This window comes from Phlebotomus papatasi, chromosome 1 (assembly GCF_024763615.1).
Source record: "Phlebotomus papatasi isolate M1 chromosome 1, Ppap_2.1, whole genome shotgun sequence".
NCBI lineage: Eukaryota > Metazoa > Arthropoda > Insecta > Diptera > Psychodidae > Phlebotomus > Phlebotomus papatasi.
Window position 1 is genome coordinate 26,403,873 of NC_077222.1, and position 144,179 is coordinate 26,548,051.

Genomic DNA, 144,179 nt, shown 5'->3' on the forward strand with positions numbered 1-144,179 from the left:
TAATACACTTTTTGACAAATTTTAGTCAAAATCAAGCATTTTAAAGTAATTTTCCTACTGCAAAATGTTCCATTTTCAAAAAATTACTCAAAAATAACGTACTAGATTCCTTTTAGAAAAATAATTAAATGCATAGGAGGCAATCGACGGATAGGCGGGGGAAATACACAGTCTCAGATATTTTTGAAATTTACCTACATATATGTTAAAATATATGAAAAAACATAGGGAAAAGTACTCTTCCTTCGAACGTTTATGCCTTCGAATAATGTGAAATTTCTTTTATTTTCTTAAGATACTTACACATATTTATCACATAATTATTAATAATTGATAATAATCTAACTAATATTTAATAGAAATGTGTAATTTTCTCAGGAAAAATAAAAGAAAATTCACATTATTCGAAGGTAGGAACGTTCGAAGGGAGAGTACTTTCCCCTACACGTTTTTTTCTCATATTACAACTCTTATATTTATGAATCCTTAAATATCCTATAATTCTATGAAAAGGATTACGTGTGACAACATCCTTTTTTAAGAAAATATTCTTCTTCAAAAAAGAGTTAGAGTTGCAGAAGATCATAGGGTTGAAAAGAGTATCATTATCAAGAAATATTTGACATAAGGTTAAGAGTATAATGACTCTATCGAAATATTTTTACTGTGAGCTTATCATTCAGAGTTCACGGATAACGGTACCTTTTGGAACCCTACAATCTTCACAGATCTTAATTCTATTTTTCAAGAATATTTCTGCACAGGAGACATTTCCCTACATTCAATCAGTTTTTTATGAATATCAAGGATATTCAAGAATTTATAAAGGAAAATCTGGAAAATTACAAGAAAATGAAGAAATAGGTTTATTTATAGATTAATAATTTAGGAAAATCTTATTAAACCCTTTAAGGACGATTGGGTCACCGGTGACCCAAAAATGAAATTTGTCCTATAGCCCTAAAGCTATGTTTTGCTCTAAAAGGTCAGAAAAAGTGATTTTTTCAGATACACAATTTTTGAACCTGTCGTCCTTAAAGGGTTAAGTCCTACTTTACAAATTGTTCTTTGACACCAATAACATAAGACAAACGGTAATTGTAAGAACGAAGTTTTGTAAAATAATTTAACCCATTTCTTAAGCCATATCTGTTTTATACTCTTGTACTTTTCCTACATACTTTTGGGGTTGGTTCCGGAACAAAACTTGTGCTATTAGAACTAGGGTAAAAGGTCTAAAGCGAGACAATTTGGAAAGTGGAACGAAGCAGTGTGGAATGTGAAACACCTCCTTAAAAACTTGATAATAAATCAATTATATATTTCAATTTTCGATAAAAAGATTATTAAACCTAATTTTGAGAAGTTAAAACTGCAAAATTCGTTATAAAACAATCAAATCAATCAAATCAATTTCTTATGGAAGTTGCTATGAAAATATCAAAGTGTTTTGTTTGATTTTTCGGCATAATTTATGAAATATTATTAAGTCCGTAGTGAAAATCATAGGATATACATCCATTTAAAAAGTGAATAAAAAATATTTGTGAAATATCACATTTAAAAAGGAGAGAAAAGTGATTTAATTTCGCGTTGTTTTCAAAACAAGTTTTATGAAGTCTTGGACAAGTTGGTTTTGTGAATGAATTTGGTGGTTTTGTGCATTGAAATCATGTCAAAAAGGAAGACAATGATCCTTAAGTACCCGGAGAAATAGTTGCAACAGCAGTTAGCAGCTGATAAGGAGAAAATCTCCTGGAAAAGGCTGCAAAGATTTCCAGATTCCGAAGACCATTTTTTCTGACAGATTGGATAGTAAATATCGCAAAAACACCTGGAGAAAATCAAATAGGAGCCTCTACAGAACTCCCAAAGCAAGTGGAAAAGGACCTGGGCGGATTGAGAATTGAAATGTGCTAAAATTTGCATCCGATTTAAAACTATAACTGCTGGACAGCGTGAGGCGTCTGTGAAATTTACAGAACCTCTTTTTGGTTGGACGTCCAGAAAGTTCTTGGTAATTAAGTTCCTCAACTATTACCCGGACATAAAGGAGGGATTAGCATAACCATCCAATGTGCAAGTATACAGAGAAAACCCTCAACAATTGATTTTCTACATATTTCGTATGATATTTTGTCATTAATATCAATATGTCCAACTTTCCAAAATTTTTTGTCCCACTTTCCAAAATTTTGTCCATCTTTTCAAAATGTCTTGTTTTTTAATTTGATGGAATATTCCAATTAATTGGTTGAAAATTCTAATAAAAACTGTTAAGATTCTGTTAGAATATTTCACAAGGAATCTCATGATACAAATTAAATTAAAATAATAAATATTTATTCGGCCTAAAAATGCATTTGAAATTGAACTTTTTCTTAAGTGTCTCCCTTTCCACAATCCACCCTACCTATTCGATGGTGTAGGTGTCCCATTCGTGGTGAAAATTGGATCGTTTTGCCCATTGCCCTTTTCCCTTTTTTCCGCATAATAAAAAATTATTCAAGTTTTTAAAAAACATAAAAAGTACAACATTCAATTTTCTGAAATTTTCATTTAAAAATTTAAAAAAAATCAGTATCTATCACCTGTTTTTGGAATTTATTTTCTTCTCATCAACCATGAATTATCGTCCTGGAAAACGTAAAAGAAAAAAATTTACGAGTCAAACAGTTCTGTAACTCACAGTTCACTCGCTGACGGTATTTGTTAACCCCTTGGTTCAAATTTCAAACAATCCAAAATTCCGAAGTCGGACTCTCACAGATAGAGGAAGGAATGGATGAAGAAATTAAACTTTTCTCCAGTGCAGGAAAAGAAAAAAAAGCAATGAAATATTTCTATTAGATCCAACAGCATCTTTTATTTCTCATTCGATTTACAAAACAACAAAATTTATGTGTGTTATCTAAATTTTCTCACTTCTACTGCAATTGCCATATATTCCTTCTCTCTATCTTCCATTCCGTACTATTGCTTAAAACCATTCTATGCTTGCAAAATATATCATTCGACGAAAACATTTATACTTTTTTTTTATTTCATTTGCTATATATGTATATATATTTTTCTGTAATAAAATCATGGGAGAACACGGAAAAGAATGCAGTGTGGTATGTGTAACAAGTAACATTACAATGGATAGAATATCTCCCAACTTTCATAAACTTGTCTCGCACATCTCCCGAGGAAAACCACCACAGAGTACACGCGAAAAATGGGCGAGAGAGTTGTAAAGTTTTTTGGACGTTGAAACACTATTTGTGACATATATTTCGCAAAAATGGAAAAAAAAATAAAAAAAAAATAAAAACAAATTGGGAAAAAGGAGTACGGGAAAAGAGAAATATAGTGTCGAGAGGGAATGGAAAAATAAGAATACCATGGGGAGGATGATGAAGCTAAAACAGGAAGTAGTTTCGAGTGTGAGAAAAATTGAAAAGCTTTCACGTAGAATTTTTGGCTTTGGTTTCGTATTACGCGTGAACAAAATGATATTCCATTTCGGTGCAGTTTTATTGTGAAAAAAAACGGAAAAGAAATTCAAATAAGTTCCATTGAACCATTTCTGTCTCAACATCCGTCTTCTCTGATAGACTTTTTCCAACTAACTTTTATTCTATATTCATATTCAATAAATTCTTCCATACTCTTTTAGTTTTTCCTCCTTTTTTTTCTATCAAAAACTCAAAACTACAGGGATTTTATTATATTCTATTTCTGATGCAATAGCAAATATTAATAAAAATCCAGAAAATATTATTTCCTGTTTTATTATTCTTGGGAAATAAAGAAAAATAGCAGAACCTGATTTTTCATCAATAAAATAGCCAAAGTACTTTTCAGATATAAAATATTTAAAGATTTTTTTTAACAATTACTTAATTACTTTCAATTTTTTACTGCTGGCTGACTCTTATTTCTCCATTAATCCATTCTAAATAATTTCGTACTTTTTTAGAGTATTTTTTAGAGTACTAAACAATCTCCACAATCCAATCACTAATAGATTTTTTTTATTTTAAAAAGTGTAGTATTGGTTCATGAAATTTGAACAATTGGTACTAAAACGATGAAGTGTTTATTTGAAACTGAATTTTATGATGTTCCGTGACACTCTTCAGTCGATTGATTAATTGAATTAATGTTGACACTTTTTATGTATTCTATCACCAACCAAGGGGCATTTCAATGCATCAAAAAATAATACTTGCAATTTTCGAAAAACATTCTGAGTATTGCTAAAAATTCTAAAATTTTGCCAAATTAATGTGATTAAAATTAAATATTCACACTTTAAAAATGAGATTATAAAGAATCTCAACTGATATTTATAATATTACCTGATATGGTCATAGTGGGCTTAATTCCTTTATTTTATAAAGATATTACGGTTTAAAATTTGAGGTTATTTTAGGTTATCTCGATCTAACTTAGAAAAAAGACCCAATTTTTTTCATCTAATCTAGATGCTATTTTGACCTTTACTTAGCTTTTGAAATAAACTTAACTCTCCGACAACCGAATTATTGGGTATTTAAAAAAAAGGAACAAAGAATTTAACAGCTGTCATCTATGGGATAATTAGTTGTAAGACAGATAATACAAATTATCTTACCTCCTCCAGTGCCGTTAGTTCGTGTCCGTTATTCGGTTATTGATGTCTTTATTTTGATACCACTCTCGTTAAAAAATATTGATTTTTGGTTGAGATATCTCAAGAAGATGGAGAGAATCCGACAACAGATAGTTGACATTTACCTACAAAATCCTGGTAGGAAGCCTGGAATTCAAGACCGCGACATGGAGAAATGAGTGCTGGGGTACTTTAAGAGGAACCCTTCTCTATCCCTCCGAGATGTGGACAAAAAGACGGGTATTTCACACTACCCAGTTCATAAAATTAAGAAGAACGATTTAGTGACTTATAAAGCCCAATCTGCACCTCATCGTACAGATAAGCAACGACAGTCCGCCAAAACAAAGTCCAGGAAGCTGAATTCACCTTCTTAAAGGTTTTGAGAGATGTGTTTTAATGGACGATGAAACCATCGTGAAAGCCGACTTCCACCAATTGCCTGGACAACAATACTATACGGCAAAGACTCGCACAGGTGTACACAGCAAACATCGATACAAGAACTACACCAAGTTCCCGAAAAAATACTTGGTTTGGATGGCAATTTGCTCGTGTGATCTTCGAAGTCAAGAATTTTTCATGACCGGGATCATGAGCAAAGAGATTTACATCGATTAGTGTCTCAAGAAACGTCTTCTGCCGCTCTATTGAAGCCATGATGTTCCACCATTGTTTTGGCCAGATCTAGCATCAAGCCACTACGCTAAGGATACGATTGCGTGGTTCAACGACAATAGAGTCATTTATATGCAGAAAGAGTTTAATCCGCCCAACACACCGGAACTGCGTCCTATTGAAAACTATTGGGGAATTTTGAAGGAAGATCTCAGGAAAAAGGCTAAACCAGCCAAAAGTTTGTCTGATTTCAAGCAAAAATGGAAAAACATCGTCAGAGCCCGTGGAGAAGAGCTTGCCAAGAACTTGGTAAGGGGAATTAAGAAGAAGGTGCGGGAGTTTGCTAACTAGCCATTGGAATAAAGCAAAGAAATGGTTAGTCTCAGAGTTACCAGTTTTGGAGCGAAAATTGCAGAAAATATTGGCTTAAGTGTCACTTTTCCACTTAAGTCCTATACTTCTGGAGAGCTAGGCATATATACACGTGAGAATGATAAGAAAGCCAACACTTAAGGAGAAGACAAAGAAGGTTGGCAGGTATGTTTTTCGCCTGTAATGCCAAATATACAGTTCATAGTAAGTCGCCTGTTTAATGATGGGGAAGCTCCCTGGTGGATATTTCCATTTGGAATACTCTCCCAAGGAATGAGAGGCAAAGACTTCTTCTGGAGGGGAATTCTGTAACGCTCTGGCAATGTCATATGACAAATTGGGTTCGAATCTTAGGAGAGCTTTTTCGAAAATGCGATTCTGTAGCCGTGGCATTGCCATTTCAGCTCACGTGGCATTGTCAGAAGTCACATATTTGAGATTTCTGGCAATTAAAATGACAATGAATGTTGTTCAACAAACCAACCAAGACAGACTGCATTTGCATAATATCACTAAGTACAGGCATTTTATTAAAAAAATCAATGAATTGCATTTTCGAACTCATATGATATGACAAAAAAAGCTCGAATGGCATTGTCAGGTTTCGAACTCACGCGTGGCAATGCCACGAAAATTACAGAATTCCCTACCTGGACTTTGTTTCTTCTCGAACTGCTTAGTTGTTTTCTTTTTTTTCCTGTTTTGTATTTTTTTTTTTTTGTTCTTGGACCTCAGACTTCCACATAATTGTAGAATGTAAAATACTTTGGAAAGACATTCTTTTTTTCAATAAATTTAAATCTAAATCTAAAGGAATATAAGGCTCAATAATCAAAATATTAGCATAAATGTTTAAATAAATTCCTAATTCCATAATTCAGATTCAGAACATAATTTGATTTCGATATAAATTTAATTACGATATTTGATTTTTTACGAACCTCCGGTAACCTAAGATAAGGTGTTCAGATTGTCGTTTTTCCATTCATTTGGAAAGCATTAAGTTGTTGTTTTCATCTGCTTACTTATGTGTTAGTCGGGCTATGTAAAATAAAGGAAGACTAATCTTAATAATGTCAAATCCCTATTATTGATCTCCCTTACCAACTTTTATTATAATTTTCAACTTTTTTTTTATTAATATTACAACAAAAGGGAAATTATTAATTAAATTATTAATCAATTAAAATAATCAAAAAGTACGCTATTGGAAATTGGAAACCAGACTCATTTAAAAAAGAGAAATAAACTTACCTGGAAAATTGTTGTTAAAGCAAAATAAATATTTTCAAACAATTGAGTTTAAATCGAAAATATTGTACCTGTACCACAATGAATCATATGGTATTTTTGAAAATTAATTAAACATCCTGCTGTTAATAGCCGCATCAATTGAAATGAACGAGTCAGTGATGGTAACAAAGGTTTATGGTCTTTTTTGTTTTCAAATAGCATTAAAGTGTCAACAAATTTTGCATCATATTCAGGTATTAATCAGACAGATTTCATAGAACAAAATTTTGAGTTCAATGAACTTCATTTTTTTCGGTGAGGTTTTTTTTGTGGAAGAAATGATTTTTTTTTTTCTGTGAATTCATTTATGGAATTTTAACATGAAATAATACCCACTTATGTTTCTGCGTAGCGACAGTAGGAATTCCCCTCAATGGCCGCTGTTGGAATCCACTCTTCGTGCAGTGGCTGGCGATTCCTCAGTACTTCCACTTCTCGCAGCACCCTCACAAAATTCCCCCCAACGAGCTTCTTTATGGCCGCATTGCCCCACAGTCGATCCCGTGCCAATTCAGCCAGCAGGGGTGGGTACGTGTCTGGTGATCCGCTGAGCCCAACATGATCCACACCCGCCACAGCTCTCACGTAGTTTATGGTGGAAATTGCCTCGCGAACACTAAGAAATTTCTCTCCACAGCGCTCAACGTTAATCATGAGAACACCACCATTTTGCGTGAGCATCCCGAGAATGTGGTCAGGAACACCTGCGGTCGAACTACTGTTGCATAGCGATAGTGGAGCAGCATTGGAAAAAAGAACTGGAGCCCTTGCTGTGTGGATTGCCATCATCATTGCTGGTTCAGACAATCGAGAGATTTCCACCAAAATTCCGAGGCGATTCATCTCATGGAGCACCGTCTGCCATTCCTCCCCCCAAAAAAGAGGAATGGGAATTAATATGAATATTCTGCTCATTGTCTGTTAAGCTATTCAGTACATTGAATCTCCTATGGGGCAGAGATTCATGCACAAACACATTTCGAATTTTTGAGGTGATAACACCTACAGAGTTGATCATTCAGGAGATGGATTTGGATTAAGATTAGGTTTTGTTGAATCAGAAAAAGGGTACTCGTACATTTTTTCTTTTACATTAAAACATATTCAAAATGTTGAAGGTTTCCCGATCCTGAAATTAGCAGTGGCTTGCCAGAGGGACACCATTAGGGACAAGCAAGGGGACCCCATAGCAAAAAAAAGCGGAATATGAATAACAAGCGAAAAATTCCTCGGAATTTTCCAGTATCTTTCCTTGAAAAATTCCATAGGAATTTTCCATAATGGGATCCAAGGAAATTCCCATGGATTTTTAGAGGATTTTTTCTGTGGAATACTTCCATAGAAATGTTTGTGGATTTTATGTGGATTTTTCCACCTAAATAAAATGGAGGAAAAATAAAGTTGTCACATGAACCTCATGCTTTTACTTCTGATTATTAAAGAAATATCAAAGATTACGATGATTTTAATATGTTTTACTAAACCAGCAAAAACAAATTAACATTTTAGATAATAAAAATTTTCATAAAATAAATTAATTTTTCCATAAATACATATTAAATTGCATAAAAACAATCTTATTTTAGGTTGGCGACCTATTTAATATAATCACTTTACTATTATCTACACAAAACTCAGTGTCGCATAATTAATTATATTATAATTATCGCAGAAGTCACAAAAATGTTTACGGAAGGCTTGGAAATACAGTAGACTCTCTCTCAAATGGGCATTTGGGGCAAAATGTCATCCGGTTTATCGATAGATTTGGGCGTCAAAGCCTTTGTAAATTCCACAAAACGGGCTCAATTGTAGAGAATCACGATAAAATAAGAAGAACTACAGCGAATTTGAGCGAATTACCGTCATAATAATTAAAGGTTAAAATTGTCAACAAAATTTTTCGCCCGATTGAAAAAGAGCCGATTGAGTGAGAGTCTACTGTAAATTATCCACATTGTCACAACACCATTTTATTTGTTAAACATTCGAGAAAAAAATGGAAAAAACCATCGAAAACCCTATGGAAAGATAGTGAAATTTTCTATAGGATATTTCCAGCTTATCCCGCGGATGTTTCACGTGTGAGTGTCCATATAAATATTCCGCGGAATTTAACGCTGGAATTCCAGTAGATCGTACTTGAAATTCCATGGAGAGCTATGATTCCAATGAAATTTCCGATTCCAAATTCCATAGAAAACTTAGTGGAATTTTAGCGTCAAATTCCGCGGATTATTGCAATTTGGACGCTAGTTTTCCACTGGAATTGCCGCGGAATTTTGCTGTGGGGAACGAAACGACTCTTTTGAAATCTGAGGTTATGTTTGACTTTTAACCTCAAAAATCCAAGTTTTAGGAAAACTTCCGAGCATCAGTAGTCTTCTTCAAAGTCTAAATGCAATTTTTATCACTACTTTAGCACTTTAACGACGAGACACTGTTTACGAACCGAAAATCAACAATAAAAATTTAACCGATAAATAAAATAAATGAACGTCTTACATTTGATTTTGGAAAATCCAACAAAGTGTGATTCGGTGCATTTTTTATCTCTACGAGCGATAGGGACAAAAATATCCCAAAAATTTAAATCAATTTTTTAACAATAGGGTAAATGTCCTCATTCAAAACCATTTCTATACGCTTTAACTTTGACAGAAATCAGATCAGGAAAATTTCGTGAAGGCAAATTCGCATCCCTTTCTTTCTCAAATCTATTGCTTCAAATCCTGCTCTTTCGCAGTCCTCAAATTTAGCTCAACCAAATTTGGAGCGCGAAAGAATGAGATATACATGTGCAAAATGTTTGAGAAAGAAAGAGATGTGAAATTTGATTTCATTAAAATTTTCTTAATCTAAAAGGTGTGCCTGGATTTATTTTTTGACGGATTTTCTTTTTAGCTAACGAAATTCAAATTTCTTCTGATCAAATTTTAAATTTCAGCTGACTGAAATACAATTTTATATCGACCTAATTTGTTTTTGTCAATCACATTATTCGATTTGTTAATCAAATTCATTTTTACTGGTCGAAATTTAGTTTTTCTAAACCATATTTAATTTAAAATACAATATTTTATTTTCCTAAATTAAATTGTTTACTAAGGAAATTTCCGTAAAAAAGCTTTGGCACATCTTTTAGATCAGGAAAATTTCATGTAAAGTCGAATTGCACGCCTCTTTCTTTCTGAAACGTTTTGTGTTATATCTATCCTACTCTTTCGGAGACTTTCGCCTTTTAAACATCAGACTAAATGAATTTTAGTTCAATCAAATTTTGACTGTTTGGAAGAATGAGATACACGTATTCAAAACATTTGAGAAAAAAGGGATGTGAATAATTTTGATTTCAAGAAATTTTCTTGGTTTGAAAAGTGTGCCGGAGGATTTAGTAAGAAAATTTATTTTTTAATAACAAAAATTTAGTCTTTTTACTATTTTTTTTTTGGTTTTTATGGCCTGGAACATCTTTTAGATTAGGAAAATTTCATAAAGTAAAAATTCACATCCCTTTCTTTCTCAAAAGTTCTGCATGTCTGCATGTGTCTATCCTAGTCTTTCCCACTCTTCTTCTTTTTTTGAACATCACACCAAATTAAATTTAGGTCAATCCAATTTTATAATTGAAAGAATGGGTTGCATTTATGCAAGTCTTTTGAGAAAGAAAGGGACACAAATTTTGATTTCATGAAATTTTACTGATCTAAAAGGTGTGCTGGAGGCATTACTAACCAAAAGAAATTTTTGCTCATTAAATTTATTTTCCGTTTTGACCAGATTCAATATTTTTGCTTAGGAAGCTTATTTTTTCTGACAATAAAAAACATTTTTATCTGACCAAAATATTTTTTCCTAACCAAATTTCATTTTTCTTGTTTCTATGTTCACTATTCATCACTCTCTTTCGCTTTATATTGCAGACGAAAAATGATAAGTTTTCAAGCTTTTTCACGCAAAAAGCTTTTAGCTTGAGTTGTGCCCCTGTAATGTTATACGAACGTAACCAAAATTTATTATAATTTAAATTCAATTTTATTAGAAAATTCTGAATATTTTATTAATTCCATCTAGTAGAAATATCTCATTATCTTTCACCCACAACTCTGTGCCTACAGGGACGCTGTGACTCCACTATCTAGCCCAGGATAGTGAGAACCGCAAGAGATTTAATGAATTAGTCAGTTGAGGTCACCAAATATAAGTACAGTGTTATGGGGTATGGGCATACTAAAAGATGTGCTAACTAATGTAGTGTTAGTTAAAATAGTTTTGAGAACAGGAAAATGTTTGTGTATATGTAGAGAATATGAGTCAGGTGTGAATTTATATGCAAATTGCATTTAACTTTACTAATATCTAAAAGCTCACATCTACGTAAAATTTAATTTCACCCCCATTCAATGAATATTATAAATTCTGTATCCAAAAGTCTAAATTGACTATGAGACGATATAATAATACAATTTCACAATAATATTAATTTTAAAACCTTATTACTATATTTATGAATTTTTTTTTAGTTTAATTATTGTTGTAATTATTCAGTATTCATATTACAAAATTTTTGGGATAGTATACTGGCAATTTTGTAACAATTTTCCCACTGCACAGTGGGGCCGCTCCATACAAAAAGTGGCCAAAACCCCAGCTCTGTGGTGAAAAGGTCATATATAGCTAATTTGGGGTCCCTGATTCCAATTCTGATACCAAAAATTGAAAAATCATAGGGGAAAGGCGGGTAAACTTACATAGAACCAGTAAACACCAACAAAATATATTTTGTAAGGCATACGGTTAGAGATAGAGATTTGGGACCTTCCGGGCACCCCCCCATAAGTCTACTCTGGGATTATTAATATGCTCCTCATTTAACCCCCACCCCTCCCCCACCCGCCATAATTATGTTTTTTATGATATCTCGAAAACGTGCAGTGCGATTGTCTTCATTTTTGGATATGTTTTAGAGATTAAACAGGCGGACATCTTCTCCATATACGAACATCCCGTTGTATCATTCCTGATAACGGATTTTCAAGGTCAAAAGTTATAAAGGATCTAGAAAGCGCATTTATCAAGCGAATGGAGTCATGTTTGGGGTCGTTGGAAAGGTCTCGAAATTTCCGACAAAACTGAACCGGTTCCAATCGGTTTTAAACCGGTAATGAACCGGTTCATAACCGATAACTAATTTTTTATACGAAATTCAATTACATTACTCCAAAAACTATTTTGTGGGATCTTTTGAGTGATTTATGAACCAGTTCAAATCGATTGTAATCCAGTAAAAATTGAAAACACTTTGAAGATATAAATAAAAACTCTAAGAAATACATATTTTATTTTATATGCTCGAATACTATAGTACGATGATTTTAGCCATAAGTTGAAGTCTTATGGCGTCTACACACTAGAAGCAATTTTCGTCAAAAAGTGCATTTTTTAATTTTGACGTTAAAAAGGTGTTTATAAACAATTTATGTGTGAATAAGGAATCCGGAGTAAAATATGTAAAATATGTGTGAAAGTCCCACGTTATAAGGTTTTATGTCATGGGGTTTGAAAATTACGCTATGTAAGTTCTTTGTATTTTTTGGGCATAAATAACTTCAAATTCAAATTCAAATTCAAAGCTGTAACGTATTGCCACCTCTTTTGTTCTGTTTCTTCTCCTCAAGAGTCTGCTTTTAGAATATCCATAGTACAATTAAACCATTTATCCATGTGTGGTAGTTTTCTACGTCACATGTGTGTGAAAGAGTGAATAAATACTAAAAACAAAGAAATTAATTTTTGATTTTCCTTTTCAATATATTTTTTGATTTAGGTTCTTATTAAATCTTGCACGTCTTCTGGGAGTACATTTTCTGTCTTTTTCTTCTCCATTTGGTGATAGCGATAGTGGGAGATTACAGGATCTGACCCAACAATTAAACCATTAATCAGATCCTGGTTTGCGGCCGTCCTACAATATAAAATGGTATTTTATTATGCAATAAATATAATTTTAAAAAGATGAGAATCACAGAAACATAAAAATTTTTAAAGTTAGTACTGCTTGACACAACTTTTCGATTTTTTGGAACTTAATCAATAAAAAGAAACTTGAATTTGATTTATTTATGATAAAACATTTTCAATGATACAAAAAATGGGTGTCAGGTAGTGATAAAAGCAAGTTTAAATTTTGTCGATCCGTGAAAATTTAAATGGCTCATGCTTCATTTTCTTTGTGAACGAATAATTTTTTTTCTGCGGCCCTCATTCTTCTATTTTTTTTCTAAGTTCATTTTTTCGTTTTAAAACTTTAATAAAATATTCAGAAATTTCTAAAATTCACATTTTAATTTTTTTCAATTTCCTAAATTATAATTTACAAAGTAGAATGACATATCTTTCAGTAAAAAATTAACTTATTTTAGTCAGATTACTTTAAATCTTTATTTTTTTTGAATTTAGAAATGAGATTTTCTGCACAAAAAAATTTTCCCTCTTTTTCTCTGACTTGTCACACAAAACTGGGAATAGCAACAAAACGAAGAGTCAAAATGAGTTCAAACCTTCAGAAGATGTTAGGAAGACTATTACCGAGAATATTATTGTTCTTTTAAATAAATAAAAACTTTATTGTCGTTGTAAATGTAATTTTTGTGATGCTACCCTGCAGTGACTCTTAATCATTAGAGGGTTAAATATACTATTAATTGTTTAATTATTGGCGAAACGTTCTAAGATTGAAGGCTCTATGTATGCTTCATAATTTTTCGGCTACATAATGATCCTTCCTATTAATTTATCTTTTATAGTTGGATGCTAGTCTCTAAAAAATGTCTTTTTCTCACTACTATCAAAAGTAAATCGTAAAAAGTGAAAAGTGTGAGATTTGACTTTATAAATGAATCAGGATCGAAAATGAAATCATTGAGGATAACTACAACTGGAGAATACTACGTTGAATCTTAAATAGTATAAACTAAGGATCTCTTTGTTTAATGGAATATTACAAAAAAAAATCAATTTTGAGTAACCATGTGCTTTTTATAGACCATGCGTTTTTCTTAACTATATTTTTTTATAACTTTACAACTACATTAATATTATAAAAATAAACTAACAAATATAAACATATTTTTTACTATTGGATTAAAATGATTTTATTCATATACCTCGAATATTTGCGAGTATTATTTCTTCTAATCCGGTACACTTCTTTGTTGAGAGCTTCCTGCGGTTCTTCAGACAAATGCCCGATAGGAAATTGGCTCTTCGCAATGACCTGGTGTCCATGAAACAGGACTTTGTGAAGAGTAGGAGGCATTTTATACCATCCATACTCTTTCACATATATTTCTGCGGTTTTCATGGCATATCTTTCGAATTTTCCTGGGTCCAGAAGTTTCCCACTGGATATTGCCAAGAGCAAATTCCGCAATCGTGTAATGAGCTCTTCTTTGATGCCAGTGATCTCAGAAGAAACCTGAGGATTGGTGTTTTAAACATGAATGTGAAAAATACTTCTACAGATGATTTATTTATTTAAAAAATATATTTTTTATATTATTCTCCAACAATCTACGAGATTGTCGATTTAAGATATAAGATTAATACAAGAGTTTTGAAACTACAACAGGTCTTCAATGTCAATAATTCACTTGTTTAAAAAACAGTAGACTCCCTCAAATTCTAGTATTTGGGACTGAACTGTCACCCGAATTAAAGAGAAATTTGGGCGTCAAATTGTATGAAATGCAACGTTTTTTTGTTCTTCTGCAAACTCATATTATGTTTCCGTACTCATATTCATAGTAAATTTCATGAAAACCACTTAATAATGCAAAATCACATCATAACTGAGACAAAACATGGCAAATTTAAGTGAATTTGCTTCATTCGAAAACTTGATAAATGTCGATAAGCATTTTTTAAATTTTAACTACTGCCCGAATTAAAAAGTATTCTGATTTTACAAGAGCCGAATCGGCGAGAGTTTACTGTAATGAAACAAGAAAATAGAAAGCGAGTGATAATCCTAACCGGCTTATGTGGTGAGATTCTTAACGTGAGCTAACTCGGAATGCTTACAAATTCGATTTAGAGCTGAAGATAGGGGACGCCATTCAGTGATCTTGAATCAAGTTTTCGTAAAATTTTAGAAATTTCGTATTTAAACCGAAATATCAAGGATTTGGATTGAAAAAATCATTGTTTTTACACTAAAACGACAAAATTGATTTGAGTCAGTATCACAGAAATAGAAAAGCCCTGAAGCATAGAGGAAGTGTGGCACAAGAAGGGAGCGGACCAAGAGCAAGCGAATATCTGAATAGCGGATAGTGGACCAAGAGAAAAGCGACTCTACGAAGGGTGTAAGGAGCGAAATTAAACTTGCGGCAAATTTCTGAGACATGATCATGCCAAGTAACAGTGTCCTTAAAAATGACATCAAGATTACGAGTATGATTTAATACAGGAATAGGCTCGTCGGAGAGTAAAACAGGGCTGGGGGAGGGCTTAGTTTGTCTGTTTCCAATTAACAGGAAGAGGAACTTTTTGGGATTAAGAACCAATCAATTAGCAACAGCCTAGTTATTTACCAAGGACAAACTGTTATTAATAGCAGCAAAAGCTGAAGCAGGAGCTTGAGGATCACCAGAATAATAAATCTGAAGATCATCAGCATAAAGGTGATGCTGTACATGCGGTATTTGAAACGGAAGATCATTAATGAAATCTCACAAGTATTATGCTTTCTTTTTACCTGTGGATTAGCAAAGAACCGCCTAGCGGTATTTCCATCATTAGAATTGGCCGATCCTGGTCTTGGCTTATCCACATGCAGCCCCAACTGTTCAAAAAATTCCTGCTGGATGCGAAGTTTTGTTGCTTTAAACTCATCCTCATGATGTCTTTTGAAGTATTTTTTAAAGGAGAGCCTGTAGGCGACATGTAAAATGGCTTCGAATGTTCGTATCCAGCAGTGAAGTGGACTAAGGCCAAAGTTCAAATGTGAATCAATCGGGGTGAGGTTTTGGATGTCCCTGAACTTGTGGAATTGAGCCGTACTGGCCCCACACACATAGCAGTGTTTATTGGACGGAGTAGATGTTATTATGTTCAAAACTTTCACATCAGCCATTGTAAACATCATCCGATGCTTAATAGTGATGTGAAAATTTTGAGCATCAAGTGAAGTTGGCTGTAAGTTTTCTATTGCCACCATCATTCGCTCATACTCTTGTTGGACCACCGTTGAATTTTCTTTGACATACTGGATGCGTATAGGTCGACACCACTTTGGGGACGCAGGCAGGGGGTTCTGCCAGATCTCTGGGCCATCACTGCACGCTGACATCTTTAACGGTACAGCAGAGGTCATGAATATTGCGGAGTCGCTTGAAGTTGGATCTAAAAACTTCTGCTTGTATTCACTCATTCCTGTTGCTCCATCGCATCCCCACTTCCAAAATAATTGGAGGTCGTGTTGGCCTAGTCCACTTATATCACTAACTTCCACAATTCTTCTGGCAGTGTGATCCAATAGCATTTGTAAGTCCAAGAGACACTCGGTCTCCGAAACACTACTGCTGCTTTGTGGAAGATAGCACAGCTTTTTAGCTTCTTGAATTTTTTTGTATGGTGGATAGATCGACTTGGCAGGTTCGTAAAAGATGTTGTAAGAGTGCCTCGTCATCTTCGCTTCTACATATCTGGCCAAGGCCTCACTTTTAGAGAGTGGCCTGGCCTCAAACCCCGACTGTTTTGTCAATTTCCCCTCTACTCGTGCACGCATATTTGCTGAGAACTGCAATTCTTCTGAACTGTAGTTTATTCTCAACTCTTGTGTTTTCCTCCTTTTGCTTCGGAGGGAGGATTCTTCAAATGGCACTGATGGCCGGCCTCCTGCAGAATTATAAATATTTATACATTTTTATTAAGTAAAGATGTTCCCTGCATTGTAGGGTTAAATTTGGGGGAGAGGGAGCGCATGAAACGGGAGAGGGTAAAAACAAAAAAAAAATACTTTTGAGATAATGTCATTTGAGGTGGAGTCACCGAAGACCGGAAGTTGATATCTCTTACCGTTTGAATTTTATATGGGTCAAAAGACTGAAAAAATCGGTTTGCTTAAATTGATAGATAAACTAATCTGTAAGAATATACGAAGAAGAATTTTAAAACCCAATTCGAAGTACTTTCTAATATACAGAGATGGAAGCAAAGTAGTGCCGAGTAGGTTTACAAACCCTTGATCGAACATCGAAGACTTTAACCCTTCAAGGACGAGACACTTTTTACGGACCTAAAATCAACAATAAAAATGAAACTGGTGTACATAATCAATGATAAGTCTTACATCTAACCTAGGAATGTCCAATAGAGTCTGAATCGGTGTATTTTTTGCACCTACGAGCGATAAGCACAAAAATAGCCCAAAAATTTAAATCATTTATATAACAATACTAATCAATAATAATTTTCACTTTAATGAAAAATATTACGTGTGAGGCTTGTAGTTTCTTTTTCCGAAACGGTTTTGCTTAAAAAAAATTAGAAGTATAAAAAATAAATAAAATCAATTATGAATTTGAGAATTTTAAAAAAATCGTCATTTTTGAGCTTAAATATTTTTAAGACATAATGCAAAAATATAATTCGAGATAATAATATTAGGTGAGATTCTTAACAATCTCACCTACTATAATCCTAACAAAATTTCATGTCGTCCGATCGACCTCAAATTTGGCCAAAATGTGTTTCGCCACTTCCTGATTCCGAATATATATGTGACTAAGTTACGTTCCCGGCCGCTCTTTGGAGCTTAATAGCTCCTAAACTAAAAAAGATGTCGACTTGCGGTTTTCGGCAAAGGTTATATATCGTGTGAAAATTGCAACTTGGTGCATAGACCCCCCACCCCCCACCCCTCCTTCCGCCATTTTGAAGACCCCCCTTTTTTGTTTTCTCAATAGCTCCGCCCCTATGGCATTCAGCGTACTCAAGTTTTAGTATGTTATAGCTGGGCCTTAGAGCTTTCCATCAATACCAAACTTAAGGTCCCCCGACCCCCCTGACCCGAGCTATAAGGGTCCAAAAAAAATTTCTTAAAATGGCCATAACTCCGGTTCTAATTGTCAGAATTTAAAAAGTGAGGGCTTTTTGGAAAGCTCTCGTGAAATGCCACTTCCCCTTCTAACATCGCAAGTTCATAAAACCACGGCTAGGGGCGCTAGTATTAAAAAGAAAATTTTTAAATCTTAAAAGTTAAATAACTCAAAAATTCCATTGTGCATCGGGCTGAAAATTTAGTATGTTGTAGCCGTTGATTATACCTATCAAACAAAAAAAAACCTTAAGTCGATCTAAAACCCTTGACCCGAGCTATAAGGGGTCAAAGTTCGAACATTGACCGGCCTCTATCTCCGGTTCTAATTAACATAGCGACCTAAATTTTACCTTTTTGGTTTCGTATCGATGAGCACTTTCAGATGGAAGTTCAAAAAGTCACCACAGGTGGCGCTGTGATAGCATCAAAATTCATCGAAATTCAAAGACATTTTTCCCAAAAACGGCATTGTGCAAGTTAATGAAATTTTAGTATGTTGTAGTCCAGTTTAGGACGTTTCCAAAATGGTGCGTATGTGCGCTGTGGTTTCAATAGAACCGGAGATATGAGGGGTCAAAGTTCACAAAATTCAAAAAATCATATCTCCGGTTCTATGTGACCGATTTTGATGAATGAGGGCTTAAACGAAAGATCTCACCAAATGCTACAACTTTCTAGAATATTTGAACTTCGTGGGACCAACACCAGGGGCGCCACAGTCGAAAAACCAATTTCAATATCACATAACCTCAATTATCTCGACTGTCGCTGAACCGATTTTGATTATTACTTCGACATAATTGTAGAGCACATTTGTCTCTACATTTCATCCATACATCATTTTCCACTCAGACTACGCTATCACTCCGATTTTGCCGTTTAAGTGTGAAAAAATTGATTTTTCCCATAATAACGCTTTGAAATTGAAATCACTCAGATGCCAATTTGACTGCCTCTACTCCACCGAGACACTTAAAATAGGGGTTTAAATGGAAAGTCCCACAAAATACAACAATTCTTTGATATAGTTGAAGTTCAACAAATGACTACTTGGGGCACTCTGGATGAAAAAACGAGTTAAGAAACAAAAAATCTCGCTTATCTTGGCTTCTGAGTAATCGATGAGTTCAAGTTCTACGGCAAAATTATAGAGAACATTCTGGTCTACATTTCACCCATATAACACTTTTCTGTCAGTTCATCCAAATCCTTGATATTTTGGTTTAAATACAAAATTTGTATAATTTCACGAATTTGATTCAAGATAACTGAATGGCGTCTCCCTACTTCAGCATCAAATCGAATTTGCATGCACTCCGAGTTAGCTCACGTTAAGAATCTCACCTACATAAGCCGGTTAGGATTATCTGTCCCTTTTCTTTTAGATAGGGTCATTAAAGACCTGAAATCGATTTCCCTTTAGGTTTAGGCTTCAAAATGGTGACAAGTTGAAATATAGGAGAGATAGTGACAAAATTTATCAAATTTAAAATTAAAAAACAACTCGATACTTTCCAAAATAGGAGAGACGCAGGCTTTAAATTTTTACCAATAACCTTCTTAATCTTACGATTTATAAGTTATTCAAGTAAGGAATATAGGAAAAAATTGAAATCTTCAGTCTTATTATTGGAATGTATTCCATATAGAAAAACTCAATATTGATATACTTAACTAAAGCCTATTTCTTGTTGGAAAAAATGTCCTTCGACAAAGTTTTAGAGGAGTAAATGTCCTATTAGAATATGTCAGTTTGGTTTTTTTCATTTGTGAGAGCAGTATATTACAAATTATCCAATATCTGACAAAATTTTTTCAAGAAGTTTTGAAAAATTTCTACAAAATTTACTTTTTAGAAAATGGCTTAAAAACCATATTTTTTCAAAATATAGAAAAATAGTTTTCAGAAAAATATTCAGAAATATTTGGAATAATCTTATAAGAATATTCTTATTATAAATCGAATAAGTTTTCTGTGTGCTCAAGCATTTTGACAAATTTTACCTTAGACTCCCCTAAACTGCTCTGTCTTTAAATTTAGGCAATACAATTTCAAGACGATTGGACACTTCTTTTCTCTGTCTAATATTCTTTTTAGAAAATTTATTTGGTGCATATCAGTTTAATATCGATTTAAATTTGTCTATATATTATTAAAACAACAGCCTAAAATTGAAAATCTATCAATTAGAAAGTATTTTTTAAGAAATATTAGCCTTAAATATAAATGAAGCCAGAATAGTTAAGGGTTGAAAAAAATCGGATAACAAAAACTGCTTTCTCGTCGAGTTCGAGCAATTAAAATTGTAGCATTTTGAGTCAGGTCAGGAAACTACAAAATAATTTTATAAAGTACTATATGCAATAATTTTTTTTACCTTTGTCAACGACATTACTGTCAATCTCCTCTGAAGAACAGAACTTTATAGTTGATTGCAACCAAACGGCGTTGTCCCTCTTAAAAATTTCCGGGTGCCTGTGAGCGGCAGCCCACCTCCTCTCAAATTGCTTCCACAAACGTCCCACTAGCTTCTTATTATCATCCTTTAATTCTCCATTTAACATGGTGCTCACAAATTTTTCAATTTCATACTTCTTGTTCTTGAATGGGATGCTCGCGACAGCCTCAAAAATATCCTCAATCTTCAATTCAAAGTCTATTTTTTCACAGTGAAAGGAAATTTGTTAAGAGAAGGCTATAAAAGGATAAACATTACCTTTACCTTTTGTCTCCATATTCATTGAAAACACTTCAAAGAATCACATAAAACAAACCACTTTATCAACTGTTGAAGAATACACCTCAAGAAACAAAAAAAATGACTTAAGAGCATTAAATAATTTTCTAAACCTATTGCGATTTAGTAGCAATTTTTAGATTATTAGTTGAAAATTTGAAATAGATAGTAAATAGTGAGAATTTATTACGAGAGTCGTCAATCAGAGCAAATGACACTCAAATCATCCAATTTCTTCTCAGGAAAAAATTCCTGTTCTACCCAGAATCGAACTGGAGATCTCTCGTTAACTGCAGGAATTTTTTCTAGTCTCTCCTGAGAAGAAATTGGATGATTTGAGTGTCATTTGCTCTGATTGACGACTCTCTCTAGATAGTAGATAGGTCATTTTTGCCATATGCACTGAAGAAAATAGCGAAGAAAAACTCGCGAGGTATATTAATATACCTATAATATTAGGTTAATTAATATATAATTATAAAGTAGTGTTAATCTCCAATAGTATCAATAGTAATTTTATTTACACTATAAACTTCTGTGGTGTCTCCAATAACTCCAATAATGTAATCATTTCTTTATTGTTGAACTAACATTGTATGGTTTTACAGTATTTTCGAAGATAAATGGTCTTTTTTATACCAATAACCAACGTTATATTTTTAACATAAAAAATTGTGTATGTAAAGATATAGCAATATTATGATAAAATTCGGATATTAACAATTTAATTGTTTTAGTAAAAAATAATTTTATTTCTTCAATCAATTAGAATTCTTTTTTCTATTCTTATACCATTAATAAATTAATAAATTCAATTGAAATACTAAAAATGTCTCGAAACAACTCGAAAAAGGTTATTACGGAAAAAAGTAGAGAAATAAAGAGTATCTCTTAAATTTAGCTTCCAATAAAATTTAGTTTCTTGAAGTTTCTTTCATTTTTTAAAGTGTTAATTGAGGCATTTTTATATTATTTTTTCTCATATTTTTCTGTGAAGAATTCTATAAATTTGTAAAATCATTTTATGTTGTGAACAGGAAAAAAAATTTCATTTTGAGATTTATAGTTCCACAAATATCTTTTCCTTATAAAAAAGTTCAGCTAGAATTGTAGTCTATTAAGTGTTTTGAGATATATTAATAAGTTTTTAGTGATTTTTCGGAGGTTAAGGGATTTTTCCTAAGTTTTTCTAATTCGAAAGTGAATCGTATTATGACATACCTACACGAAAAAAAGGAAAAATTGTAACAGAAGAAGAATACCAACGCATAGGCTCATAGATTTCTTGAAAAAACAAAGAAACTTTAGCTATCTTACTTGGAAATTCATAAAGAACTCTTTAGTAATAATTAAATTAAATTAAATTGAGTAATAATTAAATATGATATTCTGCTCATCAGATTTAATTTTATATTTCTTATTTGTAGAACTCCATAAAATTTTGAACTAAAATAAAATGAAAATTCAAATAAAATAAATATAAAAAATGTTCGATTTTCATTAATCCTTAATAGTATTTACATTTACAGGTTAATTAAATGAATTATTCTAGTAGTGTAGCTTTATTACAAACATCAAATAATATATTAATTCTCTCGTGAATTTCCCATTTTAATAGATTTTTTTGGACTCAAATAGTTTCAACGAATTCATTCGTGTCCATAGCTATATCCATATATATATGTATATATGTATATATGTATATATATATATATATATGTATATATATATATGTATGTATATATAAATTAGATGTGTTTTTACAAAAGAAGGCAAATCTGTGAAATGCATAATAAAATAAGACTACTGATTTACGTGAAAAAAGTGTTCTTTAGGTGTGCATGGTCTCAGAAAATTGCTTGGGAAGGTCCTTATCGCAAAAAATCGCAAAATGAGCTTAGTATCTCCTTAAAGTAGATTAAATTTAGAGACAAACTATGCTATTCAGAATACCGGCATTCTGCGGCTTCATAAGTAGAACCTTTGATGAATCCCGAGAATTACGTTTTTTTTGGCTAATGTTAAGACTAAATTAAAGAATGTCCTAGAGGAGGACTACGAGGATAATTTAAATTATGACTATTGCATTTGGGAGTCTTTCTTCTATATAAAAAGACATGCTAAATGGCATAAGTCCTATAGGAAGATACAATTGTCTGTATCATTTTCCGTGTATGCATACATCTCCAGGGAGCCAAAAATGACGAAAAAATTCATGAAAGTGGTGACTTTAAGAATCTCTATAGGCCATAATTTCCAACCGATCTTAGTGAAAATTTGGGAAAATGATCTTCAATTAGTGCCAAATCAAATAAAAATACTTTTGGACCGATTAAAAATATCGAAAAAAATAGGTTTTGGCCGTCACGGCCCCACTGTGCACTGCTACAATTTATCCAGTAAGAATAATTGTAACAACAATTGCAACGGTCAAGGTTTTTCATTAATAAATTTTCTCATTTAAAATGCCATTCTGCCAAAATTTACCAATTAAAAGTTCTATACAATAATAAAACGACATTTTCTCCCGTTTTTCCCTCACATGGGTTGTCATTCGCAACTCTCTCCCGTTTTGTAATGACAATCTTTTGCATCAATCAACATTTTAACTTTTCCTGCAACTTTCTGCCTTCAATTCTCTATACAAACTACAAATGTTTATTTCCTATGGAAATGCCACCATACCATTAAATCTGGAGTTTTCTTCATCACAATTAGATGCCATGAACAAAAAGAACGAGTTGTACATGAAACCATTTTCTGTCTTTCCCCATGTATCATGTTACCGTAATTAAAAGAGTTTAAGATTAAACAAAATTATTTAAGTTTAACCTAATTAATCCACTCTAGAACACGTATTTCTCAATAGATTTGGTAAAGTTTGAATTCGTTGGAAAGGTCTTTGAACCCTCGGCAAATTTGAATCAGTTTGAAGCGTTCGTAAGCCGATATTGAACCGCTAATTAATTTTAAGCAATTTCTTAAATAATTCCTATACTATTAATACCCTTTTTACAAAATAAATAATATTTTCCATTTAAAAACAAACTTATACAATCCATAAACTACTTTAATGGATTAGATTGCATTTGAGTTTGCTTATACCATTTCTACTGCTATAAACATCAACAAATATTCGCAGTATTTATCAAAGAACATAAGAATTAAATTACTTGAAGCGACGAAGAAAAAAACGGAAAAAACGCAGCAAAAACATCTTAACATAATCCCTTCGCATGCGAATTCATTGAATACGAAATGTTCGTAATTTATTCACTATGTAAATAAAATTTTCTGTTTCAGAGTAAATTGATGCACAGCAACAACAAAAAAAAAACACAAACATATTTTATCAAAACGAAAAGAAAATGTGAAATGTGCTACAAGAAAAAAAAAACATAAGATGAGTCTCTTAATGAATGCAACATAACCCTTGGCGTAAAATTTACCCACGCAAAATTTACTCATTGCTTCATTAAAATATTTTCTCCTTTTTAGCCAAGAATCCTTCGTGTCTGCGTACATAGTATTAAGGAGATATAAACTTTTCACTTTGAAATACTAAAAGATATGTTTTATAACTGGGTATAACAGTTTTATAACAGATACGTAATTATTTTCTGAATTTTATTACAGTAGACTCTCGCAAATACGGCTCTTTTAAGTTCGGGCTACTTTTTAATTCCGGCAGCGGTTACATTTGAAAAAAGTTTGTTGTCATTTTTCAAGTTTGATTATGATTATCAAATGAATCAAATATGCTCAAATTTGACATGGTTTGTTTATTTCTCTGTTTTGACGTGATTATTCTTCTGTTTTGACGTGATTTTGCATTATTGAGGGATTTTCATGCAATTTACAATATATATCAGTGTGTAAACTCAATATCTATCTATATGCACATGAATAAAAAATCGTTGCATTTCAAAAAGTTTGTCGCCCGAATTTCTGTCTAATTCTGCTGACATTTCGGTCCCATATGCCCGAATTTGAGAGAGTCTACTGTAAACCGTGGTCATTAAATGTCAATCAATTTACATAGAAAAGAAGGTATTACAGTAGACTCTCTCAAATTCGGGCATTTGGGACCGAAATGTCACCCGAATTAGAGAGAAATTTGGGCGATAAACAGTTTGAAATGCAACGATCTTTTGTTCATTTGTATAGTCACATTAAGTTTACGTACTCATATTTATTATAAATCTCATGAAAACCTCCTAATAATGCAAAATCATATAACAACTAAAACAAACCGTGGCAAATTGAAGCATATTTGCTTCATTCGACAATCAGAATCAAATCTGGAAGATATTAACAAACTTTTTTTCAAATTTAACTGCTGCCCGAATTAAAAAGTATCCCGATCTTAAAAGAGCCGAATTAGCGAGAGTCTACTGTATTTCCCACTGACGCTTTGGTTAGGACATAACCACAAAATACCCTTTATCGACATCTTTGGAAACGTTAAATCAGTATAGAAATCATAAAATGTGAGTTTATATTAAGCATAACCTTAAAAAAAACCCGGAAGTTGCGGATAAAAAACTACTTTGAATCATCCGAAGAAGATCTTCAGCACGCATTTGCTCGATTTGTTAATGTTTATGCTGAAACAGGTTTGAAGGTAAATGTGGTTAAATCGGAAGCAATCTCTCGACGAATTCTTAGTTAGTGGAGATTGAAACACGTGAAGAAGTTCAAGTATATCGGGGTGTTATTCACGATCACGAGTGATGGTAGGATTTTTTTTTAAGAAAGCCGAGCTTTGTCGTTTAACTAAATTATCCGTTCACATCTACGGTCATGAGATTCATGCAATAGCCGAAAGTATAAGATCGCGAGTACAAACCGCCGAGATGAGGTACCTCCAGGCGGTTAGGGAATCAATTGGTTCTAGTTGAATCTCCTTGTAGAATTTGGAAACTCTACAAGGAAGATCACAAGCAAGGACTGCTCGTCTTGAAACGTGTTTGTCTTAAGCATCTAAGGCCAGGTCATCAGGATACAAGCATTTCTTGGTGGAGACAACAGGCTGATCCTTTGTGTAGATATTTAACAAAGTAGAAGCAAAGACACTAATTTTAGAGTCTCCATATTGCTTTTCTGAACACGGAAGTCAACAAAGAATCTGCGGTCCCCCAAAAGAACCCTAATTATCTGTACGAGGTGTAGTCATTAGGGAGATTATAGATTTTTGAGAAAAGAGTTCTGTGGTTTACTGTGTCAAAAGCTGCCAGGAAGACAACGAAAGGACCACCTGTAATTTTACCTTAGTAAAAAACCATCCTCAATAAAGTGAGAAAATTACGCCTTCAAAAAATCAAGGAAAGAAAGTAAGGGGGAGGATGGCGCGTTAAAATGCGAAAAGCTTTGGTAAAGAATATTGGTGTTTCCTGTCCTAAAAGGATTGTAGACCCTGACGCATCCGGGGGAGTTCATCGCTTTGATTTACTTGTGCTTAAAACTTGACCAGAACCGAATTTCCTGGAGCGGTATTTTGCTTGCTCTCTGATCAGTTTGTCCTCTACGGCGGGTGCAGTCCTTTGCAACAGCATGCTTTCAAACGTTTTAAAGAAGAAATGGAACAAAAGGGAAAAAGGACGAGAGCTCCTCGGAACATTGACATCTTTGCCGATTTTTGAAATTACAACCTCATAGGCCTTTCACCACTTCTTCGTTATGGGTGGATAGCTTAATTCCGAAAATAGACACAGGCTGATGCTCGAGAATACTCAGCTCGAAAAATTTGGCGGTAAAGGATCAGCCCAAACTATCATACACTGAGGATTTAGGATTAAGGATTAGCGTTTTCACAGTAAATTTCTATTAAATGTGCAAACTTTAGGGGAAACTGGGGCACTACCAAACACGGGGTACCACCAAACACTGCGATTTTTTAATAGGATCACAGAGAAAAAAAATACCCTAGAATCAATACTTTTTTGGGATACTTTTGGTATTAAAAGGGCTCCAATACCTCGTGGTATTAAATTCTAGGGTATTTTGGGATTAAATTCAAGAAAATCTCTGTCATTGATTTAATACCATAAAATCATTAAATTTCAATCGCAATGAGTATTGATTCTATCCCATTTTGGTATTGATTCTATCCCATTCTGGTATTGATTCTATCCCATTTTGGTATTGATTCTATCCCACTCTGGTATTGATTTTTATCCCACTCTGGGATTGATTCTATCCCATTCTGGGATTGATTCTATCCCACTTTGGGATTGATTCTATCCCATTTTGGGATTGATTCTATCCCATTCTGGGATTGATTTTAGGGTATTTAGGTATTGATTAAAAAAATATTCCTTGGAATCAATACCTCGTTAGTATTGATTTTAGGGTATTGTGGTATTAATTTTATCCCATCTTGGTATTGATTTTAGGGTGTTTTTATCCCATTTTCCGTATTGATTTCAGGATATTTTTATCCCAATTTTCGTATTGATTTTAGGGTATTTTCATCCTATTTTTTGTATTGATTTTCATCCCCCCTTGGTATTGATTTTGGAGTACTCCAGTATTGATTTTTTTATCCCATTTTGGTATTAATTTCATTCCAATGTAGTATTGATTTTCGCAAAGTCCAACCAAGAATCCAATTTTTTGCATCGGCCGAGATTCGATCTCACAACTTTGCAGCAAATCTTCACTTGAGAGTCGACGCCTTAGCCAGTTGCGCCACGGGACTGCTTGAATTTCCTTTATTACAGCACAATGAGTTTCTAATTTCATCCCATTGTGGGATTAATTTCATATAATTTCAGTATTGACTTTAGGGTACTCCAGTATTGATTCTATCCCACTCAGGGATTGATTCTATCCCATTTTGGTATCGATTCTATCCCATTCTGGGATTGATTCTATCCCACTCTGGGATTGATTCTATCCCATTTTGGGATTGATTCTATCCCATTTTGGGATTGATTCTATCCCACTCTGGGATTAATTCTATCCCACTCTGGGATTGATTCTATCCCACTCTGGGATTGATTCTATCCCATTTTGGGATTGATTCTATCCCACTCTGGGATTAATTCTATCCCACTCTGGGATTGATTTTATCCCACTCTGGGATTAATTCTATCCCACTCTGGGATTGATTCTATCCCACTTTGGGATTGATTCTATCCCACTCTGGGATTGATTCTATCCCACTCTGGGATTGATTCTATCCCACTCTGGGATTGATTCTATCCCATTTTGGGATTGATTCTATCCCATTTTGGGATTGATTCTATCCCACTCTGGGATTAATTCTATCCCACTCTGGGATTGATTCTATCCCACTCTGGGATTGATTCTATCCCATTTTGGGATTGATTCTATCCCACTCTGGGATTAATTCTATCCCACTCTGGGATTGATTTTATCCCACTCTGGGATTAATTCTATCCCACTCTGGGATTGATTCTATCCTACTTTGGGATTGATTCTATCCCACTCTGGGATTGATTCTATCCCACTCTGGGATTGATTCTATCCCACTTTGGGATTGATTCTATCCCATTTTGGGATTGATTCTATCCCACTCTGGGATTGATTCTATCCCACTCTGGGATTGATTCTATCCCATTCTGGGATTGATTCTATCCCACTCTGGGATTAATTCTATCCCACTGTGGGATTGATTCTATCCCACTGTGGGATTGATTCTATCCCACTCTGGGATTGATTCTATCCCACTCTGGGATTGATTTTATCCCACTCTGGGATCAATTCTATCAAACTCTGGGATTGATTCTATCCCACTTTGGGATTGATTCTATCCCACTCTGGGATTGATTCTATCCCACTCTGGGATTAATTCTATCCCACTCTGGGATTAATTCTATCCCACTCTGGGATTGAATCTATCCCATTTTGGGATTGATTCTATCACACTCTCGAATTAATTTTATCTCACTCTGGGATTCATTCTATCCCATTTTGGGATTGATTCTATACCATTTTGGGATTGATTTTATGCCACTCTGAGATTGATTCTATCCCACTCTGGGATTGATTCTATCCCATCGGGAATGAGAATGATACCTTAATAATATAAAACTGATACCATAGTATCGTAGAATATATACCTCAGTGGGATAAAATCAATACCCTATAGTCCTTTTGGAATCGGTTTGGGAAGGAGGATGGTAATGACGTGTCTTGTGCGAGTGTTCTGTATTTAAAGTGAAATCTGAGTGTATGCTGTCTTTTGCCTGGTTATTAGTGCAAAAGGGCTGCAGTAGATACAGTGTACACACCAAAATACCAAAATTGGGTAGTCAATACCAAAATGGGATAGAATCAATCCCAGAGTGGGATAGAATTAATCCCACAGTGGGATAGAATCAATCCCAGTGTGGGATAGAATCAATCCCAAAATAGGATAGAATCAATCCCAGAGTGGGATAGAATCAATCACAGAGTGGGATAGAATCAATCCCAAAATGGGATAGAATCAATCCCAGAATGGGATAGAATCAATCCCAGAGTGGGATAGAATCAATCCCAGAATGGGATAGAATCAATCCCAGAGTGGGATAGAATCAATCCCAAAATGGGATAGAATCAATCCCAGAATGAGATAGAATCAATCCCAGAGTGGGATAGAATCAATCCCAGAATGGGATAGAATCAATCCCAGAGTGGGATAGAATCAATCCCAAAATGGGATAGAATCAATCCCAGAGTGAGATAGAATCAATCCCAGAATGGGATAGAATCAATCCCACAGTGGGATAGAATCAATCCCAGAGTGGGATAGAATCAATCCCAAAATGGGATAGAATCAATCCCAGAGTGGGATAGAATCAATCCCAGAATGGGATAGAATCAATCCCAGTATGGGATAGAATCAATCCCAGAGTGGGATAGAATCAATCCCAAAATGGGACAGAATCAATCCCAGAGTGGGATAGAATCAATCCCAGAGTGGGATAGAATCAATCCCAGAATGGGATAGAATCAATCCCAGAGTGGGATAGAATCAATCCCAAAATGGGATAGAATCAATCCCAGAATGGGATAGAATCAATCCCAGAGTGGGATAGAATCAATCCCAGAGTGGGATAGAATCAATCCCAGAGTGGGATAGAATCAATCCCAGAGTGGGATAGAATCAATCCCATAATGGGATAGAATCAATCCCAGAGTGGGATAGAATCAATCCCAAAATGGGATAGAATCAATCCCAGAATGGGATAGAATCAATCCCAGAGTGGGATAGAATCAATCCCAGAGTGGGATAGAATCAATCCCAGAGTGGGATAGAATCAATCCCAAAATGGGATAGAATCAATCCCAGAGTGGGATAGAATCAATACCAAATTGGGATTGAATCAATACCAAAATAGGATAGAATCAATACCAGAATGGGATAGAATTAATACTGTTTCCTAATAAATAATGACTTTCAAAAATCAATGCTGCAATGGGATTAAATTAATCCCACGAATTCTAAAATTCAATCTCAAATTGAGATAGAAACAATACCATTTCCTCCTCAAAAAATTAATTTCATAAATTTAATACCAATATGTCCTAAAAGTAATCCCAATATTTCTTAACTTTGTTCTAGAAATTAAAATCAATCCCAATATGCACCTATTTTCAAGAAAATTTGGGATAATTTTGGTATTGAAATGGTGGGATTAAAATCAATACCATGGGTATTGAATCTGGATACTTGAAAAATTTTCTCTGTGATATTTGATATCAGAGGATAAGACCGATAGGAATTTATAGGCACTATAGGGATGCTTGTCCACTGAAGGAATGGTCGAGATAGTCCAAGTAGTTTAAGAATAAAAATTACTGTTTGGTGGTACCCCGTGTTTGGTGGTGCCCCAGTTTCCCCTAATTGTTGAAAAACCTCTTAAATGCAATATCAATGCATTTTTCATACCGATAGAAGCACTCTGACCTTCCCATTACTCCAATCTTAATGGATTTTTAGATTTTGAGACATTGCGTACCATTACTCTCCATGTTTTTTCATTCAATTGTCATTTAGAAAAGAACCCAAAAAACCCAAAGTGAAACTTTTTATTTTCAACACTGGCGCTTATGTCGCCTAATTCCTGTAATTTCACTAGACCACAAATTTAGAATATCAGCCTGATCCTCCAAATTTTGGGCTGATCCCTGAATGTATCGACACCAATCCTCATATATCGGGCTGATCCCTAACCGATCCCTGTGTCTATTTTGGGCTTAAGGATCCAATCAATAGTGAAGGATGCAAAGTTCTTTCTTTGTACAGCGTACAGGTCGTCAAAGCTTACCGCTTCCCTGTTTTTCATCGCTTTAATAGCCAGTAATCTCTTTCGCATTAGTTTATGATTTTTCTTTATGAATAATCTTTTAGCCACAAATGAAACAATCACAATAAAAAATGTGACGGATTCTTGAGTTTCACAGATATTTTTCTAGAATTTGAGGTTATGTACAGCCTAACCTTCAAAACAAAAGAAAGAAGTCTCATAAGAGAAAACTTCAAAGTTTAATGTAACGTAGAATTTTCTTCATTGTTCTTTTTTATATTTAGCAAGGAGGCTAGTTTGCATTGTAAAGTTGTAACATAACCTTAAAAAAATATAAAGCACACCTATGCAAGATTGAGAATAAACGTTACAAAATCCAAACGTTGAGCCTCTTTTTTTCCAAATAATTGTACATTTAAAAGTTGCAGAGCTTCATACTAGATAAATCTGATATGATTCAGTACAAACAGATTTTAAAATAATGTCAATTTAACCTCAAATATATTTCCAAGTCTATTTTTCTTTCAATTCGACAAAATTGTGAAAATAAATCGTATTATTGAATAATTTTGAAGTTTGTAGGATTCAAAGTTTTATTCAAAGTTGAACTGTGTTTTAAAGGTTATGTTTAGCATAACCTTACATTTTTAACTAATTTATAAAAAATTTCTGTCAAAATATTCATTATAAAGATGTCGAATAACTTTATTCATACTCCCACGAATTTTAGGAGTATTACTCAACCAAATAAATTGTGGTTATGTAAATCAACAGCGCAATAAAGCTTTTAATATTCAGGAAACATGGGGAACATTAAAAATATATTCTGTGGAAAATGACTACTGAAGTCTCAATTCAGGACTCAATAAATGAATAAATCGTCAAATCAAGTGCATTAATCATAAAGAAAAGTGAGGTTATTTAGGTTAAGTCAAATAGTTCGAACTACCTTAAACTTAAATATATCTGCTCTCATATATGTTCAAATGTAACTACACCTTCCTGTCCCAAGTTTTTATATCATTCTATTTTTGCTCTGATATATTTCCACAAACATAAAATAAACAACAAACAATAAAAAATGAGAAGAATACAAAATAACCCTAGAAAGATACCACACCTTTCATCGGAGGTCCATCGTTCGCCACATCCTCCCACTTTATGCTATCTTAATCCCAACCATATTCATGAATATGCATTTTATCTCTGGCTGAAAGGTGAACAAGGGGAGATACGTTCGGTACATGCAGTGCGGGGTAAGTCAGGACTTTTTCACATAAATTTAGCTGAGAGGAAATTTTCAGCATTTTCACAATACTTTGGAATGTTGTTGGACATCAAGAATGTCTTACGTTAAATTTTTCTCCCGCATTTTTATCCATTTGAAATTTTTATAGTTACTTATCAATAGTTTTGGGATATAAGAAAGAAAAGCAATATCGAAGAAAAGCCATTTATATCACTACAAATTGATATTTTCAATGTTATTTTATGATGAAAATTGCATCTGAATCCTCTTCGGAGATACACCATGCTGATAACCTACTAAAATTACTCTAATTTGTGCTACAAAATTAGCACAGGTGCATTTTATGCTCTTTTATGTCAAGTCTTTGAAACTAAACTAAATAAAATTATTAAAACCATACACTAATGGCAAAAGACTTTAATTTTCCAGAAATAAGAAATTCCCTCTCTTTTTATATCTTTAGTCTCGCAAATTTTCCAACAAATTAACTAACTTATTTCTAAAGGATTAGCGACTGCCACAAATAAATCCAGTTGGCACATTTTAAACTCTAAAAAGTTACACTAAACATTTTCTGGCATAACTTGTCACTTCCACTTTAACTTTGGGGCCACTATAAAAGCAACACTTCCTTCTCTCAAACTTGAAAACTTTTTACATATTACTGCATTTTAAAAAATTGAGGAGAAAAGTTAAATGTTAATCAATAATTGGAACATCCAAAATTATATTAAAGATTACATTTATATTCATAACCCCACAAATTTATCTGTCAAGACCTGGAAAAGTTTATAAATTTATTGAAGACATGACTCTCCAGAGAAAATCGACATCACATGTATGTACACTATATTAAACCATTAGCCGATCAGTAAAGTTTAAGTTTATTGCACTTTCATCTTTCAATCAATTGAAGCACAGCGTCAGCTTGTGAAATCATACAACATTGACTATTTAGGTTAACTAACAACGATAAGACGGCGATGGACAGGAATACATTATTTCAAATAAAATTGTGACAAATTTTTACTGTCATAGATCTTTCACTCCTTTTATGGACAACAAAAAAACTATTTTGAAAATTCTATAAAAAAAATTAATTTTTGACAGAATTTTGACGTTTCCACTTACAATATAGTGCAAACGATTAGTAGTAAAATAAAATTTGATTAGCAAAATGAAAAGAAATTCGTTAGATAAACGTTCAACTTTTGAATAAATCAATTCACCATGGAAAACATGGGCAGCTGGTTCAATTGAATGCGTGATACCGTTTCATAAGCTCGTAGTGAATCAAAACGAGTTGAAGTGCACATGGCAATTGGTTAAAACAAACAACAAGAGTGCGAAAAAGGTGGGAGAGACAAATGCAAAATTTTCGGGAAAAAAAAGAGATATGAACTTTGATTTTATAAAATTTTCCTAATCTAAAAGGTACGCCTGAAGTCATAAAATTTGGTCAGCGAAAAAATAATTTTGGTCAGTAAAAATTGAATTTATTCAGTAATGTCTTCGACAAACTGTTTAGATCAGGATCATTTCATGAGATCAAAATTCACATCCCATTCTTTATGAATTATTTTGAATATGTCTATCCCACTCTTCTACGAATAAAATTTTATGAAACTAAATTAAATTTGTTGTGATGTAGAAACAGATAAAGAAAGAACAAGAAACAAAAAAGAACAAGAGTGCAAAAAGTGGTATACTATGCAAAATATTTGAAGAAGCATTTTGAATTTTTTTTTAATAAAATTTTCCTAATCTAAATAGGATCTATACAGATCCAAATGGTTTGTTTGCAAACCAAATGATTTTCTTTCTTTTCAATTCACAAAATTAAAAGATGTATGAGCTGGTACGAGTACTTTAGATTGAAATTCAGTCATTGTGGCTCTTACACACTTTTTAGATCAGGTAAATTTCATGTAATCGAAATCCGCATCTCTTTTTTTCTTAAAAGATTTGTATCTGCATATCCCACTCTTTCGAACTCTTCTTCTTCTTCTTTTGTACTTCATAAAAATCAATTTAGTTAAATCTAATTTGAGACCGAAAGAGTGAGATAGACTTATGCAAAATCTTTTGAAAAAGGGGTTTGGAATTTTGATTTCATGAAATTATGACAATCTGAAAAGTGTGCCGAAGGTTTTACTAGTCAAAATTATTTTTTTCCTGATGAATTGAATGACAATATTTCTTTCGTTTCTTTTAGTAACCAGTAAATATTTATTAAACATTATTTTACTGTCCCTTTTGCGATTTTAGCTACTGAATTGATTAAATTCTTTCGATCAATTTTCCTTTTTAAAAATGATTTCTTTTTTTATTTTTTCTTATCATTTTTTTTATTAAAAAAAAAACAACAGATAAATGTTTATAAACCCGTTTTTATGCAGATAAATTGTTTTATATTGATTTTAGAGTCTAATTAATTCTTTTCCATCAACTTATAGTTTCTCATCCAAATTATTTCACTTCATTTACTTGGTGAAGAAGCCTTGAAAAAAAAACATCCCAATGCAATAAATCAGGAAAAGAATAACTTAATACTAAATCATTTCACGATCGAATAATTTTATTAGGCATTTAATTGGTAAAGCAATTTTGCCAATAGAAAGAAAATGGAATGTTTTGACCTAATTTTCTCAATGTTTTCTCTTGTGGGATAGTTTCTTAAAGAAATTTATTTGCAAAAGTTAGAAATGGATGATAAACATTGTTATAAACTTTACAAAATTACCCCCCATGAAGAAAATGCATTCAATATTGGAAGCGAAGGTAAGAATGTAGTAAAAGGAAAAAAAAGGAGAAACTAAAAGCCAGGAAGTTCTGCTTCTCGCTCTTAGGAAGATTTCAAATTAAATATTTATCGTAATTTGGCATTATTGAATTTTCCCACATAAAATCTACCAACTGCAAGAGATGCTCTATTTTACTCGTTCCATATTTCTATTCTTCATTAAAAACTTATGTAAAATGTGAGCTCAAAAATTAAATGATGATAATAATGTTGTTAACAGCTGTAAAACTTTTTCTTTCGTAACTCAACATGAACAGAGGAGAAAATGAAGGGAAAACGGCTGAAGCTTCTGCTCGTGGCAAATCGTGCGTTTATTAACCAGCATTTTGAGCTTTTCATTTTTCCTCCTTTACCCAGCAGACCCGTCTGCTCCTCTCCCCATGTCCTTACCACCTTCTATACCCCCCACCAAAAACTCTTACTATACTTTTCAGTTAAATTCCCATTCCCAAACCATAGAGAACGTAACATTTGAGACAGTGAGAGAGACTTTCATATAATGTTTTAATCCTTAATTACTACAAGTTTCACTCTGTTCCCTATCCATGGCAAATGTACTCTAAGGACACCGTATTCTCCAAATACACCACAGTTTGAAGTCTCTTAATTGCAATGTATTTCCTCACTCTCAACCATCTCTCACTTCACATCCAATAAAAGTGCATTGAATTTCATCCACAATCACTATCTCTTGTCCCTTTCCCCCGACCCGTATTGATATCATTAAGCTTTGATCCAGAACAACATCACTTGGATTACAGATAACACTTCCAATGACACGCATTCGATATCTCTGGCAACTTTACCCATCTAACTTTAAACAAAGTGTTGTTGGACAATGAAATTTTCTTTATAACTTTAACCTTAACCTATAAAACCATGGAATGATACTTTATACGAAAACTAGACGATTTTGGATACCTTTCCACAGCTAAAAGGATTAGTTTCTTTAGTCCTTCAATGATTAAAAAAAAAGAATAATCTTATAGAGTTGGAAATAAGATACCTTTCGCAAAGTTTGTGCACAAAGTTTTACACGGAAAGTTTGACATTGCATCCATTTTGATAATATTTTCCTTCATTCTCTTTCCTGATTTGAATTCTCGATGACAAATTCTTTTCCTGGTTAGTTACACAATAAATGTAAATGATTTTTGCAACTATTTAACCACAATCTCGTTAATCACAATGATCAAAACTTTTGCAATTGATTATCCGAATTGCTGCCGGATAAGGATTTTTAGTTGCCTTAAGCCTCATTCACATGATGAAAGAATACATAAGAAAAAGTACGTAAATCAAAATAGAGCAATCTGATTGGCTGAGCCTTACGTACTTTTGCATAAAACTTTTACAATTGATTTGACAGCTGATTTTTGTCGCGCGTGCATTCGATTTGAAATTAGGAACAGTTGAGAATTAAATTGAGAATTACAAAGTAACATTTCTTATGCAACTTTTAATCATATAAATCCAGCTTTAAGGCTTAACCCTTTAATGACGTGGAAAAATATTCTGACAAAAGTAGGAATACATTTTGTTTCACTTTTGGATCGCTCCACGAAAAATTATGCAAAGTTTATACACAAAATTCTACATCGCGTCTATTTTGATAATATTTTTCTTCATTCTCTTTTCTGATTTGAATTCTGGGTGATAAAATATTTTCTTGGCTAGTTACACAATAAAAATAAATGGTTTTTGAAAGAATTTAATGAGAAGATAAGTGACCCTTAAGAAAAATGTTTGATAGCGTATTTTCGCATCTCCTTAAAAATAGATTATTTTATTTTATTTTCACTGTAAATCATCTATTAATTTGTAAGAAGCAAATTTCAATATATCAATATTATTCCCAATATTTCTAATAATGGGTTTTTACTGCTCGAACTCCACGGAGAGAGCAGTATATAATCCCTCGATTTTTACACCCCTCCAAATTTTCCACTTTCCATCGCCGGAAGACCACTTTTGTCAACAAATCTTCGCGTTTCAGACGATTTCTAAGAAATTTCATCATGCTGTTTGTCCGTCTGTCCGTCCGGCTGTCGCCAGTTCTAGAGGCCAAACAGTTAAAGATAGCGACTTCGGGGGACCCCCCCATAAGTCGACCCAAGGATCGTTAACATGCCCCTCATTCCCCCCCCCCCCACATCTCCCCTTCCCATCCAAAACCATATTTTAGGGATTGCTCGATAACCCAGGCGAACATTTCGTCCTTAGACGAAAATACAGTTGAATCATTCTTATTAACGGTTTTTCAAGGTCAAAGGTTAAAAAGACACTATAGAGAGCGCATTTATCAAGCGAATGGGGTCATGTTTGGGCTCGCTTGGAAAGGTCTTGGAATTTCCTATAAAACTGAACCGGCCAAGTCCAATCGGTTCTGAACCGGTAATAAACCGGTTCATAGCCGATAACTAATTTATCCGAAAATCAATTCTATTTACTTTTAAAACAATTTTGGAGCATCTTTTGAATGATTTATGGATCGGTTCAAATCGCTTGAGAACCGGTGAATGATAAGTGATGCGAAAGTACTTTTGAGGTATAGCATCTAAGTCACGAGTTCGAGCATTTCGCAAAGCCTGGAACGCTTTGCCACCGCTTTTGTTTAAGGCAACAAAAGAAACACCAAAATCATCAGAAGTCCTAACATTTACCTTTTATTATTTATTTTGGTGATGAGTTACTTGCGAAATTCGTTCTATCTGATAATTTTTATAAGCCCCGCCCCTTTTATGAAATACAACTTTTATAAATGTTTTTATCTCCTTTCAACAATCCTTCAAGAAGCTTTTATATTCCTCAAAAATCGTCCTCTAAAGGCGTCTACACGTTGGGAGCAATTTTCGTCAAAAATTGCGTTTTTGACAGAAATTTGACGTTTTTCCCTACAACTCTGCAGGGAATTTCCTTCAAAAAAGCAATTTTTGACAAAAATTGCTCCTATTGTGTAGAGGCCATAACATTTTTATCTAAAACAGTGGAAAAACAATTATGATAACTAGCGATTATTGGTAAAATAAACTTAGTCTTGTCTAACGCCTCACAGTATTTTTATGACGGTGACGTGAAAAATCATGGATGCCAGTCAAAAACACAAAAGCCGAAAGAAGCCAAAGTCACGAATGGATCGAAAGTCCAAGGAGATAAAATCCCGGATATGTCAAAATGTCGAAAATTCAAAATAGAGTCAAGATCTCGAATGAGTCGAAATTCGAAATTCCGAAAAGCTATATTCCCGAATGGATTGAATCGTTGTCCCGATGAGCAAAAATCTTGAATAACCAAAACCTCGAATAACCCAAAGTTGAAATCCCAAAAAACTAAAATCTTGAGTGGATCGAAATCCCGAAGAAATAAAATCCCGTGAACTTCCTGTTATTCATAACTGAGACAAATTTTTCAATGCACATTTTTATCGCTATTCAATTTTTATTGACAAAGAACTCATAACTTTTGAGTAAAACTGAATGGTGTTATAAATTCTTGTTCCACAATGAATAGATTTTTACGCTCTGAGTAATTTAAACAAAATTATCTCATAATTTTCGCATTGGTTCGCTTCCATAAATTGTCAACATTATTTTGCAAAATTAGTTCTCCTTCCATTTCCGCCAGTTAAAAGTTCATTTAGTGTATTAAATTAGAGCTTATGAAAAACTGGTCAAGTGAAAACCTTTTTGAGTGGAATGGTCGAATTTATGAATTTGATGTTGTGTAGCAAAAAAGGTGTTAATATTTCACATTAAAATTTTCTTTCATTTTAAAAAGTTAGTCGAAAAAAAATCAATAGTAAACTGATTTTTTATTAAAATTTATGTAGATTTCAGAGACCTTTCAAATGCGTCTAAACTTGTCTAAATCGGTAGATAAATACGCTTCCTAAAGTGCTTTTAACATATGTCCCTGAAAAATCTGTATAACCTCCAAAATAACAAACTGAATAGTGTCATTTTGAACTCGTTGAGAAGGTTTTGGAATTTCAGATAATTTGAAAGTAGTTGCAATATGTAATAAACCAGTAATGAAACGGCTATAAACCGATAAGTAATTTTTCAAATCGGATGTGAACTGGTAAACGGTAAATGATGCGGAAATATTTTTGTGGTACAGCTTCAAAGCCCCATGCCTAGATTTTGTTAAAGAGGTTATGTATAATCTAACCTCTAAAAGATCATTCCGTAACTGAAAATTTCCAATTAGAATGTAACCTACAATTTTCTTTCAAAATTCCAAAAAACCAAATAAATGTTACTAATTGATGACTTATTTTATGACAAACAAGTGGACGATAGCTTTTATCACTTCACTGTACGAAAAAGATTCTTAACAGAATAATGGCCTCTACACACTAGAGAAATTTATGTCTATATTGAAATAAATTCCCTACGCTTGTGTAGAGAAAACTCTTCAATATAGACATAAATTCCTGTAGTTGTAGAGGCCATAAGGGCGGAATGGGAAAAAATCAAGGCCATGTTAATCAACCAAGAGAGAATTTTTGTAAGGTTCTTCGTAGACCCAAAGTCGCTATCTTGAACCGTTTAGCCTCTAAAGAACTCGCTAGATGATAAAGGGTTGAAGCTTTAAAGTTATTGAGAAATAGAGAGATTACGGTCCTAGATTTCTGGTTCAGTTAAAAGGTTTTAATTGAAAATGTGAGATTATGCAGCACATAACCTTAAAAAAAACCTGAAAGACCTGAAGTCGCCATCTCGAATCATTTGACTCCTATAAAATTCGCAAGGTGATAAAGGGTTGAAACTGAGAAAGTTACTGAGAAATACAGATTACGGTCCCAGTTTACTTATTTAGTTAAAAAGTTAATTGAGAATATTAATATATAATAGCACATAACCTTAAAAAAACCTCCAATTGAAATAAGACCTTTAAAATTATCTGATCATTAGCAATTTATAACCTCAAATTTGTCAATTTGAGAGACAAATTAGGCGAATTTCGAAATATAATTGAGGTTATCTCATTCTAACCTCAAAATATTAAAGCTTATTTCCGAAATTTAAGAAAGAATCCCTGTATTGTTTTTTTTTTCCATAGACTGAGCAAAAAAAGGTTTCTATTAAATAAACTCCTAAACGTTCTAATGAAAGACTACTCCATAAAACTAATAAATAACAATAAAGCGCATTTTCCGTCAAAGGACACGAGATAAGCTAAGACAGGATTTACCTATATATTCCTCTCGAGAATTCCCCTATTAATGCAGAAATTCTTAAACGAGAGAAAGTTCTCGAGGGAGAAGTACTTTGAAGTTCTACGAAAAGTTAACATTCAAAATCTCCATGGATTAAAATACAGAAATGCAAAGTTTTTACTTTCCTCTTTACAACGTACACACGCGTTCGCCTTTCTCTCCTTCTCAAAACTGCAATTTTGCATTTGAATTACAAACAGCAATTAGACAATTGTCTTACCAGTAAAAAGAAGAGAAAGTTTTCCTTATTGCTGGAATTTGGTACAATTCTGCTGTTCAATACAATTCAGTTCGCTGTTCATTGGAATATTTCAGCTTTTCTCTTCATAATATAAATAGGTACTCTCAACAAATTTCCCTCGCATATCCTCAATATAATAAACTTGTATTTGCTCTCCTTGCAAATTTTCTTCAATAATTAAGTATGGCTTTTCCTGACATTCTCAATACAATGCATGCAATATTTTGCAGAATCTCCTTTGAACGTATTAATTTTTGGGAAAAGAGAATAAGTTGCAAAGAGTAGGAATTTATTTATAAAATAGCTAATGAAGAAGAAAATTCTTCAAAGAAAATTATTTTCAAATAAGAAAAAAATAAATTCAAACTTTAATTACAATTTTTAAATAAGAAAATTTGCTTTAGTAAAATAGGTTATAATTTAATGATCAGGAATCAGGACATCTTAATGCTTATTTCGAGTACTCTGATTGACTACAGCTTGGAAACATTAAAATCTTTGATGTTTTAGCGGTTTTAGCCAATCAAAGAATATTGAATTACTTCTTGACAGTTCTCGTTTAGTTTCCAAAAATTTTAGGTTATGTCAAACCTAACCTCAAAAATTCAGAACATTTTTTTTATTTCAGAAAAAATAGGAATTGTTTGTCACTAATTTAGCCACAATAAAATCTAGCTCATATCTAATTCTTTAAATTTTCCAAAACCTAACCTCAAAAACCTCACAGATCATGGATGGCATTAAAAAATATTTTCGGGCTCTTTGGTTACCATTGCAAAGAAAAGATCACCCGTTTTTAAATTATCCATTTTTACTATTCAAAATAATGTTCAAACAAATGTGAAGTTGTGATGTATTTAACCTAAAAAAAAAACTAGAAATTGTTTTGTAATTTTTGTTTCAAAACTTTGGAAAATCTTGTAGGTTGAAACTTAATGCACTTTCAAATGCAAAACAAACCTCTGAAATCGAATAACTAAATCGTTTAAAAAAAAAACTCTTAAATTTGGCTAAAAACGTGAAACTCGGATATTTTTGATATTAAAATCAAGCGTTAGAAATAATTGAGGTTAAATCCAGCCCCATACAACCACAATTTTTATAATAACCACTTCATAAAATAAGAAAATCAGGTTCAATACCTCAAAAATCACATATTTTACACTTTACTATTCTAAAAAATAATCTGAAAAATTTAATTCAAATATATTGTCATCAATTTAGAGTTATAATTTCACTTCTTAAAGTGAATGTAATTGGGAAATTTGAGGTTAGCTGAGAGTCTTTACAATCTTCTCATTAATCCGAATCATCAAAAAATCTAAAATTAGTTTTTTTTAGTGAAACTCCCTAAAATCTCCCAAATCGTTAACGTTTTCGAAAGAAATATCAAAAGTCTAATTATAAACATTTAAAAACTTAACCAACTCAACCTCAAAAATCAGCATGTTGAACTTCGAAAAGATTTGTGAGGTTAGAGTTGAACATTTTAAAGATATTTTTTATTTCTTATTTTGTGTTTTAAGTTTGACCAGATTTTGATTCCTTCTAAAGAGAGAAAAAATCCCAAATAGGTCATATAGGCCTTTCAAAATATGTCTCAGCTTTTGAGGTTAGACCGGTTTTACTCAACACCATCTCATATTCCAAAAAAAAACTTTGTTTGTTTAAATAAAAAAATTGCTTAAAATGTTTATATAAGTAACCTAATAATCTTTTTAATTTGGCCTAAATTAAAGTGTTATAAACATTCTGGTCTAAACCTAAAGGTAACTGACATTTGACAAAGTAATAACGTTAATCTTGTTAACATCATTTTCACACTCCTTAAAAAAACTCATGCCATTTTTAGATGGACACTCTGTGAAATACAGAAAAATTTTATTCATTTTTTTTAAAGAACCTAACCTCTAAAAGATCATTTCATAGCTGAAAATTTCCAAGTAACATGTGATTTTCAACTCATCATTAAAAAATATACTTACTTTGTTATATATTTAACAAATTTAATTTCTTATGTGATATTCTTTTTTAGAGGTCTTGTAATGTTTTTAAGGTTAGAGTCTGGCACCTGTAACACTATAAAACCCAAGTCAAAAAATCATGTAGATAGAATATCGAATACCAAATTGCCATAGCATATCCAGTGCCGGATATTCTCAACAAAAAAAAAACAAGTTAAGTTTTAGGGCTCATTCATTTCCAATTAAAATTTCCACATTTTCACGCATTTTTGCAGTTATTTGTTATCAATTTTTTGGTTATGTAACGAAAATCATTGAAATATCCATTTCTGATACCAAACTCTTTATAAAAAAGGCGATATTTTCCGCCAATTTGGCATTCTTTGTCCATTTTTTTTGGTTTTTGACCTATTTTTTAAATCATAGAAAATTTATCAAGTTTTCCCTATCGTTCATTGTTTAAGGACCGCCCCTTCCTTTAAATGTTAAATCTAACTCCATCGACTTTTCTTTCCCAAAAAAAACTAATGAAATTCTCTGACCGAAATATTGGAACAAATTCACTTTAGAACATTTTTTTTTGGAACAAAACAGAATGAAGAAGACATTTTAATCATACGAATTTGCCCAAAATAGATACTAATTTGGCCCAAAAATTTGGGTTTCCGTAGACGAGCTAATTTTTGGAACAAATATCTGCCAAAATTTTTACTCACACTTTTTGTTACTCACACTGAATAGAATTCTTAAATCGGTTTTTAAGTGATAAGGAGGTTATGTATCAGTTTCTTTCTATGTTCTTTCTAAATTAATTGATAAAAGAGATTACAGAGAATCTCACCTAAAAATCCTTTACGTTGTAATTGTGAGATACTGCCACACAAAATTAGTCTTGAATTTAGGTTAGGTTTAACATAACCTAAAATTTTTCAAAATTAATGATTTACAGTAGAGTCCCGCTATAGGCCATCGCTCTATAGTCCACAATTTATCGACCGTTGATTTCAAATCACTGAGGTTATGTTTTTTAGTACGCAACATGCAATGTTGTCATAATTATTTTAATATTTTTGGCAAACTTTATTGAGTAGTTGTAATAATTGTGATCCATAATGAAGAGAGCAAGGACAAGTACCACAATTGAAAAGAAAGTGGAAGCCGTCGAGCAATTTCAATACTAAAAGTCGATGATAATTTTAAAAAATGACATGGACTATAGTGCTACCCAAGTGTCAAATCTGGAACCAAATATGGACTATAGCGAGACTCTACTGTATATATTTTCCTGTCGAAATTCACTTCCAGCTTCCAGGTCACATAAGAGTCCTCAATCAAGCTTTAGGTAACGAATTTCAAGGATTTTTTACACTAAGCAATGGGAGACATACCTTTCTTAGGTTATGTTGTTTTCAATACCGTAATATATTCCTGTTCACATCGTTTCATTTATACCTTTGTTGTTTAAAATAGTGATAAAATTGCATTTAGACTTTTAAGTTTTGAAAATTCCCTAAATCTCAGATTTTCCAGGTTAAACATAACCTTAAATTTAAAAAAAAAACATTTTTTTTTAATATAAAGGAAATATTCCCAACCCCATTATACTTTTTGGAATAAATTTGTTTCAAGAAGTGATATTTTTCGTGATTATAGTAAAAATTTTGAAAATATAAAATTTTGGATTTTTGGGGTTAATGCGCTAAAGGGTTAACTCGTGGAGCTTTTCGAAGCACTGGGAGAAATATATTGCACTTTTCACCAAAGGTATTTAAATATGTAATAAAAAAAAGAAAAAGGACTCACCTCGCCAAATGTAGTCAGACTGTGCGGTTGGGTATCGTCCAGGACAATCATGTCGCTCTTGATGGTGGCTGCTGCCCAGGGAGTCGTACATCCCAATCCCGTGAGAGAAATCACTCTGACGCCTAGAGAATACATGGAACGTAGAACAGCCAGACTGGATCCCAGAGCATGACCTGCTTCGAGGCCCAGAAGTACTCCAATCTTCCCATCTGAATGAGTCTCCTCAATCTCATCGGCTGTCTCAATTACTTGGAGAATGGGATTGGTTTTGGCGAGACGTTTGGCTTCATCGAGTCCCTCTAGGGCCAACTGGACCCCATCGAGGTACTGGGCTCCACACGGAACGGCCACTGACCAGACGAGGGCCCCCACCATATTTTTGGTGATGTCTGATACACTGCTACTAAAATTTCCTTCCAACTGAGGCTGCCAGTGGCCCTCAACAAGTGGTGGGGTCTCCGACAGAAGGCGTCGGATGAAAGCCAGACGTGCTTCGAGGAGAGATGAGCTCCTGAGCTGGAGAGCAATGGGAATCCCAATGGCCAGAGCAATGAAGAGGAAAAGTCCTCCAAAAACAGCTGCTACCTTGCGACTCTTGCCTCGGTGGATGACTGGAGGTGGAGAGGTATGCTCCTTCTTGTACGTGGGTACATTCCCATTCTTGATTTTCTCCGAGAACTTTGTGATTTCCGGTGGAAGATCGATGTCCGTGTACACAAAGCATTGCTGCTTGCACGGCACCTGCATCGTTCGCAATTCCATGAATTCGTGATTTGGCACAACCGAATTCATCCCCAAACACTTAATTAACCCTTAGACACTCAGAACAGGCAGGAAAACAGGATAATGGAAGAGATTTTCTGTTTTTCCCACACCTACGTGACTGTAGACCAACTTCCCCTTTTCCGTATCGATTTTTGAATTTTTCGTTAAGTTTGTCGGATTGACGAAAGTCCCCGAAGTGAAAGTGAGGTTATGTGGATTGTTTTGATTTTTTACGAGGCGAATTGTTTTAGATTTTGGTGCATTTCCTGGTCAAAAATGGCTCATGGAGGCTCTTCTAAACGTGATTATCACAAAGTGGACTACACTGTGAGAATACGGGATACACTCCAGCGGATAGGTAAGCCGGGAAGCTGTGAAATTGTGCAAAATATAACTGTTTTCATTGCAGAGTCAATGCTGAACTCCCGGAGCAAGCAGGAGCACACAATGGAACTGATTGCTGAGATCTTCTGTGAGAAATCTCCAAGGGAGATGGATGTGAGGAAGGCACAGACACAGCTACTCCCCGCTACATTGACTTTGATCCAGGAACTTCAGTTGGTGGTGATTCTGTGCGAGTATTTTCAGAGTCCCGGTCCGGAAGCCACGCGAAATGCCATGTTTCTGTCCCTTTTTGCCAGTCCCACGTCCATCACTCGCATTAATGTCCTCGTGAAGCTGGTCAGTACGTCAGTATCTGCCCTGATAGCGCCACTCCTTTGCGCTGCAGGCACCTGGATGCAGCAACTCGGCTGCACATCCCAGTCCAGCCTCGATTTGGCTCAGAATCTTGTCACGGACTTCATTGTGTTCGCCCAGAAGGCGTCTGAGCAGCTGAAGTTCCTTCCTCAGGTGGCTCCACGCTTCACAGCGAACACAATAACCGCCGTGGCGGAACTCTATCTCAATGAAATGCATGACAGCCGATCTGTTCCTCCTCCCATCCTTCTGGACACTTTCACTGAATGGGTATCGAGCAATCCAGAGCTGTGCCTGGCTTCCCAGAAGCCTCTGGTTCTTCCATCAGGCGCCATCGCAATGCCAGTCCTCACTCCCCTGGCTGGACTTATACGCTGGTGCGTCCTGGCTCCGCTAATGGATCCCGCCAAGTCCTACAGTCGCCTCCATCTCGCCATCATTCAGACCATGCAACAGACTCCGCCTCCCATTGGCTCTCCCACCGTCATCAATGCACAGCACCTCTGCCTGATTGTCGCTACTCTCGAGGGAAAGTACCTGCAGATCAAGAGGCCAGAAAATTACTCCAAGACTGCAGAGGAACGCTTCCAGCTCTGCCTGGAGCGTTTCGCTCAGGCCGTGCAGGTTGCTCTGAGCTCTCACTGCGTCTACGGCAGCATTCCTCAGCTGCTGTGTCGCCTAGAAGCACTGCCGCAGAGCACCCTGATGCAGATGGTCATCAAGAGTAACAGGAATACGTGATGGGAAACTTTTTAAATCAATAAATTTTTTCAAACAAAAATTATGATTTTGAATTTCGCGCCTTCTTAGTTTTTTTTGGTTTATTTTTTTTTACTAAGCAAACTCGAAGACTTTAAAAATGAGGGAGAGTTATATTGTAATTGATCGAACGAATGTATTGAGGGATTTTCATGCAATTTACGATATATGAGTGTGTAAACTCAATATCTATATGCACATGAATAAAAAATCGTTGCATTTCAAAAAGTTTGTCGCCCGAATTTCTGCCTAATTCGGCTGACATTTCGGTCCCATATGCCCGAATTTGAGAGAGTCTACTGCAAGGGGTAACTCATTCCCATTTTTTCTGACAAGGGTTTCTGGTTTCTCGGGTTTCGCGATACAGAAATTGGGTTTCTCGGGTTTCGCGATGCAATTTTTGGGTTTCTCGGGTTTCGCGATGCAATTTTTGGGTTTCTCGGGTTTCGCGATGCAGACAATGGGTTTCTCGGGTTTCGCGATGCAAAAAGTGGGTTTCTCTGGTTTCGTGAAGCGTTTCTCGGACAATTGACGAGGGTTTCTCAATATGAGTTACCCCTTGGTCTACTGTATTTCTTTTATTTCTACTTCCCTTTGTAAAAATTATTTTAAAAAAAACATATTTACTTTTATTGAAAACATATATATTTCTGCTAGTTTTACGTATAATAAATTCTTTTAGTTATTTGTACATTTCATTAAATCAGTAATTTGAAAAATCATATTGTCATTTGCTTTTTTTTTTTAATTATATAAATATTAAAATGTCGATTTAAAATTGCTAATTTCCTATAACTTTGTGTTATACATTTTTTTCTTTAGCTTATCCGAATTTATTTAATAATTTGTAGAATTTTATGCTGTTATGATTTTTTTATTACTTTTGATGGAAAAGAAACTTGTGTGCAAAATTTAAATTTGCCTTTAACGCCAGAGACATAGATATATCTATAAGAAACATTTTTCACATAATCTTTGAAATTTACATTTGGTTTTTAAGTCGAAAATATAAGATACTTATAGTATTGATGTAAAAAGTGACATTTCGGCTTGAGATTATCTTTGAAAATTATTTAATACATTGTATTTAATTTCCGAAAATAATTTCATAATTTCGCAAATTTTCAAAATATTGTTGAGAGATATTTATATTTTAAAAGATACATATGAAGATTAGCCTTCAGGATATACCTTGTAAGTTAATAAAAAATATGAAAACCGCATATTTTATCAGAACTTCAAACTAAGAAGATCTTCACCACTTTCCTATACATTTTGCAGATCTTCTGCCATGTTCTGAGTAGCATTTTCTCCGGTCATCTTTCTCTTTTGTGCTCGCTTCCAGTTTAAGAACTTGCAATAGAGAAGTCCTACAACGGATTTTCTTTCGTGGCCCTGCGGTTGGTAATGGCGCTCCTGAAACAAAACATGGTTAAATCTTATGAAATCTGTATTAATTTCTGATCTTACCTTCTCCTCAGTAGGAAAAACATCCTCTATTTCCATTGACACTGTTTTTAAGACTTTTCATCCGCACTCTGATGAACTCCACGTTGTGTTCTCTGGCATATTGAATTATAATCTTTATTAGTACTATGTCGACTATGTCGCAGTGACGATCATCTAAGGATCTTTTCTGAGAATAGTACTCCTGTGTCTTTACGCGGACTCCTTCGGCACATTCTAGAATACCTTCAACGTGGATTGGTGTCCATGTTGAAGGTCTCGTAGCTCTTTTTTGCTCTAAAAGGGAATCTCCTGCAGAAGCTGCGCCGGCTATCCAGCCCCTCCACCTCCTTTTAAAAGTTCTTTCCGCTCCATGTGCGGGAAGTGGCACCTCGATATCATTCTCAAAAGCCTCTCTGAAACGGGTCACCGTGACTTGCTTCCCTGTGACAGAATAAAAAGAATTTGTTGAAATTAAAAAAAAATCTGTAATTAACTCACTAAAAGGTTATGTTATGTTACAAAATAAACACATTTACTCACCCACAAATCCTTTGAATAATTCAGTAACACCAAATTCGAGTCACAAAGAATAAAACTTTGCTTTTTCTGCATCTTGCATTAATTTCTTTCTAGAATTTAATTTAATTTTAACAAAATTGACAAAATGATGCAACCTGATGCAGAACGCGCGCTATCACCACGACTGTCAAGAAAAAACTCAATATGGCGGCGCTATAGCAAGTCCCACCGAAACACCCTGAAGGTAAAAGTTCGCAAAATTTTGCATCGGATTGGCAATATTATGCAAAAATTTGCAAAATTGAAAATATTACGCCCAAATGCCAATTTTTTGAGCAACTGAAAAATGATCACCAAAATCAATCGATTTTTGTTTCCGTTTGCACCCCTTTGCAAATTATTCAGAGAATTAAATACCTAATATAGTAAGGCCATGTAACTCCGACGATTGCAAAACTCGGATGCCGCGACCGATTTAACTCGGATACATCCACTTAAAATATAATTTATATTTTTATTTCTGTAATTAATTACTGCAGTATCATAATATAACTATTCTACTTTAAGAAAAACCAAAAATTATATTTTTATCGGTTTAATAAGTGGGTAAAAGAAATATTTTTTAAGCTCGGGTCAGCTGGGTTGTATACTAAAAATTTAATTTCTGAGAAAATTTTGCTGTTGACAGCTCGTCGCTGGAAAAAGTTTAGTGTTTTTTCTATATAATAAAACATTATTTGCAATCAAAATTATTAATAAAAGTTAGTGTAGTTATTGATCTACAAGGTGAGTAAGAGTTTATTGATAATATATTAATAATTCATACAGAAATAAGTGATTTTTGTGAATGTTTACATTTCGATGCAAGTCGGATGCGGTGAAAGTCAATGTTTTGGTTCAGAATTTGCATTGTTCAGGACTCTTTTTCTGTTTCAGATGCCAAAGGGAACAAAGGAAAAGACATATAAGGACAAGCCCTACTCTAAGGAAGGTCTTAGGAATGCCTTGCAGTGTGTACGAGATGGTTCTACCATAGCATATGCATCCAAAACATTCAATGTCCCAAGAACAACACTGCACAACAAATTGTCTGGCAGATACCCGGAAGAGTGCCCCAATGGCAGGCCAACAATTCTTTCAAAAGAACAGGAAAAAGAACTTGTCAAATGGATCCTGGGATGTGCGGATGGCTGGCATCCCATCGGGAAGGAACAAGTTCTGGACAGCGTTAAACTCATCTGTGAGGTCTACAAAATTCCAAACCATTTTACAGCTGGAAGACCCGGAGACGTTTTGTTCAGGAATTTTCTGAAGCGTCATCCAGAGCTCAGCATGCGCAAGCCAAAATCCTTCTCATTGGAAAGAGCTACTGTTACTGCTGAAGACCTCACGGAATGGTTTCAGAATTGTCTTAAATATTTCACAGAACACAACCTTCTGAGCATTTCACCAGACCGTGTTTTTAATTGCAACGAAAGTGCCTTCTTTTTGACACCGGAAGATGGAAATGTCCTGTCCAGGAGAGGTTCACGTGTAGTTCCATCTCTTAAAAATTCAGGACCGAAGCAATGTATCACAGTACTCTTCATGGTGTCAGCTATTGGCGAACTTGCTCCTCCAATGGCTGTTCATAAAACTGACATTACTCCAAAAATTGCCATTCACAACGCAGAAGGATGGAAAATGGGAACGTCACCACAGAGTGGCTGGATGGATGGGCCACTTTTCTATGCTGGTCTTTATTTCCCGAAAATTGTTTTCCAACATTCAGAGGAGTCCATTATCAATAACCAGCACGATCAGGCCACCGACAATAATCCTTCAAATGATCCAGTCATCCCTGGAAACCAACTCTCTGCAACTTCTGAGACTCAACCGATCTTCGACACACTAAAACAATGCTATTTCTGGCCAGGAGAAATTCCAAAACGTCGTCAGAAGAAGAGGGTCAAAGCCAGCAATGTCAAACACCAGTATATTGTATCTTCCGAGGAAATTATCGCGGAACAGGAGGAAAAATTGAGGCAGGATTTACAAAAAAGAAAGAAATTGCTGAACGGAAGTTGACCAGAGAGAGGAACAAAAAAGTAAGGGCAGAAGAAAAGGAGATAAAACTAAAGGAGAAACACATGGTAAAGGAAAAGGCTCAAATGCCAATTGAAGCTGAAAAGAAAAAACGTGGAAGGAAGTCAGCCAAGAAAACCGAGGAAAAATCAAAGAATTGAGTGCAATCTTAAAATAAATAAAAATATATATAATTAAATAATAAATTAATGAAATGAATTGATGGAATAAAACTCTAAAAAAATGTTTTTGAAATAATATTTTCTCATTTTTATGCATTAAACTTTTCCTTAAAATGAGCATCCGAGTTTCATCGAATTCAACGGAGTTACAAAAAAGCATCGCAGTAACATTCTTGCGCATATATTAATATTATCGTAATTTTATTAATTTTCATCAATATTATTGCTAAAATTCTATTTCTATTATGATTCTAAATTAAACAAAGAATAATTCTATTGATTTGGAATGGCGAAAAAAATATTTCATCAGTCCAAAAACAAGCATTAAAGTCGCACTCTATGAAAAGTATCCGGATTACCTCTCTTTACTATAATTCTAATATTACGCTAAAGCCGTCTCTTGTCTAATCCTCAGGTCTGTCAAGGCCTTAACTAAGATTAAGGAGCGGCGATGCTCCAGCCGGTTAACTTTCGTTAAGTAATCTACTGCGCCGCCCTGATGGATTTGTATCCAACTTCAGAGTAAACGCTTTTAGTGCTTTATTTTTCTGCCTTGAAAATAAAAATAAAGGCATTGAAAATCTGTGTCATCCTCAATTGACCGTCAGATTAAGTCTTTCCTTCTGCTATTATTAATAAGCATTGGTAAGTATGTGCCTTTAAATGGAGCTAGTCATGAAATGTCGATGAAATAAATGCGTTTTTTTCACGCAGATTAAAAAGATGGCGGATTTTCCTTCTCAGCGTACCAAGAATTTGTTTCCGAACTTGAAGGAGGAACTTGAATCTGCAAAAGCCGAAGCTTTCGCTAAGAAAAAAGAATTGAATAAGCTGCTGCAATATTCAAGCAAAGCAAGAGAGCAGCTCGCAATGTGTAACTTTGATTTGAAGGATTTCAAGAGATCGCAGAACAAAATTCTGATTATGTAAGATGGAAGAATTTCTGCCTTTTCTGACCATATCTACTAAAGTACGATTTCAATGTAGGTTGGATAATATCCGTGAAATGCAGTTCAACAGGATAAAAATGGTTAACGTGGTTGAGGGATTACATAACGCCCAGGAGAGTCAGCTGAAGGCCAAGAAGGAAGCTGTTGAAGCAGCAGCGAGTGCTATTACTTCGACTTCTCAGCTCCTGGAGAACGAGCGGAAGAAGAAGGATGAGAGCGCTAATTTACTGGTAAACTTGAAGAAAGCAAAGGATAGTCTCCAGCAAAAGCTGGGATTCTATGAGAGAGAGAATGCCAAGATGACTGAAGAGACGAAGGACTTGCAGCAAGTTCTGGAAGAGGAAGAAACCCTCAAGTTGAAGATCGCGGAACAGCTTGAGATGAGTAAAGTTTTGACCGAAAAAATTGGTCCATTGAAGCAGCATTATGCTGAGATTGATGCTGCAGCTGCCGCAAAGACCAATGAGATGACAGCAAAGATTCAGAGAACCCATGCAGAAACTGCTCAGTTGCAGCAGACTCTCAATGATCAGCACAAGGAACAGAAGCAAATCTTCTTGAATTACTTTGCCGAGATGGAAGGCTTGAAGGAGCTGAAGCAGAAGTCTGAGGACCTGGGCAAGGAGGTGCTGGAGCGAGAGAGAGCTTATATGAAAAGGAAGGCTGAGCTTAAGGAAGTCAATGAGAAACTCAATATGAGTGTTGAAAACGAAGAGGTGGAGCTGAACGTCCTCGAGGAGAAGGTCAAGCAAATGAGGGAGCGAGATGATGAAGTGCAGAAGAAGATAAAAGATGTTGATTTCGAGAAAGTGCAGGAAAACATTAAAATACTGCAGGAGAGAAATGAGGAGCTAGATATGGAAATTGCTGAAAGGAAGATCCAGAAGCCAGAAAAAAATAAGGATGTCAATGAAACCGTATCCCAGAAAACTTCTGATTCTTCCAAAGTCACCAATTGGCTGAGGTCCATTACTAGCCCAGATTCATTGGCAAACAATTCTGTGGTCAGTCGTCGAATGGAGAGGTTTTCCACTTCAACTACTTCACATTACTCCTTTGAGGTAGGAATTTTATATACTTTTTGCATTTGTATATTTTATCAATCCGGAATTTCAGGGAAATGACCAAGAAGATACTTGCGAAGTTTCTTCCACTTACGTGCGGGACATCGATCTATTTGATTAAAAAATACCTCACTTTCCACAGTTGCAGAGAATTTTATTTACTGACACGAAAAATTTCCTTACATAACCAAAATTATGAATTATTTTTAACAAAATGAATTTTAAAACTTTGAAATTAATTTTTTCTCTGAAGATAAATCGGAGAAATAAAGCCAGAAAATATAAAAATTAATCTTTAATTTAGAGTTTTCATTTTGTCTGATTTGGAAAAATAATAAGTTACTTTTTAATATTTTAGGTTATATCAAACCTAACCTAAAAAGTCAAAGCTTTGAAGCTGTTATTTGTGTACCAGAACGTCAAAATGAATTCAGTTGTCGAGATCCAAAAGATATTTTTATGACAAAAAAACGAAAAGAAAACTGATAGTCCTTTATTATTCGATTGAATGGTATTCTAACCTCAAAAATAAAGATCCTCACTTGTAAAATTTTTCGGGTTTTCGAAGTACAGTAGACTCTCGCAAATTCGGCTCTTTTAAGCCGACTTTTTAATTCGGGCAGCGGTTACATTTGAAAATAGTTTGTTGTAATTTTTCAAGTTTGATTATAATTATCAAATGAATCAAATATGCTCAAATTTGGCATGGTTTGCCTTAGTTTTAATGTGATTTTGCATTATTGAGGGATTTTTTCATGCAATTACGTTATATATGAGTGTGTAAACTAAATAAAAACTCGTTGCATTTCAAAAAGTTTGTCGCCCGAATTTCTGTCTAATTCGGCTGACATTTCGGTCCCATATGCCCGAATTTGAGAGAGTCTACTGTACATAGTGATGAATTTTCACGAGAAATTCAACTGGAGAATTTTCTTCAAAGGTTACTCTTTTCAAGGTTATATCACATTTAACCTCAAAAATTCCATTAATGTTCCAACTTACATTTGAAAAAAGTTTGTTGTCATTTTTCAAGTTTGATTATGATTATCAAATGAATCAAATATGCTCAAATTTAGCATGGTTTGTCTTAGTTTTGATGTGATTTTGCATTATTGAGGGATTTTCATGCAATTTACGATATATATCAGTGTGTAAACTCAATATCTATATGCACATGTCGCCCGAATTTCTGTCTAATTCGGCTGACATTTCGGTCCTATATGCCCGAATTTGAGAGAGTCTACTGTAAAAGAGATAGACCCCCAAAATTTTGCATAAAAAAATTCTTTTAGGCATATTTTGTATGCAAATTTTTAAACGCGAATATCTCGTAAACTAGAAGAGATAGACCCCCAAAAGTTGACATCAAGAAAGAATTTTTTTACGCAACTTTTAGGAAATATATTTTTTCCTTACATTTTCGTTGTCTGATTTTTGGTAGACATCTATTTTATAAGGAGTTATTAATTAAAAACCGTAAAGTGATTAAATTGGTTTTAAAAGTGGGGAAATCGTCCGAAAATCCAGTGTCAGTTACACTCATTTTATTCAATTTAAGGAAAATTATTTTATACTTGATATTATATGAAAATTGGCACGGATTTTTTATTCGAACGTCATCTCCGTAGAATTACTCCGATGTTTATTTAAAAACACTTGCACATTAAAATTTTAATGTGATTCACATTAATTGTCGCTTGTGAGAGTCCAAATATGTTATTTGTGTCTTTGAGTCATTTAATATATGGGGTTTTTCTATTTATTGATAAAGAAGTAGACTTGGCCTGCAAAAAAATTTTTAATTTACCTAAAGCATAAATATTTTTCACATTAAAAAATTAAAGAGAAAATCGCATTAATTTTTCGCATTAATGCTATAAATCAATTTATAAAGTCTACCTTTTTATCAACAAATAGATCAAATTTTGAATATAAAATGATTCAAACACACAAATTACACATTTAGACTCTCACCAGCGAAAATTAATGTGAATCATACAGTAGACTCTCGCAAATTCGGCTCTTTTAAGATCGGGCTACTTTTTAATTCGGGCAGCGGGTACATTTGAAAAAATTTTGTTGTCATTTTTCAAGTTTGGTTATGATTATCAAATGAATCAAATATGCTCAAATTTGGCATGGTTTGTCTTAGTTTTGATATGATTTTGCATTATTGAGGGATTTTCATGCAATTTACGTTATATATGAGTGTGTAAACTCAATATCTATATGCACATGAATAAAAAATCGTTGCATTTCAAAAACTTTGTCGCCCGAATTTCTGTCTAATTCGGCTGAGAATTTGAGAGAGTCTACCCGTCAAATCATTGCTCTACCTGCCGATTTTACTCGGAGGTTTTTTGAATTTTAACGGTATATTCTAGTACATTCAGAGAAAATCTGCAGATTCTCGGCAGAATTTCTCCCTCGAAAATTTGCATAACCTCCATTACTTCACAAAAATATTGTTGATTTATGAAGAAACTGTAGAAGTTATAAAGAAAATTGTATGCTCTGCTTAACAAGCATTACCGAGTACACATTTTAGATACGTAAAAAAACTGCGAGCAAAAATACTAATTTCTTAAAAATCGCCCATGGAATGATACAAAAACACGAAATTTTGGTCGACACTCTGTTTAAAGTTTTCACTTCACTTTTCTCTACTTGTAACACGGCGTCGCAGAATTCTTTATTTTATATAAACACCGTGATATCACTAAGAATAACTCTATAGAATTTTGCAAACTTCAGTGAAAAATTTTTCCATCTCTTCTGACACATCTTGTCTGGAAAGTCTGGAATGTAGAAAAAATCTACAGAATATCTACAGAAATTCGTCCAGAGATTCGTCAGAAAATCTGCCGAAATATTCTGACGAATTTTGTCCCAAGCCCAAATAAAATTCGTAAGAATATCTACAGAATTTATCTGCAGATATTCTGTAGAGGTGTAGATTTTCTCTACAGAAATCTTAAAGATATCTGCAGATATTATTTGACGGGTACTGTATATTAAAATTTTAATGTGCAAGTGTAATAACACAGTTAGGTTATGTTAATCCTAACCTCAAAAATATAATACCATACCTTTTGCAGAATTGCTGAATCTGCCGTGTATAAGAATTTCTTTGTCAATAATTTATCGCCGTCAAAAAGACTACCCTGAGAAGTCCTTTTTATTTTTAATTAATCAAATTCTAACCTCAAAAATACGAAAGTTTATGACTAAAAATATTGCGGCACTGTCCAATAAATTATAAAATAAAAAGATCATAGATGTTTCAGTTACAGTAGACTCTCTCTCAATCGGGAATATGGGGCAAAATGTCATCCGGTTTAGCGATAGAATTGAGCGTCAAAGCCTTTGTAAATTCCACAAAAAGCGCTCAATTATAAAGAATTACGATAAAATAGGAAGAACTACAGCGAATTTGAGCAAATTAGCTTCATAATTAAACGTGAAAATTGTCAACAAAATTTGTCGCCCGATTGAAAAAGAGCCGATTTAGTGAGAGTCTACTGTATAAGCAGAAAATTGAATTATTTCAAGCTGGAAATTTTATTCCCAACACACAATAACTTTTGTTTAGTAAACATGTTTTTGACATTTCGATGAGAGTGAGTGAGATCTAGATCTAGTCATCTCGCTCTCTCTCATAGGAAATTTTGAAAACATGTTTACAAACAAAAGTTATTGTGCGCTAGTCATTATTTTTTATGCTAATAAACATCATTTTTCCAATCAAATTCCTAACCTCAAACTATATTATAACCTCTTTATCAAATAACAGAATCGTGTTCAAAATTCAACATTTTAGGAAGAATGGGAAGAATAAGAACAGAAACATTACTTTCAGCATTGAATTCAGATGCTTGAAGAATTCTAACCTCCCCAACTTTTTGAGGTTACGATTTAATACCGTTTCAAATATAAGAATGCACTTGATATTTATAAATTTCTGTATCTATTCTACTTTTTATTTGTCTTTAAACTTTTAAGTTTGGCTTTTATTATTCCTACTACCACTACCGCAGTCCCTTTTGTAGGTTAAAGCTCAAACCTAACCACAAAATTTCAAAATTATTTTAAGCAATTCAATAGTTCCAGACCAGACATTCCAGAAATATTTGATTTTGAGCTTGAAAAACTTCTATAAGAAATGAAGGGGGGTCATTTGCATAAAACGGACGAAATGTCCGCCTGGATAACCTCCAAATCTTATCCAAAATAAAGAAAATTGTAGGAGTACTTTCTGAGATATGCCGGAAAATTCTGTTTCTGGAAGTAAAGAGCTTTGGGAAGGCATGAAAAACTTTCTGCGCGTTCCGGGACGAATTGTATGAAATCTCTAGTTTAGTACCTAAGGCCAGCTTCAGACTGAAGGTTTAGCCCAGTTCCTGAGGTATCAAAAATCTTAATAACAAGAAATTTTATTGATTTTTCAAAATCTAATGAATCATTTGCCCTTAACTCTTTCGTCTCTTTTGGGACTCTGAGTACCCAAAGCAGCATATGAATATTCAGTGAAAAACAATGTTTTTTAATTATTCAGGACTGATAAAATTCCTATTCTTGTGGACGATTACAAACTATAAGGATGTCCAAATATAAGATATGTTTTTTAGGACCTCAATTAATTCCTGAGCTTAGATATTTTTGATTAAAAAATGGCGCATTCGTCTTGCAGCATATGCTGCGGTCCGGAAAGAGTTAATATTCAATCCTAAACAACAATTTCCTAAAAAATCATGCTTGAAGAGGAATTAGATGAGTTAAACCCGTTAAACCAGATAGCTAAGCCTTAGGTCTGAAGCCCGTATAATATAGTTTGCGAGTATCCGCCGAAAGCTCCTGCCCTTCGATTACTTGAACTGGATGAACACGTCATAGTTGTCACTTGTGTTTTCGTGATGAAAAGCCCAGTGTTTGTGGTGCAAGTTTTGTGCCGAATCATTTTCTAACCGGAAATCTTCCCATAAATCCAGGCAGGATTATCTCTCTAATCATAGTATCAAGGAATCATATCTTCAGGTTGGGAATCCGTTAAGTAGAAAGTTTCCTGGCCACAGTGTCCTTTTTAATTTTTGCAGGAAGGCAGAAAATTCCCGGCAAAAATGGATTTCTCATCCTGGTACAATTCCGTTCCCATTTTCACACGATACTGGCTATCGTCCACAATTGTTCTGAGTCTGATTGAGAGACTGGGACTCATCTCTGGCGAATACCTCATTCTCCTGCCATTCAAGTTCATCTACACAAAGTTCCAGATTTGGAGACCACTGACGTCAGTGCTGTTCTATCCATTGACTCCCCAGACGGGATTTCACTTCATGCTAAATTGCTACTTCCTGTACAATTATTCTGTACGGTTGGAAAGGGAGCAGTTCAAGAATACTCCAGCTGATCATCTGTTCATGTTGATCTTCAACTGGCTAAATTGTGTGATCCTGGGAGCGTGTTTCAATGCCCCTCTGCTGATGGATCCCATGGTCATGTCGGTTCTTTATGTCTGGTGCAAGCTCAATGGGGATACCATCGTTAACTTCTGGTTTGGGACACAATTCAAGGCAGCTTTGCTGCCCTGGGTTCTCCTTGGCATCAACTTGTTGCTGACTTCTTCAGCCAAGTACTCCCTGATGGGAATTGTCATTGGACATCTCTACTACTCCCTGAAATTCCTCTATCCTTCGTACCGGAATACCCCCAGCCTACTTGAAACTCCCAGATTTCTGTAAGCAAGGCTCCCTAACCTCTTTTTCTCGAAAATTAAACGGCGTTTTTTGCAGGAAAAACTATTTTCCGGACGTTACTGGAGGAGTTTACGGGTTTGCCGGGACTCGTCTGGACAACAATCAACCACGACCAGCCGGTGGGAGGTTCAGCAATTGGGGCACGGGGCATCGTTTGGGAAACAACTAATAAAACACTTCCGAGTTTTTTCCGGAAATCTTCAGTGTATTTTGTGCAAATAAAATTAAAATGGTCTGAAACGTCGCATTGTCTTCATCTTCTCAACTTTCTCCTTGTCCTCCTGGAACTTTTTCCTCATCTCCATAATCCTTCGCTTCTTGGACTCTGTCACTTGGAATCTGTAGAAGTTCTTCAGTTCCTTTTTCTTTTTCCTCACATCTTGCTTCTCAGTTACGCTCTTTATCCCTTTTTCCGTGAGTCTGAAGGCATCTTTTGTGGATTTTCTCGAGACCTGGATCCAACCTTCGTCATCTGCTGCTTGGTCTTTTGCCTCCTCCTCGGCTTTCTGCTCTTCCTCGTCGAATTTCTGCATGAAATCATCGATTTCCTCCTGCAATCTCTCGGGATTTGGATACTGGGATTTATATTCAGAAATCCACCTGTCCAACCCTGTCGATATGTCTTCAGCTACGAGTTTCTTAACCTTCGACACTTTTTCAACACTACTGAGCATCCTGAAAGCCACATAAGCTGTCTTCCACTTAAATTCCTGGGAAGTTTTTGAACTTTCCGGGGATTGAGAAAATGCCTGCAGATCCTTAATATTCGTGAAAAGGGCAATTTTGTCAATTTTGCCAAACTTAGAAAAGACAGTCCTAAGGTTCTCCTCTGAGATATACGGTGGGATGTTAGTCAAACAGATGGTTTTCTCTCCTGGCCATTCAGGATGCCTCAGCGAATGTGGGATCAAATAAATGTTGTGAAAATGGTCATTCTCTCCCCCGATATACAGCTTTATACCTACAAATACGCAAAGGAAGTATTAATTGATCATTCCTTCTCCAAATATCCTAAATTTCCTTACTATTTTCCACCGAAATCCCCATTTTCCTGGCAGGATGTGTTTGTTTTGAAATCCAACGTGTTTTGAACTTTTTGAGGTTAGAATGCCGTGGCAGTAGACTAATGTCAAGTTTGTTTTGATTCCCGGAAAAATTGTTTATCCAAGTTTATTGTGGATTTTCTTGTGTTTTTCCTTGAAATTCCCACGGAAAATGAGCACACCTACCTTCCAGAACTACAGAGAACAGCTGACGGTAATTTACTCTTCATAAAATTGCATATTTTCCGAGAAATTGAGTGTTTTCTCTCCCCTTTGCAGGTTATACTGAGGGAATCCTTCAAGGAACGTAAATTTGAGAAGCTCACGGATGATTTTGATAATCTGGGAGAATCCCATGCGGACAAGAAGTCCAGCTTAGATCAAGTATTCAGAGATGTCCTCCTGCTTGACCATGTAAACGATGTTAAAGCCGTGGAGGATTTTATAACATTCTCAGCAAATGCTGCCCGGAATGACATGGTCTCAGTAACAATTCCTGTCATCCTCCTGGGTGATGTATTCGATGCAGTCACACTGGATCAGTGTGAGAAACTCTTCACGTATGTGGAGAACAATGTGGCCGTGTGGAAGGAGGAAGTCTTCTTTGCGCCATGCAAAAATAACATCCTAAGGATGTGCAATGATCTCCTCAGGAGACTCTCCAGATCCCAAAATACAGTCTTCTGCGGCAGGATCTTGCTATTCCTGGCCAAATTCTTCCCATTCTCCGAGAGATCGGGACTGAATATCGTGTCAGAGTTCAATCTGGAGAATCTCACAGAGTACAGCACCGATGGGAAAAATGAGAATCTCGCAGGGGATTCTGTGGAGACTCAGCTACAAATTGACTATAATTTGTACTGCAAGTTCTGGGCCCTTCAGGATTTCTTCAGGAATCCCAATCAGTGCTACAACAAAGTCCAGTGGAAGACTTTTATGAATGTGAGTTTTCGCGCATCCCATTCTAAAGTGTTGCATGGAATATTGAAGGCCAATGATAAGCCCCTATATTAGCTTTCTAAATGCAGACCTACACCAAATGCCTCCGAATTCAGTTTCAAGTTAATTTTTTAACGTGGCTGAAGTTAGCCGAAATCCACCCGAAATGTGGTTTGTGTCTTGGATGACCCGAAAGGCTATAAGCCGACAAATGGTTTGTGTCTTGGCTAAACAAAAAGGCGCATGGCCCGACATATGGTGGGTGTATTGGCTAATGAATAGCCCTATCCGTTATTTTTTCATGCAAAAGAAACCCAATCACAAACAAACTAAATTTAACGATAAGTGATTTTTTTTTTAAATTATTTCCTTGTTCATTTTCTTTTGATTAACTCTCTTTTTCATTTTATTTGTTTAGCAATCACTTTATCTGTGATCACAGCGACACCCGAAAAATTTCGGGCGTTGATCTCAGCGACTCACCCGAAAAAAAATATTTCAACTGAAAGAATACTCTAATAAAATTGTATACACAAAATAACATTAGAGTTAATTGTTTTGATTAAAAACACAATTTCCTTATTTAATACAAGTGCGTTTTCCTGTTTATTTTTTGAAATTATTAGTTTATCGCTGATCCCAGCGACACCCGAAAAATTTCGGGCGCTGATCTCAGCGACACACCCGAAAAAAATCATTTCCACTGAAAAAAATATTTCAATGCATTTTTCCACACGGAATTACATTTAAATTAATTCTTTTGATTCAAAATTTAACTTTTCATTGAATTTCTCTACAATTCAAGTGCGTTTACGTCGTTTAATTCATGAAAATTCACTTTTACGTTAATCTTAGCGACACCCGAAAAATTTCTGGCATTGATCTCAGCGACACACCTGGAAAAATTATTTCAACTGAACAAATTTTCCTAATGCATTATCCCCATTATCCCATATCCACAAGGAATTACGTTAAAATTAATTCTTTTGATTAAAAATATTATTTCATAGTTAATTTATTTCCAATCCAAGTGCGTTTGCATTTTTATTTGATGAAAAATCACTTTGTCGCTGATCCCAACGACACTCGAAAAATTTCGGTTGCTAATCTCAGCAACACACCTGAAAAAATCAATTCCAATGAAAAAAAATATTTATGCAATTTTCAAAACGGAAATTATCTTGTATTTTTTTTTTGTTAAAAATATCACTTCTCAATCAATTTCTTTGAAGTTTAAGTGCGTTTTCACTTTTATTTCTTGAGAGTTGTTTCCACCCGAAAAAGATTTGAATATTTTTAACGGCCCACCCGAAAAAATTATTCATTTTCAAGAGAAGTAATTCTAATGCATCATTCAACACAGAATTGTATTATAATTAAATTCTGTGTATTAAAAGTACCATTTTTTCTGAATTTTCTTTCATTATAGTGCTTTTTAATTCTTAATTTTTGACAAGCCACTTTGTCGTTGATCACAGGGACTCGCCCGAAAAAATCTCTTACTTAGTGCGCCCACCTGCAAAATTTGAATTTTTTTTAACGGAAATCACGTTCAAATGCAATTTTTTATTGAAAATTATTCTATAATGGTATCTACACACAAAGCAATTTTCGTCAAGAATTGTCTTTTCCCGTCATATAATTTCGTCAGATATCTTTAAGTTTTCTGCAGAAAATATCTACACCTCTGCCGAAAATCTGCCGAGAAATCTGTAGATATTCCTACGAATTTTATTTGCGCTTGGGACAGAATTCGTCAGAAATTTTTCCAGATTTTCTGACGAATCCTGGTGCATACTCTGACGAATTTTTGTAAATATTTTGCCGATTTTCTGTAGATGTTTTTCTACATTCCAGACTTTCCAGACAGCTGTATTTGAAAAGATGGAATATTTTTTCACTGAAGTTTGGAAAATTCAATAAAGCTATTCTTGGTGATATCACAGTGTTTATATAAAATAAAGAATTCTGCGATGCCGTGTTATAAGTAGAGAATAGTGAAGTGAAAACTTTAAGCAAAGTGTCGACCTAAATTTCGTGTTTTTGTGTCATTCGATTGGCGATTTTTAAGAAATTAGTATTTTTGCTTGAATCTTTTTAGTTATCTAAAATGTTTAATCGGAAATGCTTGTTAAACAGAGCATACTATTTTCTTGTAATTTCTACAGTTTCTTGATAAATCAACAATATTTGAGATTTGCCGAGAATCTGCAGATTCTCGGCAGAATTTCTGCATAGGAAATCTGCATAATATCCATTGTCTCAACAAAAATATTGTTGATTTATCAAGAAACTGTAGAAATTACAAGAAAATAGTATGCTCTGTTTAACAAGCATTTCCGATTAAACATTTTAGATAACTAAAAAGATTCAAGCAAAAATACTAATTTCTTAAAAATCGCCAATCGAATGACACAAAAACACGAAATTTAGGTCGACACTTTGCTTAAAGTTTTCACTTCACTATTCTCTACTTATAACACGGCATCGCAGAATTCTTTATTTTATATAAACACTGTGATATCACCAAGAATAGCTTTATTGAATTTTCCAAACTTCAGTGAAAAAATATTCCATCTTTTCAAATACAGCTGTCTGGAAAGTCTGGAATGTAGAAAAACATCTACAGAAAATCGGCAAAATATCTACAAAAATTCGTCAGAGTATGCACCAGGATTCGTCAGAAAATCTGGAAAAATTTCTGACGAATTCTGTCCCAAGCGCAAATAAAATTCGTAGGAATATCTACAGATTTCTCGGCAGATTTTCGGCAGAGGTGTAGATATTTTCTGCAGAAAACTTAAAGATATCTGACGAAATTATATGACGGGAAAAGACAATTCTTGACGAAAATTGCTTTGTGTGTAGATACCATTATAGAATAATTTTCAATAAAAAATTGCATTTGAACGTGATTTCCGTTAAAAAAAATTCAAATTTTGCAGGTGGGCGCACTAAGAGATTTTTTCGGGCGAGTCCCTGTGATCAACGACAAAGTGGCTTGTCAAAAATTAAGAATTAAAAAGCACTATAATGAAAGAAAATTCAGAAAAAATGGTACTTTTAATACACAGAATTTAATTATAATACAATTCTGTGTTGAATGATGCATTAGAATTACTTCTCTTGAAAATGAATAATTTTTTCGGGTGGGCCGTTAAAAATATTCAAATCTTTTTCGGGTGGAAACAACTCTCAAGAAATAAAAGTGAAAACGCACTTAAACTTCAAAGAAATTGATTGAGAAGTGATATTTTTAACAAAAAAAAAAATACAAGATAATTTCCGTTTTGAAAATTGCATAAATATTTTTTTTCATTGGAATTGATTTTTTCAGGTGTGTTGCTGAGATTAGCAACCGAAATTTTTCGAGTGTCGTTGGGATCAGCGACAAAGTGATTTTTCATCAAATAAAAATGCAAACGCACTTGGATTGGAAATAAATTAACTATGAAATAATATTTTTAATCAAAAGAATTAATTTTAACGTAATTCCTTGTGGATATGGGATAATGGGGATAATGCATTAGGAAAATTTGTTCAGTTGAAATAATTTTTCCAGGTGTGTCGCTGAGATCAATGCCAGAAATTTTTCGGGTGTCGCTAAGATTAACGTAAAAGTGAATTTTCATGAATTAAACGACGTAAACGCACTTGAATTGTAGAGAAATTCAATGAAAAGTTAAATTTTGAATCAAAAGAATTAATTTAAATGTAATTCTGTGTGGAAAAATGCATTGAAATATTTTTTTCAGTGGAAAAGAATTTTTTCTGGTGTGTCGCTGAGATCAGCGCCCAAAAATTTTCGGGTGTCGCTGAGATTAACGGAAAAGTGATTTATCGTGAAATAAAAACGCAAACGCACTTGAATTGTAAAAAAAATGTATTGAAAAGTGAATGTTTTAATCACACGAATTTATTTAAATGCAATTCCGTGTGGAAAAATGCATTGAAATATTTTTTTCAGTGGAAATGATTTTTTTCGGGTGTGTCGCTGAGATCAGCGCCCGAAATTTTTCGGGTGTCGCTGGGATCAGCGATAAACTAATAATTTCAAAAAATAAACAGGAAAACGCACTTGTATTAAATAAGGAAATTATGTTTTTAATCAAAACAATTAACTCTAATGTTATTTTGTGTATACAATTTTATTAGAGTATTCTTTCAGTTGAAATATTTTTTTTCGGGTGAGTCGCTGAGATCAACGCCCGAAATTTTTCGGGTGTCGCTGTGATCACAGATAAAGTGATTGCTAAACAAATAAAATGAAAAAGAGAGTTAATCAAAAGAAAATGAACAAGGAAATAATTTTAAAAAAATCACTTATCGTTAAATTTAGTTTATTAGTGATTGGGTTTCTTTTGCATGAAAAAATAACGTAAAGGCCTATTCATTAGCCAAGACACCCACCATATGTCGGGTCATGCGCCTTTCTGTTTAGCCAAGACACAAACCATTTGTCGGCTTATAGCCTTTCGGGTCATCCAAGACACAAACCACATTTCGGGTGGATTTCGGCTAACTTCAGCCACGTTGGTCAGTAAAAAATCAAATGTGGTCAGTTAAAAATGAAATATGGTCAGTAAAAACCTTAAAAAATCGGTAAAAAAATAAATTTGGTCAGTAAAAAATCAAATTTTATCAGCGTATATTTTGGTCAGTAAAAAATCAAATTTGGCCAGTAAAAAAATAAAATTTGGTCAGTATAAAATAAAATTTGGTCAGTAAAAAATCAAATTCGGTAGGAGAAAAGTCAAATTTGGTCGGTAAAAAGTCAAATTTGGTCAGTAAAAAATCAAATTTGGTCAGTGAAATTAAAATACGGTCAGTAAAAATTAAAATTTGGTCAGTAAAACATCAAATGTGGTCAGTTAAAAATAAAATATCGTGAGTAAAATATTAAATATGGTCAGTAAAAAACTTTTAAAAAAAATAGGTAAAAAGTCAGAGTTGGTCAGTAAAAAATCAAATACGGTCAGTAAAAAATAAAATCGGGTCAGTAAAAAATCAAATTTTATCAGCGTATATTTTGGTCAGTAAAAAATCAAATTTTGTCCAGTAAAAAAATAAAATTTGGTCAGTATAAAATAAAATTTGGTAAGTAAAAAATCAAATTCGGTCGGAGAAAAGTCAAACTTGGTCGGTAAAAAGTCAAATTCGGTCAGTAAAAAATCAAATTTTCTGTGCTTCGGAAAGTTATCTGTATCGTCTGTTGAGGCAAAGGGAAATTTTCCGTGCTTTTGGGAAGTTATCAGTAGCACCTGTTTAATTTTTGTACAAAATTTAGGAAAGACGAAATATGAAATAAGAAATGGTAAAATACGAAATGTACTAAAATACGAAGTTTCCGCAATACGAAATGTGCAATAATTTTTATCCGGATATGCAAAGTTTTAACTTTTATTGATTTCCTTTTAGTTTTTTATTGACTAAATTATTATTCACTGATCATATTTAATTTTCCACTGATTAAATTTCACATTTCACTGATTTAAAAAAAAAATACTGACCGAATTTGACTTTACCGACCAAATTTGACTTTTCTCCGACCGAATTTGATTTTTTACTGACCAAATTTGACTTTTTACTGACCACATTTTATTTATTACTGACCAAATTTTATTTATTACTGACCAAATTTAATTATTTATCTATAAAATTTAATTATCGAAATTATCTATAAAATTTATCAGAAAAATTGCAACAAACACAATCCAACATGAAAAATGTCAACAACAGCATTTTCAAACGAAACTCTCGTTTGAATTAAAGACTAAAATTGTCTACACATTGGAACTGATTTCATCAAGAAATACTTTAAAGCAAGGAGGACGTCAGAGTCGTGGCTCTCTTGCTATACTGTAATAAAATTGATTTTCAGATTAAAATTATTTATCGGTTATAAAACGGATCATTACAGGTTCATAACCGATTGAAAGTACTTTAGGCCTGTCAAGAATTCCAAGACCTTTGTAATGAGTCCGAATATGACACCATTTGTTTGAGAAATACGCTCTTCAGAGCCTTTTTAACCTCTGACCTTGAAAAACTGTTATTAGGAATGATTCAACCGATTGAATGGTATTTTTCGTTTGAGAACGAAATGTTCAACGAGGTAATCTCTAAAAAGATCTGCAAAAATGAAAAAAAATAGCACGACGCGCTTTTGAGCAATCGTAAAAACATGGTTTTGGCGGGGCAGAGGAGGAGTGAGGGGTACATGTTAACGATCCTTGGGTTGGATATTTTGTTTTTATTTTAAAGTAGTACTCAGTTTTAATAGAAGATTTTTCTTGGTGTTAAAATGAGAAAAGTCAAATTAGTCGATACAAAAAAGGGCTATTCGTAGCCAAAACACATACCTTCTGGCTTGCAAGTACTTAACACTTGGAAGGACCCTAGTGGCAGCCGCTGCCAATTTAGTTTTAATTTTATTTTTTATAATGAAGAATATATCATTTCGCATGGAGGTCTGATTGAATGCGTGCAGAATTTTTTTCGTTATAAAATTTTTAATAAAAATTAAATATTAATTTAAATTATTGCAAAAACAAAAAACTGCACTCGGAAGGACCAAGTGGCAGTTGCTGCCATATGCATTTTATATGGGAGTTTGACGTTTTGCAGATGTAATTTTTTGATTGTTAATGTGTAAAAACCTTAAAAGAACAGTTTGAAAGTGTTTTTGCAAATTATTGAGAAGGAAATTAATCCCGGCCGGAACAAAATCGGAGTTATAACATATTTCCATGATACTAGTCTGACAAAAATCTGAGTCCGATTTGTATTATATTTTTCATTTAAAAATATATGATATTCGTACTCTGTAATTGTCCGAGATATGTTCCACTCATTCTACAGTGTCTCTGATATGTTCCACTGCCACAATAACATCGAAAATAAATGTGCAATTTTTTTTACTATTTTGCAAAGATTTATACGAAAAGAGGCATAAAAGTAGCCAATGAAGTTTAAGAATTACGTTTCCTGTAAGAAAATGGCCTCATCAGATGATAAAATTAATAATTGTGATTCACACGTACACGGCAGTCACACCAATACTAATGCTGGCAAAAAGTCTCTTCCACTAGTAAAACGACACAGTTTTTTACATGGAGGGTAGGCCTACAATCGGCCTACTATCCCGACTATAGTAGGCCTACTCTACCTATTAGTATATAATATTTATCTAATATTGTATAACATTTGTTCCGGCCGGGATGTAAATTCAGTGAATTAATTTGACCGTGAAATGTTTGATGAAAATGCATTACTCTATGATTCTGTAAAGATGAAAACATCGAATGGTTAAAAATTTTTAGATACAGTACCCAAGGATATGAAATTACTGATTCAGACACCAGAAAAGAACTGACTAAAAGCTCTGAATGTTTAAATATAAGTAAAAATATTAAAATATTATGTAAAATTCGATAAATGGCAGCGGCTGCCACATGGTCCCTCCGAGACACTTTTAGTTAGGGTTCTACGAAGTGTTAAATACGAACTAAACTGCCATTGAGATGCGATATTGATCCTTACGATTTTCTTTATATTAAGATTAAGTCATTCATTTTTAGCCGCTTATCCCTATCGGGATTGTGGGCCTAGAACACCTAGGATAGCAGCTCACGTTTGTCGATCTTCTTCCACTTCAGGAAGATGTTAGTAGTCTATCCTAAGGCGTTCTAAGGCAAGATCCTGAATTTGCTTCAATTACCTTGTCCTAGGTCTGCCTAGAGGTCGAGGCCTCCTCAGATTAGCTTGCATAGTTTTTCTGGGGAGTCTTTCTTCATTCATACGTTGAACATGAGCATACCAAAGCCCATTCTATCAAAATGTTTTATTTTAACCGAGACACATTTTGGGGGATTATAACAGTCTACTGGGAAATTTTATCTCAGGAATGAACCACAAAAGGGAATTTCCCAAGACACATCTGATGCATATCGAAGAAAATCCCCTTGCTTAAATTGTATTTAAATGTTTACTTAAGCGTGAGATTGTTAGAAATCTCACCGAATATATTGCTTTTCAGCACACATCCAGTGTTTTGGCTGCCTTCAAGGGATTCAAGCTGGAGGAGCCGAGGGAGGGAGGAAGTCGTGAGAGGACGGAAAAAATGGATGTTGATGAGTTGGATGAGCAAAATGTGCTGGATCCGGACAAAAGTGCCCAGCACTTCTTTGCCAAATTCCTCACAAATCCCAAACTTCTTGCCCTTCAGCTGTCAGATTCCAACTTTCGGCGATCTGTTCTCGTGCAGTTTCTCATAGTCTTCCACTATCTTCCGTCTCAAGTGAAGTTCAAGATGGACATGTATACTCTGAGTCAGGCTCAAGTGGACTGGATCAAGGAGACTGAGGCCCAGGTTTATCGGTTGCTGGAGGAGACGCCGCCAAATGGGTCAAAGTTCTCCAAGAGCGTGCAGCATATGCTGCAGCGCGAGGAGATGTGGAATAATTGGAAGAATGAAGGTTGCAAGGAATTCCAGAGGCCAGATCCTCATCCCAGTGAACCTGGGAAGGTGCCATCGTCCCAGCGGAAGTACAAGAGACTCCTGGGGGATTCGATAAAGGAAGCCACGAAACATGGGAAGTTCTACATGGGAAATCCTGAATTGACGAAGCTCTGGAATCTCTGTCCGGACAATTTGCAGGCCTGCAAAGGATCTGATAGGAATTTCCTGCCATCACTGGAATCGTACTTGGAGAATCCCAAGGACAAGAATGATCCGTCGTACGAATGGAGAGCTCTCAGGTTGATGGCCAGGCAATCTCCTCATTTCTTCACCCTCTTCAACACTCCCTCGTACAAAGTCAGTGACTACCTGGAGAGTGTCCGCAAGAAGATCCAGAAAGATCGTTCAGAGGCTAAGCAAGAGCCCATGGAGGAAGTTCTGCCGGTGGTGGAACAAATGGAGGCGGATAATGACAATTTCGCCGATGAGCAGGAACAGATTGAGGCGGATTTGCTCAAGACGGAACAGCTGACGCCCGAGGATAAGAACAATCACAAGCCTAATATGATAACTGGGGATCAGCTGCAGGAATTGGCACCGATTATTGGGGCTGATTGGAAGAAATTGGCCAACAAATTGGGCTATCAACCTGATGAAATTCTGTTTTTCGAGACGGAAAATCCCACCGCTTCAGCTCAGTGTCATGCAATGCTGCAGATTTGGTTTGATGACGACATGGACGCTAGCCTGGACAATCTGGCCTACATCCTCGAGGGATTGGGAATGCTGAAATCCTGCGAAACGGTCAAAAAATTCATTGGCAGCGTCGAATAAAAGCACATTCTCCATAACTTTTCATTTTCCGCTGAAATTATACAAATAAATAAATTTAGAAGAAAAAATGTTGTTTTTATTCAACCGTTGTTTTTGAGTGTGTGTCTTGGCTAAAAACCGATTTAGATTATTGGCAAATTTTATGAAAAAAGGGGTGGCAAAGGGTCCCAAGCTTTGCGAAATGCTCGAACTTGTGACTTAGATGCATTACCACAAAGGTACTTTTGCATCATTTACCGTTTACCGGTTCTCAACCGATTTGAACCGATTCATAAATCTTTCAAAAGATCCCCAAAAATTGTTTTAAAAGTAATAGGATTGATTTTCAGATAAATTTTTTTATAGGTTATGAACCGGTTCATTACCGACTCAAAACCAATTGGAACCGGTTTAGTTTTGTCGGAAATTCCAAGACCTTTTCAAAGACCCCAAACATGACCCCATTCGCTTGATAAATGCGCTCTATAGGGACTTTTTAACCTTTGACCTTGAAAAACCGTTACAGTAGAACCCCGCTATAGGCCATCGCTCTATAGTCCAAGATTTATCTACCGTTAATTTCAAAACACTGAATTTAAGTTAGGTTATGTTTTTTAGTACGCGACATGCAATGTTGTCATAATTATTTTTTATATTTTTGGCAAAAAAATGTGTTAAATGTTACATATTTTTGTTGATTTTTCACAAGTAATTTTCTGTCAATCCAAAAATATTCTTAAAAAATTACGAAAGAAAAATGTTTTTTGGTGTGTGTCCCGGCTTACTGTTTTATTTTAAATGTATTTTTGTTCCTAATTTTTTCCTAATTGGAATAAAAAAAATTAAATATCAACGAAAATGTGAATGCACGTGCAGTAATCTTATTGAGTCGAGACACATATTACAAACCCTAGTTGTTTCTACACGGTAAAAAATTTCGGCATATATTTGTTCCAAAAATTAACTCGTCCACGGACACCATAATTTTTGGCAAAATCTTGTTCATTTTACGAGACTCAAAAAGATAATCAATATTAGTAACGAATTTGTTCTAAAATGTAGCTCGTCCACGGACACCATAATTTTTGAAATAAATTTGTACCTTCTAGGAGAAACAAAAAGATACCCAATATTTGTAACAAATTTGTTCCAAAAAATTAACCAAATTAGCTCGTCTAGTATAAAATCGTATCCCTCCTCTAACACTCAGTCAGCCTTTACCAACGAAGCGAGGAGGACGCTAAATCTAGCAATTTTCGTGCTACATGGTTTGACTTTTTTAATTCGAGATTCCCTTCCCCTCCTGCTGACATCACTCGCATATGATTTTGTCATGCACGCGTCTGTATAACACACTCTTAAGTTGATTTTTATTTGATGTTCCTTATGAACTTTCGCCACCGCAATCCATCTCGACTGAAGTATAGGCCTTAACTGTAAGACAAAATCTTTTACACGAATTGGTTCCCGACAATGAAAACAAAAAGATTCCCCATATAAGTAACAATTTCGTTCCAAAAATTATCTCGTCTACGGACACCGAAAATTTTTGGAACAAATATGTTACAGATGTAGAAATAATATTGTTATAAAAAATGTACGAATTTGTTCCTGACATTGGGAACAAAACAGCCGAGTGCAACAAATTCTATTCTAACTTTCAAGAACAAATTTGTTTAAAACGAAATCAACTCAAATTTGTAGACATTCCACTGTATCAAAACGGTTCCAAAATTCACAAAGTTGCAAAAACTCCTGAATTTGTTAACTTCTTCTTTTTTTATTTTTTCTCATTTTCTTCTTTTTTTTTAATTTTTTTTTTTACAAGTGTAAAAGGGATGACCCTATTTTTGTGAATAAATATATATTATTATTATTATCAAAAAATAGTCTAATAAAATTGTAACTATATTTCGTAACAAAACTGTAAAGAAAACTTTTTGGAACAAACAAATATCTTCTCTAGGTACAAATTTATTCCAAAAAAAATTGTTCCAAGGAAAACTTGTTTTGTCCACCGTGTACCGTAAATTACATTAGACTCTATCTCAATCTGGCATATGGGGCAAAATGTCATCCAAATTATCGAGAGATTTGGGCATCAAAGTAATTGTAAATTCCACAAAAAGCGCTCAATTATAAAGAATCACGATAAAACAAGATGAGTGAATTAGAGTAAATTTGCTTCAAAATCAAATGCGAAAATTGTCAAGAAATTTTTTCGCCCGAATAAAAGAGACCCAATTAGCGAGAGTCTACTGTAGTGTCATTTTCTCTTTGAATTTCTCCTAAGAACTTTTTTGGTCAATAATAATTGCCTGATTCTAAGAAATATGCAAAAAATTAGAGTTTTACCACATAGTTGTTAACCAGGCTTATTTTCTTCTGTGTGTCTCGGCTAAAAAATTTCTCTGGTTCGTTGGCTAAAAAGCACATGACAATGCCTCTCCGATTTGGATTAAAAGGATTTTTAAATCAACAACAGAATAACTAATTTGACCAAAAACCAGATTAAAAACACAATCTTTATTAGATATTTTATAATTTTTCATAGATTTTGTATCACTTGTAGAGATTTTGCATTAAAAACCAAGAAAGACACACAATGATTAGGAATGCACGGGAGTTAGGGCGCTGGAGGAGGATATACGTTCAATGAACAGGGTTTTAGTATCGCTTCTTGGGCGGTTGGGGCTTAGGTTTATTGTGAAGCATTGTTGCACATTTGGGGATGTGTCGATTGGCTGCGGCTTCATTGAAGCGCCTGTTGCAGTGGGGACATTGGATGTAGTCAGGATTCTCAGAACGCGGAGGCGGAGGCAGATCAGACAATTTGCCTCCTTTGGCCAAGTGAGCCTGCATTTGTTTCGCCGCACGAATTGTCTCAATAAACTCTTCATGCTTCCTCCTCCAGTTGCTCTTCTTCCCAGCAGATGCCGCATTGCTGCTGGCCTGTGCCTTTGGAGCCACAGCAGCGGCTGCCCTAGTACCCCTAGGGCCCTTTTTCAGGACAAACTTCTCAGCTTCAGTACCCTGGAAATGCAAGATATCAAATATCAGTATGAAATTTTTAATTAACATTGCTTAATTTTAATTAAAATATTCATTTTCCTACTGTCATTGCAGTCTTATTTTAATTTTTTTTTCTATTTTCAAACGTTGTAAAAGAGAGACGAAACCTATTTATTTGAATATAAATATTAATAAAATTAATTATTTAAGCTTAGAATTGTTCAATCGAATTTAAAATCTAATTTTCTAAAAAATCTTAAAATGCCGAAAGGAAAATGCTAAACTTGAGGTCAAAAATATCTCTAATTCTCTTCAATTTTAAAGTTAATCAGTAATGGGTATAATTAATACAAATTTGACCAAAACTATAATATTTGCTGAAATAAACGTTTTTTCTTCAATTTTCCTCCTTCTCTCTCCTCATATGTTACCTATTCTCTTCAAATTCGCTAAAAATGATAGGTTTCTATAATTTTTCTCAAAACCCCTGGCGGTTTTGGTCAGTTTTGGATATGTTTTGAAGGTAGTCCAGCTGAACGTTGCTTCTTTCGGCACTATCATCGGAAAAATTACCTTCTTGAATAATTCAAGGCCAAAGTTTAATCTGCTTAATCACTTTGTCAAGTAATTTAATTTTTAATTAATATAAAATACGTATAGTTTTTTAATAACGAGTTTGTCTTCCCAATTATTTAATTTTAGCTAAGACTTCTCAATCTCTGGAATATTAAGATTTTAACTATAAGATATCTTAAGTTCCAATAGCCACTTTACTTCTATTTATTATGAATTATGTTTTCATTTTTTAACCGCCTTGTTGTTGGTTATTTAATTTTGTGTTGATCAGTAATATTTTTTGAAAGAAAATTTTGAAAAGTGTTACTAAAATCTCGTTTGGAAGGCTTCTTTAAACAGCAACAAATGATTCCCTCTATTCTAACAAAGAAAGTTTCAAGTTTTAACTTGAATATTTTAATGTAAAAATTAATGATTTCCTATTACGAGTTAAATTTATAATAGTATTTTATTGTTAAAAACTCTAGTAATATAATAATTTTTAGCTTAAAAGATTTGAATTTAAAAGGTTCTCGCAATCATCTTTAAATAAAATAAAATCTGAAGAAGTTTGTCATTTCCATTTTAGCCTTATTATTGTAAAGTTTGATACGTTTTGCCGGTTTTAGCTTTAGGGTTAAAAAAAATGTAGCATGCTTCTGTCACACCTTTAGATCATGAGAATTTCATGAAATCAAAATTCCCATTCGTTCATATTCTTCTTTTTTTAAACATCATTACAAATTAAATTGCGTTGAAACGAATTTTATGAATGCGAAAGAATGTGATTGATATTTACGTAAAACATTTGAGAATGAAAAAATGTAAATTTTTGATTTTAATGGAATTTTCGTGATCTAAATGGTGTTTCGGAGCCATCAATTTCGATTTTTATTTGTCAGAAAGAGACAACTGCATATGATTTTCGTTTGAAAGAGTAAGAGATAAAATTTAAATTGATAGAATTTTACTAAATTAAAAAGGTGTAAGTGCACCATTACCATATTCAATTCACTGTGCAACAATTTTAAACTCTTTTTTGTCCCTGGGTTCTCATGCTATCTTTTCTATTGCTAGGGTCAAATGATTTACGAACTTTACGAAAATACTTATCATTTTGATTTCATTTTGTTTTTGCGCCTGGAATCTAGGCAAAACCGTTTTTGCCGTTTTTCGATACTTGGGTGCCTATATCTTCGATTCTGCTGAACCGATTTATTTCTTAATATGGGAACATTTGTTCTCCTTTAGATGCCCGAAAATCCTTTGGACAGATGGAGTTCGTACAAATGACACCAGGGGCGCTGTAGTCTCATATACAGTAGACTCTCGCTAATTCGGCTCTTTTAAAATCGGGCTCATCGGGCTACTTTTTAATTCGGGCAGCAGTTACATTTAAAAAAAGTTTGTTGTCATTTTTCAAGTTTGGTTACTCTTGTTAAATGAAGCAAATATGTTCAAAATTTCAATGGTTTTCTTAGTTATGATGTTTTTTTTGCATTATTAAGGGTTTTTTGTGGAATTTAAGTTAAATATCGGTATGTAAACTTGACAAAAAGTATGTAAATAAACAAAAAGCCGTTGCATTTCAAACATCTTGACGCCCGAATTTCTCTCTAATTCGGGTGACATTTCGGTCCCAAATGCCCAAATTTGAGAGAGTCTACTGTATGTCAGAAAACATGGAAAAATTGAACTTTTTAGCAATTTTAATCAAAAATATCTCGAAAACTTGGTCTGTTCCTAACAATCTGTTTAGCGGGTATGATAGAGAATTTTATTAGCTACATTTTCTTCATCCATGTACAACTTTTCACTCAGATTGTTTTTTAACCTCGAAATTAAGGTTCAAACGAAAATCGCAATTCCAGGCGCAAAAACAAAATGAAATCAAAATGATAAGTATTTTCGTAAATCATTTGACCTTAGCAATAGAAAAAATAGCATGAGAACCCAGGGACAAAATCACTGTTGCACAGTGTTATGTAAAATCAAAACTTATTTATTTTTCTTTTGTCAAAACTTACTAGAAAATTTAATTGCTTTTAAAGTTTTAGATTAATGACGCTGGTACCCCTTTTAATTAAATCTAGTGAAATTTGAAATTCAATTAATTGAAATTTCACTTTTCATTCTTCCAAACTGAAATAAGATATAATTGTCTCTTTGTGTCTCAAATCAAAATTGAAATTTCAATTTCATTTTCAATTTTAATTGTAAATTCAAAATTGTTGGCGTGGGCACACCTTTTCAGTTTAATGAAATTCAATCGATTGAAATTTTACCTCTGACTCTTTCAAAGAAAAATTAAATATAATTGTCTTTTTGTATCAAATGAAAATTAAAATTTCAATTTCATTTTCAATTTTGAATGTGATTTTCATTTATCAGAAAGAAATAATCATATTTGACTTCAGTTTGTGTGCTCAGTTGTTATCTAAATTTGGTAAGTTACATTTAAAAGAAAGTAATAATTTTTTGAATTCTAATAGTTTAAAAAGGGATTATTGATAATTTTCGTACTAGCTCAAATCAAATGTTTTACCCAGGGGGGTGACATTACATTAGCTCTGAAAAATGCGACCGGTTTTAGTGTAAATTTTTCCCTGTTTTCGTAAACATTTCACGAGATATCTCCAAAACTACGTAGGTTGCCAATTTGGGGTTTTCGGTTGCCTATTCAATATTAAATTGGCTTTTATTTTGTATTTGTATTTTTTGCTAAATCATTCTACAGTTACAAAAAAACATATAATAAACTCAAAAGTTTTTTCGGCTCGCTAGAAACATATGGGAAGCATAGGAAACGTCATGCACCTTGTTTTACCGACCGTTTAGATTTTTTTTATTTGAAAAATAATGATCTTTTTTTATTTATTAAATTGAAAACCTACTGAAACACAATGCAAATTTCTCCTCCTGTTAAATATTGGGGGAATTTGGACACCTTTAAATTAGGGTAGCTTTAGACTTTTTTCTCCTATTTTAAAATGTAATTGGATCTTTCCATGATATGATTAAGCTTCACAAACCAATTTCGAAGCTAAGTTACATTATGATAAGGCTCAATTCCATTTTAAAATAAGAGAAAAGCCCAATATCTAAGCTACCCCACTTCCCCCTAAATGAATTTTACATAAAAAATAAAAGCTCTCTGCCTGGCCTTTAAGAAGTCTTTTAAAAAAATCCTAAGCTTTTGATCTGGCCAAGAAAATTAAAGCCGCGCAATTTTCTATTTCGCGTATTTTTTGTCATATTATACATACATAGTGCTTGTTGATTGATTCTCTTTCGTTCTAAAGAGAAAAGAGAAAAATTCTTGACAAAGACATTTCTGCAAACAATATTTCAATGGCTTTTTTGAGTTCGATGTTTCGACTCAGTAAATAACAGTCGTTCGTGGTAAATTCCATACTGAATCATTATTTGGATAGATTGCAACAAGTTCTGCAAAAGTACAAAATAACTTTACCTGAACTCGATGTTTTGTAGAATCAAAGATTTTCCGCTTCTTATTTGATATCTTGGCACAAATTGCAATATGTTTCTCGATGCGTTCTTCAGCAAAGTAGCGACCACAGATTTTGCATTCAGTTAAATCTTCTGGAGGTGGACCACTCTGCAAATCGATGACAGAGCGATTAATTTATTATACTGGACTCTTAATTAAATTTCCACGAAATGCAAATAGAATGGTTTTATGTTGGAAATGCGAGCAATTTACCATTAATTTTGCAATATTTTAAATTGGATTTGTGGGAAAATTTTAATTGAATGCACAACAGTCATTAGATTTTCTTTTAATTATTTTAAATCTATTGGAGGCATTAATTCTAACAATTCTCACCTTTTTAACCGATGGCGGCTTCTTAACAGTCGATTGTGGTTCAGTTTTTGGCAATGGTTTCTCATTCATCAATTTATTTCCATTGTCGATCTGTGATCTTGTTCCATTGATACTTTCCGTTTTATTGGTCAATTTGGATAAATTCGTTAAATTTCTCGATGGAGCACCCCCATCAGCCGTCGTGGCGGCTTTTTTCACAATCACAGGCTTCAATTTGACCGTACTAGACGTAGTAACGCCATTCCTCGGAGGAGTCACTCCATTCCCATTGTTGAGACTCAGAGATGCCAATCTGCCCACATTGGACAACTTGCCTCCGTAGTTCCCATTGCGATTGCTGTCGTTCATTGACCAACTATCCACACCATTGTCCACATCTCCACGGGATGTAGTGAACGTCTTGGTTGGCGTCTTACTGGTCGCCTTGGGACTCTGCTTCATCTGGATGGGCTGCAGTGGGTAGCTCTTATCAATCCCAATGCTTCTCTGTCGTCTCTCCTCAAACAACTGTCTCACCTTTAAACCAGATAATATTCAATTAAAATTTACTGTCGTGCTCATTTCCGGGCAATTTATCGACTTGATTTCTGCGGAGGTGTCTCTCTTTTTAACTATTCAGCGGCCCATTTAGGGCATTTGCACCTGAAAATTACTGACATTGAACTTTTACTGAACAATGAACGCTTTATGGCTAGCTGCAACTTTAGCTAACTTAAAAAGCTCATGCTTCAGTGAATTTCTGTGATTTGTGTCAAGTGAAAGTAACAATTCTTGATTTCTTCAAACACCTCTGAAACTTCTTGCAAATGTCTTTGCAAAATTTCGCTTATTACCAACTGAAAAAGTATGTTAATTACACAATTCCTCGGATACTTTGCAAATAGTCGTGTTTGTCACGATAAACAATTTTTTAATTAAAATTTAAAAGCATTTTACGTTTCTTAAGAAAACTATTTATAACTTTGCGAGAACGATTTTAACCGCTAATTGGCAATTAGATAATTCTTATTGGAAATAAGAATCACATTATTCATCATATGAGAATAAGAATTATTTTTGGGTTTGTATCAATGTTACAAAGCTTTTTACAGCTATTACTTAAAAATATTATATTTAAAAATGATCAAACAATTAGTACATAACTGTACTAAAATTAAATACATTCAGATTCAAAACTAGAAATGAAATCCATCTTTAGTATGTTTAAGATTTTCCAAACAACAGTAAAATCGTAAGTTGAATTGATAACTCATCATTGTACTAAAATTAAGGTATGGCTGTACTAAATCAACTGAGGTTAAGTGTTTGAGCCTTTTCAGAGGGTAGAATAATCATAATAGGATCGGAGGAACGTCTATTCGACAGGGAACCGCTATTGACACTTTTGTCAAAATGTTGAAAATTATTTAATATATCTAGTAAAATAAAAGTAATATAACGTTTTTCTCTGTAATATACATTTTACTATAAACAGAGATGTTCAAATTTCATATCCCAAATGGTACGGAGTAGGGTGTCATTAGGTGCTGACACGAGTTTTTAAAGTGTCAATAGACGTTCCTTTAACCCTAATATGATAAGGATATAAAGTCATCCTTGTACTAAAATATAAATTTATTTTGCACTAAATCAACGCATTTCCTTTCATGAAAATAAAGCCCAAAAATTATATAACCGTGGTTACGGTGGTTATGGTGTTTTCAAAAACAGAAAATGAAAATATTATGTTAAATCGAATTTTCTTCTAACTCTAAGGACATTACTGAATCAAATCGATTCAAGATAATACGGACGAGAATTTGCTGTTATCTTTAGTATTTGGGATTTTTCAAAGTCTTCCATAAGAACGCGTTGTAACCTCAAACTTTTATTTCTATTCTATTGCACTAAATTTAAAATATCTTCTTTTTCATAACGAAAACGAAAAACAACAAATAAATTTATATGCGACAATTCACAAAATATAGAAACAATAAGCCTTTCTGAGTTGTCAGAGACTTAAATCTAGGTTTCTTAGGTAGTCATGGTCATGGGTCTCTGGGGAATTATATGGAATGTACTAAATTCAACAAATTTTACTTGAGTTTACGGAAATCAGAAGTATTTTATCGCCAGTGCTAAAGTCCGTCTGAATATGGAACAATCATGATGGTGAAGTAAGAATATAATAGTGAATTTGCCCTGACTTTAGTACTAATAATAAAATATGGCTCTACTAAAACAAGTCAATTTTGCCCAAATACAAAATGCAACAGAAATACTCTATCCCCAATATGGAATACTTTCTGGCGAATAAATTAAATGCTAAAACTGTAAGAGGATATTTGCTCTTAATTTTAAATATGTATTGTGTACTAAATTGTTTAATTTGATCCAATTCAAATTTATCTAGCTATGTAAGTGTAATATTTTTAGTTTCAAAGTCATAATTAAAGCCAAAATGCTTAATAAAAAAATATGAACTAACGGCAACTACACGATTGAATTTTATATGCAGAACTAATGTGAAACTGTACTAAATCGTCTAAATACAATTTTAATTTTTTTAAACTAATTTAAGTTTTTATGAATATGCTATTTCAAATTCTTCAGACTTATTTCAAATTGTAGAAAAATCATTAGCTAATGAAAAGCTTTCATCTCAGTTTTTTTTAGTACAAACAATACAATGTATAATTTCGTAATAATTAAATACAATAAATATAAAAGATAATAAAATAGATGTCTGAAACCGGTAACTTTGGTATCAAGAATAGAGTGACTCTGAAATTTATTCATAGAACCGTAAATTAAATGCTATAATTTTGAATTACTAATACCAAACAAAACACTTATGGAAAATAAGTTAAAGAGGAATAAGTGTTCTAAAATAAGTACTAAAACAAAGTAACAAAAATTTGAGAAGCCTTGAGCATTAGACTTTACGATACGTACCATCATATTATGTGATGTTGGTAAATTAGTTCTAAATCTCTACTTAGTACTAAAATGAGGTCGCATCTATATATCTGTATTAAGACTTTTATGTCTTAGGATAATTTTCAAGTATCAGATAATTTTAGGGCATTTTACCTTACAAGGAGTTTTTATATTCAAATGTTTTCCAATATATGAATTTTTCTATGGGTTTGGCGGTTTTTTATTTAGTACAGAAATATTCTAAACGTAAATGAACACACTCTAAGTTTTTAATAAATAAAAGAAAACTATTTAAAATGTTTAGTGATGAATATAAGATTCCATACTACTTGTACGTTTCACATACATAAATGCGATTTTTTTCAAAAATTTAGTACAAAAGAGTAAAAGTAGAGGGAAGTGGGGCACCTTTGAAAATGGGGCACCTTTGAAATTGAGATTTTTTACCTATTTTTAAATAAAATTAAGCCTTATCGTGATATCGATATCGTGACTGTTGGATCACTTTTTGATCAAGCTTAACGGAACATAGGCAATTAACAAAACCAAAACGTTAATATATAGAAATAAAAGGGTGATTTAACGGTTGTTTAGTACAAGTGATTTGTACTAAACTTCAATAGTTGTCATAATGTTTTTTTATGACTTTATTAAGAAATACACTATTCACTAAGAAACGATAACTATTTGCAAAATTATTTAGATTCGGTGATTCTTATTCATAAGGATCAATGGATGTTTTTAGAACCAATAAGTGTTTATTGCAGAATTTTACTTTGAACCAGGCAGACTTGAGTAATTTGCATAGTTCAAAAATACACAAAACACTTATTAGAGAGAACTTTTAGAAAGATTCAGTGATGGATACTTCATTAAACATGGTGCTTGAATGATAAAGCAAAGAATCAATAGTAAATCTCAATATAAGAATATTCTGTGTCTATAACATTATTATGGGGAAAGAGCGCCTGATCAAACATTTAGATTTTTTGACCATTTGGCAAACGAAATTGAAAATTAATGGAAATTCCAGTTGTATCTATTCTCTGCAAATTCCAAATCACTTCTTCAGAATGTTCTTCTTTTTTTTGGGAGCCTTCTCGAGAGATATTCATAAGCTCTTTGCCAATTCAAATTCGACAAATGTTTATTGTCTCAGTGAGTGCGAGAAATCAATCGTGAGTGCCATTGAATTCCCCCTTTCTCAGTTTATTCTTCTCTGGTAATATATCGGAAAAAATTCCATAACGATTTCTCTCATTTTTTCTCCTATAGCTCCTATTTTTAGGCATTGTCTCTTGACACAGAACCATCAACCGTCAACTTGAACTATTGAACGTCGTTTGACCAGAATTGACATTGATCCACATTAATAAATTTGATGGGGGAGGTTTTATGGAATTGGGTGGAATTTTGAAGAGCCTACCCCCTTACCTTTCCGGGTGTGCAACTTGTGTCCAATTCCATTCCACTGGAGCCATTATTGTTAATGCTATTGTTATTATTGATTATTGTCGGTGCGCTGCTCATTTCCAATTTTCGCTGAATTCTCTCCTGCTGCTGTCTCTGTTGGAAACGCATCTGGAAAATATAATTGGAAATTCTTTTAGATACATTCTCAATCAATCTTTCGTTAATCAAAGATTTGAATGAAATAAAAAGTAATTTTCGCACAGAAATTCAAGCAATTCAACTGTAAATACTTTTTTTTGAATGAAAATATTTACAAAATAATCCAAATACATCCTGTAAATTCGTCTATCCACTGATATGATTTTCCACGTTCTGACTAACTTGACGAGTGAGTTTAACGGTTATTTGGTGAGTGTTTACAAGTATTTTTCCGCTCAGTGTTCCTTATCCATGAGATCTGAATTTAAGCCTATTGATTCTCCAAATACCTAATGCAATATTTCATTTACATTTCTATTTCTGTGCGTGGGGTACAATACTTATGGAAAATTAATTGTTACAAATGTCATGCATAAGGTCACACAGAGATCATTTGCAAAACTATTTTGTTATTGCAATTCACGTTCCGAGGTGCACCATTCAGCAAGATGTGACCAAAAATCATATTCAACGGAAAATTCATTTTGAAATTATTCTTAAATTTCTGTAAAATTTCCAATCACCAGCCTATGGAAAAGCTGCTTATTGATGTTTTTCATTGAGAATTTTCTCACACTAATTAAAGTTTAATACTATTTGGTGTAGGTGTTGTCGTGACGTCAGGAATGTCGTGTTTTCCTCCTCTCACGCAACTTTCCATCGAGATCTGAACCACGTGGCTTGGCCTGAAAATTCCAAAAGGATGGCCAGCAATAACAAGAAAATCAGGGCTTTTTTGCGTCCTCTCCAATTGGTGTTCTTACCATTGAAAAAGGCAAAGAAGTGAACAAGAAACTATAAGAGGCAGAGAAATTTGAATTTTCATTCCGTGACATCTCTGAGTCATTGACGCAAGACCTTTTTTGGAGATTGCCAGTGAGTCATATAATGATTAAATGCTGCCCACGTTTCGCTTGTAATAATTTTTTTCTGCTCATTTTGATCATTTCTATTTCATCTTTCACTCTTTTTATATCCACACGCCAATATAAACCGATAAAACGTTCAGATAGAGTCAACTAAAAGCAAAAAGACATCGCTAAATGTTTCTATTTTATGCAATTTAATTAATAATAATTTATTCTGACTGTTTTTTGCGCGATTTTAATCACTATTCCCTGCTTTAGAAACATTAAAAAGCAGGGAGTAATTCTCTGTTGAATATTATTCTCTATGGGCTATCTCACGCTCTCTATCTGTCGCATTTGAGGGACATAGAGCATAGAAAAATGATTTTATGTCATAGTTCTTGGTACAACATGCAAGAGAATTTATTGATTGATGATTTATTCTACGGAATTAAAATGAGACAAAATAATGATAGAAAGCTTCACATGTGACAGCAAGTCAGGTAATAATTCTTTCGCCATGTAGAATAATTTTAATGATTTTATTAGAACTAATATCCTAAGACGTTTTTTACTGACTGTCTGTGATGTGATTTGCTGTCTGAACCACGCATTTCACGACAGTGGAGGCGATTGGTGCAAAACGACTTGCAAAATATATTTTTGTTGACCGCAACAATGTTTCTTTTGATCGGTTAGATTAAAAATCTTGCGGCAGTTTTCGTTATTTCATAAACAAAATGTGAACTAAACTCGAATTAAATTAGTAATTATGAAATTCTGAAACTTTGATTTAAGAAAGTTATTTTAAAAAATTGACAATGGCACAATTTTAATAAAATATCTTCATCTGTAAAAAACTATAAGGGTTTTTGATGATTGCCTACATATTAAAGATTGGTAACAGTTGTCAGCGCCACTTGTGGGAAAAAAAACAGTGCCCTCTCGTGGAAAGAACATTTTCAGTATTAGCGTATCAGTGACCTATCGGTAATTTGGGCTTTTGACTTTGAATCCTTATTTATAGAATTAAGAACGAAAGCTATATTTAAAAAGGGTCCGGTCAAGATTCCGAAAGTCAAAATCCCGATAGCCAAAATCATGAACGCTAAAATTCCAAAAAGGTTAAAGTCCCAAAGGCAAAATTCTTGATTTGACAAAATCGCGAATGGATTAAAAACCAGAAAATCCAAAAACCGAAAAGTCAAAATCTGGAAAAGCCAAATTCCCGAATTCCCAAAAGTATAGCTGCTGGGCACTATTGCATATGCGTTTGCTGAAAGCAAAGTGAAATTTTTTGTGTTTTGAAAAATTGTTCTACGCATCATCCTTCGTATAATTTCGTTCCTTTCAGGATTTTAACCATTCGAGATTTAGGCTTTCGAGATTTTTGCTTTTCGAGATTTAAACCCATTCGGGATATCGATTCATTTGGGATCTTGTCTCTTCGGGATTTTGGGTTTCGGGTTTTCGGCTTTTGGAATTTTGGTCGGCACGGATTTAATAAACATCAAATTAATCAAAGTTTAATTTCCAAATGTTCAGTGTAGTCACAAAGTTTCAAAATTATGAAAAAATGTTGCTTTAAGTCGGAATAAACAATTGAATCTCAAATAGGAAGATCAGTAAAACCAGACCAAGATTTCCTAAGACTTAATTGTATTTAGAGATACTGCATCTTTTCCAACTATTGTTTATTTGTATATTGACACGAGTAATATCTCGCTTGTTAAAGAAAAGTTTGTTAAACATTTCAAATCGTTTTCTGAAGTATATTTTAAAATTTAGAAAAAATAAAGACATAGATATTTTGTCTAAGGTTTAAGTTTGGCACCGGGTAAAGGGCCTCAGAATTAAGGCTTTAATTAACATTCAGGTATAGGCATTATGTTAGGCCATGTCGGTGAGATACAAATCGGTAAAATCTTATTTAAAAGGTAGGATCTGAATTCGTCCTAAAAGTTAGGTATAACAGTTAGGGATAATTCCAGGCTTTCAAATTTTTTTTAGGTTCGGCGGAATTATATTACTATCGCCCTATCATTTGATATTCGAGTACAGAAGACAAAACGTACCACAAAAGAAAGATTGAAAGACGAAATATACCGAGCATGAAACGTTAAAAAAGGGAGTAGGGGAAAGTGCCCATGCTTGATACCATTGGAAGCATTGTAATGACTAAATTATTCCTATGTTTCTCAATAAACGTGACTCCGCAATATATTTTAAAAACTGGCCACTATCCCATAGTTTTTAAAATATGGTTGCGATGAGTCACATATATATTATGAAACATAGAAAATTTAGTCATTATGAAGCTTTCAATAGTATCAAGCATGGGCACTTTCCCCTATAAGTTTTTATCTTGAGAATCAGGAAGATAAACTCCTTCCGGGTGGGTGCGTCAGGGATGGTTATTCATTCAGAACAAAAAAAAGACGGATATTTTTGCTAAATAAGTTTTTAGGTTTTTACTGATCAATTTCGTTATTTTGCTTCATAACCACATCGATCATTTATTAATGACTTGCGCAGTTAATTCCCTAAAAAAAAAACACCAACTTTCGATTTTAAAAGATTTCAACAAAATTCAGAAGCTTGTCTTGAGCTCAAGCAGCTTTTTAAATAAAATGGAATAAATGTTAAGCGGTTTTCAGACTAGAGGTTTAGCCTAGTTCTCGGAGATCTCAAAATTCTAAATAGCGATCAATTTTATAACTTTTTGAGAGCCTAATATAGGTCAATCATCTTTAATAATCCAATCATAAGTTAACTTTTTCCAAAAAATCGTGATTGATAAAAAATTAGAAGTTAAGCCATATGGCTAAGAATTAGGTCTGAATCCCGTATTACAGAGTCGATCAATGTCCATCACTGTCTTCTTCTCCGTTCTTATAGAAATATTTAAAACTAGATTAATCGTGAATTATTGAAGACGAAAAATTGCAGTCTTATATGTCGAATCATAACGTTTTAAGGATCCATAATCGATTCATATAATTATAAAGGTCCTAAGGAGAATTTTGGATTTAGGGTAAGTGTGCTAAATTTCGGCATAGTTGCTTGCAAGCGTCAAAGTCTCAAGTTTGAAATGTAATATTTTATTTTATATTACAAATTGATTTTTTTTATTCTTTCTTTTGTAAGAGTGTTGCTTGGAACCTTGTAAAGAGTTTATCGTCTTTATTTACTCTAAAATCATTCTTAATACATTTTAAAATGAATAAAAATATAGATATAGCTTTGGTGCCCTATTTCGGCCACCTTCATTCTCATAGTTCCTTGCCCTTCGGGAATTCTTCCAATATCTTTTTCACGTCATCTCGTTTGTCGAAGGTACATTTTTTGTTATTCTTTTCCATTAATCTCTAGAGTACCTAAAATCTAAAAGTTTATGGAAATGTGAGGAACAAAAAAGGCGGCCGAAATTGCAAGCTGGCCGAAATTTGGCACACTTACCCTAGAATAGTAATCGAATAGTGAGGTTATTTAACACAAAGATTCTTTTTATGGACAATAAGGAATCTTTTTATGGTGCTAAATTACGTATTCGGTTGTAAATGATTCGCTATCATCAGAATTTTTTGTTTTTAAATGAAACAAAGAACGCCAAGGTTCCACTCATAGTTTCAAGAGTTCTTTGAAAGTTATGCCCTGGACACACTTACGACTAAAGTCCAGAGACGACTAAGCTCGTTCATAGCCAAGTCAGTTCCTGACACACTACAAATGAGGCTTAGCACCACAAAACATAACTTTCCTGGGTTTTTATGCAGATATTTCTACTGAAATGCACTAATACTCCTCTGAAAATGAAACTATTTGTAATATCATGTCTCAGTACACGTTCAATAATTATTGTTAATTACAATTATTTGTGAGGTGGAAGCTAACTCGCGACTTAAGCCAATTTTAGCTATTCTAGTGAATAATTCTTGTTGTTATACGTGAACTGTGAAATAAATTTAAAAGTATTTTCATTTTCAAAGGACTACTAGTGTATTTCAGTAGAAATATCTGCTTAAAAACCCACGAAAGTTATGTTTTGTGAGTGCCAGAAAATGTTAAGCCTCGTTTGTAGTGTGTCAGGAACTGACTTGGCTATGAACGAGCTTAGTCGTCTCTGGACTTTAGTCGTAAGTGTGTCCAGGACATTAGGCTAAGCATAACTTCTTCACTTTGTTAGTTTTTCCCTTTGGTAAATTTATGAAACTTTATAAATAGCCGATTAGATGGTAGATTTACGGATACACAACACACCCTCTGAAAATAAGCTTCTGTTATTTATGGAAATTTGGAGTCTAACCTCTCATGATTACAAGTTAAAGTTTTCTTCAATACACTTTCATTAGAAGGGTTATAATAATAATAATCTGGGGCAATTTTGGACTATTTTGTAGTTGAAATACTTAAGTTCCCCTCAGAATAAATATTAAGAAAACCTCAACCTTATTCCTTTTCTGACCAATTTAGCCCCTGTCTCCCTATCAAATGAATATACTTGATAACTTGAAACGTAAAAGTAACACTTAGAATGCTCTTGCTTTGCATTATGGTGTTGCATTTGTAATGTTTTTTAGAATGGTCACAAGTGGTACTAAAGTGGCCATAAGTGGTACCTCGACCGTAGCTTAAAAAAATGCTGTTCGAAGACCCTCAAAATCGTGGCATTACTTTTAAGACAACCGCGAATTATCTCCTTCTCATTTAAAGTATCACTCGAATAGTTTTTTGCCTTTTCCGCGAGATTACTGAACCCGTGAACCACCCAAGTGTCTGATTGATTTAATGAGAACTGAATTAGCACTAAAATTCGATGGTGAGATTATCAAAAAGCCCACCATATGCGAAAAGAACAGATAAAAATCCAAGTCTGGGCGAAATAGTCCCACGCAATGTCTTATTAAAAATACACATTTTTTGCAGTGATCACAGTGAGATAATAATTTATATCTGGCCTAAAAGTTCCTCCACATCATTACTAAAATTTAACTAATACTTTGCCAAAATTCTTTTGACTTTTTAGCAAAAGTTTGAGAATGAGAAAGTCATGAATATCCCACCTGCATTTGTGTGAGCCTTGAGGTGTTATTGCCTTGACTTGCCATTTCCAGACTCTTTCAATACCAAAAAATACTAAATTTCTGTTGTATTCTGCGTGAGAGAGAGATGGAGAGAAAATTTTGGGTGTTGGTTCTAGAATTGTTCTTGACTATAGGTGGTTAGAGCTATAAACTTTCTGGGAATGTTTCCTGAATCAACATACAATTGTTGGCGGTGAGTAACAAAAGTTTTCCCCGGCTTTTTGCAATGCTTCGATTCATTGACCGATTTTTCTTACTTTTTTTTTACTATCTCAATATAAATAATAAATTGTCCGTTGATTTTGAAATCAAACACTATTAGGAATTCTTTGGAAAAGTACAATGATCTATGGCTATGGCATTAATTTTAAATGATGTTTTCTCTGAATCTTTCAAAGGTTTAACTAAACAGAAATCCAACCAGGGGAAAATTCCTCTGGGAAATTCACATGAATGTTTGGATAAAATCTACACGTGAGAGGGCAAAAGGAATGGTGCAGGGCAAAAACATTGATTTGTAAGGAAAACATTGGAAATTTGACTATGTTTGTATGAAATTTACTATATATATGTCGCTATTTATGTTGCTACAGCAACAACAATGTACCAAACAATTTTCTCTCTGTCTCTCTTGCGGCACTAAACTTTCAATTATTAATGAAACTGGCGCTAACGTGCACACACCCACTAATAAAAAAAGATATGTGTATTACAATAATGTTAGAAAAATTGTTTTGTTGGGAGAAAATTGAGTGCGACAAAACAAGACGAAACACACGCCAAGGAAGGCAACAACCAACTGAAGTGCCGGAGTCAGAGTTTCATCCAATATAGTGCTTGTTGTTGTCCATGTCGCACAAGTCTCCACTATTTATTATGTACATTATGTTAGCAATGTATTCACTATAGTTACAATCTCCACATTCGCGTGTATTTTGGAGGCAGGCAATAAGAATGGCAATTCCGGGCACGGTGAATCGCAAGGCGCTTATAGGAGTGTCCAGAAGAGCTCTCGCAAATTGCTATTGAATTTAATTACAGAATTATACCATATTTGGATGCTCGAAGAAGTAAACAGAGCGATATGCATAATCCATCTATTTAAAGCCTTTTGTACTTGAAGTAGAAGTCAAACGGTATGAGATACCAGCATGAAACATTAATGACCCCCCCCCCCTTATAAATTGACTCAGAGGACTTATTTTCATGCCAACCACTCTTCTTCAAAACTCAACAATTTAAACCAAAAAAATATGAAGTGTTAGATTACTGATATTTTCTGTAAAGAAAATATATTTGAAAAAAAGGTTCAAAATTTCTATAAAATATTGCAACAACTTTTTATAAACAATTTGGAATATTCAATTTTATTTTAAGTGATTTTCGATCATTTCTTACTCTCTGCATTGAGCAAAATTTATTTTTTTATACCTCCGGCACGGCACACCTTTTCGCTCAGGAAAATATCATGAAGTCGAAATTCAAACCCTTTTCTTTCTCACATGCTTTGCATATGTCTAGCTCATTCTTTCCCACTCTTCTTCTTCTTTTAAACATCACAAAAAATTCAATTTAGCTCAATCGAATTTGGAGTACGAAAGAATGAGAAATATGAGAATGAAAGGTACGTTAATTTCGATTGCATAACATTTTCCCGATCTAAAAGGTGTTTCGGAACTATTACTGACTAATTAGAATTTTTACTGATCAATTTTCCAATTTAATTTTCAAAAATATAAATATTTACATGAAATAAATGGATGGTATTTGGGTAAAAATACTGCCAATATGCCATTATAAAAGAGATCTTTGAAAATGTTTCGTGAATTTTAGTTTATTTTGATCAAACCTTTCCACTCATAGCTGCAAATGAAGTTGGGAACAGTTACCAGCGCCATTTGCGGGAGAAAACAGTGCCCCCAAGCGGAGAAAAATGCTGCCAATCTTAGAGAATTCTACCTCATTTGAAATTGAGTAAGATTTTGAAGACTGGTGTATATAGTGTAAAATTGTTATGCATCTTTTGTTAATTAATTGTAATCTTTATGAACTGTTCTCACTGTAGCGGAAAGTACTCTCCCTTCGAATGTTCATTTCTTTGAATAATGTGAATTTACTTTCATATATCTTCTACCACAAAGTATTTGGTTTTCTGACTCCTGATAAATTGTAACCCTACCTCAAAGTAAAGTTCTTTTTTCAAAAAGTTTTCCGAAAATCCAGCCCCAACGACATCTTTTTTAAAATTTCTTTAATGAAAATCTCATAAAATATACTTTAAGATGTTATGGGAAAGTGCTCATTGCTCATGCTTTCAATGGTTCCAAGCTTTATAATGACTAAATTTTTCTTATGTTTTTCAATAAATATGACTAATCGCATCCTTATTTTAAAAATTGGGGAAGTGCCCTGTTTTTAAAACACATTGCGGAGTTACATTTATTCAGAAACATAGGAAAAATTTAATCAATATGAAGCTTGGGACCGTGGAAAGCATGGGCTTTTTCCCCTATGTGTATTTTTGGTATTTTTAAATTTCTAAGAAATTGAGTTAATTTTTTTATGTTAAAAAAAGAATAATTTCGAGAAAATATGCTGTTTTTTAATTCTCGTGATCCACGTCAAGTAAAGTCAAAAATTTAGGCACACATATTGAAAACTTGAAAAGAATTTGTTATTTGAAACAATATTGTATAGGGGAAAGTGCATATGCTTTGCACGGTCCCATGCTTTATAATGACTAAATTTTTCCTATGTTTCTGAATGAATGTAAAAATAAAATAAAATTACATTGTGGTGATTGTGGTACAATTTATTACTCGAGGTGCTACATATTCTAATTTCCACATAAGTGACATTTTATTTTTTATTTGTTTTAAAATATTTTTTATTATTTATATGACTATTACCCAAATAGGTTTCAAAAAATCTTCACTTATTTCCTCATGTGCTTGAAATTCATGTGTCGAGCTCCAAAATCGAAGCTTCAATCTTTATAAGAGTAACCTAAAAATATTTAAGGACTATTCTATGGTAGAGAGACAAAATTTGACATCTAAAGGCTTTCCGGTCTTAAAAAAAATAATAGTATCACAATGTGTTGCAAAATGAACTTTTGATTTTAGTATAGAGCATTCCACGAAGTCTTTTTCACTTAGTCGCACCTTTTTTCTTCACCATCACTTCAACTTACAAATATGGATAATCCTTGAACTCCACGCAATTTTGCAATTGTCTCCCAATTGTCCACAACCGCTATGATGTTGTCATAAGACAACGCGATGGGAATTGATGGACTTTTTTCCTTCCGCGAATGGTAAAATGTGACTCAGAGCAATTTACATTATTTGTCTTTCTCACTCGTAATTTGTTATTGACAGTTTATTGGCCAGGAAAGCAAGGAAATGGAGCGAGAGTGTGACTAGTGGAAAATAGGTCAGGCACTACAGTAGGTAATGAACCCCCATTCAAAATTTATGAATACACTGTTCAGGCCAACAGACTTCATTTACACGACTGCATTTGATTCAGATCCTATAAGAAGTTAAAAAAATAACAGCTGTTGAACGACATTATGCTCATAAAAGACAATTATTTAAATCGATATTTTCTTAATTGAACATTTCAGTTTTTGTAAAGGACAAGGACTGTCAATAGAACAATAAAACTTCTTCAGTGGGATCTTAGTGATATTTATTAAATAAAAATAACGAAAGGTACAAAGTAATTTTTAATTATATAATATATTTTATTATGTAATATACAGTGGCGGCCAAAATAATAGAATGAGATCCGCAAAGGCCACTATTTTACCTTTAGCATATAGAAATGTTATAAATTGAATAAGTTTAAATAAAGCCGTATTTAGAAACCATTAATGACAGTTTTCTAATTCTTTTGGCCGAACTGAGTTTCACTATTGACGTATTCTGTGCAAAATAGAGACCTCTAGCGGCTAAAACAACCCTTATTCTACTATTTTGATAATTTTAAGATTTCTGCTTCAGAATTATATAAAAAAAAATTGGGAAAAAAGACAAAAGGTAAAAAAATATAAGTTTTGCAAAGTGATTCTATTATTTTGGCCGCCACTGTATATGGTAATTGACGTAATTAATTAATAACTTTTAATTGCTGATGGAAAGGCGTAAGCAAATAATAAAAGGAACTTAAAAAAACAGACGCCCAATTTGATTTGAAAATATACAGAAAATCAGGAAATAAATATTTTTAATCAATAAAAAATTGAAATAATATTTGTTTTGCTTTAATAAATAACTCAAAATTCATCACAAATCATTTTAAATTCCCGAGATATCAAGATTGTTAATAATTTTTAAATATTCTCTATGTAAAGTTCTACATTCGTCCACAGTTGTCCACTTACCAAATATAATATTTTCCTGGTGAAGTTTGAGAAAATACTGACCACATTGTTCTGATCTTAAGGAGTTATATCGACCAGAATGCCGATAATCAATAGTATTTTTCGTGAATTTTTCGTAACTGCTGATGAATTGATCAATATCAAATTTTCAGGGGTTTTAATAGCAAAAATCTCAAAAACCATAATCTTGAATGCCAAAATTCAGAAAGCCAAAAACCTGAAGAGACAAAATCCCAAATGGATCGAAATCCCGAAGGCCAAAATTCTGAAAATCCGAAATCTCTGATGAGTCAAAAATTTCGAAAAGGAAAAACCCGAAAGCCAAAATTCCGAAAAGCGAAAATCTCGAATGGGCAAAATCCTTAAAGGGACGAAATCACAAAGATTAACATGTAAATAATTTTTCAAAACACAGAAAATTTACCTTTGCCTCCATCGGGTGCAATCGGTGAAGTAGGTATACTTTAAATAATTCAGGATTTTAGTTTTCGGGATTTTGATTTTCGGTATTTTTGCTCTTTTGAAATTTTGACTTTCTAGATTTTGACCGAAACCCGACTTAAGAAATATAAAATTTATTTTTATTTCGATTTTGAGAAAAAGAGACACAACATTGCAAAGACTGAGGGTATTTTTTTTCGTCTCTTCACGGTTAGCATCAGAACTCGACTAATTTTTATCCAGTTCACTTAAAATTTTTTGAGTAGCTGCTTAGATAGATTATTTAGGTTATAGAGAAATACACACGATTATTGAAAAATATAAATTTTTCAATTTTCGCAGAAACTTAAGAAAAAAATACGGTTTCCGGATTTAAAATCAATATATTTCTTTATAAAATATAATTGCTTATTAATCTTCATAGTCGTGTGTAGTTCTATAGAGAATCTATCTAAGCAGCTACCCTGAAATTATCAAGTGAATCGGATTAAAATTACTCGATTTCTGCTGCTAGTCGCGGAGATTAATATCCACATATTTTTAAAATTTCTATTTCCTCGCATTAGCTTTATTTATTAATATCGATATATAAGAATAGTCAGTACCAGAAGGAAGCGAATTCGTAACAATTGGGCAGGAATTCAGTTTATTATTCAGAGCCATTCAGAGCATTCAGATGTTAATGCTCAGCTTACCTGAGTCCCCTGAGCTCATCATATTCGCTAACAACTGTTTTTAATAGAAATGCCCAGCTGCTTTTGTAATTAAACCTCCTCTTCTTCAGGATTTCTGCATAGTTATAATTAGTCTCTTTTTCTCCCATATCCAAAAAAGACAGAGGTCGAGTATAATCCTCTAATCTAATAAGATGGATTGCTCTAATAGCCACGATCTTATCAATCCTAAGGGCTCTTGTCTCTGACAAAAGAAGGCAAAAATAAATAGTGCTACATAATTGAATAAGAAAATCGCTGAGTTGGTGTAAGAAAACCATAAGGAAGATCCTTGAAATGAAACTTTATGTATCCATATCATCCCCCTGGAAAAATGTTTGCAGCTTAGTAAACAAAACACTATCACTCTAATTAAGTATTGATTTTCTTATACTTATTTCCTCTGAGATTCACTCAGTTTTTGTAAATATTGGTCACTTAATTACCCAATAAATCCATTGTAATGGGTTGAAGAACTGCGATTTTCGAGAAGAAAAAGATACTAAAATTGAGAATTAATTGTAGTGCTAAAAGACATTTTTATTGGAAGCTTTGGGGAAATAAATTATTCGAAAAAGTGAGAGAGAGAAGTCAAAAAATAAATTATTGGACAAATAATATATATTGTTATGAAATTATCTGGGTGGATCGGAAAGTTATAGGTCTTCGGGGAACTACATCCGATTTGTCTTGTTCTGAAAATGTGTTGTGCCTCTTTAACCCTTGAGTGCGTGGTTGACAGTCACATATTGTACTTTTTACAATATGCTATGAATACAGAATGTCTTTCATGACATTGTCACCGTATTTGAGTATAAGGAAAAAAACGAATACACTTTTTTTATTAAAAATACGCCATTATATGGAAGAATAATGCTTGTTGAGTAAATTTTGCGAGCAAAAAGAGTTTTCCAAGGGGCAAACAACTAAGTACATTACATTGACACAAGGAATGCAATAGTCATTTTTTAATATTTTAGAGAAGAAAGTAGTTCGATATTTTACCCAATATTCGCAAGATCTGAAGTTTATAAGTATTCGTAATATATTCATAGGTTTTGCTGAATATTCACGAAATTTACTGACTGTTGAATTCATAAAGCTGAATATTAACAGTATCCACAGGCTTTGCTGAATACCCGAAATATTCAAAGACTTTGCTGAATATTCACAGAATTCGTAGCCTTTGCTGAATATCCACAAGAGTTCGCACTCTTTGCTGAATATCCACAGAGTTTTTAGCCTTTGAGAAATATCCACAGAGTTCTCAGCCTTTGTTGAATATTCACAGAATTCGCAGTTTTTGCTGAATTACTCACAATATTCAGAACTTTGCTGAATATTCTCAGAATTCGCAGCTTTTGCTGAATATCCAGAGTTCGTAGCCTTTGCTGAATATTCGCAACTTTGCTGAATATTCAAAAAGTTCACAACCTTTGCTAAATATTCACAGAATTCGCGGTTTTGTTGAATCTTCACAGAGTTTGCTAGCATTGCTGAATATATTCACAACTTTGCAAAATATTCATAATATTCACAGATTCTGAATATTCACAATGTTCACTAGCCTTGTTGAATATTCCAATAGAAACTAACTTTTTTAAATATTCAAAAACTTAGCTGAAGCTGATTATCCACAATGTTCACAAGACTTTGGTACTCATATATGTACTTTACTGAATATTCATAATATTCATACATTTTGCTGAATATTTATTTATAATATTCACAGAATTTGCTAAATACTCAAAATATTCAAAGACATAACTGAATATTGACAGAGTTCGCTTCCTTTGCTAAATATTCACAATATTCATAGACTTTGCTGAATATTCACAATATTCATAGACTTTACTGAATATTCTCAATATTTGAAGATTTTGCTAAATATTCACGTTATTCACTTCATTCACGTAAATTGATGTTGTAGTTTCTCGATTTATTTTCCCCTTGAAGTTCTCTTGAGTGAGGTAACAGTTCTGAATAGTATATTTCTAGGCAAGACTTCTTTTCACAAAACTTTTCTTGTTAATTATAGAGAATTTTCATGCCATATAAGATTCCATACAAGATTCTACAATGAATTTCTCAATATATATTTTAAAAATGAATAAGAAAAATCCCTCTTGTCAAACTTCCCAACAAATTTTTGTTGGCCATATAAGTTTATAAAATGATGCACAAACTTTTGCGAAATCCACTCTGACTTGATGCTGCGGAGAAAAGATTTCAATTTTCTGCTTCATAATTTATTTAATATTGTTTCAAAAGTGTCAATAGAAAGGTTATATAGAATATAAGTTTGTGAATCTCCAAACCACCTCCATGAAGGGTATATTGCAAAGTGTCTTTTGATTGAGGAAATGTTTCTGGTTGAAGAAAACAAAAACCAAAAGGTTGATGTGTGGGAAAGACGTTGATGACAATTGACCGACTTGTTCTTGGGTTTTTTGCATAGAATTTTTATTTGCTAATCACCATTTTGTCATAAACATGTACACACAGAATTTATTGTTAATTTTCTTATGTTTGTTTTGTGAACATTTTGACCCGCATTTTATGTTTATTTCTTTTCTGCTAAATTGTTTCTAATTCCTTCATCAATCAACATTTAGCTATTTTTCATGTCCTGACCAAGGGGGACACATTCATGACTATGATGTACAATTAACTAATTGGACGAATGTAATACAACATCAGTGCAACCAGTTGAACATGTTGGCTGATTTTGATTAAATTAAAAAATAGAGAAATCTTCAATTTATTGGTTTTTCAAGTGTTTTTGTTTGTTAAATTTTTGTGTTTCTTTTGATATTTTTCAAATAATTGAAAGTTTGACAGATTTCAAAATATGACTAAATAAATAAATGTAGTTCATCCATTAGTTCATCTCAATTTGACACCTGTTAATCGTATACTCTTTCGTTGAGAATTATAATGATTACCAGATGCGATTGACTTTCTCCTTCGTGGGTGACTTTGACCCCTTCTGTTCGTAAGCTTTTCTTTAAATCTGGAACTTAATGATGATCTTTACCGATCCGATCTACCATTCCTAATCGGTGAAGACCATTGTTAGACATTAGAATTAAAGAAAAGCTTGCGAATATTAGGGGGTCAATGACACCCATGGAGGACAAAGTCACCCGCATCTACGGTTTAATAGAAAATAAGATACAGTTATTCATAGACATAGTTGCCACTGTTTCTTATTTGACAGTTATCTCAAATATATCTATCAAAGAGGAAAAAATATCTTCAGATTTAGTATTATAATGCAATTTTAGAAAATTATTAAAAAGTAGGTGAGATTATTAAGAATCTCACCTAATAACTTAAGGAAGGATGTGACAGTTTGACAGATGTCAAAAACTTCTTAAAAATACGATTTCAAATGTTAAGTCACAATTCTTGTATGTTTGAAATTGTCGAGAATATTATAATATTTGAATTCATTCAATATTTTGAATATGAATTTTAAACAAAATAGACTTATTTTCAACTTAATTCCGATTTATTTCGGCTGTTTTGAGGAAGATTATAAAAAATCTCTCTCTTAAATTTACCGAATCTTTCACATTTTTCAGATATCATATTTTAAATATAAATATTTGACTTTAAATATTCATTTCATGAAATACTGAAATAATTTTTTAATTTATTTCGTGAATTCTAATTTGTTTTGTAAGGAATTGATACCAAGATGTTAAAAAAAAATAATTCGGTTTTTCCGTTCAATTGGTTTTTAATTTAATTTGCAAATTTTTTTTTTCCTTTTGCATCTCTCAAAAATTAGGTAAATTAGATTTTAATTCATAAAACATATGACAGTTGCACTCAGCTGTCAACTTCATTACCTTAAATGATTAAAAAAATATTTAAAAAACATTAACAACTGTATGTTGAAACGAAGAATACCTTCAATTGTACTACAGATTAGCATTAAATTATGGAGATGCTTGAATAATTCAAGCATCTGCGAAAGGTTCTTGGATTTATTTAAAAAGTCAATAAATTTGAAGTCTTTAAATCTATTTTAGAATGGAAAATCTTGAAATCCACACGGTTTTTGTCTTGGATATCAAGATCCCAAGACATTTGACAAATTTAGTATTTAGATCTTGATTTTTTGACTTCAGATTATAAAAATTTTACAATTTTCCTAATTTTTATTTTTGATGTTGGTCTCAGAATCGAAACAAATATGATATTATGGATGTAAAAGAACCGAAAGAACGTAAATGATTTCGAAGTGCAAGTCAATTATGGTGGATATTTCCTTTTAGTTCAGACAAATTTCTCTTTTTAAGAAACTGTGAATGCAGTGAAAGCGTTAATTTTTTAAGTTATCGTACATTTAGAGACAATCTACGGATAGTTGTAGGTAACTTTATTCCATAGTTGAGCTAAAAATTAGATGTTCAAGATCGGGTGGTCTATTAGCGGCTTAAGCGTTCATCCATTATTTATGTTTACACAATTTCATGTTCAAACATTAGAGAACGGTAGATCAACTACGGATCTTATATATGTACTTCGTTTCAACAATCAACTGTGAGATTCTTTCAAGTAAAGTCAAATCGTTATAATTTTATTTGACAATTTTTCTGATACCCGTCTTTCTTTAAAACTGAACGAAAGAATATATGCTTCATTGACAGATGTCAATATGTGGAACAAAAACTTTAATTACAATCCACTTTACAATTGAATATATTTGACAGTCTGAATAATAATATTTCTTTATCTACGCTATCCGACGAACTGTCATAAGATAAAATTAATAAATTTCAAAGGTTCCAGTATTTGACATTTGGGTCAAACTTTTTTTGAATTGGTAGTTCTTAACGTTTTTTTTTTGTTTTTTTTTTCTTGTAAATAAAGTTTATGTAAAAGCGAATATGAAAATGAATTTGTGTTTCATGTGTAAAGGCTATAGTAAGAATTTAATTTGTACACCATTTCTTTCTAATCAGTCCCCCTTGATTCCATAACCCATCCATATATAATTTTGTAGTTAGTGTGCGGATAATTGTTGTCAGCTTGAAAAGATGCTTTTCTCAGTGATTGCGCTTGGATGGAAGAAGTATATTTCTAAAATTTTACGCAGGAGCAACATTTTTGGTACACATTATCCTTCTGGATTTCTCTTTTTCTCTACATTTACATATGGGATTTGCATCTAAAATGGAATATATTTTCACATCTTTTCTTCTCAAAGTGAAATGTGTCTCTATAAAATTGTCTGCGTGTTGGCAAATTGTTCGTCTTAACATTCCATCTATATTTTTTTGGTTAAATTGACGAAAAAAAATATTTTTCTGATAAATTGTGAACACATTGGGCTTGATTTTCTTTTGGGATTTTTTTTATGATTCTTTTTCCGTATTGGTTGTGTTTTTTTTCTCATTGTTAATTTTTTCCCTAAGTCACTTTTTTTTAGTAATTGTGTAATTTTCTCATTACAAAATTAGAAAATAACTTTTACGGTGATAGTCTTATTTGTTCATGTTGTTCAATAAAATACATTTTTTTTTTGTCTTTTAGTAGTGTAACATCTATATAATTTGATAAATCGTCCAGCGATTTTACATTTAAAATTGATGTTGGTTATATCTTTTTTTCTCTATAAATTTTTTATTTCTTTTTTAGTACCTAAGTAATATTGTTAAGTGCGCATATTTTCAGCTTCATTGTAATTCTACACAAATATCTCTCTCACGTTATGTGTTTTTCTCTTCGTCATCTTTTCTACTAAATAGACTCTATTTATGACATTTTTTTCTCAGTAGATAACATTCATGTGCTACCTCTTTTATTTCCTGGAGAAATATCCGTGTTAACAATTTTCTTCTAAAAATACAATTTCTTTTAGTCGTAATTATTCTGAGGATCTCCACTAATGTTAGTTAGAATTGAAACAATGGTCTTTTATCTTCAGGGATAACATTTAATATTAATTTTTTTTAGAACTTTGTCAATTTCTTGTTTTAAAACAAGGAAATTTCTTTAGGGCATCGATATAGACATTACAAATGACGTCAGATACATTTACTAAGTACGCTTTTTCCGTGGTTGTCTTCTAGTAAATTTATCCAGATTATAGCCATAGTTTTAACGACGATATTTCGTTTCGGTGTCTAATATTTATGGTTATTTTTACGCCTAGATTCAATTACAACTAACATGACGAATTCACACGTATTCATTTTTTTTCTGTTATGATTATAAGTCTAATATTCAACACTAAATAATATATATTCTCTGTTTTTTTTATTATTTATATATTTTTTTAATATTTGCCCAAAAATTCATCTCTTTCAACATTCAAGAAAATATACCAAACTCGGCTTTTAGAGGAGCGGAGCACATTCTTATTAGGTTATGGCTGTAGAATGGAGCTTTTGGCATAAAAGAGGAATATATATTGTTCTGTTGCAATAAAAAAATATATGATTTTGAATTTTTGTACCTTTAAGCGTGTTTTACAACGTATACTTATTTTTCAGGTAATCACTAGCAATGACTACTATAGGAAGATAGTCTTTGATTAACTTACCTTTTGAGACTCTTCTACACTCAGTTATTACATAATAAAATACCATAAATTTCTTTTCCAAAAATATATTTTGTAGGGAACTGCACCTTGAAATTAAGCTTAGCCAAAGACAATTTTAGGGTACGCCTATTTAAAACAAAGACGAAGACTGATTGACCTCTATAAAAGAGCTAAGTTTCAAAATTTTCAAAATGGTTCTTAAATTTGCTTAATAATAAATTTATGTTTATTCAGATTTCAGTAAAATATTATTTTTAAAATAATTTGAAATCTTTACAAGTCTCTGAATTAAAGAATTAAAAAATGAAGAAAAATTATTTACTCTTGGGAAAAATATATAATACAACCGTTATGGAAGGTTTAATACACGCTCCTTGAAACAAATCCTTGAATTTAAAGAAAAAGAAATATATCTTTTCTGTTAATCTGAGCATTAATAAAACATTTAAATTTTCATTTTTTTACATTTCAAAATATATTTTTTTCTAAGTTGGCTCTCTGTAATTCTAGTGATAGGCAAGTTTTTCTGGAATAAGAATGACAAGGGATCAACTTATTTGAGTTAGTTCCCTATTTCACAAAAATATTGACGATAAGTCTATTTTGTGTCCCTTTAAAAATAATGAATTAAAAAGAGTATAATTTTGAAAATATTTCATTAGTGACATCAGCATCTGTCGTAACTTTCTTTTCACAAGTTTTTAGGAAACGAAATTTTCAATTAAGCTTTATTTTTCTTAAAAAAAAGCCTGAATACGATACTTGTGAATCAAAACAGAGAAAGTATAGTACTAATAAACTTAAAGTTAACTTAAATTGACAAAATGAAAAATATAAAATTAAATTATTCTACTGATAAGAAACGCCTTTATTAAACTTAATTAGCCAAATAAAATATCTGTCTCTATAAAATATCTCTATCTCTAAAAAGCTTTTATTTCATAAGTTTTGTTGAAAAAATTTTGTGCATCGTATCGCTTGTTTTGTTTTAAATTAATGACAGATAGACATGAGAGTGTGTCTAAGCATATTTTTCTTGCAAATTCAATTAAAAAAATCACTCACTTCCGTATTATTCACTGGACAATATTTATTTAAAATAATTTTTATTAGGATTCTAAAAGTTTTTTTTTCTCAAGTGCGTTTAATAAGCAATATTACACAGATTGCAAATATGTATATATCTCAAAAACAAAAATGAAGTTACGACAATTACTGATTTAACTGACGATTTCTAAAAATGGAATTTAATATGAATATATTTTAAATTCTCTTTATATATGCAGTAGAATCTCAAAATCGTAAAGAACTAAATTAGCGTATTGTAATTGGTAAGGAGCGATTCTATTAAAGACTGCTTCCATATTTCAAAGATTTCTGTGGAGAAAGTTGGTATGGTTCTATTTTTGTAATTCGAAAAACTTTTTTAAACTAACAATAAACTTCAATTCTTCAGCTATTTTGAGTAGAAAATGAAATTTAAGACTTTAGTAATACTGTGATAATAATTATAGTTTCCAGGGGTAATCATGAATTAATTGTTCGGATATTTATGCTTAAATTATTTGTTTTACAAATGCAAAATAAAAAAAAAAAGAAATAGAAAATTTATTATTTAAGAAAAAATTAGGGTTCATAGTATAAAACAATCATCCTGAAATGGTTATTGTTGTAAAACATTCCCAAGACATTAAAGTGTCTTTTTAAATTGAAATTTAACTGATTCCATTTTTCAAAATTTTGAAATAACTATTTTTGAATAAAGTTTTATATCGTATGTTTAAGTACGATGTTTAGAAGGTTTGTAAATCTCTTGAGAATTTTTAAGGAAACTGAAGAGAATTTAGTCAAATCATTATTTACATTGTAATTATGTTAAGCCGTCTCCCGGTTTAAATAATAAGTATGTCCAGCACATATGTGTTTAGGATCTTACGGCCCAAATGGACTCAGGCTGATCCTCAAGAATATTAAGACTGTAAGTGGTAGTTAAGATTTATCCCAAAGTGTAATAGACTGAGAATTGGATCATCAATTTGAGATTCTTAGCTCAAATTTCCTTTACTTAATGCCTTAGTGCCAAATTTTACAATTTAAATATTGTCGAGGATCAACCTGAGTCTAATTAAGCCCTAAGGGTTGAAGCTCATCAGTCCCTTATTTTGTAAGTAAGCCCTTTTTAATCATTAATCCTCACATAAGGCTTTCTGACAAAATCCATTATTCTATCGGTTTCTCGTGATTTTTCAAAAGACATTTTATAAAAAGAAGTTATAAAAAAATTGAATTATTAAATTTCTAGAAAAAAAATCATTGGACTTATAAAGTCAAACTCGTGCCATTATTTTTAAAAACTTACTTTATGCCGGTTTATCTGTGCTTCTATAAAATTAATTTAGATTTCACTCTTTATATAATATTTGGCCTCAAAAATTGAGAAATTAAAAATAAAGCTTTTTTAACGAATTAGTCTGAAGATTATATTACATTAGATTAGAAACTGTGTACAAGGAACCTAAAATATTTTGTAATAGAAAATTATGTTGGGTTTTTTTCAACATTTAACAAGATCAACCATTGACTCTTTCGTCTCTTTTGGACTCTGAGTACCCAAAGCTTCATATGAATATTCTGTGAAAAAATGTTTTTTAATTATTCAGAACTGATAAAAATCCGATTCTTATAGATGATTACAAACTATAAGGATGTCCAAGTGTAAGATATTTTTTGTAGGACCTCAATTAACTCCTGAGTTAAGATATTTTTGATTAAAAAATCGTAAAACTGGCTTGCAGCATATGCTGCGGTCCGGAAAGAGTTAAAAGTTCAGAAAGGATTAAACATAAACAAGATAGTTAACACAACAAGTGAGTTCTTACACATAGGATACCTTACAAAAAAGATAAGAATAAAAAATTGAAGGGCGAAATATTTGATTTATGGGCGTGGTCTATTTTTTTAGTAGGTGGGACATACAGACCTCGTCCATAAAAAACCATATCGTGAGTTTTTTTCTTAAAAATTGTTTTAGTAACCCTTTGTTGTAAAAATTATAGGCTTACAAATTTTAATTTTAGTTGACCAGACCTTTTTAAAGTTATTTTAAGGCGGAGTTCAGTTAGGAGATTTAGTACAGTCTCCCTACAAAATACATGATCAGAAAGAAATTGATATAAAATGTAGCTGTCCCTTTGGAAAATAAATAAAACCCCTTCCTAAAGCCAAGAACCACCTTCCCATTAGTAAATATAACAGTTCATACACTTTTTTTTTTAATTTCTCTTTGCATATACATATATCTCTTTTTATATTTTCTTTTACTAATTAATGTATATTATACATACCACTAATATTAAATTTGGGTTGTGTTATTCTTTCTGTTCTGAAAATGTCTCCACGCTATAAGTGATTTTAATAATGTAATCTTTCTAAAAAATATCATTCTTATTAGCGTATAAAAATAGAAAAACAACTGTAAAGGTATTTTTTTAAGTAAATATTCCAATATAAATTTTTCTTTTTTTTTTCTTCAGTCGTAAATGAATTTTTTTCTGGCGGTAGTGACATTTTTCTTCTCTCCAAACCATTTCCATTCATCCTTTTGCTATAAATTTCAATCAATGAAATGGACTTCGTGATAGAAAAAATCCTACGATTTCGTACTAAGTTTACACGAAATATTGTGTCCGATTCTAAACCACCCCTCATGTGAAGATTTTATTTTGAAGAAGTTCACACACGCTTTCGTTTTTCGGTCGTATCATCAAAAATGTTGTCTTTTTTAATCTCATTTGGGTAGAATATAATTTTTTTTGGAAAATAAATTCTTTCTTTTATCGAAAAGACCCCATCTGGTGCGATGAGAGTCATTTGGAAGATTGAAAAGGGGCTCTAATTCACCATTAAAATTGCTCTAATAATGTTATACATGTCAATAATGTCTCCTAAAAGTACTCCATCTTACTCTTGATTACCATCTAACATGACGATTGATCTACGGAGGGTGATTCCTTTTTTTTTGGGAGAATTATGCGCTTTCTCAGATCTAACATTTGGCTAGTATTACGTTTTTTTTACTTGCTGCTGTCCCCCTTCTTGGTGGATTTTCAAATCCCCATTCTTGGGGATGACCAGAGGGATTTAGAAGAGGAAATCACCACAATCCATGGTGTAGTCGAAATCCTCAACGCCCAACTCCTCGACGCCTGTCGAATGAAAATCTATGCCAGTCTCCACATCCGTATGATAGATGCCAGCAACGGAAGTGTCCACATAGTTCGTGCAGTGATTCGTGGGCAGAGCATGGAGTGTGAAGGAGTCTTCACATTGTGACCATGTGAGCTCTGTGGGTGGACAGGAGGGAGTGAAAAAAAAAGATATTGAGGGCAACTTTGGGGGTGAATAGAGAAAAAAATCTAGACACATTTGAGGACTGTGGGGGATCTTTGTATATCGATTTATGTGGTTTGTTTAGCAATTCAGTTATCAGAGTCGAATGGGAACTAGATAGGGTTTTTCTCTTTCTTTAGTACATTTGAGAATAAATCTTTTGAGAGTTTGTCAATACCTTAAGGTTGAAAAATTACACTGGATATAAATTCACAAAAGCAAATGGATAAATTATTTAACCCTCAATTACCCTTAGAAAAAAACCATTCGAGAGTTATAAATCTGCTTTGGAGGGTTCGAGTGAATATTCTATGGATTCTGTAGTAGATTTCAATCTTAGATTCGTGTCTAATCATTGCTTAAAAAATAGATTATGATGTTATAAATGTATAAAATTGACTTCAGCATTATTATAAAATATTTGAACCAAGAAGTTTATCTTAAATATGTCTGTGAAAAAACATATTTTCAGATAAAAGTAGAATCACATTAACCGTCAAATCATAACTGTTATCGTCAACACCTTTCAATTTTTTTGAAATTTTCGCTTGAATTCGTTTTTGGTACTTCGATATTTTCACTTTACGTTTCGCAATTTTTCATTACCAGAACTACGGGCCAAAGTGTTATACCGGCTTTAGACCTAATGGCTTAACCTTATGGTCTAACTCAAGTAATTTCTGGTAAAATCTCAATAATATTTTTGAGAAAATTTATATTTAATATTCAAGTTTTATAGTATGAGTTATATGGGCTAAACCTCAATTCTGAAGATCGCTTCTGAAATAAAGGCTTGTGGTCTTCAGAGTACTCCGGGTCCTACCAGTAGAATTAAATCTACGAGCAGCAATTTTTACATATTACGGCGTTTCTCTAACTCCGTAACTAACTTCGGTAACTAACTATCTCCAGTGTGGATGCATAATGTCATTTTGCGCCGTTTTTTTTCAGTCCCGAAAATATGCATAATCCCGGGACCTCCTGTACCGCTTATTATTATTACCGGTACAGGAGGTCCCGGGATTATGCATATTTTCGGGACTGAAAAAAAACGGCGCAAAATGACATTATGCATCCACACTGGAGATAGTTAGTTACCGAAGTTAGTTACGGAGTTAGAGAAACGCTGTAATATGTAAAAATTGCTGCTCGTAGATTTAATTCTACTGGTAGGACCCGCAGTACTCTGAAGACCACAAGCCTTTATTTCAGAAGCGATCTTCAGAATTGAGGTTTAGCCCATATAACTCATACTATAAAACTTGAATATTAAATATAAATTTTCTCAAAAATTTATTAAGACTATTAACATGACCTTTAGCTCTTTCCTATTCCTCTTTTTTCTCCAAAATCATATTTTTAGCGGTTTTTAAAATATTTTTAAATACCCTTGACTTGACCATTAGGGTGTTTCAACAAGGAAAAAAATATTTTGGCACTATTCTCAGGGTGCTGTATTTGATGAGACAAGAAAGTTTTTCTTCGACGACCATATGATCAAATGCTGTTTACAGGTGGCTGAACGATCCTCTCTGTAGTGTAAAATCAAAAAAATGTTCTACAGAGAGGGTCGTTCAGCCACCTCGAAACGGTGTCTGTTCATATGATCGTTGAAGAAAAACTTTCATGTCTCATAAAATACAGCACCGTGAGAATAGTGCCAAATTTTTTTTTCCTTGTTGAAACACCCTATTGACCATTCTTTTTAACAGTTCTTCAAAAACGTTTGATAGCTCTGCATCGATTGCAATAAGTTTAGGTTCATTAGAAACGTATTTGAAGTCTTGTTTAATCACGTGGTATATAAGTCCAGTAAATTAACTTGCTTCAAGTGTATGTTTAGTACACTATTTTGGACAAATTTTTAGACAGCTTATAAAAACGAATGGTGAACATTAAAAAAAGTTTTAGTGGAAAAAATTCTAAATATAAGTCGTCGAAATTGTCAGCAAAAATATTTCTATACAAGGCTGTTTTTTGTTTTGCTTAGAAAAATAATGTAAAACCACTTTTTGGGCATTTAATTCAAGAGTTTGAGCAATCCGTAAGATAAGAACGCTTTGAACCCTCTTTCTTCTCATATTTCTCAGACAATTTTAGACTTAGAACTCTCTATTGTATATTCTAAAACATTTTTGGAGATTGATATATGATACAACAAATTAGAAGAATTAAAACGAAATGCAAAACAAACGTCAAGTGGAAAAACTGCTCATATAAAAATCGTATAATCAAGCTGAGACACTAACCACACTTTCCGTTTATTATATTTTTGTTAAATTTTATTTTAAATATTTTATTTATTATATAAAAATTATTCATCAGTAAGTTTAAATCGGTATTAAAAAAATGTTGGTCAGAAAAACATTTGTCATGCCCTTTGATTATAAAATGAATCTTTAAACTACAATTTTTTAAATCGATCTTTATAAGCTTTATATTTGTAATTTTCTATAAAAATCTTTAACTTCTGTATCAAATTACTGACCGACTGATCGACTTTGCTTTGTATTGGTTCCTGTCACGACTGTTTGGTAATTTTGAAACACAACGAGGAGTGAAGAAAACAACCAATAGTCGTGATATTGCAAAAGTACTTGAGAACAATCATCTACTAAAAAATAAATGTTCAGGGAGAAGATTTCCTCTATCTATTTTTAACAGAATATATAATTTCTGTTCTAATTTTCTACTTCTTGTCAAATTTGAACGTTGAAATTGGCGAAAAACAGCGCTCGTAAATATTTGACGGTCAATGTGATTCTTTCTATAATTCTTCAAAATGATAGTGGAAACAGATGAATCAAATATTTGAAATCTAGAAAAAAAACGTCATATTCAAGACAGTTTCTAACTGTAATTTCTATCTGTCAATTTTAAATTTAAATATTTGATTTAAGTGTTTCAACGGTAAACAGAAATAATTAATTATCTATAAGTAACAACTCGAATCATCAATGTTTTTACCTCCTATCCAAACACCATTGGGAAGTGTTGACCAACCCCAACCATGTCCCCATGGCAGAACACATGCCAATGATCCACCACGTGAAGATGTATCATTCTGACTGCCCTTCTTCAGAACTGCCACTGCTGCATCATTGCTAACTGCCGGATTGTGAACTCCGCCCTCGTTCATTGTCTTCCTCGCAAATATTTCCGAACTTGTTGCAGCTGATACACAGGGGAAAAAAGCACAATTAATTAAGAGAGAATAATCACGTGTCCTAAATGATTGCAGAAGACATCACAATGTGATCTTCCCATAGTATGACACTCACGTCGAATTCGCACCAATGGACGCTTGAGGACGCCTAATATGTTGGGTTTATCAACGATTAATTCAATTTGTGGCGGAGGTGGAAGCTGCGCAAATAAGTGAGAGAACAAATCATTGCAGACTCATTGAATCGTCACATTATTTTTAAATTAGATATAGAGCCACAGAAGACCACAAAATACAACGTAATAGAATATTATCCACACATTCTGTCGATGATGTGGGAAAAATGCAAATGAAATTCTGTCCGTGAAACTTTTTTACCCATTCCCCCGGACAAATTCGCCCGCCCTTTTTTCGTGTTGGGTTTCACGGGGTGAAAGAAACCATTTATTGTATGGAGGAAAATGTATGAATGAAGTTTTCTGAATGGGGGGATTTGCATAAAGTGTAATCAATTTGATGAATTAATTTGGCAAAATTAATAGAATCACCTCATTCGTATCACAATTAATTTTCCAAGAACATTTCACTATATACATTTCCTAAAATGTCTAATTGAATTTATATAAATGTCTCATCTTCAAATGAACCTTCAATTAGGAGCCACCTCTGCTCTCTCCTACAAATTATGTGTCAAGTGTTGGAAGAATTTTAATTTAATTTAGTGTCGATTTTCTAAACTAAATGAAAGCAATTTTCTGCACAAACTAAAACAACCATTTAGGCAAAGGAAATTGAGAAATTTCTCAGTCTTCAAAATACTCCTCTATTTTCTGCATTTTATATCATGTAATATTTAGTTTTAGGATCGAGACAAACCAACCGGCGCGTCTATCGTTAGAATTTTGAGAGATTGAGATTTGATAGACACTCTATGTATTTTATTCTTATTTTGATTATTAATAGTTCACTTTATATTTTGGGTCAAAGCATATAAACTTAAGCGGTGCTAACCAAAATCCCGTAAAGTCGAAATACCGGAAAACCGAAATCTGAAAAAGTCAAAAACCCAAAAAGTTCAAAACCCGGAAATCCAAAATCCCGAAACCCAAAATCCCAAAAAGCCGAAATACCAAAATCTCAAAGTGTCAAAAACCCAAGAAATTCAAATCCCGGAAAGCCAAAATCCCGAAAAGCCGAAATCTCAAAAAGTCAAAACCCCAAAAAGTTCAAATCCCGGAAAAGCTAAAATCTCACAAAATCCCGAAAGCCAAAATTCCGAAAAGCCCAAATTCCGAAAAGCCCAAATTCAAAAAGCCAACATTCCGAAAAGTTAAAATCCCGAAAGCCAAAATCCCAATCGTCAATATCCTTAAAAGCCAAAATCCCGAAAAATCAAAATCCCAAAAAGTCAAAATCCCGAAAGTCCAAATTCCCGAATACGTCAAATTCTGGAAAGCCAAATTCCCAAAAAGCCAAAATTCCAAATGAGTCAAAATTCTGAAAAGCCAAAGTTCCAAATACTCGAAATTTAAAAAAAAAACCAAAATCCCGCGAAAGCCAAAATCTCGAAAATCAAAATTCTCAAAGCCAAAATCCCCAAGAGCCTAAATCCGGAAAAGTCAAAATCGCATAAACTCAAAATCCCGGAAACCTAAATTCCCGAATGAGTCAAAATTCTGAAAAGCCAAAGTCCCAAATATTCGGAATTAAAAAAAAACAAAATCCCGCGAAAGCCAAAATGTCGAAAACCAAAATTCCAAAAGCCAAAGCTCAAAAAGCCATTATTCCGAGAATCTAAAATCCCGAAAACCAAAATCCCGAACGCCAAAATGTTTAAAAGCCAAAATCCCCAAGAACCTAAATTCGAAAAACTCAAAATCACATAAACTCAAAATCCCGAAAACCTAAATTCTCGAATGAATCAAAATTCTGGAAAGCCAAAGTCCCAAAAAACTCGAAATCTCGAAAGCCAAATACAGAATGGTCAAAATCCTGAAGAGAGAAAAATTATATGGGGGATAATGTATATAGAATAACTTCGCAAAATATAGCAAATTTCCCTTTACCTCTATCAACCGCAAGTCCAATCGTGAGAGTAGCTACTATAGGGGGAAGTGGGTCATCTTTGAAATTGGGATTTTTCACTTATTTTAAATAAAATTGAGATATAATTTAGCTGCACAAACAGATTGAGATGCTAAATTACATTATGATATGGCTCAGCTCCACTTAAAAATGGGAGGAAAATCCTAAATTCAAAGATGCCTCACTTCCCCTAGGGGAATGTTGGCATGGTTCGCACAGAGTGAACCTTCAAACAACGTAAATTTTCTCTTTGTTTGCAAAGAGCTAGTTCGACATTTCTTAGCCATAAAATAGTTAATTATTAAGCTCATGAGACGAGATAAGGAATGCTGAGTTTGCTCTTTGTAAACAAAGAGAAAATTCGCATCGTTTGAAGGTTCACTCTGTGCGAACCATGCCTACTTTCCCCTAACATTTTAAGAATTCGGGATATCGATTTTCTGAATTTTTGCTATTTGGCAATTTTGACTTTCAGGATTTTAGCTTTTTGAGCTTTTGGCCTCTCCGGGATATTGGCTTTGAAGTTTGCACCGAGACCCAAACTTAAATATTACAAGGATACAACTCTATCAGAAGTTTACATTGAGTAAAACAATTATTTCTCACCATCTTTTTCATAATTTTTTCTCTATTAATATTTTCAGTAAAGAAGGAGAGAGGAAATATTAAAGTTGCTTTGGTAAAAATATACTTGTGGTTGGAATTAGGCCCCTGTAGTATCGAAAAAAATATTAACTACCCATGAAGCATTTTCCTCTTTGATTACATTTGAAAAAACTTGATATTTTTTATGGTAAATTTTCAAAACTGACATATATATAATCCCATACTTCGACATTTAAAGTAGTGCAGGAGGTGTCAACTTCTAAGCAAGTTCTAATTCAACATGAGCCTCAGTATGTGAGATAAATCTCTTGACCTATATTCCAACCCAAGGCAGAAACATAAATCTACTAACTTTCAAATTTTGTTGGAAAACTCTCAATAATCCAATTTAAATTCTTTTCAAAATTCTGGTGAAAGTGCATCAGAAAAAGCACTTTTTCCAGTCACATCAATACACAAACTTCCTGAACTATTTTTCCAATAAAATTGTAAAGCACAGAAAAGCTGTCTGTTGTTCTACATTTTTCAAGCTGAAATCGGGTATTTTGTCACTCCCATGCCAATATCTATTTAGCACAAACTCTACAAAGTACTGATTTATAGATAACAAGAGTGAAAAAAAAAATACTGATAAAATCAACAATTTATTTTTTATTTATTGTTAAATAAAATGATAATAATGTAATACGAATTGGTATAAATTACACAATATTGTATTCAAATTTAGAACGCATTTCAAAGTCGATGACATAATTTCCTACTGTGCATTATTAAAAATCATGTGGATAATTCTTTATTGTTTTCTCATACAAATAAATTTAAAATGCTGAACTTTTTGACGTGATTCATCGGATTTGGCGAAAAGTTGTGGACTGACTATTTTACCTCGGTAAAACTCGCACCAACAATCTCCACAAATTGTATTTACTCTTTTGATCAAAAACTTCGATTTCCTTTCACTTTCAGAAGGTGAAATTGCGTCTTGGTTTCTGTAAATATGAATAATACACTCGAGAGAATAATCTATTTAATATAAATCGTATATTTTCGCCTCTCTAGGGCCACTCCAACTGCGAGAAAAGTTTAAATGGGAGAATTTTGATGCTCAGCAGTTAGGCCTTGTGCAAATTTTTATGATCCCCAATTTAAAATAAACTGCCTTTTTTAGATGATTTGGCAATTTCCTCACATAGCTAGAAATTGCCCTAAAAATATTCCCTAAACATTATAGAATTGCGGCTCTCGTTGAGTGGTTAGCCGTTTCGGTTGGTAAGATTTCTGTACAAGTTTTTATGATGAGAAAATTAAGGGTGATAATTCTGCAAAGCCACAGAAAAGTGCGATATAGGGGAAAGCGCGCTATCTTCAGACGAATGAAGCTTCGAACAATTCAATATTTTTCTTATGCTCCTAATGGATTTGACCACGCCCCTGGTAAGTTGTGTGAAATTTGAAGCCACTTTCTCATATTTCGATTTAAATTTATATGGGATTTTTTTTGCACTCGCGACCGTTACGCTAAATATCTAAAAAGTGAGATGTTTTTCCGTATTATAAGATACCTTTCCGTATGGAGGGATAAATTTACTAAATTTTTGTTTAAATACATTTTTTCCTCGGAGCACTGTAAGCTGAGTCCGAGATCAAATTAGGAAATTGGCTTCAAATAGCTCCATATAAAAAAAATACTTGCCACATGCTTGGATTTGACCCATGAATTAATTGTTCAAAGCTTCACGCCGTCCGAAGGTAGCACGCTTTCCCCTATACACATTTTTTTCAGGAAAAGAAGTAAAGATTTGAACGTTTTACTGATAAAAAGATGGAGTCAAGACAGATACCAGGCTCCTATAAAAACAGAGGTGTTACAAATTTCTTTTTCTATATCCAAATTTTTTTTAAAATTATTTCATGAAGAAAAGGCACTTACAATCAAAAAAGACAGAGAAAAAATGTGGCCTTTACTATGTGTGTCTCGATTGACAATTTTTTTTGTTAAATACAGGTAAACAGTTTTAATTCTAAGAATTAGTATTTAAGAATTAAAAAAAAATTCGTAGGGTCGAATGAACACCTCTTCGACAGGGAACCCCTATTGACACTTTTGTCAAAATGTAGAAATTTATTTAATGTATCTAATAATATGTAAGTATTATTGCGTTTTTTCATTAATTTACGTTTTTCGATAAGGATAAATGTTCAATTTAGTATTCCAAATGGTACAGAGTAGTTCCTGACACGAGTTCTTAAAGTGTCAATAGATGTTCCTTTCACCCTATATGCTTAAATAAGTAAAAAAAATTCAAGGTGATAAACTCAAAAATAGCAAACTATAAGCTGAGACACATACCAAATAACCATAAAAAATATTATAAACTTGAAAACGTTTCCCTCCTATCTTTTCCTTTAATCAAGAAGAAAATGAAAGATTGAGACCTCAATAAAGTCAAAAATCATACTTCTATAGCAGGCAATACATTTTTTTAAATTTCCATCAGAATCTTACATTATTTTTGTTTTATTTTAAGTTAAAATAAATTAAAATATTATACTTTTTGTATTATTTTAAAATATACAGCTGTTTTCATTGATTTCATTAAATTGACCAAATTGGAAAAATATTTTTATTTCCCTTTTGATGTAAAATATTTCACTAGCATTAGTGTTTAATCACTTTATTAATTAATTTATTGGTTTCCGTCACTACCTCACTTTTCCACTTTTATTAAAATATATTATAAATTAAATTCTAAATTAGAGGCCTGAATTATAAGGACCAAAAAATCGATTTTTTAATTTCCTAAACGAACAGACGAACAATATAAAAGTAGATCAAAAAATCAGGAGTCACTTCAAAATATTTTCGAAGTTAAAGAGATGGAAAATAGAGTGGTGAGCAGTGTAATACGAGACGCTCACAAATGGACTAGCGCAATTGATTTCAGAGGGATATCTTCGGTAATTGCCAGTGAAAAGGTAAACACCCTAAGATGAAAACATTTTTTTGGTTTTGCCCAGAGCTTTCAATCCTGATGGGGATCTCCTTCAGTGGTCAACTAAATTGTGTTTCCAGAGTCTTTCGCAGGGATCATGAAGTTCATAGGGTTCCGGATTATTACCACAAGAGTGTCAATGTGGGGCAGATATTTTTCTTTTTGAAAAACTTTTCTCACTATTTCTGTACTTTTTATTATGCTTTTTTTGTGAAAAACTAAATACTTTAGTGGTGGTTTTCTGTTCTTTGTTTCTGTCTCTAACTGAATTTGGTTTGGACAAAACCAAAAAAGTGTTTTAATCTTAAGGTGACTAACTTTTTCACTGGTAATCACCGGAGATATTCCTTCGAGTGCTAAGCAGATCTGCAAGCGTTCTGATGATGATCCAAAACTTTAAAATTTGTTTTCTTCCATTCTCATTTTTACGATTTTATCAAATTGGCGGGAAGGGTTTCAAAATAGACGGTTTGAACTTTGAAAATAAAAATTTAAATACAATTATTGCACGTCAATGTCAATATTTTATTCCAAAATATGCATTTTGTTCTAAAAATCAATAAAAAATAAGTTCCAATTTAAAGATTTTTCCGGTTTTCTTGATTTTCAATTTTTTTTCAATTTTTTAGATTATTTTTTAATTAAAGAATTACAAGTTGAATATTCCCGTCAGTTAAGGCCTCTACACATTGGGAGCAATTTTCGTTAAAAAAAAAGGTTTTTTTTTAAGGAAATTGTCTGCTATCTTCAGTTTCTTCCGGTGTTCGTCAGAGGATTGTCTTCTTCTCAAAACCAAAAAAAACTCAATTTTCTCCAAAGCTTTCGGCCCTCGGGTCTTCCTCAGTGGGTCAATTAAAATCTTTTAAATTATTTGGAATCGTCTTTCGTCCTCTTAACACTACACATAGGGGAAAGTGCGCTACCTTCGGACGACTCAAGCTTCGCACAATTCAATTTGTTTCTATGTGTTCTTTAAGTATTTCATCCAGAGGTCTTTTTTGAAAATTTGAGGCATTGGACTAGCTTCTAGCTATTAAAATATAATATTATAATGGGCCAAATTCATTTATAACATAATGAAAAAAAAGATTTGTGCGAAGCATGAATCGTGCGAAGGTAGTGCACTTTCCCCTATAGCCACTAAAAACTTACTTTCTTCTTTAAAATGGGAATTTTTTGGACCCATTTAGTACTTTGAATTTAATTTAATTTATTTTTCCTCTATTTGTTGTTTTCTCTTCATTTTTTTTGTTACTACTTTGGAGAAAATTGAGGTTTTTTGGTTCTGAGAAGAAGACAAAATCCTCTGAAAAACACCGGAAGAAACTGAAGATAATATACAACTATTTCATATACAGTACTCGAAGAAATTGTCTGCACTGCTGTAGATGGAAACCTCAAAATTCTGTCAAAAACGCCATTTTTGACGAAAATTGCTCTCAATGTATAGAGGCCTTTAGGGACCACTATGACGAGGTGCTCCAATCACTTACTCATTAATCCGTCATTTTGTATCATTTTCTAAAAAAAAATATTTAGAATATTTAAATATGAATAAAAATGAATCAAAAATATTATTAAGCTTAGTCTTATCCTTTTCCTCTAAAATAAATATGCAACACATTGTTAATTTTGGGCTCCTAATTCAGGATCCCCCCTTAAGAAAAATATCAAGAAACAAATTGCATTGAAGAAAAAACATCCAATGAATTGACCGTTTACCTAAATAGTAAAAAAATATATTTTGTAAAATTAAAAGACTCGTTTCTTGTTTTAAACTTAAGTCATTGTTATTCCTGTCTCTGGCCTCGATTTGGTTAAACTAGGTTATTGATAGTGTTTGTAAGGATAACAGAAATGATAGTCTTGGTTGTCGTTTTAAACAATTGTACATCGTAGATTAACTTCCAGAGATATTGACAAGATAGTCCAAAAGGGATAATGGCACGATTGTAAGCTTGTAGACATTATGCTATGAGGCAAACTATTGTTCTAATAATTTATCTTCAACAATACTGAACCTGGATACATCTGGCATTGTTTTTGGAATCTGTTTAATTTAACAAGTAATTTCTATCTTGATGAATCCCTCTATCGCGTCTCTATCTTGGTAAATTGTCTTCAATTGCTTTCTGTAAAGTCTCCACTGAAGTATAGACCACGGAATAGGGGTTAAAATGTGAATTTACCAGCATTATTATCTGGGCTAGCTTTTAGATTAATGCAATTCCATGCAATCCTTGGTGGAGCATTACATTCTCTAAAAACTTTTGCAACAAGAGAATGCACGGAATTTCCATTTTATCTTTCCGGAGAGACGGAAGTTTCTGCTGAATTTCTTTTATTTGAAAAATTTCAGATAAATTCGTGGATTTTGTGTGAATCACCAAGAGGATGAGAACGATGAGATATTGAGCTCTCTTCGTTTCAAATTCACACCATAGATAGTGCAACTTGAAAAATTTCATTTGAAATTCAAACTCCTTGACGATGGATTGGGAAAGTACAAAATGCACTCAATTGAAAATAAAATCCATAGCAATTGTATAGAGTACGATAGAAAGGATTATATGGACTTTTGTTGAATTCCCCCCCCCCCCCCCCCCTACAAAGAAATTAAATACATTGCCCCATACACCATCTTGTTAAACAATTGCGAGAGGAAACTTTTGAATTATTAATAATATGTCTCCTTGTTGATTTTCTTCTGTGGCTCTTAAATGGAGGAAAATAATGTGTAGATTATTTGATATACAAACCGTCTTGGAAATGGCAGAAATCCATTCACTGGCAGCAATTTGCAAAGTGGTGGCAAGGAGGAAAAATAAATAAATAAAACGGAAGACACAGTAAAAATTGAGGAAAAAGGGTTTTTTTTATTAATGGGATTAAAAGTATTACTTGGTACCAAGTGAAAAGTGGATAATTTAGAGAGACGCGTGAAGGTTCAATTTTTTAGCTTCCAAAAGCTCTCAAAAGCTCATTCAATTTGAAATTTAGGCAGCGGGAGAAATTTCCGATTTATTAATAAATTTGGCATGGAGCACAAATGAGAATAAGTACTTATTGTGAATGTGGAGCAGGATGGATTTATTTATTTTTTTGGGAATGAATGGTAAAAAAGGTGCACACATAGTGATCCTATTGAACCGCAAGGATGTGAAATTTATACCTAAATTTAATACAGCGTTGTATATGTAATTTATTTATTTAGAATTTATAGAGAGAAAGTAAGCTACCTTCGGACGATTTAAGCTTCGAACTGTTCAGAGATCATGACTGTTCGGAGCGATCAGTGCGATCTTAGAGCACACCACACGATCTGTGGATCTGCCACTTCACTCGCTGATCAAACTTATTTACCCCCTGACGTACAGGGAGTTCCGGCTTAAATGTAAACGGATTGAAAGAATTTGATATAAATTGTCTACTATTGGGAATTAATTAATAAAATCGTTTTTGAAAAGTCTCTAACTATGTGCAAATATTCTTCACGCGGCAAATTTGAAATATACTTCTCATAAACCGGTGGCGCTGAAAATAAGTACACGGGATTCCGGAATTATGCACATTTTCGAGACCAAAAAATCCACGCTAAATTGTATTCCAAAAAATTTTCATATCCCCAGGAGACTTCTTCTGATTAAGTCGACCGTAGGACGATTTCCGTAGGATTGATTTGTACTTTAATTTTTAAATTCTTATGGGAAGAAATCCTTATGGGAAATATTCGTAATATTTGAATATTTACAAGTTTGAGGAAGCGATTGATCGAGTGGGCTTTTTTAACCCTTCAAGGACGAAAGGATTAAAAATTAAGGGTCAGAAAATATTTTTTTATGGACTTTTTTATGGAAAATACCCTCTAGTGGTTCGTTTCTCAAATAAAATCCCACTTCAGTTTGTTGTAATACCTCACGTGTGTCTTGATTAAAATGGAAGGTCCGCTATCCTTTAGGTTTACAGTTTTTATTTTAAATCCAAGTTACAATAAAGTTAAAGATAAGCATGTTTTATGTCGTAGATATTTTACATCGGTTCGAAAACAGCTAATCATCGAAAAACTCGAACACATTCACACTGATATTTCGAAAATAAAGATTTTATTGGCCAAAAAATAAGATGATAGTAAGATTATGATTATATTTCTAAGATTTCGCAAAAAACTTTACGCACCGTGGATGCTATGGACTTTCACCCCTGCTTTTGTAAGGATATCTTTAACATTCTTTTAAGATTGGCCTGATGACTTTTGTAATTTATGTTATAACTAAAGAAGTCCATTATGCAAAGAGTCTGGTAAAGCCATAATAAGGTGGTGAATTACGTTAGTTCCGGCTCCATACTGGAGGTTTAGCCCAGTTCCCAAAGGTCTCAAAAATTTAAATATCAAGGAATTTTATTGATTTTTCAAAATCTAATGAATCATTCGCCTTTAATATCCAATCCTATACAACGATTTCCTAAAATATAATTCCCGATAAGGAATTAGATGAGTTAAGCCAGATGGCTAAGTCTTAGGTCTGAAGCCCGTATAGGACTATAGAGTACCGGTCCTGGCAAAGGATCACATAATGTATCTAAACTGAGGCTTCAATAAATCAATAGTTCAAGCAAACATCTTGCTTTGTTACTATACACGGATACCACAATCTTAAGGGCACTCAAGGATAGTCTACACACGGCTCTTCGTTATCCGGCACTTCGTTATCCGGGTGACAGCTGCCAAACACTGGCGGTTGATGTATTCAAAATTATTTTTACTAAACATGAAGTTTCTCCAGTGTGAATTAAAGTATTATTATCATTGTATCGAAGTTTTTAATACATAATTGTGATAAAAAAAAATGAAACATATGCACATCATGAAGAAAATTCTCTTGTTCTTTGACAGACAGAAAATAAATTCACACAGCACAAAATATAAAAACAGTTGATCATTAAAAGACCTAAATGTCATTTTGTCCCCCAGTCAGCCGGATAACGAAGAGCTGAGTGTATTATAGACCATCGCTAGAATTAAAGGAAAGCTTACGAAAAGAAGGGGCGTGAAGTTACCCCCGGAGTATAAAGTCATCCGATTCGCGTTAAAATATTAAAGTTAAAACGTTTTAAATACACACAGAAAAATGGAAAATTCTTAAATAGAAACACCCAGAAATTTAATTTCAAATCGCATCCAATGAATGCCAATGCCCTAATCCTGAATCCTTGATCATGTAAGTTTTAATCGTAATTGGCAAATCCCAAAACATTTTTCATTTTTCAGCTAATGCTGAACTTAAACTCCCGATCTATATTAGCATCAAAGAGATAGGGATTCTAGCCCATTTCATTGACAAAAATCTTCTGAATTTAAACGCCTCGGGAATTCACGTCCAATTTAAGTTCCCGGTATCTTGTATATTCTTAAATTTAGAGTCAAAATTTTTCTGTGTGTATTCTATCTATAATTAATTTCAATTGGGTTCTAATTGAAAAAGAAATTTAGTAAAAATTACAGAGAAGGAGTTTTTTTGTTAAGTCTAAATGCTTTATTCTAAAATTTACATAAATTCGCACTGAATAGGTATTCAAAAATGTATGTCTTACATTCTATAAATAAAACTTCCAATATTAAAAAAAGAAATGCTGAAAAAAGATTACAGTAACAATTTTACTCTATAGTTTTAATACTCAAACAAATTTTGATTAAGAAAACTTAATAACTTTTATTGGAAGTCCTCCATGTTATATTTGTTAGATTTTTTCCCAAATTCATCAAGTTGAAATTAATTTAAAAGCAATTTCAATTTAGAGAATAATTGAAAATTTACATTATTTAATACTAAATAATTAACATACAATTTAATTGAATTGGCTTATTTTCCAACCCTTGTATTATGAAATCGCTGGTGTTGCATTTCGTTAAAGTTTTGCTTTATTCCAAAACGAGTGGACTTTGAAAATCAGGCAGATATTTCTCTCTTTAATACTTAAATGTAGTAATTTCTATATTACATGTAATTTATTATCACAGATTTAAGTGTTAACGTAAGAGCAAGAAGTCAAAAAAAATCTTTGTGAAAATGAATCTACAAATGTTCCAATTGGCAGTTCAATGGGATCAGTTTGTGCGCTCAAATGGAGTGAAATGAGAGGGTGGCAACAGAGTACGACTATAAATCAAACAGGAGAGCATTTTCAATTTCACTGGTTTTTTTCCCAACCCCATACATCCCCCCTGCACAGAAACTCACCCCATTTCCTGTTCCGACTTCGCCAGCATCCAATACACTTTGGACTTTTTGCGACGCGATCCAAGTGCAATTAATTGGGACACGGTGCAGTTGCTGGGTAGCGGTGGTCTTCTCGGTATTTGTCCTGTCCAATGAGCAATGGCTAGCATTTCCGGTGCTTCCTTCACCAGAATTTTTCCCGCTGGTGATGACCGTCCCGGCTCCTTATTTGCAAAACATTCATTCGTAGAAAAATCAATTAGCAGTTCATTTTTGTTTTTGCTATTTTTCATGGAAAGGTTTATTCACATTTTACGGTACAGTAGGAAATTTTGCATGGAATTTTCCTCCCCTGGAACATATTATTTAGTTTACTTTCCTTCCACAAGGGAACTGATATTGCCATTGCAGTAAATTCTACAAATTTATTCTCTATTACGAATGGTTAGTGGAATTTTGTGATAATCCGCATATTAATAAATGATACTTTTGTGTACAAGCGAACAGTTAATTTGAAAATTTAGAAATTTCCAAAACTTTATTAACAATGCTCATTTAATTGTACGAGTTGTTATCCATTTGAATCAATTATACATTCAATTAAGTACCATGTATTAATCAATTAGTTAATAAGGTCTTATAAAATAATGTTTCTATTTGTACCTGGAAAACCTTAATGTTTTCGAAAATCAGAAGGAAGTGAGACTAAAATCGTCAAGGATTTAAATTGCTCTAATAAGGAATACTGAACAATCATTTTTTTTTATTCAGGTCCATCCTATTTCTTACTACTGAGATTAACCGATTTAAGTCCTAATGGCGCTGGCACACCTTTTCAATTTAATGAAATTCAATCGATTGAAATTTTACCTCTTACACTTTCAAGCTGAGATCAGATAAAGCTGTCTCTTTCTGTCAAATGAAATTTAAAATTTAAAATGAAAATGAAATTGAAATTTCAATTTTCATTTGACAGAAAGAGACAAACATATCTTATTTCAGTTTGAAAGACTAAGAGGTTAAAATTTCAATCGCTTGAATTTCACTAAATTGAAAAGGTGTGGCAGCGCCATAAATCGTTAAATCGTTTTTTTTATTATTAAAATAGAAAACTATAACAGGACTTAAAACTTTTGAGGTAACACTTTGTACGGGTAGCACTTGTACGGGTAACACTTTGTTGGTAGCACGGGATATACGGCATTGTAATGGAGAATCATCAACGCAATCAGTCAATCATGAAGACTGATTAACGGAATCAGCTGATCATTGAGACTGATCGTCATGATCAGTCGATTATCTATAGAGTTATTAGCGCAATGAGGTGATCTAGAGACAGATCGTTGCCGAGCAGTCAATCATCAAATCTGTTCATCGCGATTAACCGATTATAGGGACTTCTTAGTGCGATCAGCCTTTCATCTGCAGACTTAGGCGATCATGGCGATATATCAGCGCAAGCATCCAATCATGGGGACCGATCGGCGCGATCGGCCGATTACCAAGAGTTATCGGCGCAATCAGGTGATCATGGAGACTGATCAGCGCGATCAGCTGATCATTTTGTGAGATTAAAATAACCGAGGTCAATACCGAGGTCGATTGTCTAAACTGATTGGTGAGATCTGATGATCATAAAGACTGGTCGATGCTGAGCGGTCGATCATGAAGACTGACTTCTGCAATCAGCCGATCACCAAGGCTGATCGACGCAATCAATGAAACCTCATGGGCTGATCAGCATCGTTGTGCCTTTACATAGTAAAAAAATATTTTTTACATTTTACATGTAAAAAATATGTAAAAATGTAAAAAATACGTAAAATGTAAAAAAGGAAAATTAGGCATTTTTGAGTCTTTTAAACATTTCCTGTAAGCAATATCAATATTGATATTGCTTTCGAGGAATATCAATAAAACATTCTTGGGAAAGCCATGAACCAAATTTAGCACAACTTAAGCTTAAAATGATTTCACTTGTATGTAATAAACTCATAACTTCAACACGAAAATATTAAAATTGCAAATAAAGAGCGAACAGTTGTAGCACAAAACGGTTAAAATCGAACATAAAATCCTCACGGCTTTCAAATGAAATGTTTAGCAATTTATTACGTTATTACTTGGATTCTGTGCAGATTTTATTAAAAATCGATATAAAATCATAATTTCTGTGTGAATTTTTGTTTAATACGTTAGTCTCATTTTAGTAATAAAGCGCGATGGTTTTTTAGAATATTATCACAGAAACATTCATTACCACAGAATCAGTGTTAGCAAGGAGTCACTGATTCTCTTCATGAACATTGTTTTCTGGAATGTGATGTCTTGGACAAGGTATATAGCAAGATCCCCCAAAACAATTATAGTTATGAAGAGAGTGGGAAATGAATCTTAATTTCAATGATTTTTACAATATTGATGATTAGCAGAAACCGCAGAACAATTTGAAATTTCCCTGAGCATGCAGATATAGAAGTTCAAAAATTATTAATCGTTTAAATGGTTACTATTATATTGGTTCAACCGGGTAGTAGAAAATTTGAATTGGGATTGTCAGTAAATTTCATCATGCATTTTAGACGACAAGCATTACAGCAAAAAGCCGCAAAATATTTTACTGATTACAGCGAAATCTTTGATTGAGTAAAAAAAAATTTGAACTTGTTATTTGATGGGTATCAATCAATTTTACATTTTTTACATTTTAATTTTACATGTTAAAAATGTAGCACATGTTAAAGACTTTTTTACTATGTAAGAATTATGTAAAATGTAAAAAATTCGCCCAACCCTGCTGATCAGTCGATCAGAGTGATTTATCAATGCATATCAGCCGATTTTCCACTAACGATTCAATCCCTGACCATACTTGTTCACTCTTTGATCTAAGATTGTTTTAATTTTAAGATATTTTTAAATTGAGATGATACAATGGTTGTCGAAACTAGTGACATTGAAGTAGCAAATTGTTAAAATTTAATTTTTAGCAAGTTAAACAATTACAAAATTTTAGAAAATTCTTTTTACAGGCTAATCAATTTTTATTCAAAAATTATTTTGTATATGACTTCAGATAGCCGATAGGGGGAAGTGGGGCACCTTTGAAATTGGGATTATTCTCCCATTTTAAAATGGATTTGAACTATATTATAATGCAATTTAGCTTCTGAACCTGTTTGTGCAGCTAAATTATGTGATGATATGGCTCAAATTTATTTAAAAATAGGTGAAAAATCCCAATTTCAAAGGTGCCCCACTTCCCCTTACATTAGGCAAAAATCATGATAAAATTTAAACAGCGTATATTGACATCAATCTCCCCTATATGTTCAATTATAGTTGAAATTAAATTCAAACGAAAGATTTATGAAAGCTCTCGTTATTTGCCGAAAGCTTTGTACGATAAAATTGCATTTGATAAGCGTGCAATTTCTCACAAATTGCAAATGGGTTCATTTTTTCTTCCAAGAAATCCTTCCACGTGGAAAGTGAAGCGTGTCTTTTAACTATTGATTGGTTCTTTAGCAAAATGCCACCCAAGGAAAATTCCATGGTAAAATTTCGCATCTATTTGCTCTCCTGAAGCAATATGCGTATGTATTGAGTAAATAATGAATTTATGGGGAAAAGGAAATGAGGGATCTAATGCAACGTACAGTGAACCAGGCCATTGTTGAATCATCATAGAGTACCACCCATTCTTCCTCCCATCGATTCCACAGCAATTGTCCTAGAAAGAATTTTATACACAATTTTCAATGCAAATTCACATGCGGAATCGGGTTGGAGGGTGGAAGGCAATATGATGTACAGGGGAAGTATGCAAAAAATATATAATAAAGAGAACTTACTCTTGTACCTCAGCAAGTATCCACCTTTTATTTGTTTTCCCGCGGTCGATGCTGCATTTTTTTGCGGGTGATTTAGAAAAAAAAAGTTGAAAAATGCATTTTAATTGCTTATTGATAAAATGACAGATTCTAGGTCAAAAAGCACCATCCATAACTCATTATTAATTGGATTTTCCTATTAACCATCCTTTTTGGCTAATATGCCGTTGGAGCTTTCAGGTGTGAAATTGTGTCAGGATTGTCTCTTGAAATTTTAATCTCTTCTCCATCATCCTTGTGTGTGGGTAACAATTTTCTCGTTGAATTTTCATATTGAAATATTTCCCAACGCTATATCCTATTAGTTTGGATGAGAATGGCTCAACGAGATAAAACTGCTTTCCCCAGATTTTTCCTCTATGTAATATATATGGGAAAGTATGTATGGGAAAAGCTATCATACTGTCACTAATTTTCCCAACTTTCTTGCCCTTTTATTTCTTCACAGATAAAAAGGGGTCAGGTACATTATGGGCCTCGCACAGAACTTTATTATCCCAGTAAAAAAAATCTCCTGTCAAAAGATGATGCTGTGTAAAACTTTGAAATTACGATTTTTAGAACCTGTGTGTTTGGAGCTTTGAAAGCTCTTAGAACAACAAACGACTACAATAGTGGCAACACATAAAAATTTTAAGATCATAGAAAAAATATGTAAAATCCTAACTTTAATGTCCACCCACTAAGACAAATTTTAACGAGTAGGGGAAACTGGGGCAGTAGTAAACCTGGGGTAGTTGTAAACACTAATTTTTATGACTACACTATTTAGAGATATGTTAACCATTTCTTAAGTGATCCCTGTAGTGTCTATAAATTCATATAGGTCTCGTCGTATGTTTACTACTGCCCTGGTTTCCCCTAAATTAATTACATAGGTACTTTGATATATAATGACTCATAAAAGAGAAGACATCTAGGAATCAAATACGTTGACACTACTAGAGTCGTATTATGTATTCTAAACAATTTCTTTGCTTTATTATAAATTGTTTTATTTTATTTCTGTTAGAAGGAAGTGGGGCAGCTTTGAAAGTGGGGCACATTTGAAATTGGGATTTTTCACCTATTTTAAAATAAAACTGAGCCCTATTATAATGCAATTTAGATTCTCAATCTGTTTGTGCAGCTAAATTATATAACGATAAAGCTCAATTTTATTTTAAAATAGATGAAAAATCTCAATTTCAAAGGTGTCCCATTTTCAAAGGTGTCCCACTTCTCCCTAATGGTTCTAATATAGTAGGTATTTTAGTAAATTACATTTACTAAATATCAAATTTCAGAAATATTTAAATTTAAATACAATTGTGTCAATTTAGAATTTAAAAATTAGTGAAACATAAATATCTGTTAAAAGAAAAATAATAAGCATTTAACCTTCTCCTTTATTAATCCTGGGGTCTATAAAATAAAATAAAATAGGAAATATCGCTCCTTGGAAATTACAAGGGGCCAACTAATTTTCGGCCATTTTTCAGGAGACAGCATTACAAACATTTGTTCGTAAATATTCGTAAACACACAAAAAATGTTCGTAAAATTTTGTCATTTGTTCGTAATTTTTACAAACTTTACAAATTTTACAAACATTTTTTTGTGTGTTTACGAATATTTACGAACAAATGTTTGTAAAAGTACAAAAAATGTTCGTCAAATGATCATTTTACGAACAATGTTTGTGGAAAAAGTACAACATTTTATGAACTTGTTTGTGGCTTATATGATTCACGAGCATTTCGTAAGTCCTCCATATGATTTCACAAACATTTACGAACAATTATACAAAATATTTTTTCTGTGTAAATATTTTTTATTCTACAGTGCAGAACATTGCAATTTATTCAATTAACATCAATTAACATTGATTTATTAATTAATTAGCAAAGGATCTTTTTAATCGACGTGTTCAAATTTCATAAATTTCTCTTTAAAAATTTTGTGTTTATTTTTTATTTAATATTTCAAGATATGTTCACTTCTTTGTAATAAAAAAATAATGTATTAATTGAAGCCGAAAATTGGCACCTTTTTTGAGAAGACAAAAAGTGCTGTGCTCAGCGCATTAGATTAAAAACATCAATTGAATCCATATGAAAATATTTCTGAAGAAACAATGTATTTGTTAGTTCAACAAAAATTTAATAAATATGTGAGAAACCTGTGTGCCATTCCTGGGGCTAAATTTTCTCGTGAATCCCACAATTTTTTTATTTATCAGTGGAAAAACCCCCGAAAAAATATCAGTCTCTTGCTCGAAAGGAAGAATTTTTCGATTCCACGAAACGAGAAAATTTGTACACTTGCCATCCCTTGTGATTTACCCCTTGTCTAAAATATTTCTACCCTAATAAAAAGGCTGAGATTTTTTTTGTTGCTCTGCGGGAGAAATTCCATTCAATCTCCTTTGAAGATGTTAAAGCAGAAAAGTCATAGTGTATGTTTACAAATATTCCATTTCATCGTCTTGTATTTCCCATTGTATATTTTCACGGAAAAGAATTCTTTTCCTTTATTCTGGGAGAGAGCAAAATTATAATTTTTCTTTCTGTTGCTCATTTCTTAAAGGTTCTTTGTTCAGGTCAGAAAAAATTGGACACTCTTTGAAATTTATCCTGTTCCTAAAAAATTAGCCATCTCCATATCTTAATATTTTATTAATCATTATCCATCTCTCACTGATTTTTTTATCCCTAAATCTTCAAAGTCTGTACAAATGGATTTTTTTTTTCATTGTTTTAAAAAAAGGATTATGTTTACTAGAAAATTGGAGATTAAAATATAGTATTTCATCTCAGAAAAGGGTTCTTATTAGGAAAGGATTCGTGTAATTATGAAGTTTTTACATTGAAAAATGCCTCAAGTAATATATAAAAAGCAAAAAAAAAACATCCCTTTTCCATTATTATGAGCTCCACACGAAGCTTTTTCAACTAAAGAAAAACTTGCGTGCGTATAGCGCCTCAGTTTATTTATAACTTGCTAATTACATTTGTTGTACTAAAAAAACTGATGTATTTTCCTCTGAGCGTGCTTAATATTGCGTACGCATATGTGATCATATCCTAAAAGAAATTCGCACATTCTGAAACATTTATTAATTTGAAATAAGGTGTCAGTAATAAAGATAAACAATTAGTACATGAATGTACTAAACAAGCTAACGTGAAACAATTCAGAATTTTGCTTGACTAAAAATTAAGGAAACCTGATAATAAGAACAGTAAACACAATTATTTGTACATACATAATTAATATAATTTATTAGTTTTTTTTTAATGATTCTAAAGTTTATTAGGCTAAACATGTTCCAAATAAAGTGTCAAATTTGATTTAGTATAAGTCACAAAAGTCTCAAAACGAGAGACAAAATGCTTGAAAATAATTTATTTAATCAAATATGTAAAGATTTGGTTAAGTATTTATTTAGTATAAACATGTACTAATTCTACTAAATAGAAATTTCGACTTTTCCAGTAGATTTTAATTTGTTGTACTAAAGGAAAATTCAAAAATAAAGAACTTCGCATTTCTTGAATGAATGCTCAACGGTCAATGTAAGAAAAGCGCATTGTACAAAATTAAATTACACGTTCATTTAGTACATGCTTGTGCTAAATTTTTAACTATATCCTAAATTTCTTTTGGATACTCAAATCACACAATGTTGTTTTTTTCAATGTTTTATCTAAATAGCAACCCAGCAATAAAATCTTTCGTTTAATGCATGTCTGTGCTAAATATTTAATTCTATTAAATATTTATTAAATTTTTGATTTTCAAAATAATTTCATTGAAAAAATGAAAGATTAATAAACATTTATTAGAATTTAGAATACAGCTTTCTACAGTTTCTGAATATTTTATGTCAATTTGAAGAAATTACAAAAACTTGAGCTAAAATCCAATTTAGGGGAAAGCGCGCCACCTTCGGATGACTAAAGCTTCACTGAGAAAAAAACGGGGGCGCGATTAACCCTTTTTTCTCATAACTTTAACACTTTTTAAGTGTAAAAATATATCAACATTTTTTAATGTTAATTTTACACCTTTTTAAGGGTAAAATTAACATGAAAAGGGTAACTTTAACCCCTAATACTTTTAAAAAGCATAATATTTACACCGATTTCGGGTCAATACTGCAGGGTAAAATGAACATTTCCGGAATGTTATTTTAACTTTTTCGGATTTCTCTTAGTGTTCGGAAAACTCATTTTTTTTTCCATGTTCTCAATGGATTTTACACACAGCTCTTCTCTGGAAATTTGAGGCAATGGATAGGCTATTAAAATATCATATTATAATGGATAAAATTCATTAAAAAGATATTGAAAAAAATAGTTGTGCGAAGCTTAAATCGTCCGAAGGTAGCGTGCTTTCCCCTAGTATACTGTTAAATGTTTAATATGTTATAAGTAGATCTTCAACATATATTTTTTTAATTTTTTTTTAAGATTAATTAATATTAATTTATCACCATTGTCATAAACCCATTTCAAAAACGTCGTATATTTAGTTTAGCACATATATCTGTGCTTAATATTGAACACTACCTAGTTATCCCTTAGACTAGTATTACAGTCACCTTAGTATCATGCACGGTAGGATAGAAGTCGTTATTTTATTTACAAGATCACTAGTTTATGTTGCTCCATTAGTGATCAAAAATCTCCATGACTACGTTTCCGAATTCACATGGACTATCATTAAAGATTTTCTATCTTTTGCATCTGGAGATCTTGTCAGGAGCCTTCTCAAATCGAGATATCAGTAATATTATAACTTGCTCTGTTTTTCATGCATTGGTAATGTTCCTTTAATGTGAATAGCCTGAAAGGCTCAACATGTGAAGTATACTCTTTCTGAATTTTATATTCCTAAAGATTGAATAAAATGAATTGAATATTTGTAACATTCTGAGGAGGACTATAAGCATGTCTTGTAGGTAGTCTATCGGTAATCGTCTTAAAGTGCGTAAGGGTTGCCCTCCAATGCATAAAGATAGTGCTTCCACGTATTCTACAATAAACGATTTATGGTCTTGGCCGAGTTGTTAATACAGGATAATCTCTCTGATTAAATTAGTTTACCTTCATTATATAATTATTTGAATTAGGTCCTCATAACTTTTAAACTTTCTATTTCAATGGGGCTCAATTACACAGGTTTGTGTTGCAATTTAATATAGTATTGAAAAAAGTCTATCTTCAAAATATATTTCCCAATTTTTTTTCTTTAATTTAATAACTTTTAGATTAATCACTTCTAATATTCTGAATAACCTATTTAAATTATGGCCAACGTCTTATAACAACTGTTAAGAGATTAAATTGCAATTTAATTCAGCACATGCTTGTGCTAAAATTTTATTTAAATCTCATGTTCTAGAGGCGTGATTTTTTAAAAATGAATAACAGTATTAAAATAAACTTTTAAACGGGGATTCATTTCAAAGGTTTTAGATAGTTTTTTATGAAGTACATGACTGTACTAAATACTTAATCTCAGCCCAATATTTCTGAAAAAGTTGATTTTGTAAATGTTAATAAAATCGTTCGACTCAAAATTTCTGATTACGTGACCTCAAAGTTATAATTTGGTTTAGTACATGCCTGTACTAAATGTTTAATTTCAGTTATAATTCCCTTGAGGATTTAAATCTTTTCCTTTTTAATGAAATAGCCAATTTTGAACCTGAAGCATATCGTATTTTCCGATTTTCTGTTTTAGGTTCTGTCTCTAAATGGTCTTTCCAAATATCAGGAGATTGTGAAAATATTCTTTTGAGCTCTTAAGGAGCTTCCCGAATAAAAAAAATCTCCCTATCAACATCGTTTGAAATTCAACCTGTGATTGCTCAGGAATTTATTTAATTGAACTTTTGGGAGGAATCTATAGACCCATTTTCTCTCAGATTACGTGTCATGGACGAATGTTTTGGAATAATTTCAGAGGGCTACTAATTGTGTAATTCTAGAGATATCGTTGCTAAACTACTGAAAAATAAACTCTTCTTGGCGGAGTGCTTTTCAGGGCAGTCCACTGAATTAATTCTTTCCATTTCATCCGAGTTGAAATGGATGTTGGTATTATCAGGCTGACAATTTTCCCCGGAAAAACCGAGATATTTGATTAATGAAGCGATTATTTTGAATAATCTCTCCGTGACAGTTAGTGTCCTCTTCAGGATCGATGTCTAAAATTTCTGGGAATTCCCATTTGAAAATAGCGATAAGGGAGAGTACAGAGAAAAAAACACTCTGGGAAATTCGATTCACTTTTCACTTAAGTGAATTTTGTATGTCTGGGCTGATGGGAAAAATGGTTTGGGGAATGACGAGAAGGATGGGTGATGTTGGGGAATGAAAAGGAAAACACAGATATTTGAGCAATTGATTTTCCACAATCATTCCATCGCGATCAATGTGAACGGGAGGATGGGCAGGATGGGTTTTTGGGGTGGTTTTTCCTCAGGGGGTGTTGGACTGTGAGTTCAGATAAATTTGCGTGGGCAGCGAAGGAAAAGGACCTTTTGCACAGAGTGTGAGCGAGATAGTGCAGAAAATTCAATTCATTGTCCTCCTGACCTGAATTTCGATTAGTTTGCTCACCTCGAATACTCCAAGGAATGACCCATATGATTCTGTTACAGTGTCGCGCGTCTGGGAAATCTCTGGGGCTTGTTTGTATGCATTTCCCTATTTTTCCCAAACACACACACACACACACACAGAGTGGATGGATGGGAAGTGCATCCTGGATGCGCAAGAGCATTTTCAGGACTTTCTAACTTGTACGCTCTCTCTCGTCCCAACTAATATAGTTTGGTGTATTAGTGTGGAAAGCATGGTAGGATTTGGCGAGTGAAAATGAGGACACTTCAGAGCTGGAAAGAACAGTATCAGCAAGAAGTAGAGAAGTGTCTCCACAAGAGAAAGCTCACAGTAGAAAGTTCAACAAGAAGAACACTGAGGGTTCACCCAGGGAAAACTTTCCCACTGAGAATGAGAAAATTGCAGGACCCTCACCCCAAACCATCTTCCCAAATCATCCTCCTCCAGAAAACATTCTAAAGATGGTAAAATTGAAAATTATTACTCACCGTATTGCTCTTTATTATTATCATAATTGGTGGTTACTTCCGTCCTATCAACTTTCGTCCTAATTGTGGGTGTATTTGGGAGAGCTTTTGAGCACATTGAAAACATGTCAGATGATATTTTTTTTTCGCCCTGGCGCCTTATTCTCCGCAAAAATTCAGCAGTTTGTCCTCTTTAATTTTCCATTCGATAGCCATGAAAAAGAAATAAATAGAAATCACTGTAAATTTTCCACAAAAAAAATAGAGTCCGGGAAAAGGTTATTTAATTAAAAAGTTTAAATGCAATTGAGGTTTTTCCTCAAAAATTAATTTACACACTTTTCTCTCCGCTTAATTATTTCAGGGGCTTCTGCAAATGGGTTTTATGCGCTTTTTTTTCGCTCCACCACCTTCCCCCATTAACTAGCCCCAGAAGTGTTTGCTAATGAAAGACTATATTAACATTGGCATGTAATTAATTCAATGAAAAGCTGGTAGAAAAATCACGGAGTAAAATAAAGGTGTACAGAAGAGTCAACCTGAGGAAAAACTAACTTTCAGTAGAATGGCTTATTGCTTCAACAGAGCGAAAACACTTTTAGGTATAACAAAAAATCTAGAAAAATACCGAGAAAAGCATAATGACTTGCTTGGAATTATAATAATAGTTTATTTAAATTTTTCAGAGTACTTTTATGTGCTTTAAAATCCGAGAAAAAGCACAGGACAAAAGTACTGATAAACTATTGAAAAGTTTAGCCAAGTTGACCTTTGTGAAATTAACGGGCATCCTTTGGCAAAATAAGCTGATAAAATACGTTTAAAAAATTCTTACATTCTTTTCTTAAATTTAAATTTATTAAAATTTTTACAATTGATGTCTTTTGAGTAAGAAAAAGTATTTAATTTTGATCTACTTTGATAAACAAGGGTTTACTAAGCGGACAAATGAATCTTGTTAAAAATTTGTCAAAAGGCTAGTGTTCACCAATTTGACAAAACTTTTTTTTTTCAAATTTTATAACCAGCGCACAATAACTTTTGTTTGTAAACAAGCTTTGAAAATTTTCTGTAATGCCCAACGCACAGTAACTTTTGTTTAGTAAACATGTTTTTGACATTTCAATAAGAGGAGTGAGATCTAGATCTAGTCATCTCGCTCATTCTCATGGGATTTTTTAAAACATGTTTACAAACAAAAGTTATTGTGCATTGGGCATAAGAGTGAGCAAGATGACTAAATAGATTGAAATATCAAAAACATATTTACTAAACAAATTGTGCTTTGGACATTAATACATAGAAAAACTATTTTATAAAATTGTTCATAAACGTTTGTGAATTGTGAAGCCCTACTGGGAACCTACTAAATGCTTGTAAATGGTACAACACAGTAAAAATTTCATAAAAATTTGTACTTTTTCACAAACATTGTTCGTAACATGATCACATGATATGTATTTTTTCTTTTACAAAATTGTTCGTACATTTGTTTGTAATTTTGTCTGGAATTTGTCTGGAAAAACTTTACAAATATATTACAAAATTTTACGGACATTTACGAACAAAAGTTTACAAAATAAGAAAAATGCTCGTAAAGTAATCATGTTACGAGCGAAATTCATTAAAAAGATATAAGCTTTTACGAACTAGTTAGTGAGTTATACGATTTACGGGCATTTTGTAAGTCCTCAATAGAAATTCACAAAAATGTACAGTACAATTTTCTGAAATATTCTTATCTATGTAGGGGAAAGGCTTATAATTTTGGACAGTTTCTAAATTTGTACACTTTGAAGGTAAAATTGGACACTAAAAATAAATTGATTAAAATTATGGATTTTTATTCCAATATATTTGATGAATAATGAATTATATCTAAATATTTGTTCCTTTTGGAAGATTTTAAAACTAAATACTTTAAATTTTGAATATGACAGAACTTTATGTTTACTTCAGTCTTATTTAGCTTTGGTGAAGTACTAACAATGTTTCTTTGTTTTTTTGTGTGATATTATTGAATATTCATTGAATATTGTGTTGATTCACGTTAATGGTAATTTGTACATTTGATCTGAAGTGAGATTTGCCTTGTGAATTAGATTTTTAGTGAGGTGATAGTGATACTCCTTATTTTGGAGAGGTGTTTTTCTCTGAAAATTTCGTGAAGTTTTAGGTTTTGTGATGACTAGGTTGGACAAATTCCGGGAGAAACAAAGGAGCATCATCTTTACGAACGAGATGTAGTGAGAAAAGCCGTGAAAGGCTCTCGGAAAGGTAAAGGAATGCGCTAATCCCACGTACTTGGAGTGCCGAAGTTAACTCACTTTAATGAACGTTTCCCTTACATGAACAGGAAGAGGACTTGGTAAGATTGGTTCATGAAATGAAGAACAATGGGCATCCTATTGAGGCGGATTAGCTGTCCAAATTTACAGCCAAGTTGTCCAAATTAATAACCAAGTTGTCCAAAATTCTAGTCAAATTCACCTCTACATATCTATTCATTTTTAAACGTATTAAAACTAATTTGAGTAAAAAAAAAGACGACAAATAGATAGCCAAGTTTCTAAACAACCCTTCGGAAAAGAGAGTAACAAAAAAATTCAAATAGTATTGAAAATATCGCACTTCAAACTTGGAATATTGATGCTTATAAACAGACTGTCCAAAATTATGAACCTTTACCCTAGTATCAAATCATGTAGAGCAAAAGGAGCATTTTCTTATAGTTCAATCGTTAAAATCAATTTAAACTTTTGTCATTTACATTGGATAGCGAGCGCTCTGTTACTTGGTCCATTGCAGTCTTATCTTGCAAATACACAGCCATTATAAACAACTAAGCTAAATGTTTTAATTTTCTAAATGATTTTTTATATCTCTTTCATTCTATTAAAAAAAACGAGCTTTTTATGATAATCCTTAAACATTATGTATTCAAAGCGCAAGTTTATACATAGTTTTTCTTTGCACAAAAACATTTACTTTCAGATCATTTGAGATAGAGAAATGGGAAGCATTTGTAGTAATATTTCTTAGATTTTTTACATAAACTTTCATATTGTTCTAAAAGCTTTAAAAAGCAAATGTGGAACTGAATGAGTTCTATAGTTTTTACATAACATACATACGTAAATTGAAAAAATATTGTTTTAAACATAAACTGTAAAGGAGGGGATAACACTATAACAAACTAATATTCATTTATATGGCAGGGGGGAGGGTTCACCGAAGACCAGGAGGGGAGTTCTGTAACGCTCTGGCAATGCCATATGATAAATTGAGTTCGAATCTTAGGAGAGCTTTTACAAAAATGCGATTCTGTAGCCGTGACATTGCCATTTCAACTCACGTGGCATTGTCAGAAGTCACATATTTGGGATTTCTGGCAATTCAAATGACAATGAATTTTGTTAAACAAATCAACCAAGACGTACTGTATTTTCATAAAATGATCACGTAAAGGGATTTCATTAAAAAATCAATGAATTGAATTTTCGAACTCATATAATAAGACAAAGAGCTCGAATTATCACGCGTGAGTTCGAAACTTGACAATGCCAGTTTCGAACTCACGCGTGACAATGCCACGAAAATTACAGAATTCCACTACAGATGTTCATATCTTTTACCCCTTTGTCTTTTTGCCAAGTAAAAAAATTAGATATCAAATGGATTCCCTATTTGAATTCGAGAAATAAAATTAGCTTAAAATCTGCATGTTATGAAATATTTAATTCCATTTAATATGCTAAGGGAAGGCTTTCAGGCTTCGCATACACTCTGGCTTCGAACAATTCATATTTTTCCTATATTCTTTCAATAAATCTGATCTAATAGCACTTCATATTTTTTCCATTATTCTTCAATGAATTTGACCTATGGCAATATAATTTTATAACGCTAAGATTAATTCACACATTTCCTGGAAAACTTAGGTCATGTTCAAAAGAAACAGAGGAAAAATATGAAGTGTTCGAAGCCAGAGTACTTGCGAAGTCTGAAAGATTTTCCCTAGTCTTTTAGTATATCGACGGTTCCATTCCAAACTATGCTATCTCAGAATGATAACTTTTGTTTATTACATGTGTAACAAAAGGTTTTAAAATTCTTATAATTTATGTGAGAACTATGGGATTGATTCAATTATAAAATAAATTTGATAAATTTTCAAATTTAACAAAATTTATTTATTATATTTTTGAGATTTTTTAAGAATGAAACTATAAGGACTATAAGTATTTATTTATAGGTAACTATTTAAAAAAAATACTACTTCATTATAGATTACGCGCAAGTTTAGAATCGTTTTAATAAAAACAAACTTTATTTAAGATATAAAACTTTAACTTCTTGTATGTTGAAAGATTTTTGCTACATATTGGATAATATCGTAAAATTTAATTTCAATTCTGGAATTTTTGAAAATCGCCATTCTTGACACATATTATAACTTCACAAAACAATTAAATTGCATTGAAAGAAAATTGATGAAAGCAAAAACGTTCTTTTATGGATAATCGTCCTTTTAATGATCAAATAAGTAAAAATAAATTTATTTATTATGCACCGTATTGAAATAATTGAAAATTTTCTCCGATATACAAAAATGTTGCAGATAAATTCAATTTTGGTAAAATTTTGATAAGAAGTTCGCTCTTCAAAACTGATTAATTTTTATGAGAAATCCTAAGCAGAAATAATTTAAATAAAAACATTAAAATTCATTGAAGAAATATTTTCCTGAAGAACTTCAAAAACATATCGCTTATATTGAATTTAACTTAACTTTGGGAAAATGGCTTAAAAGTTCTACTCCTAAAATTGTTAAGAAAACAGAGAAAAATAGGGGAAGGCTTTCAGACTTCGCACACACTCTAATGCCCTAGACAAATTTACGACTTAAGTCGAGAGACGACTTAGTGGAAAATGATGGAGATGCACTTTAATTATTATTTCTAATATAATTACCCTAAGCCATCTCTCGGGTAATCCTTAGGTCTGTCAAGGCCTTAGGATCATATTTATTTATTTTGTCTTATTTTCTATAGTTGGTAGCACTGTAGCCAGTTTCGTTATTCATGTCAGAAAATCGTCGAAAACAGATACCAGTATTCAACTAAGCATTTTGTTTATATCAATTACGTAGACTGTGAAATTCCAAAAAATACTAACTGAACATGTTTTGCCAACATACACTTGCTTAGTGTCACATAAAATAATACATATAAAAACGTGGATGTCTTTAAGTAATTGAGCGCCACTATGTATAAAGCTCTTTTAAACAAAGTAAATTTGTGGCTAGGACTTATGCCCCTATAATTTCAATTGAGCCTTGTCACAAATAATATCTATGAAGTCATTTTAAATACCAAAATATGGTATGAAGTATTGTATCTTTATCTTATAAAAATCCTTAACTAAGATATAATGGAACTAACCTTAAAATTTACCTCTGTCACTCACTCAGTGTTAGCATTAATTACCGAGTGTTAGTAGCCTTTTTAATGCAATGTCGCACTAATAAGAGTCATAAAAACATCATCTAGTACTTAAGACTTAAATTCATAATTAATTTAATAATTTTATCAATCACTTGTTTGAACATTTATTTGACTTAGGGTGGTGGCGTTACTTGTGACTTGTCAGCCACGTCGCAATTTTTGTCAGAAAATGATTCCGAAAACCAAAAAATATGTGATGTGCTATTAAAACACAATAAATATTTTTAATATTGAGGTTTTTCGAAATCATTTTGTAACATTGTAAAGTGTTTTGCGAAGTGGCCATAAGTAAAGACAGAGGCCATAAGTAAAGCCGCCACCTTATTCATTTTTTATGTAGTTTCAATAATAGCAACTAATAAGAGCTATAGATATAATATTTCAGATCTTTTTTTTAAATAAATATAAATATTTAAAGAAAACATTATCCTGTTTATTCAAACTTAGTGAGATTTTTCTTTGTTTTATTTAAGTATTAATGAAATATGATTGACAACTGAAAAAGAGATAACGCGTCAATTTATTCTGCAAGTTGTCTACACAAAAAATCGTAAAGTTGCTGGTAAATGCTTGTGAATTCCTGCTTTGGACTTACGACATGCTTGTAAATCGTATAACCCACTAAAAAGTTCGTAAAAGTTTGTATTATTTGTTCTAAAACATTTTTTATAACATGATCACTGGACGAGTATTTTTTAATTCTCTTTTTCCCTTTTTGTTCTTTTACAAACATTTATTCGTGAGTACATCTACAAATGATCATCTTATCAACAACGTTTTGCGAAAATAGTATAAACTTTCATGATTTTTTTTAGTGTATTAGGGTGACAGGAACACCTATTGACACTTTAAGAACTCGTATCAGGACTTATTGACACCCTACTCTGTAGGGTAAATGTCCTAATTCAAAACCATTTCCAGACGCTTTAACTTTGACATAAGATTCAACACATTAAGTTCATATTTTTCTGAAGAGAATTACATAAATTTGCTCCTTGACTCTTCTAGAATATTACTGTTTAGTGAAAATTCTTTAAAAGTGCTTCTATTGGAAACATATTAATCCAAGTGGAAACAAGGAAAAGTTTCTAATTGGAGACAAATAGTGTAAGTGAAACCGCGACAAAAGGCTTCCAAAACCTTGTTTAGTTGCTCTTGAGTGCAGGATTTGTTTTTATTCCTGGTCTTTTCTCCTTTCCCATCTAAAACAATAGGAAAATCTCTCCAAAAAAATCATATTTCCAGGGTTTCCCATTGAAGCATTTGCAGACACTTCAGAAAAACCCTTTTTGTTCACGAAATATACGTAATTATTTCATTTGAAAACTTCACGTACCGTTAACAATAAAGATTAGCATTTAATTTAACTAAAATTAGCCAGAACTGTGGCATTAAATGTTAAACAAAACGAATAAACAATAGTCACCTTATTGTGTTTTTCATTGGAAAACATGGTCGATTGATGAAAAATTCAATGATGAAAAGGTACACTATTAATTTTTCAGAGAAATTAACAAACTAAAATTTGTGAATATGAATCGATTTTTGCTTTGTTTGGAGCAAAATTAACTAAATAATGAAACTGTGGTATAGAAAATATATAAATTTAATAATTTAGTACTGTATTTATCGTGAAAACAATAATGTTTCCATTTGGAGTAGAGAAAAATTTCCATTTAGAGTATGTTTTGAATTAGCCTTACTTACCCTATCATTTGAAATACGAAATTCGAAAACTTATCCTTATTAAAAAGCGCAGATTAATGAATTATTTTATTGGATACATTAAACAAATTTCAACATTTTGACAAAAGTGTCAATAGGGGTTCGCTGTCGAAGAGGTGTTCCTTTGACCCTATACACTGAGAGAAATCCGAAAAAGTTAAAATAACATTCCGGATTGTTTATTTTACCCTGCAGTATTGATCCGAAATCCGTGTAAATATTATGCTTTTTAGGTGTATTAGGGGTTAAAATTACCCTTTTTATGTTAATTTTACCCTTAAAAAGGTGTAAAATTAACATTAAAAAATGTTGATATATTTTTACATCTTAAAAGTGTTAAAATTATGAGGAAAAAAAGTTAATCGCACCCCCATTTTTCTCAGTGTACGCTTTACAAGTGTTTCGTTAGTTCTCTGGGGAATTTATACAAACATTTACGAACAATTTTGCGAAATATTTTTTCTGTGTATATATCTATTTTACAATCATTTGTATAAGCAACTGTGCTATCAGGGCATTCTTCAGAAAATAATTTTGAAACATAAATTCCGAAAGAATAATTAATAATCTGAATCATCTGAATATTAATAATGTAAGAATATGACAGATATTGGATATTCAAAGTTAGCAAAAAAGACATGGTATTGTTATTTATATAAATTTCAACGGAAGTATGTGACATAAAACACAGCGAATTCTCTTCTAATTTTCGAGCAAGAAAAAGACGCGCAAAAATCTTTAATTACATGTAAGTCAGCAAACACTTCTATAGAATGTTTTCTTTATCACCAACTCATTCCAACCCTGCTTTTGTCTCTTATCGTGTCAATGGAGTACCCCCTAAAAATTCATATAGAAAGAACCAAAAAGGAGAAGGGTATTCTCTCGGGGTGCTTTTGAGCTTTTCTCCTGCCGAGTGAATTAAATGGTTGTGTTCGGATAGTTAATTGAGATTTCTTGTATCATTCTTTTGCCTCAAATCGTCCCAAAGCTCTCACACATTTCTTATCCCTTTTTTTGTTCTTTTGCTTTTCCCCATCTTCAAGCTGCCCACAAACTAATCTTGCAATTGCGAAATAATTTATTAAATGAGACATTTTACTTATTTACTGAGGCCATTGGGCGATGAAATTGTTTTAAGAAGGGAAATACTTTAACACAAAATAACACACAAACACTCACTTTTTTTTGCAGGTCTTGAGCTTTTGAGGTTCTTTCTCTGGCACAAAAGTGTCGTCCTTTCGTTATTGGCTTTGAGGCAAGAATAAGGAGGAAGAAAAAAAAGTTCTACACGCAATTATCTCGGTTTATCTTTATCTTTCTGGGGCACAAAACTCTCTCACAGCTTCTTCGGTGGACTTCCTCACGAGGCGAAATGGTGTAATAATTGTGTGTCTCGATATTTCAGACTTATTGATTATTACATAAGTTTTCCTCATGTGCGAACGAAAGAGTGGCCCGAATTTGGCGCAAAAAGGATCTCTCACTTTTCTCAATGGCTGTAAATCAGCCGCAAAAAAAATATTGTGGCAAAGAAGAAAATCACCCCCTATTTTCAACCACCACGGAAAAAATGGACAAATATTACAAAAAGCTTCCACTCACGACAAACCTCAGTGTCCTACTGAATGGAACTCACACGACACCACCCCATGTCTCAATTACACAAGAGACGTCTCTGGATGCCTGTGCGCAAGATCAGAGTCCTGACACGGATCCCCCGGGGCCCCCTGTCCAACCCCATCCATCCGTTGTGGCTCCCGTGGCCCACCCTCTTGGCTTCCCAGCCACCGTGAGAAAAATTTCCACCAGACGCATGGGGGCAAAGAACATCATCCACGAGGGAAAACAGGCACGATGGATGTTGTCTGTGGCACAAGACATGAAAGATAGAAATCGCACCATCAGGCGTGTTAAAAGGAAAAATATTTAAATGTTTGAAAATATGCTGTTGGTTTAGGATTAAATTTTCCTTAATCACAAAAGACAATAAAAACGGCAAGATTCCTGCGTGTCTATAATTCTTAGCAATAAAGAAGATCATTTTTGCTTTACAGGTATATATACCCTCACGTGCATCTCCAGTGACACTGTAAGTACAAGTTTTAATTCCCGTAGAAATAGCTTAACAACCACAAACTCAAAATCTGTTTTTAAGATGGCAAATATGATATATCCCCTCCAGATTCTAATATGTTAAAGCTTTAATCCTTTAATTCGTGCCTTCAAACTTTTTAACCCTTTACCACTGGGATGATATTTTGAAACTTGTTAAAGGCAGGCAAAAAAATATTATGTAGGGGTGACCGGGGAGGTTTGGGACAGAGGTAGTGTGGGACAAGGCGATTTTTTCAATTAATTTTTGAAATAAATGGGATTTAACCATTACTGTATCGTAGGCAATATTAAGATGTATCTTGACTAAAAGAATGGATATCCTCAGTTTTATTGTTGTAATTCTATCAACATTTTTTTTTAAATTGATAAAAATTGTATATTTTGACGTCCCAGTTTTCCTCTTTGTATTTTATATCAGCGATATATAATCAAAACTTTTTTATCTCATTAGGTAGCAGTGTAATCTGGGAACATATTTTTATAAAAGTTTCAGAGACTAAACACTCTTCTTTTTTACGTAAAGGTTTTAAATACCAAAACTACACGTGGGGATGTTTGGGACACCTGACAGGGGATGAATGGGACGTTGATTTTCGACAAGATTGTAGGTGGTATGCAATTATTTATTGTCAAAATGAAGAGTATTGCCCAGTTTCCACTGGAAATTACCCTCTTGTGCAAACTTTACCAGTGAAGCAGATTTCTCTAACTACAGGGACAATTAAACCGTCGTTGTCTTGGGAATCAATAATTCCTTCTCAGAGGATATTCGATCTTTGCCCAATCTAGTTAAAAACTATTTTTTTCGAAAATTTCTCGAACAAGTTTTCCAGAGCTAATTCAGAGAAATAATAAGAAAACAGGTACAATGCAGTTGTCGTAAAATCAAACAGGAATCCATCAATGAGTTCAAAACTAAGAGTTGCAAGAAAATCTACTCGCCTGAGGAATTTGATAATCATGATTGCAATATTTAGAATAAAAAAAAAGAAAAGAGAGGTCGATGGAAAATAAGAAGAAAATACTTTAAATAATTGATTGACAATAAATGACTCTACTGTACAAATAAAATTGATATTAATTTCTAAGTGTAAATAAAAGATGAAACATTTTTATTTCTATCAGAAATATTTTTAATCTGGTATTTAAAATTAATTAACGTGTTCCAGTAATACAAATTATGCGAGAAAAAACGCGTCCCAAACATCCCCTTTTGCGTCCCATACTGCCCCACATCGGGGAGGTTTGGGACAAAGCGTCAAGTAAAATGTTTTATCTTCTCCAAGAAAACTCAGTTGTTTTCCAAGTTCTATCGACTACTTTTTATAAAGGCAATACCCATAAGTATCCTATAGACCGCATAAAATTGTAATACACTATCGGGGTTTTTTGGAATAGTGTCTCAAAGTCAAAACATGAAAAAGTGTCCCAAACCTCCCCGGTCTCCCCTATGGCAAAGTGCGGTAGATAGGAATAGAAGGGAAAGTTTCGATTTTTTGCCAAATTAGCAAGAAAAAAAAGGAAAGGATAATATCAAATTTTGATTAATCAAAAACCTAAATTACAGCACAATTATTACATAAAAATGTGTAATCTGAAAATGTGTATATGTGTGTAAAAATATAGCAAATGATTGCACAGTTTCACCCATTTAGTTAAACTCTTTGAGTAAAATTAGGGAAAAGAGCGCTACCTTCGGACGACTCAAGCTTCCGATAACTCAATTTTTTATGTTCTTAATGGATATGCCCTATGGTTCTTTTAAGGAAATTTAAAGCTTGGACTAGCTAATAATAATGGGTCAAATTCATTAAAAAATATTGAAAAACCGTGATAAGCCCAGATAAGCTTATGTTAGCTGAGATTCTTTACAGGAGACCGCGATATGCGTGCAACTTGGGGTGCTTAAAACTCGAAATGTGTGAAAAATCGATTGTGAGTTGAATTTTTGGGGTAAAGAATCCCGTCGAACCAATTTTATCCATTTCGACCGACAAAAAAGTTTACTCGACGCGATTCTTTACCCCCAAAATTCAACTCACAATCGAATTTTCACGCATTCCGAGTTGCAAGCACCCCGAGTTGCACGCATATCGAGGTCTCCTGTAAAGAATCTCAGTTACAATAAGCTTATCTGGGCTTATCACTGGTTTACAGCCGTATTTGTAATTTTGCATCACTACAAAAAGGTTTCTACAGTTAATACCTTGGAGTTAAAGGTTTGTAGGTAATCTATTTTACAAATCTTTTGCTCCAGAACAAACTTATTTATAAAGAGCTGTTATTATTATAAATTATTTCTTGATTTTTTATTCAAGTTTTAATTTTCAATCTTTCATAATTAAAAAACTGGGTATTAGTTTCTCCGTCATTTTTTAATCGAAAATATATATCAGTCAGTGTGACTGCAATTAAGTGTAATAGTGACATTTTAGAAATAAAAACGATAAAAAAAAAACAAATTAAATGCAAAAATTAAGTAAAATGTGAATATTTCAAGCTTCCTTCAACATTATACGTCTCTTATAAAAAGTTCCACTTGAAATAATATATAAAAATATGTAATTAATAGTTTGAGAGCTTTTATCTCAATACAGCAAAATACTATAAGTCCCACTCAAATCGCAGAAGTGCGTTTTTATTATTTTGTTGATGAAATTTAATTTTTTTGTCTACCTATTTGTACAGTGCCTTTTCGTATGCTAATATTCAATATATAATTTTATAAATTGCAAAAGAATCTTGGCTGTACTAAATTGATGAAATCGACGAAATCGACAGGAATTTCCCATTTCATTGTAAGTAGAATCAGTAATCTTTTTATTTTTAAGTCGACAATTTTGAGAGGTCTTTGGAATAAGTTAGCTACCAACTTATTTCTCTTTATTTATGTTATATATAACTCTTACATATTTCATTTACAAATTGTGGAAGCGACCAGAAGTTGCCTGCAAATGCATGCTCTAATGTCTTCACTTGATTTTTATTTAATTTTTTGTTTCAATGACGATTTTTGCAATGATATTTCCTTCAAAAATATATGATTTAGTAGCACTATTTCCTTTGGTCAAGAAGCTTTAACTTTGAAGCGGCTTTCCTTCTTTTCATTAGAATTAATGAAATTAAAATTTTTCGTTTTGTTAAATTGGATATTTGCATTCTATTCGTATTAAACGATAAAGTTTAGCATATCATTTGATCCCGCACAAATCCCAACGGGTATATAAGATTTGTGTTTGAAAACCACAATTTGGAAGCTAATTCCTCATAGTATTTAATCATTGTGTGTTTGTTTTCAATCTCAACCCCAATTGACTTTCTGCTCTTCTATCAAATTGCACTGAAAGTACGAAAATTCTCATCTTTCACAAAACTTTCATGCACATTCACGACCCTATTAATTTTCTCAGAGAAAATGGAATGAATCATTACTTGCATACTTCTGTAAATATTCGTACGATTTCATCATAAAGTCAAATTTGCAATTAGATCTTTTTGGTTAAATAAATTCCTTTGATTGAATTTAATAAATTTGTTGTTTTATCATGCTTACAAACTATATTAGAGATCCGTTTGTAGGTCAAGATAAAAAGTTTAAATTGAACCGATTTAAGTTCAGAGAGTCAAAAGTTTCCACTATGTAATCAAGAAGTTCATTTTTTTGTTCGTTACATCATTATTATTATTTTTTGGTTTGATATTAAAGTCTGAAACTTGTATTGGATTTTTATTTCAAAAAAATATCCTTGCGATTTCTACAAGGAAAATAAAAAGCACAACTCGCAATACTCGTGCATAAACCATTAGGATGATTTCTTTTACTTTTATAGCTCATCATAAAATGTTTTTGTTGTAATTTATGCTTGCAATTGGTTGAAAAACCAAAAACAACACCTGTGGCTTCTGTGAAAGTGAAATTACACGGAAAAAATCTTTAAATAGAAAATAAATAATAAAAATTAAATATGAGTTTCTTGTATTATTATTTCAAAGTTTTTTTTTTAATATAAATTTATTTAGATAAATATTAAATTATTTCTTCGGAGAACGAGAAATGTTTCAAGTGTATTCTCTATCTAGAAAGTTCATTATTTGAAAGCAATACATATTTGTATATTAAAAAACAAAATTGACAAATAATTTGAGGAAAATTGCTTTAAAATTTCTAAATCATTCAATTTCGAATAAAAATGCACAGTGCTTTGTGTGTAATATCGTACAGCAAATTTTTCAAAGTTGCACTTACAGAACTCGTAGAGTTCGTGAGTCGACGCTCATTTGTTGAGTTTTGAGAAACAAAAGAAGTGTCCGATATTGCAAGTTATTCCAAATTTGGCACATAAATTTTGAAACTGGATCGTGCTTTGCCTAGGGTATAAGTTACAATAGCCGCAAATCAGGGTGACAACTCAGTTTTTCAGAAAAATAAAAATTGTTTAATTTCTTTAAATTGTCACAAAATAATCGGGGTAGATTTATATTTGTGAACTTCCTGTTGTGAATCTACGTAGGGGGAGGCTTTGATGTTTCGCACATACGCTACCATCGGACACTTCGAATTTCTCCGGTATTACTTTATAACTTTCACTGATGGCTATATATTTTAGTAGCTAGTCTTAAATCACACCTTTCCTGAAAAAATTGGGAGTCTAATCCTT

At 32.9% G+C, this 144,179-nt stretch overlaps 9 protein-coding genes across 14 annotated transcripts; 4 read left to right on the plus strand and 5 right to left on the minus strand.

Moving 5' to 3' along the window:
• Positions 1-2,838: 2,838 nt before the first annotated feature.
• Positions 2,839-45,225, minus strand: LOC129798340 (dipeptidase 3). Its single transcript, XM_055841448.1, has 2 exons — positions 44,305-45,225; positions 2,839-7,780 (listed from the first exon to the last, which is right to left on the minus strand). The coding sequence occupies exons 1-2, from the start codon at positions 45,094-45,096 to the stop codon at positions 7,259-7,261; spliced, it is 1,314 nt and encodes a 437-aa protein (XP_055697423.1). The 5' UTR covers positions 45,097-45,225; the 3' UTR covers positions 2,839-7,258.
• LOC129798336 (uncharacterized) lies at positions 12,374-20,835 on the minus strand. Its single transcript, XM_055841445.1, has 4 exons — positions 20,405-20,835; positions 15,681-16,822; positions 14,089-14,399; positions 12,374-12,887 (listed from the first exon to the last, which is right to left on the minus strand). Exons 1-4 carry the CDS (start codon positions 20,589-20,591, stop codon positions 12,746-12,748), a joined length of 1,782 nt encoding a protein of 593 aa, XP_055697420.1. The 5' UTR covers positions 20,592-20,835; the 3' UTR covers positions 12,374-12,745.
• Positions 45,226-45,266: 41 nt separating the features above from the next.
• Positions 45,267-46,544, plus strand: LOC129798346 (integrator complex subunit 15). Its single transcript, XM_055841463.1, has 2 exons — positions 45,267-45,427; positions 45,479-46,544. Exons 1-2 carry the CDS (start codon positions 45,280-45,282, stop codon positions 46,507-46,509), a joined length of 1,179 nt encoding a protein of 392 aa, XP_055697438.1. The 5' UTR covers positions 45,267-45,279; the 3' UTR covers positions 46,510-46,544.
• A 4,710-nt stretch (positions 46,545-51,254) lies between these two features.
• On the plus strand, positions 51,255-53,054 carry LOC129798341 (coiled-coil domain-containing protein 89-like). Its single transcript, XM_055841449.1, has 4 exons — positions 51,255-51,386; positions 51,456-51,667; positions 51,729-52,752; positions 52,808-53,054. Exons 2-4 carry the CDS (start codon positions 51,465-51,467, stop codon positions 52,874-52,876), a joined length of 1,296 nt encoding a protein of 431 aa, XP_055697424.1. The 5' UTR covers positions 51,255-51,386; positions 51,456-51,464; the 3' UTR covers positions 52,877-53,054.
• A 4,573-nt stretch (positions 53,055-57,627) lies between these two features.
• Positions 57,628-58,752, plus strand: LOC129798351 (derlin-1). Its single transcript, XM_055841467.1, has 3 exons — positions 57,628-57,789; positions 57,849-58,489; positions 58,545-58,752. Exons 2-3 carry the CDS (start codon positions 57,873-57,875, stop codon positions 58,675-58,677), a joined length of 750 nt encoding a protein of 249 aa, XP_055697442.1. The 5' UTR covers positions 57,628-57,789; positions 57,849-57,872; the 3' UTR covers positions 58,678-58,752.
• LOC129798350 (ribosomal RNA-processing protein 7 homolog A) lies at positions 58,675-59,616 on the minus strand. The gene is made up of 2 exons (XM_055841466.1): positions 59,534-59,616; positions 58,675-59,469 (listed from the first exon to the last, which is right to left on the minus strand). Exons 1-2 carry the CDS (start codon positions 59,553-59,555, stop codon positions 58,733-58,735), a joined length of 759 nt encoding a protein of 252 aa, XP_055697441.1. The 5' UTR covers positions 59,556-59,616; the 3' UTR covers positions 58,675-58,732.
• LOC129798335 (THO complex subunit 1) lies at positions 59,613-69,853 on the plus strand. The gene is made up of 3 exons (XM_055841444.1): positions 59,613-59,765; positions 59,831-60,493; positions 68,529-69,853. Exons 1-3 carry the CDS (start codon positions 59,724-59,726, stop codon positions 69,783-69,785), a joined length of 1,962 nt encoding a protein of 653 aa, XP_055697419.1. The 5' UTR covers positions 59,613-59,723; the 3' UTR covers positions 69,786-69,853.
• Positions 69,854-72,270: 2,417 nt separating this feature from the next.
• Positions 72,271-88,557, minus strand: LOC129798343 (probable serine/threonine-protein kinase DDB_G0282963). Of its 6 annotated transcripts, none has more exons than XM_055841453.1 (6): positions 88,203-88,557; positions 87,620-87,710; positions 81,532-81,678; positions 77,179-77,694; positions 76,804-76,950; positions 72,271-72,797 (listed from the first exon to the last, which is right to left on the minus strand). In XM_055841453.1, exons 2-6 carry the CDS (start codon positions 87,662-87,664, stop codon positions 72,432-72,434), a joined length of 1,221 nt encoding a protein of 406 aa, XP_055697428.1. In that variant the 5' UTR covers positions 87,665-87,710; positions 88,203-88,557; the 3' UTR covers positions 72,271-72,431. The 6 variants fall into 6 exon arrangements, with proteins under 6 accessions (XP_055697428.1, XP_055697427.1, XP_055697429.1 ...); XM_055841452.1 differs by having other exon boundaries at positions 88,248-88,462; XM_055841454.1 differs by having other exon boundaries at positions 87,620-87,673; positions 88,248-88,456.
• A 7,062-nt stretch (positions 88,558-95,619) lies between these two features.
• Positions 95,620-139,052, minus strand: LOC129798347 (uncharacterized). The gene is made up of 9 exons (XM_055841464.1): positions 138,586-139,052; positions 130,193-130,362; positions 123,052-123,102; positions 122,857-122,930; positions 119,219-119,421; positions 115,739-115,766; positions 107,411-107,495; positions 107,097-107,303; positions 95,620-104,083 (listed from the first exon to the last, which is right to left on the minus strand). Exons 2-9 carry the CDS (start codon positions 130,296-130,298, stop codon positions 103,881-103,883), a joined length of 957 nt encoding a protein of 318 aa, XP_055697439.1. The 5' UTR covers positions 130,299-130,362; positions 138,586-139,052; the 3' UTR covers positions 95,620-103,880.
• Positions 139,053-144,179: the final 5,127 nt, after the last annotated feature.

Coding starts and splice junctions, on each gene's coding strand:
- LOC129798350 (XM_055841466.1), bottom strand. CDS start 59,555: ATGGGGATTTCGGTGGAAAATA. Junction 59,470..59,533: donor GGGGATTTCGGTGGAAAATA/GTAAGGAAATTT, acceptor GCGTATTTGTAG/GTATAAAGCTGTATATCGGG.
- LOC129798347 (XM_055841464.1), bottom strand. CDS start 130,298: ATGTTTTCAATGTGCTCAAAAGCTCTCCCAAATACACCCACAATTAGG. Junction 122,931..123,051: donor ATACTTGCTGAGGTACAAGA/GTAAGTTCTCTT, acceptor AATTCTTTCTAG/GACAATTGCTGTGGAATCGA. Junction 115,767..119,218: donor AAGTCGGAACAGGAAATGGG/GTGAGTTTCTGT, acceptor AATTGCTGCCAG/TGAATGGATTTCTGCCATTT.
- LOC129798341 (XM_055841449.1), top strand. CDS start 51,465: ATGGCGGATTTTCCTTCTCAGCGTACCAAGAATTTGTTTCCGAACTTG. Junction 51,668..51,728: donor CAGAACAAAATTCTGATTAT/GTAAGATGGAAG, acceptor ATTTCAATGTAG/GTTGGATAATATCCGTGAAA. Junction 52,753..52,807: donor CTTCACATTACTCCTTTGAG/GTAGGAATTTTA, acceptor CCGGAATTTCAG/GGAAATGACCAAGAAGATAC.
- LOC129798336 (XM_055841445.1), bottom strand. CDS start 20,591: ATGTTAAATGGAGAATTAAAGGATGATAATAAGAAGCTAGTGGGACGT. Junction 16,823..20,404: donor CAGTAATGTCGTTGACAAAG/GTAAAAAAAATT, acceptor ATAATTCTGCAG/GAGGCCGGCCATCAGTGCCA. Junction 12,888..14,088: donor AATACTCGCAAATATTCGAG/GTATATGAATAA, acceptor TTTATATTGTAG/GACGGCCGCAAACCAGGATC.
- LOC129798335 (XM_055841444.1), top strand. CDS start 59,724: ATGAGCACACCTACCTTCCAGAACTACAGAGAACAGCTGACG. Junction 59,766..59,830: donor ACTACAGAGAACAGCTGACG/GTAATTTACTCT, acceptor TCCCCTTTGCAG/GTTATACTGAGGGAATCCTT. Junction 60,494..68,528: donor AGTGGAAGACTTTTATGAAT/GTGAGTTTTCGC, acceptor ATTGCTTTTCAG/CACACATCCAGTGTTTTGGC.
- LOC129798346 (XM_055841463.1), top strand. CDS start 45,280: ATGTGGATTGTTTTGATTTTTTACGAGGCGAATTGTTTTAGATTTTGG. Junction 45,428..45,478: donor GGATACACTCCAGCGGATAG/GTAAGCCGGGAA, acceptor TTTTCATTGCAG/AGTCAATGCTGAACTCCCGG.
- LOC129798343 (XM_055841453.1), bottom strand. CDS start 87,664: ATGGCAAGTCAAGGCAATAACACCTCAAGGCTCACACAAATGCAG. Junction 77,695..81,531: donor CAAGTTGCACACCCGGAAAG/GTAAGGGGGTAG, acceptor TCTGGTTTAAAG/GTGAGACAGTTGTTTGAGGA. Junction 72,798..76,803: donor CTACAAAACATCGAGTTCAG/GTAAAGTTATTT, acceptor TTGCATTTCCAG/GGTACTGAAGCTGAGAAGTT.
- LOC129798340 (XM_055841448.1), bottom strand. CDS start 45,096: ATGAATTCGGTTGTGCCAAATCACGAATTCATGGAATTGCGAACGATG. Junction 7,781..44,304: donor GTCTGACTACATTTGGCGAG/GTGAGTCCTTTT, acceptor GAGGAATGGCAG/ACGGTGCTCCATGAGATGAA.
- LOC129798351 (XM_055841467.1), top strand. CDS start 57,873: ATGGATTTCTCATCCTGGTACAATTCCGTTCCCATTTTCACACGATAC. Junction 58,490..58,544: donor CTTGAAACTCCCAGATTTCT/GTAAGCAAGGCT, acceptor CGTTTTTTGCAG/GAAAAACTATTTTCCGGACG.